At 47.3% G+C, this 143,807-nt stretch overlaps 2 protein-coding genes across 4 annotated transcripts; one reads left to right on the top strand and one right to left on the bottom strand.

The window, feature by feature from the left end:
* The first annotated feature begins 15,345 nt into the window (after positions 1 to 15,345).
* APLN (apelin) lies at positions 15,346 to 24,303 on the top strand. 2 transcript variants are annotated; one of them, XM_047765610.1, is made up of 3 exons: positions 15,346 to 15,757; positions 21,757 to 21,928; positions 22,613 to 24,303. In XM_047765610.1, exons 1-2 carry the CDS (start codon positions 15,691 to 15,693, stop codon positions 21,921 to 21,923), a joined length of 234 nt encoding a protein of 77 aa, XP_047621566.1. In that variant the 5' UTR covers positions 15,346 to 15,690; the 3' UTR covers positions 21,924 to 21,928; positions 22,613 to 24,303. The 2 variants fall into 2 exon arrangements, with proteins under 2 accessions (XP_047621566.1, XP_047621565.1); XM_047765609.1 differs by having other exon boundaries at positions 15,347 to 15,757; positions 22,559 to 24,303.
* A 46,148-nt stretch (positions 24,304 to 70,451) lies between these two features.
* OCRL (OCRL inositol polyphosphate-5-phosphatase) lies at positions 70,452 to 124,866 on the bottom strand. Of its 2 annotated transcripts, XM_047764704.1 has the most exons (24): positions 124,630 to 124,866; positions 124,266 to 124,345; positions 119,006 to 119,085; positions 116,203 to 116,241; positions 107,004 to 107,114; positions 106,534 to 106,620; positions 105,460 to 105,580; positions 105,210 to 105,371; positions 103,876 to 103,977; positions 102,714 to 102,828; positions 101,196 to 101,312; positions 100,904 to 101,091; positions 97,935 to 98,046; positions 96,229 to 96,338; positions 94,237 to 94,372; positions 88,820 to 88,930; positions 88,004 to 88,169; positions 87,510 to 87,745; positions 79,131 to 79,154; positions 76,208 to 76,324; positions 74,989 to 75,073; positions 73,992 to 74,119; positions 73,119 to 73,230; positions 70,452 to 72,932 (listed from the first exon to the last, which is right to left on the bottom strand). In XM_047764704.1, exons 1-24 carry the CDS (start codon positions 124,666 to 124,668, stop codon positions 72,808 to 72,810), a joined length of 2,703 nt encoding a protein of 900 aa, XP_047620660.1. In that variant the 5' UTR covers positions 124,669 to 124,866; the 3' UTR covers positions 70,452 to 72,807. The 2 variants fall into 2 exon arrangements, with proteins under 2 accessions (XP_047620660.1, XP_047620661.1); XM_047764705.1 differs by lacking the exon at positions 79,131 to 79,154.
* Positions 124,867 to 143,807: the final 18,941 nt, after the last annotated feature.

The following is a 143,807-nucleotide window of genomic DNA, read 5'->3' as shown; positions in this document are numbered from 1 at the left end:
AAAAAAAAAAGAAAAAAAAAAGAAAAGAAAAAAGGAAAGCTAGGAAAGGTAGAAAATCTAATGGGATCCACAAGAAAGCTACTAGAACTAATAATTGACTTTATCAAGGTTTCAGAATACAAGATCACTTTCGTTTCTGTATACTAGCAACAAAAACAATTTGGAAACAAGTTTTAAAACAATGCTGTTTACAATTCAATGGAGGGAAAATAGTCTTTTCAACAAATGGTGCTGGGACAAATGGATATCCACATGCAAAAGAATGAAGCTGGTCTCCTTCCAATACTATACGTAAAAGTTAGCTCAAAATAGGGAGTTGCTGCTGTGGTCAAGCAGGTTAAGGCTTTGGCATTGCTGCAGCAGGTGTGGTGAGTGCAGCCATTAAAAAAAAAGTTCACTCAAAATAGATCATAGACCTAAATGTAAGAGGTGAAACTGTAAAATTCTTGGAAGGAAATATAGTTGTAAATCTGTGTTTCCTTGGATTAGGTGATTGTTTCTTAGATATGACACCAAAAGCAATCAAAGACAATATGGACATATTGGATTTAATCAAAATTAAAAACTTTTGTATATTGAAGGGCACTCTCAAGAAAGTGAAATGACAGTCAAAGAATGGAAATTTTTATTTGCAAATCATATATCTGATAAGGGTCTAGTAACCTGCAGTATAAAAGTACTCTTACAACTCAGCAATAAAAAGACCAAAAATTCAAGTAAAAAGTGGGCAAAGGATCTGAATAGACACTTCTCCAAAGAAGACATACAGATATGAACTAACTGAACTAGCACTGAAACATCATTAGCAAGTTCCCATTGTGGCTCAGTGGTAATGAACCCGACTAGTCTCCATGAGGATGCGGGTTTGATCCCTGGCCTCACTCAGTGGGTTAAGGATCTGGCATTGCTGTGGCTGTGGTGTAGGCTGACAGCTGTGGCTCCGATTCGACCTCTAGCCTGGGGACTTCCACATGCCACAGGTGCATTTCTAAAAAGCCAAAGGAAAAAAAAAAAAAAGAGAGAGAGAGAGAAACATGATTCGTCATAAGAGACATGCAAATCAAACCATGATGAGATGCCACTTCACTCCCAGTAGGATGGTTATAATAAAAACAAAATGGAAAATTTGTGTTTGGGGAGAATGTGGAGAAAGGGCAACCCTCATACATTGCTGGCAGGAATGTAAAATGGTGCTGGTGCTGCTGCTGCTGCCGCGGAAAACATTTTAGCAGTTCCTCACAGAGTTAATTATAGAGTTCCTATGTGACTCAACAATTCCACTCCTAGGTATATACCTTTTGGATAAACAAAAGGGGTGTAGCTGTACACTGGAATATTATTCAGTCATAAAAAGGAATGAAGTACTGAAACATGCTACTACATGGATGAACCTTGAAAACATGATGTTAAGTGAAAGACGCTATTCATAAAAGGTCCCATGTGATGTGATTCCATTTATATGAAAGGTATGAAAGGGGAAAATCCACAGAGATGTAAAGTAGATTAGTAGTTGCCAGGGGATGGAGGCAGAGTAACCTGACTGCTTATAGATATGGAATTTCTTTTGAGAGTGACGGAAATTTTCTGGAATTAGATAGGGGTGATGGTTGCACAATTTAGTAAATGTATTAACAACCACTGAGTTGCACCCTATAAAATGATGAATTTTATGTTTTATGAGTTATACTCAATTTTTTTTTGTCTTTTTGCCTTTTCGTGAGCCACTCCCGCGGCATATGGAGGTTCCCAGGCTAGGGGTCTAATCAGAGCTGTAGCCGCCAGCCTACACCACAGCCACAGCAACGCCAGATCCGAAGCGCGTCTGTGACCCACACCGCAGCTCACAGCAATGCCGGATCCTTAACCCACTGAGCAAGGCCAGGGATCGAACCCGCAACCTCATGGTTCCTAGTCAGATTCGTTAACAACTGAGCCACAATGGGAACTTCAAATTATACTCAATTTTTACAATAGGCAAAGATTTGAAGAGATGTTTCTCCAAAGAGCAGGTATAAAAAGCTGATTATCAGAAGTTCACTTCATGGCTCAGTGGTGACAATCCCAACTGGTATCCAGGAGCATTCGGGTTCAATCCCTGGCCTCAGCAGGTTGTTTCTACTTATTGGCTGTTGCGAAAAATGCTGCTATGAACACTGAAACATATGACTATTAATACATACAACATGAATGAATCTCAAAATAATTCTGCCAAGTGAAAGAAGCGAGGGAAAAAAGCATACTGTTATTCCATTCATATAAAATTCTAGAAGATGCAAACTATACAGTAACAGAAAGCAGAGGCGTGGTTGCCTGGGGATGGGAGACTGCAGAAGAGGCGGAGTGAAGGGTTACAACAGGGCAGAAGGAAAATTTAGGAAGTGATGGAAACACAATATTAGTGCTGGTTTCATGGAAGTGTGTACATGTCAAAACTTAGCAAATTGTACCCTTTTTGTACACGGCAGGCAAATTGTGCTGGTGGCTCTATGTCGATTATATCTCAAAAAAGCTGTAACCAAAAAAGAAGCAGTTTTTTTGTTTGTTTGTTTGTTTATTTGTTGCTTCACTTACAGCATGCAGAGGTTCCCAGGCCAGGGATGGAACCTGTGTCATAGCAGTGATGAGAGCCACAGCAGTGACAATGCTAGATCCTTAACCTGCTGAGTGACCAGGGAACTCCAGGAGCAAGTTTTTGAACAGATGAACTGCAAGGTCCTTTCCAGCTCTGGTTCTGGGACACCCATTAGAGGGAATTATCCCAAAGCCTTGTATGGAAATAGTGCTTTGCAATAGGATGCCCAAATCATTGAGACAAAACTGGGGATTTTGCTTGAATTATTCAGAGACATGCCTTGTTCTTTACCTTCTAGGACTATGTAGACAGAGCTGCAAAAGCCAGGGGGACCACAGAGCAGGGAAGCGCACTGCCACCGGTGGGAAGGCGTCCAGGTCAGAGGAGGAAGCTGGGGAAACGGCAGCCTGATGAGCTCGGCTCTTTCCAATTTCTTGAAGTCTATGATTCAGAGGATCGGCTCGCCATGGACATTCCAGACCAGTGAGGCATCTCAGGGCCATGAATGCATAGACATCCCAGGGGAAAAAACAATGGAAGACAAGATGGAAATGAGAAATGGCCTTTTTAGGTCTCTTGACCCAAATGCAAGGAGCTGAGAGGATATGGAGGAAGAGGTGGAAGTGTCCCTTCCCTGCAGGAAAGGAGATTATGACTTGATGGGGTCTGGGGAAATCAAATGCAAGACTCTGAAGACCTGGAATGTCAGGCCTCCAGGGGTGCCTTCTAGATGGACGTGCTGCTTGAGGAGCAGGAGGAAGGAGGTGATCCCCTCCCCGCCTGTTGGCAGTGAAAGCCAAGAAGGCGAGGAAGGGAAAGAATGAAAAGCCAAGAGGCACACTTCAAAGTCATTTGTCAGCTGGGCAGCGCCTTAAGCCAGTGCCATGGCAAATGGATCATCTCGTGGAAAGCGTCACCTCCCTGAGCCTGCACCTGGAGCCGATGCTTTGGAGGAAGACAAGCAAACCCCTAAATGCCCAGGGTGACTCGGGGCAATATTTACCCCTGAGGAGAGTGTCGTTTTCTTTCGATCCCAGAGGGTGATAAGTTAGGAGCTTCGAGGGTGAGGCAAGGGAATTGAGTGTTCTTGTAATTGTATCCTACACAGCAGCGCGCCTACAGAAGCTCTTCTGACCCAGATGTCATCCCTAAAGGCTGATGACATCGGTCAATAGCATCATGATTCCTTAAATTATTAAAAACATCTCATGGTTTATAAAGCCCCTTCCCCGCCATGATCTCATTTTGCTTATTATTCAGCCCTATGAGCTAGGCATTGTTTCTCTCATTTTTTTTTTTGTCTTTTTGCTATTTCTTTGGGCCGCTCCCGCGGCATATGGAGGTTCCCAGGCTAGGGGTCGAATCGGAGCTGTAGCCACTGGCCTACGCCAGAGCCACAGCAACGCAGAATCCGAGCCGCATCTGCAACCTACACCACAGCTCACAGCAACGACGGATCGTTAACCCACTGAGCGAGGGCAGGGACCGAACCCGCCACCTCATGGTTCCTAGTCGGATTCGTTAACCACTGCGCCACGACGGGAACTCCTCCTGTTTCTCTCATTTTTAGGAGAGGCACGTGAGCCATCAGAACACAGATGTTTGGATTCATTCATTCATTCATTCACATATTCATTCAAATAATGATTGGACATCTATTATGTGTTGGACACTGGTTAGGTGTCGAAGACATACTGATGAAACTGACAGCCACAGCTCTTACCCTCTTGGAGCTCAGTCTAGTGGAGCTGCGGGGGAAGGGAGGTGGGGAGAGACATCAATACAATGCAAATCTAATCGCAAACTATGAGAGACATTATTACAGGGGAATCTCAGCCGGTCTGAGGGCCAAGGAAAGCATCTCTTGAGGAAGTGTGATTTGACCTTAGAGCTGAGCCGACGCAGGATGGGTCTTAGCCAGGAGAAGATGGGGTGGGGTAGAGAGTTGTCCAAGAGAAAGGAAGAGTGTAGGGAAGGCATTGTGGCCGGATGGGACATGGCGTTGCAGATAGAAAGAGGGAGAGAGGCAAGGGAGGAGGCTGTTGAGGTGGGTGGGGCCTTGCAGGCCAAGGCGAAGAGTAGGGTCTTGATCCTCAGAGCCATGGGGAGCCACAGAAGTCTTTCCAGCAGAGCGGGACCAGCCTGACTCTTTGGGTTGCTTTGGAGAATGATGTGTGAGGCATGATGGTGCTCAAATGGGGATGGGGCAGCAGAAACAGAGAGAAGTGTAGAGATTTGAGAGGTATTTGGAGGCAAAATGGACAGAAAGTTCATGCTCTTATGGTTTCCCAGCCCGCTAGGGATATGAATGGAGGTAGCGGGGTGTAGCAGGTTGAAGGGGAGAAGCCGTGTCCATGTCTTAAGCCCTGGAACCTGTGAGTGTAAGCTTATCTGGAAAAAGGTCCCGGTAGGATGTCACTAAGTTAAGGACCCCAAGATGAGATTATCATGGATTATGGGGGGTGGGGGGGAATCCAATGACAAGTGTCCTTAGAGAGGCAGAAGGAGGTCACTTAGGCAGAAGAGAAGGCCATGTGGAGATGTTGAGGCTCCAAGTCAAGGGCTGCCTGGAGCCATCAGAAGCCCAGAGAGGCAAGGAGGGGTTCTCCCCTAGGGCCTGCTTGATTTCAGACTTCTAGCCTCCAGAGCTGCAAGAGAATAAATTTCTGAGGTTTTAAGCCATAAAGTTTGTGGTAATTTGTTCCAGCAGCCTAGGGAAACTAATATGTGGGATTTTGTTGTAAAATGGCTATGTTTCTTTTTCTTCTTTTTTTTTTTTTCAAAAGTGTTACCTTTTTCAGTGTTACCTTATGGGGCTCTCTCTTGATGTGTTCGGGAAATGTAAGAAAGATGAAGAAGGGAGAAGCGGAGGGAGTCAGGTCCCATGTGGTGATGGTGACAATCTCTGATTGCCCTGGGGGTACAGACTCGGATTTGGGGATGGAGCACAGCAGACCGTGCTGAGATCTCTGATTTCATCCCATTATCTCAGTGCTCTGAGCCAAACTGGTCACAGACTCAACTCCTAGCCCCCAACCATCTTTGCTATGGTACAGCACAGAAAGGTACCAGATTTGAGATCATACAATATCCCACCTGATGTAAACCCAGATGAGACTGGCCAGAAAAGCAAGAGGAAGAAAGGTTCAAGGGCCCCAGTGGAAGTGAGATAAACCTGCTCATTGGGGAGTGGCCGTCCAAGTTCACAGAGCTTTGCTGCCTGAGGAAGGAATTCACAGGCGTCCCCTGGGGGGCCGGTGTATTTATAGACCCTAGAGGAGAGGAAGGATGGAGGCTCCTGGGAGACGTCATAGAGGATGTGCAGAGGAAATGAAATGGCTCTGAAAGACCAACAGGAGGAACAGGGACCTGCGTGGCTCTGGGTGAGGCCAAAGGATCAGAAGGAATCAGGCAGGATGCAGGGAAAAGGGGGCAACTCTGTGGGGCTGGGGTGGTGGCGGGGGCAGAAGGGCAGTTCTTCACCTTCTAGGAGGATCCCTCTTAAGGCCGATCCCACTAGTGACAAGTGAACCAATGGAAAACACTTGAAATATATCCCAAAAAGTTATCTGAATTCCACCGCCATAATGCTTTGCAGGAACATAGTTACGTGTCAAGTGAGGTGTATCTGTGAGTGAACCCCTGATCTCTTAAATATATAAGAGAAGCTGAGAAGAGATGCAGTTAGCCGAGAAGTTGGAAGAAACATTTCCGGGACATTTGGAGCCCATCTGGGAGGGGCTGAAATATGCCCTGTGGAAGGATTTAGCACGCAGAAGGACTGAGATATGGCATTAAACGCCAGGGATGTGAATAGAGGTAGTGTGGTTACGCAGCAAAGTGGCTTCCTCTCTAATTTTTGCAAAAGTGATGCTTTATAATGGATAGTGTTTGATTGCATGTTTGGGGAAAGGGCAAGTGTGAGAGGCAAAATCTTAGTCTATGGCCAGGGTTAGGATCCAGTTGGTGGTAAGGATTGACAGGCATTGGACACCAAGAGGAGGGGAGAACCACATGGCTAGCTGAAGAAGAAACCCTCACAAGGTCCCCAGATCCTGACAACTGAGTTTTTTCCTCTAGATGGCCATTAGGGTCTTTTGATACATAGAGTAAGTTTCAGGCTAGTTTCCACGTAATTAACATCATGGTCTCGCGCTCAAAGGAGGAAAGTTAATCCTCCAAAATGTCCTAAGCATCTCCTCTGTGGCAAGACATTGCACTGACTGCTCTGGAGGATATATATGAGTTAGAAACCTCAATTCCAGCCAATGGAATGAAAAAGACAAATACTTAGTAATGAGACAGTGAAAATTCATGTTCTCTGCTGGTGCTTAGCCAAGCAAAGATCATTTATCAAGGAGCTAGTTAGTGAGGCATCAACCAGCAGCTGGCCTCTTCTGCTGTTTTTCAAGTTCCTATTAAGCAGCTCCAGAGACAGGGGAAGCTTTGAGGCTCTTCTTAAATACTTTTCACCAAGGTTGCTGCTACTGAATTTCTTTGATAATTAATATAGCTTATGTCTTAGGGAACAAATTGGATGAGTGATTTGGGGAAGGTTCATTATTATGAGCTGCTCCAGAAGGGCTGATCATGGACTGAGAGTCCCAGGCCTAACCACAGCCATTCTGAGTGCCTTCATGGTCGGCTGGGGCACTGCTCAGCCCCAGGGCATAGGGGAGAAAACAGGAGACAGGAGTGGATTAGATCTAGATCTCTGTCTTGACTTTGCCACCAATTTTGTGTGTAACCTTGGGCAAGTCACTGTTCTTTTCTGGATTTCAGTTTCTCCCATTCTCCAGCTGTCCTGTCCCCACTGTATTTTTTAGATTACTCTACTCAAAACAGCCACTACTGGAGTTCCTGCCGTGGCACAGTGGTTTAAGGATCCTGCATTGTCTCTTTAGTGGCAAGGATTCGATCCCTGGCTCGGTGAAGCGGGTTAAGGATCCATGCGTTGCCGCAGCTGTGGCATAGGTTGCAGCTGCGGCTCGGATTCGATCCCTGGCCTGGGAACTCCCATGTGCCATGGGTGTGGCCAAAATAAAAGAAAAAAATAGCCAGTACCAACTGAGGGTGGGGGAAGTTCACATCTTGTGTTATTTCTGCTAATGGCTGGTGCTGACCAGTCTCAGAACCTGCTGGACAAGCTTTGATGATTTCGCCCATATAAGGATACTTGATCTGTATTAATAAACCCAGAGTGATTGTTAATATGACTATATAATTTCTTCCCACATTCAATAAATATTGATTGATTATTGGCTTTGGACATTAGTACCGCTAGCAAGAATACAAAGATAAATAAGGCATAGTCTTACTATCTCATAGTATTGATAAACCATACACAAATACTTCTAAGAATATATAACATTTATACCATGCTTACCTTACTGGGAAGGCCAAGCACTGTATCAAGTAATTCCTAGGTCATTTAAAAAATTTTTAAATTAAAGTATAGTGCAGGGATCCCATCGCCTCTCAGCAGAAACAAATCTGATTAGCATCCATGAGGACATGGGTTCGATCTCTGGCTTCGCTCAGGGGGTCAGGGATCTTGGGTTGCTGTGGCTATGGTGTAGGTCACAGGTGCAGCTCAGATCTGATATTGCTGTGGCTGTAGCTCCCATTGGACCCCTAGCCTGGGAACCTCCATATACCTCGGGTTTGATCCTAAAAATAAAAAAATTTAAAAAAGTATAGTTGATTTATAATGTTCTGTCAATTTCTGCTGTATTTAGGTATTGATTAATTTAATCTTTGCAATAACCCAGGACGCTAAGCCCCCCTCCTTTTTTCAGATGAGGAAACCAAGGGTCAGAAAACATAAGTAATTTCCCCCCAATTACCTATTTAGTAAGTGACAAAGCGGCCTTATTCCAGAATCAATGTGCTTAAACACTATGTTCCACTGTTTCCTAATTTGATTCAAGACAGCGTGAGATTGGTGCAAAATAAGAAGAAGTGCAAATAAAGTGATATGTGGGCCCAGAGAAGTGAGAATTTGCTTCTCAAAGCCCAGAGAGGGAAGTATGTGGGCTTTCAGGTGAGGTAGACCTGGGAAAATAACTCCCATTAGCCTCAGTTGCCTCGTCTGAGGATTAAATGAGTTAATGTATGTAAAGCATTCAGAGCAGTACTTGATACGCAGCACATGCTCAATAAATTTTACTATATCTACATCCTCCTCCTCTGTGGGGACAGGCAGAGAGGAATGGGTTGCAACAGGATTTCATTCTGAGGCTTCACTTGTTGAACCTGTGGGTTGAAAGTTGGGTTGTAATGAAAACACTAATTTGAAGGTTTATCCCACTGTTTATAGTTACGAATGTCAAGATATGGAAGCAACCTAAGTGTATACCAATAGATGAATGAATGAAGAAGCTGTGGTATATATTCAATGGAATATTACTCAGCCATAAAAAGGATCAAAATCTTGCCATTTGCAACTACCTGGATAGACCTGGAGGACATGACCCCTAGTGAAATAAGTCAGACAGAGAAAGACAAATACAGTGTGATACCACTTATAGGTGGAATCTCAAATAGAAACCAAACTATGGAATATAACAAAATAGAAACAGACTCAAAGATATAGAGAACAAACTAGTGGTAAACAGTGGGGAGAGGAATGGGGTGGGGAAGTGCAAGATAGGGGTAGAGGACTAGAAGGCCCCAACTACCATGTATAAAATAAATAAGCTACAAGGTTATATTGTACAGCACAGGGAATATAGCCAAATTTTACAATAACTTTATTTATTTATATTATTATTATTATTTGTCTTTTTGCCATTTCTTGGGCTGCTCCCGTGGCATATGGAGGTCCCCAGGCTAGGGGTCTAATCGGAGCCGTAGCCACTGGCTTACGCCAGAGCCACAGCAACGCAGGATCCAAGCCGTGTCTGTGACCTACACCACAGCTCACGGCAATGCAAAATCCTTAACCCACTGAGCAAGGCCAGGGATCAAACCTGCAACCTCATGGTTCCTAGTCGGATGCGTTAACCACCGAGCCACAACAGGAACTCCTACAATAACTTTAAATGAAGGAGTTCCTGTCGTGGCTCAGCGGAAACGAATCTGACTAGCATCCATGAGGACACGGGTTTGATCCCTGGCCTTGCTCCAGTGGGTTAAGGATCCGGCATTGCTGTGAGCTGTGTTGTCACTCGCAGATGCAGCTCAGATCCCACGTTGCTATGGCTGTGGTGTAGGCTGGCGGCTACAGCTCCGATTAGACCCCTAGCCTGGGAACCTCCATATGCCGTGGGGCAGCCCTAAAAAGCAAAATAAAATAAAATAAAATACATGGAGTATAAGCTATAAAAATGTTGAATCGTTATGTTGTACCCCTGAAACGAATATAATATTGTAAATTAACTATAGCTCAACAACAAAAAAATTAAAAAAGAAAGTTGGGTTTTAAGTTGCCAGAGGGGATTCTTTTTTGAGTTGACTTTGAAGCAAGGTGAGCTCTATGTAGAGCAGCTAAATAAAAGTCACAAAAATGTCTCTTGCTTGAAAGGGTGGAGATTTATATTACTTTGGGGGATAGGACATACTTCATAGGACTACTGTCACAAGACGACACGGGGGAGCCAAAAGCTCAAACTACTGGCATGCATTAACTCCCTGGATCAAGTTCATTCATCAGATTAGCCCCAGCAGAGATTGGTGCTCTGGGGGACTATGACAGTGAGCACTTTTGATGGCTACTAAGAGACAAGTGTCAGAGTACCCATTGTGGCTCAGTGGATTAAGAACCCAATGTAGCCTCTGTGATGATGCGGGTTCGATCCCTGGCCTCACTCAGTGGGTTAAGGATCTGGCATTGCCACAAGTTCCAGCACAGGTCACAGACGCTGCTCGGATCTGGCATTGCTGTAGCTGTGGTATAGGCCTGCGGCTGCAGCTCTGATTCAACCCCTAGCCTGGGGAGCTTCCATATGCCATGGGTGTGGCCATAAAAAGACAAAAAAAAAAAAAAAAGAGAGAGAGAGAGACAGGTATGGGTGAAAACAGGGCAAAGACAGAGCTGTTTCCTTCCTGATTGGCTCTAAGACGTCAGAGGCCAGGGCCTACAGGTGGGTGGGTAGGAAACATATCAGGAAGGGGAGAAAACCAACATTGAATGAGCAACTACTGTGGGCTGGGGCCTGCGCTAAGAATCCTTACATGCATTATTTTGTTTAATCTCCCAATATAATAAGGCAGATACTATTACTACCCTCATTTCATAACTGAAGAAACTTAGGTTCAGAGAGTTTAAATAACTTGTCCAAAGTTGCACAGCTAATGAATGAGATTGAGGGGAAGGATTTAAGTTCAGTTATTTGAAATTCCTAAAGTTGAGTTCTTTCTAATACATCACACTGCCTTACTCAAACTCAGAGGACAGGGAGCCAGACAGGTCAACTGAGCATCATTGGCTGGCAGTGATGACAAAGGGCACTAAGCAGAACTGAATAGGTTGTGTGCAGCACCAATGAAGGCAACAAATCACAGGCTCTCTCATCTCTGTCCCCAACAGTATACTGAATCCTACCCTTGACCCCAGAATTGCCCTTGAACTTGATGGGAAACTGAGTCTTGCCCCTGACGACAGCGGGGAGCCCCAAGTGCAATAATGTACCTCACAGTGGCTGCTGCCTCAGGGCAGGATGGGGGGGGTGGCTTTCTGTACCTCCTCCCCACCCCCGGAGAAACACCTTTAAACATTTATTCTGCTGGTATTAACTCAACAGTGTCACCTTCCTGAACGAAAGACAGCACACAGTTCTACTAAGTTGTTTATTTCTTCAATAAGTGCCAACTTTGCACCAGGCACGGTGCTAGTTGCTATCATTTCCAAGACCTTCAAGTCTGGTGGGCAGAGACAGGTGTGAAAACTGGTCATTTGAAGATGCTGTTGATGGCGTTCCCATCGTGGCTCAGCAGATCGAATCCGACTAGTATCCATGAGGCCGCAGGTTTGATCCCTGGCCTCACTCAGTGGGTTAAAGATCCGGCATTGCCATGAGCTGTGGTGTAGGTCACAGATGCGGCTTGGATCCCGAGTTGCTGTGGCTGTGGTATAGGCCAGCAGCTGCAGCTCCAATCTGACCCCTAGCCTGGGAACCTCCATAGGCTGCGGGTGCGGCCCTAAAAAGGCAAAAAAAAAAAAAAGCTGTGTTGAGATATTCAGGAGCCCACGGGGGTTTCAGAGTGACCAATCCGAGTAGCATCCCTTGCCTCACCAGCCTTGGTTACGGAATGAGTACACTGGTGGTGGATCCTTTCCACAGGCCCGCAGAACACGGCCTGCAGATACAAAAGTGCATGCCAGAATAACTGCCAATGAAAGTTATAGCCATAGCTGTTACAAAGAAGACAAAGTCACAGTGGGCAAGAGCGGCCTGGGAAAGGAGAGAGAGCTTGGATCTAGGACTGGAAAAATGGATGCAATTTCGGTAAATGGAGAGAAGGATTAGATGAAAACATAATTCTCTCACATGATGGGCTCTCTTTAAATCTTGCTTTAAATGCATGCCTTCTACTTACTGAGCATTGCCTTCCTCGAATTTGTATTGGGTTTTCCTTTCTATGTTGTTCCCGTGTGCATTTTGAAGACTACCTAAGGTGGGAGAAAGAATTATAGAAAAAAGGGGGTTCTCGTCGTGGCTCAGCAGAAACAAATCTGACTAGCATCCATGAGGACGCAGGTTCGATCCCTGGCCTCGCTCAGCGGGTTAAGGATCTGGCATTGCCATGACCTGTGGTGTAGGTTGCAGATCAGATCTGGTGTTGCTGTGGCTGTGGCATAGGCCAGCGGCTACAGCTTCTATTCTACCCCAAGCCTGTGAAGCTCCATATGCCGCAGATGCAGCCCTAAAAAGACAAAAAAAAAAAAAAAGAATTATAGGAAAAAGAATGATTGGGGTGCTCTGATCCAGCACTGTCCCATAGAACCTCCTGTAGGAATTGAAAAGTTCTATTCTGTGCTGTCTAATACAGTGGCCCCTAGCTGCAGGTGGCTCTTGTGCAATTGAAATGTGGCCAGTGCCACCCAGGAAATGAATTTTTCATTTTATTTAAAATGTTGTTGGAGTTCCCGTCGTGGCTCAGTGGTTAACGAATCTGACTAGGAACCATGAGGTTGCAGGTTCGATCCCTGGCCTTGCTCAGTGGGTTAAGGATCTGGCGTTGCTGCGAGCTATGGTGTAGGTTGCAGACGCGGCTGGGATCCAGCGTTGCTGTGGCTCTGGTGTAGGCTGGCAGCTACAGCTCCGATTCAACCCCTAGCTTGGGAACCTCCATATGCCACGGGAGCAGCCCTAGAAATGGCAAAAAGACAAATAAATAAATAAATAAATAAATAAATAAATAAATAAATAAATAAATAAGTTGTTAGTATCTATCATATTATATTGGAAAGCCCTAGTCATTTAGCAAATAGCCCATACACACCCTAGCAAAGGAGCAATTAAATAAATCTGAATGCTTTTTCTTCTTTTTTTTTTTTTCCTTTTTAGCATGCCCCATGGAGTATGAAGTTCCCAGGCCAGGGATCAGATCTGAGCCGCAGTTGCTACCTAAGCCACAGCAATGCTGGATCCTTAACCCACTGTGCCGGGCCGAGGATGGAACCTGTGTCCAAGCACTCGCAAGAGGCCACAGATTCTGTTGTGCTACAGCAGGGGCTCCTTTTTCTTCTTCTTCTTTTTTTTTTTAAATGGCTGCACCCTCGGCATATGGAAGTTCCCTGGCCAGGGACTGAATATGAGCCACTGAGCCAAAGCTGCGACCTATGGCAATGCCTGATCCTTAACCCGCTGCTCTAGGCAGGGGATCAAACCTGCGCTTCCACCACTGGAGGCAGATTCTTGACTCACTGTGCCATAGTGGGAATGCTTTCTTTCTTTCTTTCATTTGTTTTTTTTTTTTAATCTGAATGCTTCTATGAACCTAGTTATGGGGACACTCCTCTGCAAATGTATGGATTTGTTCAATCAGGGGTTGGAGGATCATGGTCCCTAAAAACCATCTTGCAAAGAGTTGATTCCCAATTTGCATGGTGTCTTTATTATCTCATTCGACCCCATGCCAGCACTGCAGCGGGAAGCATGGCAATCACCATCCCCAGGAGGTCTGGTACATTTAAGTGACAGCAGCAAGGCCCTACAGCAGATAAGGGTGGAGATGAGACATCCGGTGTTTCTCCTCCTGGGTTGAAGGCTCTTTCCAGGGGCAGCATGGAGGGAGGGCCGCTAATGCCCCCTGTTCCCTGCCTGGGCCTCACAAATGAAGCGAGGTGCTCTCCCTCCCACCTCTCCGCCTTTTCGCTACTGGACTGGGGTAATGGGGCCATAGGCCATGAACTAGAACCCTATTTATTCCCTTCCTACTACCTTGATGTACACAATAGGAATGGTTTCGAAAAGTTCGTGTGTATCTTCAAAATTATGTAGGGACCACCAACCATGTCCCAGGCATTGCCTAGGTCTGGGGATTCAGCTGTGAACAAAGCAGAGATCCCTGCCATGGAGCTGACAATTACCGTGGAGGGAGACTGATTTTAAAAATTGTGCTTATACTGGATTGTTTTAACATTTCAAAAATACGCTACCTCTACTGTGGTCCCTCCTATCTTTGGTGGCACCATACACATGGCTGTATTTTTTTTGTGGAAATCTGGGCTTGCATATTGAGCAAACCGCCTGGCTGGCTGAAATGTGGAAACACCTTTGATTTAGGCTTTTAACATGTGTTGAGTGCCACCTATGTGCAGAGCCCGATACTGGGGACTTTGGAGAGATGCAGAAGCATAAGGAGACAAGGTCCTATCTGAGGGGATTCCCAGCGTCGTGAAAGTCCGAGTCTCTTCTGTTGGGGGCCCCCAGGCTGTAGGAGCTGACAATCTGGTCTGGGAAGGCAGGCAACTTCAGGACTCACTTACAAAGGGTACATGCACAATGAATCCAGCCCAGACTGTTTGGAGTTGGGTAAAAGGCCTCTTATGATGATGGGGAGCAAGAGAGGGGATGCCATAGAAGCTGTTGCATGTCCCAATGGTGAAGAGGAGCCCAGGGGTGGCCTCTCCTGGATTATTGTTATCCTGGCGAGTCTTCTGAATGAGATGAGATGAGATTGGAGGCGCAGCTCTAAGTCTTGAAGAACTCAGCGGAAGAATGGGATGGCGTGGGGTGGGGGCACTCCAGGTAGAGGGTGTCTCCTGGGGGGGCCGGTGAGAGGAGAAAATGGGGACGCTGGGCAGGTAGGCGGGCTTGGGCAGGACTGAAACCCAGATGCAGAGGAGAGAAGAGGGCCCATGAGTGAGGGTCTTGGCCAAGTCCTTACAGCTACTGAGCGGCAGTGGGAAAGGACCAGATCAAAGGGAGGGCGGTTGAGTGGGGGCAGCACCCTGGGTTTCTTGACAACTGTTAAGGAAGCCTGGTGACAAAGGGTTAAATGTGCCCCTCCACTGCCCCAAATGCTTCCTGTGTTTGAAATCCCTCAGGTCTCCAAACCCTCTGGCCCCTGGCCAGGCGGGCATTGTCCCGGGGAGCGGTTGTGGGCTGTCGGAGCGGCCTCGCAGCCTTTGTTGTGGGGCCACCTCGAGGTTCCCTCTCGCGCCCTGGCTGGGGCTGCCTAGTGCGTGCCGCCGGGAGGGGGGCGGTGCGGGAGGCTCGCTCCCTCTCCCTCTTCCTGGCCCCCCTCCAGCCCTCCCGATGACCACATGACCAAGTGGGCTCGCGGCCAAGCCACAGGCTACAAAATGCAGCCCCTGGAGTGAGCGGGGCGCATTCTCGCTGGCAGCCTAAGCCACGGGCCGTTGGAGTCGCGGCCGAGCAGTCAGCCACTTGGAAAGATCTCGCTGCCGCCCCCGGAGCCGCCGCGGCCAGCTGGGCGGCGCTGCCCCGCGGCGCAGAGGGAGGCTGCGGGAGAGAGGAGGAGGCGGCCGGCCAGCGGCCCGCGGCGCGGCTCGGGGCGCACGGTCTCGCGGCCCGGGAGCCACGCGAGTTCCGCGCCCGCACGCACAAGCCGCGGCTCGCGCTTCGCTCGGCCTCGGGGCTCCCGGCCTCTCCGCCCCCGCCCCCGCCCCCTGGCCAGGGCTGCGCGGCGGCGGCCGGAGGAGCAGCATGAATCTGAGGCTCTGCGTGCAGGCGCTCCTGCTGCTCTGGCTCTCCCTGAGCGCGGTGTGTGGAGGTGAGTGCGCGCCCTCCCGCTCGCCTGGGCGGCAGCCCGCGCGCTCCCTGCCCTCCGCCCCGACGATCGCGCTCTCTCCGCCTCCCGGGGGGCCGGGCGCGAGCCGTGCAGCAGCCGCCACGCGCCGGGCGGCCGACTGACAAGGCGCCCGGGGCCAGGGGCCGGCCGGCCGCGGGCACCGCTCCTTCCGGGGTGCTCGGCTCGGCCTGGGGCATCACCCCCGCGGCGCCCGACCCCTCCTGGCTCCCCCTTGCATCCTGAGGAGCTCAGGGCCGCGGGCGTGCTCTCGGTGTCCGGCGCCCCGCACCCCACGTGGTGGAGAGCATGTGCGGGGAGCGGGGGGGGGGCACGTCCCGCTGCCCTGGTGGATCATTGGAGGGAACTGACCTGAGTCCGGTGGGCTGGGTTCCCGCGTGGAAGGTTTTCTGGTTCCCAGCGGTTAGGGGCCGCCGGCCGGTCTGGGGGCGCGGGCCACTGGGGATGATGTGCCAAGATGCAGACGTGACACTTGTTGCATAGGCAGGAGCGCGCGGCGGGGGCGGCGGCGTGGAGCCCAGCTGTTGCTCCTTTCAGCCTGCATGTGAGCAGAGGCAGCCTCCCCTGGGCTGGGCCAGGCAGGGCCGGGCCAGGCTGGTCTCCTCCCTTACCCCCAAGTCCTGTCTGGTCTGCTCTCCTGCTCCCACACAGAAGGCCCTCCTCGCAGCCTCCGTTCCCCACCAGGGATTCGGTTCTTCGATATCCTGGCCCCGGCCTCCCCTCTGCCCCAGGCATGGGCATGCTTGACCTCAGTCCCTGTCTCCAGGCACCAAACCAGGAAGCAGCGCCCGACCTGACACCTCCATGCAACTCGCCCCCACCTGCACCACACCCCCACCTGGCATACTTGGCACCCGTGCTCCCTCGCCCTCTCCAGGCCTGGTCCCCACCCACACCCCAGCAGCCCCAGACGGGGCTGCCTGTCCTCCGTGCGTCAGTGTCTCCTGGGGCTGCCAGCTCTTACCTCCAGCTGCCACAGTCCTGTGATCTGGCTGTCACTGCAGAATAGGCAGGCGGGGACCAGGGGGACTAATGCCAGTCCCAGGGCTGGAGTCGCAGGAAGAGGGGTGCAGGGGGAAGGAGAGAGCAGGACAGTAAGTTTCTTAGAGGAAGGGCCCAGGGCGCTACTTGGTTCCAGATCCTTCAGAACAGAAGGATGTCCTACAGCCCTGGAGCCTGTGAGGGACCTGGCGGGGCGCCACTTCTCTCTTTGTAGGTCACCTCCTCTCTCTGCTCTTGCCTTTTGGCACCGCCCTGGCCCTGGGAGCTCTGCCTGGCTTCTCAGAAAGGTGAATTGGTTGGATCTGGCACCACCTGCCTTCAGCTAGCTGTCCAGTGGTCTCTCTCCGCAGGGCCCAAGCCCTGGGGCAGCCTCGTCCTTGGTAAGAAGGGAGCAGGCCTTTTCCTCACAAACTCCCATCGGGCCAGCAATGGTGGAAAGAGAACGAAAGGTCCGAAGGCAGGACACGGCACGGGTCTGCCCTCCGGGAGCATGCCCTCCCGTGCAGTTGGCGAGACCAGGCACCACGTGACACCACCGCTGGCAAATAGTCCAAGGTAGTGCCTTCAGGGAAGAGAGAGTGGGTGCAGAGAGGGCGTCCCAGAGGAAGATGGCCCTTCCTGATCTGCACCCTTGGGGCTCCCCCAGAGCCTACGGGGAGAACCTTGGCTCCCCTTGACCGCCACTCGGAGCCTTCCAGGGTCCAGCTGTTGGGGTGGTCCTGGTCAAGGGATAGCTGGTTTCCAGGGTAGGGAACGTTGTGTCTGGCCCAGGCCCTGCCTTTTCCTGCCTCACTTCACCAGTTTTTTGTTTTTGGTTTTTTTGGGGTTTTTTTTTTGTTTGTTTGTCTTTTCTAGGGCCACACCCGCAGCACATGGAGGTTCCCAGGTTAGGGGTCTAATCGGAGCTGTAGCCCCCGGCCTACGCCACAGCCACAGCCATGCCAGATCCGAGCCGAGACTGCGACCTACACCACAGCTCACGGCAACGCCGGATCCTTAACCCACTGGGCGGGGCCAGGGGTCGAACCCACAACCTCAAGGTTCCTAGTTGGATTCGTTAACCACTGCGCCATGACGGGAGCTTTTTGTAAGGTCACCTGTCCCCACAGCCTGCTTTGGGTAAATCTGTTGCCCTCACATTTTGCTCAAGCCCTGGCACTGGAAATGTCCAAAGTTCCCCCTGCCTCCCCACCCCACCCCCTGCTCTCTCTTGGAGCCGAGGAGGAGGGACACCTCCATGCAGGTAGCCACCAGCCCAGGGTCTGGGGACACATGTCCTGCTCCTCCTGCCCCCTGTCCTGGGCCAGAAGGGACCTTTTCTGTGCCACCTTGCCCTTGGCGCAGGCTTGCGTGCCGTCGTCAGCCACAGTCCCCTGTCAAAGTTCCAGGCTTGAAAACTGTGCTTCCTCTGCAACATGCTCTGTCCTGACTTGGAATGGGCACCTGCACCAACACACACCAACTCCTCTGCTGCCTCCTGACCTGGGATGCACTTTGTTCTTCTGAGTCTGAGAGCTGCTGATCTTGCTGAGGAGCCCTTGCTCTTTGTCTGAGCACCTCTTTCTCTCCTGGTCCTCCTCCTCACCGTCCCCAGCCCTGGCCAAGGCTGGCAGTCACAGTGACAGCATGAGGGCAGCGTTGTATATCCCTCCCTCTCAGGGAGGGGGCAGCTCCACTCCATCCCCAATCCCTCAGCGCCAAGCACCCAGGCAACCTGAGTCAGGCCTCTCAGCGGCAAAGGGCTGATGCCGCTGAAGCCAAGGACCAGGCAGCCCAGAGCGTGATGTGTCCGAGGTGGCATGGCTGGCGTGGGAAGACAGCTCAGGGCACTGGGCTGGAGGCTGGGCAGACAAAGGAGGGGCGTCTCAGTCTGGAGACGCATGTGGGACCCCAAGCTAGTGGAGGGAGGGGACCTAGCCAGTGCACCAGGGCACTCGAGTGGACTTTTAAGGCAATCACAAAATAGGCTGGACAGCAAGAGAAGAAAAAAGATGCTTCATTCCAAGTGAGGATGACCTGTTCCTGCAAAGTAGCACACACCTCTTCGTGCGCTGGCAGGGCTGGAATTCAGGGAACGGAGTCTGTTTAGCCCTGGCTCACAGCGGAGATGCTGTAGCTTCATTGCTAATGGCGCTTCGGTCCCTCCAGGCTGGAGGCTCTGGGCAGGATGGCCTCAGGCTTCCTCTAAAGAGCAGATGAGGTAGAAGAAAATATTTAAGTGCACTGGGGATGGGCCCGGTTCTACAGGGGGATCCTTTTGTATAGCCTAGCCAGGACTTCTGCAGTGATGAGAATTTCCAGCCTCCGATTTGTCCCTTTGCACGAGACAAAGCCAGAGTTTCAGGTGTCAGCTTATCTTAGGGTGAACCACTCAGAATCAAAAGTAGGAAACAGGTGGGTGATGGGATCAGGGTGGTGGAGGAACTGCAGACTTCCGGCTACAGTGAGCACCCCCCCCCCCCACCGCGTGCGCCCGGCGCCATCCAATGGGGTGCAAGATGCCAGGGGCTTCTGGGTGACTGCGCTCCAGGGCCTGGGCGAGTGCTCGGTTAGCTTAGGTAGTTCTTCTCTGCGGGCCTGGAGTCTCAACATCTCCCTGGCTGGAGTCTGAACCCACCAGCCACGTTCCTCTTCCTGGCCCTGCCCCACCCCCTCTTCTTAAAGCCCTTCACCCCCAGCCCTCCCTCCCTGACTACCACTACCACTCTCAGCCCTGGTTCTGAGCATTTGGAGAGGATACACTCCCCACCTGGGCCCTGAAACCTCTCTCCTCGATGCCCGCAGTATCCCTGGGGCTGTGGCCTGTGCCACTGGCCACCCTCCCACCACCAGTAGTTGAGGGCATGGACGCGAGGACCACAACCTCGCTGACACCTTCAGGCCCATAGGGTCCTTCCTTGTACCCGGCCAGACTCTCAGCACAGGCCTTTCTGCCCTGAGAATTCCTCTGGTCCTAACTCCTTGTCAGCATCATTCCTGTCCTCTCTCAGAGGGCAGGGCAGCCCTGAGGGGACTCCAAAATGCTGGGCAGAAGCCGAAGCAGCTGGGGTGGGTCCCTGGCTCAGCCCCTCTGCAGATGGCCCCCAGAGGCACCCTGGGACAGAAGGAAGCAGCCCTGTGCACCCCCCCTCCCATACCTACTGTCCCAAAGTATGAATACAATGTATGTTTTAATTCTCATTAGTGATGGGCTTTTAGGGGAGGGGCTGACATATTAACCTACCCCCAACTGGAAGCTTGGAGGGTGGTCGGTAAACAGAGAGATCCTAAAGGGCTGGTGACTTTTCTCCGGGAGGGAGGGTGGCGGGCTAGAGAGCGTGTGTGCCTGTGCGCGTGTCTGAACAAGAGCGTGGAGAGGAGCAGGCCTCGGGAGCCTGGGCAGGGAGGGCCCTCAGGGCAGACCTCGCCCGCTTTTGGCCCAAGAGGAGGATAAATGCCTGGAAATTGTGTGCAAGTGGGAATCAAAGAGCCAAGTAGCCGAGGAGGGAACCAGGACATGGGGATGCTGGAGGCAGGGAGGAAGGGAAGGAAGAGCTGCCAGGGGTATGATTGGGGGGCGGAGCTAGCAGCCAGTGGGTGATTATATGGAAACTGTGAGCTAGTGGTGGGGATTCCTGGATGGAGGGAAACAGGTCTCCAGAGACAGGGATAGAGTTGGAGGCGAATCTGATGGTGTGGGGCAAGGGAGACGGGGTTTCACCGTCACTGGCCTCAGAAGCTCTGTTTCTGCAGACCAGCCCCGTCCTGGGCTTTGCACGAGCCTTCTGTCTGTCTGCCTCTCCCCAGCACCAGCGCATCTCCCCTCGCTGCTTGCCTCCAGCCGCTGGCTTGTCTGCGGGGTGCCAACTCACCTGCCCTGGCCCGACTGCGGCCTCCATGAGATGTGGCCAGTGTGTCTTGTCCCTCTTGGCACCCAGCAATACCCAGCACCACTTGGAGTCTATTGTCAGGGCTTGGTCTGGCATCAGGAGGCGTCTTCTGTAAGCCAGCTGTGGACAGATGTAGAGAGGAGCCCCCCTCGAGCAGAAAAGAAGCCATCGGGGATTGGAACGAAGGAATTGGCATCAGACACAGGAGGGGGCTGTGACATAGGGAGGAAAGGAGTTAGGGCAAGGGGGGCTGCCAATTGTAGCCCCCCACCCCCCTTCTGATGCGCTTGCTGCTTCGGGTGGCATTCACTCATTTGTTTGAGCATTCATTTGTGCAGTATTGATTGGCCTCTGAATCTGCTCACGGGCCGAACAGAGCACAGCATAAGGCCCACAGAGTCAGAGACACCCCCTCTCCTCCCCCAACACCAGCCATCCCGCAGTCACACCCACAGGGAGGCCACAGGAGCAAGTGAGCCCTGAACACTGGACACTGAACACTGATGCGATGCCCAGGGGTGAGGTCTGAGAGCTCTGGTGCTCAAAAGTGGATCGCCTGCGTATCAAAGGATGTAGAAGCACAATGACACGATGCTCCAGATTTGCTTTAAAACACACCCCCCCCACCCCTGCAAAAAAAAGAAGCTGGAGAACTAAAGCATAGGTCCCTCCCTATAACTGTTGAAATGGGTAACGGTTGAATCTGGGCGATGGGCACGTGGCGGGGGAGTCCATTTCATTGACATATTGTGTGTTTGAAGTGTCTCCGTGGCAAGGGCGCAGTGGGAGGGTGTTGTGTGCTGTGCCCCAGCCCGAGTACAGGCATAGCTGCACCCCTCGGCGATGTTCTAAACACAGAACGTGTCTGTGCCCGTTGGCGACATGATAGAACTGTCAAAAGGACAGAAAGTCAGCTGCGTAATTTGCAAGATGTGGGTACTGGGGTCCAGCACAGTGTAAACATTGCCGATGGACCGCTGGTTGGAAGAGAACAAAGAAAAGCCATGAGAGCGCCCCCTCCTGGAGAGATTGCCTCTCCCCGGGCCCATCTGCATCAGCCTTTCGGGCTGACAGGCTTTCTCGTTTCCCCAGGGCCCCTGCTGCAGACTTCTGGCGGGAAGGGGATGGAGGAAGGCAACGTCCGCTATCTGGTGCAGCCCAGAGGGCCAAGGAGCGGCCCAGGACCCTGGCAGGGAGGTCGGAGGAAGTTCCGGCGCCAGCGGCCACGCCTCTCCCACAAGGGCCCCATGCCTTTCTGAAGCAGGTACTTGAGCCTCTGGTCGGTGGGTGGGTGGAAGGGCAGGGGAGGGGCAGACAGCCTGGAATCTGGGTGACCCTGCTGCTTATCATCGGCCAGACCCCTGGACCAAGCAGTCCCAGCCCCACCCATGCACATGGCACAGGGGCCGGCGGGCAGAGCACCTGCCCAGCCCCCTCATTTCACAGACAGGGAGACTGAGGCCCGGGCCGGGCTTGACCCTTGAGGCCAATCTCCTGATGCCCAGGAGTTAGGTGTTGGCTCTCCTCCACCCTGCTGCCTGGGGTTGGGCTGGTTAGCCCAGTTGGAAAGTTCTGAAAGTCCTGGGGGGTCCTTGATGAGCTGGGGAGGGGTGCCCTAAACTGTGTGTGCAGGTGTGCAGTGTGGATCCTCCCAGAGACGGGGAGGGAGGCAGAAAACAGGAAGAAAGTTGCCCAGAGCCGAGGGAGGGAGAGATGAAGCCTGGCAAGCAGTCCTTCCCCTGTGGCCAGGATAGGGTTGCACTAACTCAGCGGCCTCGGGCTTTAGGGTCAGACTTGCGGGGGGGGGGGGGGGGAAGGTCTCCTCGTCTGTCCCACGAGGTTCCTTGGACCTAGGACACATCAGGGACTGCTCTGGTCCTTTTCGTCTCTTTAGGACTGAAGGGGCCCCCAGATGCCCACCCCTGCGGTTCTCTCTCCTCCTCGGCAGATCAGCCTGCTTCTCTGGAGCCCTCGTATCCGTTCGCTGCTCGTCTGGCACCTGTCCTGGCTGCTGATGGTCCCGGCTCTCCTCCCCTGCCAGCCTCCGTGAATGGCACGCTCCTGCCCCTAGTTCCCTAGAGATTCCCGGGCTCAAGGATCCATTCAGCCCCTCCCCCTGACTTGGGAGACCCTGCACTGGAAGGCGCCCCTTGCTCTGCTCCCCCTCTTTGGTGTCATACCCTAACACCTCACCTTCTCTGGGCCCTTCCTTCCTCAGGTATGCCCTGGGGGGCCAGGGGGCACCGCCCTTCTCGAAGGGGCTCCAGCAGATCCCCTGCTTTCGGTCAGCCCTTCCCCCGGCCTCCAGAAGGGACTAGAGGACCAAGCAATGCGACTCTAATGAGAGGGATGGGGTGTTGGGATGCAGGCGGGGTGCCTTGGGGGTGGGAATGGGGAGTGGGCGCGCTGGCCCAGGGGGTAAAGCACTGAGCGGAGGAGGACTAGCTGACTGTGGCCTCTTGCTCATCCCCGTGTTTGGCCCCGGTTGAGAAAGAGGCGAAGGAGAGGGGCCACGATGTACTTTTTTTGTCACTTCTCTCACCTGCTGTGCCGCCTGACACTCCCATGCACTCCCCCACCCCGACCCCCAGCTAGTTCAAGCTTCCACTCAGGAGGGGAGGGTGCTGGACCTGAGGTGGCTCTAGACCCTCCCGGGGGAGCAAAAGCCAAGCAGGACTGGTTTTGCCAAGAATCACAGACCATCGGAGCCAAAAGGAAGCTGGGCCATCACTTAGCTCCACCTCCTTATTCGAAGCCCTGAAAACCCAGAGCCTGGACAGGGATGGTAACCTACCTGCTCAGTGTCCCCACTGAGCCGGAGCCTGAATGAGGGCCCAGGTCTCCCGATGCCCACCTGAGGAGGTCCTTTTCCTTCCTGACGATGTCTTCCAATCCCATTAAGTGCCTTTCCCCCGGGGGCTGGGGCTGGGGGTGGCTGGGAAGGGACAGGGGACGGCGGTGAACTGCCCCACGGTGTTGTGGGGATGGAGCCGGCCCCTCCTCCCTAGCTGCACCCCCGCCCCCCCCGCATTCCCCAACCTGGCCTGAAAGGGGCTGCAGCACTCACAGACCCCCCGGGTATTTTTGTAGGGGCAGCTCAGGCCCCGAGACTACCTTTGCTACCTGACACTGGTTTTCAGGGATCAGGAAGTGGCCTTAACCAGTTGGATTCCATGGCCTTCCCTTCGCATGGACTGGACCTTCTCACCCAGTGGCCTTTTCTTGGGGAGGGTGGGGGAGAAGCATGGGACGACGTGGGGGAGGTCCGAGCAGGCTTTTGCTCAGAGGCCTCGTGGGAGGGAATCAAGGGAAGACAGGAGCCTGAGGGCCACCTATGTGTGTAGCAGGGGGACAGGGGGAGTCAGGGCCCGCCCCCAGTCCCACAGCAACTCCGACCACCTGCCCCTCCCCCTTCCCTCTGCTGCTGCTGCTGCTGCTGCTGCTTCGGGCCCACCCTGGGGAGCCAGACCAGGCACCCCGTCGCCCCCCAGCACCCCTCAGCCCAGAGTGGGGGTCGGCCAGTGTCCAGAAAGCCTCTTCTGCCACAGATGCCCCCAGCAGGGCTTGGGCCTTCTTCCCCCTTCTCCTCCTGCATCTCCTGCCGCCTCAGCTGCCCAGCCCCACGGGGGAGGTGGGGGGGGGAGGGAGGGCCAAGAGGATGTGAAGGCACAGGCGGAGGAGGGCAGCGGAGGCTCTGAGACGCTGTCTTATTTAAAGTGGTTGTGTATGATTCTTATACTAATTTATACAAAGATATTAAGGCTCTCTTCATTAAGAAATCACCCCCCTTCCCATCCTTGTGTTCACTGTGTTTGTAAAGATTGTTCAGTGTAAATATGTCTTTATAATAAAGAGTTAAACCTGACGCTTCACCCTCAGTCTTGGAGGTCATGTTCAGGAGGGGCACTCCTCTCTCCTGGGATCCCTGGTTGGCCCTGACGACGCCCACGAACTTCGACTTCACGTGGAGGGAGGGAAGCGCTTGCATCCCAAATTGGCACCAGGTCAAATGGCTTCAAACTAATTTGCCACACACTCGCAAAAGGAATCTTATGTTTAACGACCAGTTCACATAAAATGCAGTCCACTTTTGAGTGTTTGGGCATCTGAGTGTCCTAATTTTTTTTTTTTTTTTTGGCAGTGTCATTTAAAGGATTTTTAAAAAGCAGTTTATTTGAGACCATTCTGATTAAAGGTGGGATTTTTTTTTTTTTTTTTTTTTACTAAAAACTGTTTGGTATCCTTGGTGCCTGTCTTCCATTTTTATCTACTTTTGAAAAGCAGTTTATTTAAGAACATTCTGATTAAAGGTGGGATTTTTTACTAAAAACTGTTTGGTATCCTTGGTGCGTGTCTTCCATTTTTATCTCCTTTTGAACACTCTCGGGACTTTTTAGCCAGTTTGCCTTTCTTGAGAAATGTTCTGTTTCTTGCAATGAATATATTTGGTAATGACTTTGTATGTATCATTTTATGTTTCACAAAGTCGAGTTGCTTGATGCACGAGATAGCCTGAGAAATAAAATGGAGTTCGATGCAATTCTGCCCTATCTGTCTTACTTCTTCACGCTTGTTGTCAAAATGCCAATATCTTGGAGAACATAAAGGAATACTGGGTACATGCTAATTTGGTTAATCAACTCATTAGGTGCACCCAGGCTTACGTGATACAGAGTAAAACCCAGGGAGGAGACAGGAGTGATTCAAAAGGTGCATTCGATAGATCTCTCGGGAAATCTACAGATTTGACACGTATTTAGTTCTCTAAATATACAATTTGAAGAAAGGGTTTTCCGACACTTGCTAAAAAGTCATAAACCTGCTCAATGAAAGATAAAAAACACCACCTGCAAGTGTACAAAAGAATCTCGTCATTGACAAAATGTTGCAGATTGTGACAGAGAGATTTAAAAATGTTGGAAGTGCCTCTTGGGAAAATTGGTACAAAATGCCTTCTTGCAAAATTACTGCTTTGACTTTTAGGCAAACTGGTCGTCAGACGAACTTGGTTTTAGGCAAGGAGGCTTGGGATGGGCTGGCTTTATGCTCATTGGTCTGTTACCACCCTAATCACCCCCAAAGCTCTAATTTCACATGAAACCAAGGAGACAGGGGGCGGTGGCAGGGCGGGACAACTTAATACTGACCCATAAGTGTGTAGCCCTTTAAGAGTGTGCAGAACTCTTTTAAAAAATATCGACTCATTTTATTATCCTAACAGCTGGGTGACACGGACCACCACCCCCGTTTTACAAATGAGAAAACAGGCTCAGAGAGGAGAAGCAACTTGTCCAAAGGCTCACAGCCAGTAAGTGACTCTAGAATTTGCACTTTGAATTCTAGAATGTAAACTCTTTCTATGGTACTATGGGAGGTCCCTTAATTAGAGAGAAAAGACTCAAGTTCAAAATGTGCTTAAATCTCAGTAAGTGCAATGGAAAGAGATGACGCGGTGTGGACTTGTGAGATCAGAGGAAGGCCAGTGGAGGCTGACCAAGTAGTACTGGCCCCAGAAGACCCAGTTGCATTTAGTTAAGTAGGCGGGAGGATGATTGACAGCAGGAGGATGATTGACAGCGGGAGGTGGGGCAGAAGACCAGGGAAAGGAAAGCTGGTGACTTTCTGCGAAGATAATTAGACATCAAACCAAAAGAAGGTGGGGCATATGGGTTACCATCCTTTAGAGAGATCTTAACTTGACCAAAGAAATACAACAGAATCAGAGCAAGGGATGTTTTTGAAGATGCAGAAGAAAAAAGAAAAAGGAGTTCGCTTTTTGTTCACTGAATGCTTCTGGACCAAGAGGTTGAAGGGTGGCAGGGGTGTGAGCAGAGAACCCAAAAAACAACAGTGCTTCAAATCCACCCAGAAATTAGGCAGCCCCTGAAATGACAGAGATTAGGGAACAAACAGCCTCAGGCCACACAAGGCTTTTCAGGACCCCAAATGCTGTTTAAAATGAGCCACAGCCACTTAGAAGCCTAAGATTTCGGATTCTCCCACAAGCCTGACCCGGTACCCCCAGTTGGGGCTGGGTTCCTTTGACCCCTGGCCCAAGTGGTCATTTTGAGGTGCTTCTGGAATTCTGTCTTTCAGGCCTGAAGGTTATTCAATGGAAATTTCTCAACCCCTTAGTCGCTTCTGTTCTGGTCCTATGAGGGGCTGCTGACTCAGCCAGCATTTCTCTGGAACCCTCAAATGGAAGGTCTCTCCAGGGTTCAGCTAAAAACCAGAGAGGAGCCCCTGGCTGCTGCCTTGCACTTCAGTCACAGGCCAGCACATTTCTTGGAATGTTTCAAATTAGGGGTCAAGAAACTTTCTGTAAATGAACCTCGTAGACTGTGATGTCTCCGTCCCAACTACTCAAGCCAGCCATCGCCGCCCCAGAGTGGCCTCGGACAAAATGTAAATGAATCAGAGTGGCTGGGGTCCATCAACACTTTTCATTTTATTTTATTTTATTGTCTTTTTTCCATTTCTTGGGCTGCTCCCGTGGCATATGGAGGTTCCCAGGCCAGGGGTCTCATCGGAGCTGTAGCCGCCGGCTTACACCAGAGCCACAGCAACGCGGGATTCGAGCTGCGTCTGCGACCTACACCACAGCTCATGGCAACACCGGATCCTCAACCCACTGAGCAAGGGCAGGGATCGAACCCGCGACCTCATGGTTCCTAGTCGGATTCATTAACCACTGAGCCACGACAGGAACTCCAATCATCAACACTTGATTGATAAAAACAAGTGGCAGGCCACGGTTTGCCACAGTTTGTCTCACAGGAAGCACCAGCAACCCTCGCAACTCAGCGCTTGAATCCTTGCATGGGGCTCGAGGCGCAGACTCCCATTGTGCAGCAAGGTCTAGAATGAAGAGAATTTAGGAAGCTGGTGGTGAGCTGGTCTCTCTGCCATGCTATCTGATAATAACCATACCAAGAGAGGGCTTTCAGTGAAAGGGGAAGTCTGGAGTCAGATCTGGGTTCAAATCCCAGCGCCACTGTTTGCTTGTCCGTGAGACCTGAAAGCCAGTGTCTCCACCTTAAAGAGCTGTTTCCACATAGGGAGGGATACGCTGCCCACCTGTTGTGGCCAGGATTAAATGCCATGATGCAGGTCAAGTGTTGGGCACGGTGTCTGGCCCATGGTATGGGCTCCCTGGTGGGAACTGATATTATCTCCATTCAAACCCTGAGAGGTGGACAGAGAAGCTATCACTGTGCCCAGGTTATAGATAGGGAGACAGGCTCAGAGAGGTCAAGTTCAAATTCACAGCCACTAACTGGCCAGTGAAGCCTCAGAGCCAGCTCCATCTTCAGCTTGTGTTAGCTGCCACGCACCCGCTAGGGGTCTGTGTCCCCACCCTGAGTGTGCCTTGGCCACTGGGAATTTCAAGCATCCTAGATAACCCATAAGGCCTCCCCAGGGATGGCTGGCCCTCAGCCCTCTCCCCCGGGGCAGCATTTGTTTGGCCAGCTCCAGGAGACTGGGACTTGCTCCAGGAGACCTGCCTGGCCCACGGGTTCCTGTCTGCACAAGGCCAGGGGCCCAGACACCTGAGTTCCAGCCCCGAATCTGCTTCTGCCCAAGGCTGGCTGGGCAGCTTGGCCCCTTCTGGGCTCAGCCTCTTCACTTGCCTGGGCCGCTTGGAAGGCGTGGGGAGGTGGGAAGCACCTGCTTGTGAACAGGGCTTTGTGGCGGTCCCAGCAAACAGTGAGGATGCTTCAGGCCACTGTCCAGAGGGAATCTGTGCTCTGGGAGAAGAAACAGGCATATGGCAGGAAATGGGGACCTTGGCCAGTGAGGAAGCTACCGCTGGGTTATGTGGGTCTGCCCAAGTTTCCTACCTCCCCCATCATGCAAACCAAATGCTTTTGGGCCTTCCCTGGGTGTTAGAGACCTGGCGGGCTGTGGCCGAGCCAGCCCAGGGCCCAGGGCCCAGTGGTTATGGCTCAGCACTCTGGATCCCAACCCTGCCTTGGTCTGTAATTAGCTGTGTAACCCTAGGAAGCTCAGTTCATCTTTTGGGGGGGGGTCCCATCCCCCCCATCTATTTTCATAGGACAACAATGTCTGCTTTTACTACCTCAGATATATAGAATTCTAGAAGGTCAGAGCCAGCAGGCGCCTGGGAGGCTGTTCAGTCTCCTAAGCCTTTTCATTTTACAGATGAAGAAAGGCAGTCAGGCTCAGAAAGGGAAAGCGACTCATTAAAGGGACAGAGCTGGAGCATAAGAACAGACACTGAGGGAGCGCTGCCTGTGTGCCAAGCAGTGTTCAAGCATGTTGCCTGTTCTAACTGGCTCCCATCACAACCCCATTTTATTTTATTTTTATTAAAAATTTTTTTATTATAGACAATTTACAATGTTCTGTCCATTTCTGCTGTACAGCAAAGTGACCCAGTTATACATATACATGTACATTTATTTCCAAATTATCCTCCATCATGTTCCATCACATTTTATTTTTATTTTATTTTCATTTTTAGGGCCACACCTGCGGCATATGGAAGTTCCCAGACTAGGGGTCGAATCAGGGTTGCACCTGCAGGCCTACGTCACAGCCACAGCAACTCGGGATCCGAGCCGCGTCTGCGACCTACACCACAGCTCACGGCAACGCCGGATCCCCAACCCACTGAACCCGCCTCCTCATGGATCCTAGTTGGGTTCTTAACCCGCTGAACCACAAGAGGAACTCCCACAACCCCATTTTAGAGCTGAGGAAACCGAGGCACAGAGAGGCTAAGTTCGTCGAGGATTTGTGGCATGTAATGGAATGAGAGGACCAAGGAGACATCGCTTTAAAGGAAGGCAAAGGCCCTGCTGAAATGCCAAGCGTTCTCTCAAGGGCTGCGGTCCCCTCCTGGCTGCGGGGAGGGCTCCACTCTGGTGTCCTCAAGTCCCAGGGCCACAGAAGTGCTTGTGTCTGTGGGACCGGGTGATGCAGGTGTGAACACTGCCCACCTCAGAGGGGGCCCCGTTTGCAAGTGAAAGGGCTTTGTCACCTGCAAAGGGCCATAGAAATTCATCTCTCAACAGTCCACCAATGCTTATTGAGCACCTAGTCTGTGCCACATCCCTTCCTACCTGGTGAAGGAGATCCGATGTTATTTGAAAATCACGGGGGCAGGTCTGACCAGGACGGTGGTCGGGGCTCTAGGGCCAAGCACAGGACTCTGGCAAGTTTATCACGGAGAGAGCGTGGGATCCAGTTAGGGACGAGAGTCAGAGAAGCTTCCTTGAGGACAAATGTGCGCAGGAGACCTCAGGGTGAGTGGAGGCCAAGCAGGAGAAGAGGAGTCCTGACAGAGGGAACACGGCCTGGGTCCAAAGGCCAAGGAGGGAGTAGCACGTGTGACTTTCTTTCTTTCTTTCTCTGTCTCTCTCTTTCTTTCTTTCTTTCATCTTTTTAGGGCTGCACCTGCAGCATATGGAGGTTCCCAGGCTAGGAGTCTAATCAGAGCTGCAGCTTCCGGTCTACACCACAGCCACAGCAATGCAGGATCCGAGCCACGTCTGCAACCTACACCACGGCTCACGGCAACACCAGATCCTTAACGCACTGGGCAAAGCTGGGGACTGAACCCGTAACCTCATGGTTCCTAGTCGGATTCATTTCCACTGCACCACGACGGGAACTCCATGATGGATTCTTAAACCCATTTCACAGACAGGAAGTGGGTTCTGAGAGGGCCTGTGACTGGCAAAATGAGAGATTCCATTCAACCCCTGTGTGCTGGCAGATTCCCTTCCCAGCTCCAGGCTGGGCAGAGCCACAGCAGGGCCCAGTTCTGGTAACTAAAACATCCTCTCCTGATAACTTGCCCAAGGCTCTATCGATTTCATAAGCTAGGCAGGAGGCGCTGAGGCCCCACACCCACAGGACTGGGTGGCTGGTTGTGCCTGGGCCAGCTCGAAGGCTGGGTGGATATTTTACAAGCTTCTTACATGTTCCACTTTCCTTTGCGCTCCGCCTCCCTTTCTCCGCCAGGCTCCTTAGTCTTTGGATGAAATTCAGTGCGGCGTGAGAGGCTGCCCCCTGCTGGCTAAGTCTTGGAATGGCAGGGACTTATCTGGCCATTGAAGGAAAGCACCTGAGGTCACCTCAGCTGTCCTATTTTACAGAGGTGTGAGGAAGGGCAAAGACCAAGGAGGGGCAACTGATTGGAGTTAGTCAAAGCTGACTCTTTTAGGTTCCTGCACTGCAAGACTGTCTGTGAATGATTTTGTGGGTGTGAGAGTGTACGCCCCATGGCTTGAGAGGGTGTCTACAGGCCATGGGCACAGACAGGCTCTGTGTGTGAACACTGACTGGGCAGGCTTGTGCATTTGCTCCATGGTGTGCACTGTGTTACAGCCTGTGTGAGTGCTACCTGCTTGTGCATGGTGGGGGGAGGTGGGGAGGGAGAGAAGTTGCCACCCCAGGGTGCAGGGGTAAAATTCTCCAGCTTGTGGCTTCCAAGGGACTCCGTCGGCTCTGAGAGTCCAGGCCAGGCCCTATTTGCATCCATACAAGACTGCCCTAGGCTGTCTGGTTCTTGGGCTGTTCTAAAGAGCGTTTCCTTCAGTTCTAGCTGTTTCCCACACCAGATACCACACCCCCCCTCCCCTACCGCATCCTCTGCAGCGACCAGGGAAAATCGTATAGCTTCTGGCAGCAATAGCAAATCTGATTTCTGCATGTGCTCATGGCAGAGGCCCAAAGGAGCACCCTCACACTGCCAAGGCCCAACCCAGGGCTGCTCTTTCCTTTTTTGGGGTGTCTCTGAACATTCTGATCAGTTGGTGCCCATGCCATGCTGGTGATTCAAGATTTCCAATCACGCCTGTCCATTTCCTATGCCCCCATGGATGTATATATTAATCTTGAGTTTCAGGAGTCTGGGAGTTAGGGTATTACCCCTGTTCTCAAGCCTAAAAGAAAGTTGTCTTGCTTGTGTTTTTGTTTGTTTGTTTGTTTGTTTTGGAAAAAACTTTCTTCTTCATCGGCTCTCCAGGTGGCATGAGAACACTAGTCCACCTTACTAGTCTTAGCAAGCAAAATCCCTCAGTCAGGTCATCAGTTAAATACCTGCGCCATTAAGTTGAGAACAGCAATGTCAGATCAGAGTCTAATGATGCCCTTGGACTTTGCCCAAAGACCCAGCTTTCTGAGTGAGATCAAAAGGGATGGGAGCTCTGGAGGACTCAAATTCAGGTTCAAGTCAGTACTCCTGAGCAGGCCTAGCCTTGTCCTTTGCCCATGGGCAGGGCACACCAGCCACACCCGCAGCCCTTCTAGGAAACACCCTCTCCTGCCCTTGGGCTTTGGCCTCTGCTCCCCCTGGAAGAAAGGCAAACAGTGGGGAGCTGTGCTCCACGGTCACTGCCAGGCAGGGCTCCTCCTCTGCCCGCCCCAGGACTCGCCCCTTCCAGCTGCCATCTTCCCCATGTGCCAGCCCTTGAGGGCTGCAAGGTGGTGTGATAGACAGGTCCATCCAAGCCCTGCTACTTGGTAGCTGTGCCATGCTCCACCCTGCCCCCGCCTTATGTCTAACATGTGAATGATAATTGTACTTCTTGAGTTTTCTTGAGGAATCAACTGAGACACTGATTCCGAAAGTCCTTTGAGAAGGAAACCATTGCTAGAAGCATGGAAGGGGTGAGGGCTTCCCTCAGCCAGCTCCCCAGCAAGGCAGTCTCATCCTTGCCAGAATCCCTATCCCTTTTCTTTTTTTGGCGGGGCGGGGGGGGGGGGTGCTGCACCCATGGCATTTGGAGGTTCCCAGGCTAGGGGTCCAATCGGAGCTACAGCTGCAGGCCTACGCCAGAGCCACAGCAACGCCAGATCTGAGCCATGTCTGTGACCTACACCACAGCTCATGGCAACGCCGGGTTCTTAACACATTGAGCAAGGCCAGCCAGGGATCAAACCCTTGTCCTCATGGATGCTAGTCGGGTACGTTAACCACTAAGCCACGAAGGGAACTCCCCAGAATCCCTTTTCTATCCCCATGGTGTCCAGAAAGATTTGTAAGCAACAGTCATATAGAGTCCCCGGGTTGGCAGGGACCTTACTTGAGCCATTAGTAGATAATAGAAGCTAATATTGGGAGTTCCCGTCATGACTCAGCAGAAATGAATCTGGCTAGCATCCATGAGGTTTCAAGTTCAATCCCTGGCCTCACTCAGTGGGTTAAGTATCTGGCATTGCTGTGGTGTAGTCACAGACGTGGCTCGGCCCCTGCATTGCTGTGGCTGGGGCTTAGGCCGGCAGCTACAGCTCCAACTTGACCCCTAGCCTAGGAACCTCCATATGCTGTGGGTGCAGCCCTAAGAAGACCAAAAAAAAAAAAAAAGCAGCTAATATTGAGCACTTATAATATGCTAGGTATGGTTCTAAGTGTTTTACATATATTATACTCATTTAATCCAACAACAATCCCACGAGGTAGAAACTCTGACCATCTCCACTTTATAGACAAGGAAACAAAAGCTCAATGAACTTAAGCAAACTGCCCAAAGTCACATAACTTATAACTCATCAATTGGGCCACGATTTGAAACCTGGTAGTCACCTGGGCTCTTAAACATTGTGCTCTAAGGTCTTTACACAGTCTTCACCGAGCAGTTGTTTTGCCTCTGCTTGCATACCTCCAGTGATGAGGAGCTCTTTACTTCCAAAGGTACCCTACTCTGACTTCACACAGCTGTGGCTGCTAGAAGCTAATCCAAGGTCTGGCCAAGCCTTTGGTGACCCAGACCACATAAAGATCCCAATTCCCTGAAGACTCAAGCAGGGTGTAGGGTCAAAACAGGCGACTACAGGAAGTTCCTGTGTGGCACAGAGGGTTAAGGATCCAGCGTTGCTGCAGCTGTGGCATAGGTCACAACTGCAGCACAGGTTCCATCCCTGGCTGGGGAACTTCCGTATGCCACGGGTGCAGCCAAAAAAACCGCCTACAAACCAAAAAGCCCCAAACAAACAAACAGACCAAGAGACTACAGAGAGCAAATATTCTCCCTGTACCCCCGGGACACACACAGACCCTCTGATCCCATTCCCTTCGGCATGCTTATACTTTCTCCTCGCAGGGAGACTGAAGCCGGAAGCAGCGTGATTACCCCTATCTCCTCAGCCTTCTTTCAGCTGGGGAGAGCGAGTGAGCAGATGGTCCTATAGTTAGAGACCAAGACATATACAGCACTCATTGTGTTAATAGGTAGTCAATAAATGCTGGATGAATGAATGGACAAGTGAATGGGGCTCACAGCCTCCTTTCCTGCCAGCTTCAATTTCCTGGAAGAGTTAGTTTTGCATTGTGCCTTGAGATCCTTAAAAAGCAGCATTTCCATGGTAACGAAGCATATAGATCTGCCACTCTGCAGGGACCAATTCTGTCCTGTCACACTGACTTTGAGCCTGCTCCAGAAAAGATCCTAAACTATCCTCAGTGCCCATGCAGCGGGTCACTGTCAATTGGGACACCCGAGGAGTGGGCACTGCCGTGGGCGGATCCCCCGGTGCACCTCTCCTCGGGGAAGTTCCTGGGCTGATCGACCTTGCTGGGGTTTCCATGGTAACAACACTAGGCTAATGGGTTGCCAGGGTGATGGTGCGCTGCTGCTAAGATTGCACGGGACTGGACCACACAGGGCCACTGAGTTGAAAAGATGCTAATAACACCTTTCTGGGTCTCCATGGCAACAACACTCAAGCACTGGGTAGGCTTTGTCCCAAATGCAGATTAGGCCTCCACCTACCACACTCAGCAAGAACGCCCTGGGAGGCAGGCCACTGGCCCAGGGGCCTGGGGGCTTGTTTCCCTTCAGGGGGAAGAGTCAGCCAGCGGGGCTCATTCCCCCTCAGAAGCTTCCTCTCTGTCCCAGGCCCCCTCACCCTACTGCCCTGGGGGTGTTTGGCCGAAGGAAGCAGCCAGGGTTTGGGAAGTCAGGGAGAAGGGCTGATTTTGCCTGGGAGAAAATGGAGTTTGGGGCACCTTTGGGGTGGGGGCATCTCTTGGTGTGGCTGCTCCTGGGCCGCAGGGCTCATACCCTCTGGGGTGGAGGAAGTAGCCAAGGCACCATCGCCCCCTAGTGAATCCAGGAGCATGAGGCCAGGGTTTGCAAACTACTTTTTTTTTTAATCTATTTTTTATTTTATTTTATTTTTTTGGCTGCTCCACAGCACACAGAGTTCCCGGGCCAGAGATCGCATCCAAGCCGCAGTTGCCACCTATGCTACAGCTGCGGCAGGCAACAAGGGTTCATTAACCCACTGTGCCAGGCCCGGGCATCGAACCCGCATCCCAGGGCTCCCAGGACGCCACCAATCCCCTGGCACCCCAGCAGGAACTCTGCCAATTACCTCTAAAGCAGTAGCACAAATGAATGCCATCAAAGCAGTCGTATCCCTCTCCTCACTGGTGTCCCCTAACGCACCTAAGCTTCTGTGGAACATAGTCTGAAAAAAACCTCCAGCTTAAGCCAGCCCAGATAGAAAGACTTACTGGGCACCAGAGAGGGCAGGGGACTTGCCCAAGGCCCCACAGCCAGTCATTAGTACAGGCAGGACTCTCATGGTTTATAACAATAAACCAATGTGTTATGAACCTCTAGGTGACCTAACTTGGGCTCTTTGAATTCCCAAGGACTGCTGGGGCCTCTGGAATTGTGCCTATTCACGGAGGTTATAATAAGGACCTGTGGGGACAGGCAAAAGAGGACCTTCCGAATGCTACATTTTGGAGCACCTACTGCTTCTTCTTCATAACAAACTATTTAGACAGGCATAACTGTCTTCATTAAACAGATGAGAAAAATGGAAGCTTCTGGGGCTAACCAAAGATTGGGTCTCTTCAACACTGAGCATCTCTTCGGCAGGGATGCCGCCTGACGGGCTCCAGCAGGGGATTCTGGGATGAGTGCTGACGATGGTCTAGCTTTGGAGACATTGAGCTGAGATGGGTGGATGCATTCGAAGCATTAGAGACCCTTTACCATCTGTCCACCACTCCACCCACAACTAAAACTGTAGCTACCCCTGCCCCGTCAGAGATGACGGGAGAGCAAATCTAGTCTCCAAGGCCACGTGTGTGTTATTCACAACCCAACACAGCTGCTGGTCGCAACAGGCAGAACATCTTGCAAGTTGGATGCGCGGGGTGGGGGGGGGGGGAAGAGTTCCTCGTTGCCATGGAAACTCGGGAAGGTGTCGCGAACACCATGTCCATCATGTGGAAGGTCCGGGGCAGCAGCAGATGGAGTTACCTCCCCAGCTGGTGGCCTGGTGGGCGTGGCCCTCCTTTGTCTGCCCCCAGGAACTGCCTGCGTGTGCGTGTTCGTGTGCATGTGCGTGTGCGTGTGTCGGGATGCGGCCCGAGGCTTTCCCAGGGCTTTACTGGGGCTCAAGGAGCCCAGAGCTCTCTCAAGTCATCCTTTCCCTCGTTCGGATGCCGTCTCCTGTGGGGTCATGTTCCCTCGAGCTCTGCCTGCCTCTCCCCCATGGCACAGCTGCCCTCCGTCGCTGGAGCTCATCTGCTCTTGCTGCAGCGGGAGCCTGGGAGTCTGAGTCCTGACCCCGGGTCCCAGCTCTGTGACTCACTGACTGTGTGTCCCCAGGCGAGTCATCTGACCTCTCTGGACCTCAGCTGTCCTCTCCGTCAACTGGGCTGTGGTGAGAATCAATCAAGATCTCAGCTGAAGGAGTCACGTTCTCGGGGAGACTTTCCCCAGCTCACTAGACCAGGCTTGGACTAGATCTAGATTCGGCCCCTCTTTTGGGCCCCTTGGCCCTCTCACTGCCCCTCTGCTGGCCCCTGTCACACGGCGATGTCACTCAGGGCTAGCGGCTCTCCCTCTGCAGACTGGGAGCTCTGTGACTGCAGGGACAGGCCTCTCTGCCCCATGTCAGTGGCTCCGCCTCTTACACAGGTACACAGTAGGCGCTTCATAAGTGTTAAAGGATAAGATAATGACGAACTGCCCTATACATCCTTCTTCCTATCCTTTTCACACTTTCCCACCCCAGCACAGTCTCCGTAGGGCCCTGCTGTCTCTACAGCCAAAAAGCAGTGGAGTCTAGCAGATAGGAGCCCAGATCAGGAACCAGATGGCTGCTATTAGCTGTGAGACTACGGGCAAGGTCCTGACCTTCTCAAGGCCAGTTTTCTGATCTGTAGAACAGAGGCGTTGATAGTGTGTGTCACTGCTATGTGTGTGCGTGTGTGTGTGTGTTTGTGTGTGTGTGTCTAAACTGCTTGGCATTGAGTAAGTAATCAAAAAGAATGGAAGGGAGGGGAGAGAATTGAAGGGGAGGGAGTTCTCTGGTGGCCTAGCAGTTAAGGATCTGGTGGTGTCACTGCTGTGGTTCAGGTCACCACCGTGGCTTGAGTTCAATCCCTGATCTGGGAACTTCTATATGCTGTGGGCACAGCCAAATTAAAAAAAAAAAAATTGAAGGGCAAGCAAGGAGGGAGCTCTCCATCCCCCTCTAAAACTGTCCCCCTCCATCTCCCCCACCTGGTTTTCTGGTCAGAGTTGTGTTCCTTGGGAAGAAATTCCAGCCAGTCTCATTGGACTCAGCAGGCCTCAGAGCAGCGCTGTTTTAAACCCCTGAGGCCTGGTCGTTCCCCTAGTCCTGCAGCAAGAATCACTTTCGTATATTTATGATGCATTTGTTAGGCACCTACTGCATGCCACTCTCAGGCCTTCTCAAGCCTTGCTTGCACCAACTCCTTTACACGGTGCTTAGAACTCCCGCCTTAGCTGCCCAGCAGGCCTTTCTGCTTTAGCGCCGCGTCTCCTTCAGCCTGTGCTCTGCCCCCGACTCGGCCCTGCAGCAGCTTTGTGATCTTGGACTAACTCCCTCCCTCTTCTCTACCTCAATTTCCTTCTGGAGAAAGTGAGGCTCTAGAAGGTCTCTGAGTACCCTTGTAGCTCAGGTGGTTCCGCGTGGCTGGGGGTCATTGGCTCCTCGTGTGCGTCCCGGGGCTTCCAAAGGGCAGGCCTTGGGTTCCCTGCCTGCTGGGGGAGGCCCAGCTCCAGGCCTCCTGAGGAAGGGCTAAGGCCAGGGTGCGGGCGGGGCCGAAATCCCCAGAGGGAGACCACCATCCATCTCCCTGCTGGGTTTCCAAATGTGGACAAAGCCTGGAGAGCCAGCCACCTGGAGCAGCTGGGAGAGGGAACCACGGGGCGACCCCTCTGCAGGGAGAGTCAGCCTCCCTGGCCGTGGTGGGCCTGCCCCGAGGGCCCTTGCTTGGCCTGCGTTGACTTGGCCCCTCTCCCCCACACACTCCTCATTGGGCCTAAAGAGTCCCGCGGAGCTTGTGACATAGATCTCACCAGGCTGCTCTGCAGGGTCGTCTTCGCACCCCAAAGCCACCCCATTTGAGTGACAGCCCCCTTGCCAGTCAAGGAATTCTTACACCTTTCCATCTGTAGTTGCTCTAACGGAAACCGTAGTCCCTCATTTAGTCCCCTTGGGGGTGAGGAGAGCTCCTCAACCTCACAGGCACAAGGGAGACAAGGCTGGTTCTTGAGCAGTGGACCAGTGTGCTGAAAGTCTGGGGACCTCACGAGGAACCAGCACCAGGCTCGAAACACTTGGAGACGGAATACCTGAATTCTAGCCCTGGCCCAGACCTCATCTCTCTGCACCTGTTTCCTCATCAGTAAAATGGAGATGATGCTCTAACTTGCTCCCTCAACCTCACTGGGTTGAGATGAGGATCAAGTAAGAACGTACGAGGAAGAGCACCTGTGCGCTATGTAAGTGCTCACGGGTTGGAGTTGCTGTCGTGGCTCAGTAGAAACGAATCTGACTAGCATCCACGAGGACGCAGGTTCGATCCCTGGCCTCACTCAGTGGGTTAAGGATCCAGCATTGCTGTGGTGTAGGTGACAGACACGGCTCAGATCTGACGTTTTTTGTGGCTGGGGTGTAGCCCGGCAGCTACAGCACTGATTGGACCCCTAGCCTGGGAACTTCCATATGCCGAGGGTGCAGCCCTAGAAATGGCAAAAAGACAAAAAAAAAAAAATACTCAGGAGTAGATGACAGGATGCCTGTCCTGCTGGCCTGGGAGTCCGGCTTGACAATTTCCCCTTCCCCCTCCACCATCTGCCAACGGTCCCTCTCCACTGGCTCCTTCCCCTTGGCTTTCAAATGTGCTGGGGTCCAGCTCAGCTGTATCCCATTCCTGACCTACACAAACCAGGAGATAATAAATGCTTGTTGTCTTGAGCCGTGAAGTTTGGGGGTAACTTGAAAAGTTCAAATCATTGTTGTTACTTTCCAGCAGTTTGGACAACGTGGCTAACCAAATATTATCAGGGAGCGATTTGGCTGGGCCCTGCTTAGCGAGTAGGGCCTGATGAAATCAATGGATACGGTTTATTCCCTATTGCCTGGAAATGAATGATCCCAGATGCACAGATGGAGGCAAACAGAAATGTTCATTTAGTATCTGTGTGCCCAGCACCAGAAAGCAGTGCAACACACTGCTCCGGAGATAGAAAAACCATCTACAAATTCAAATCCATTAATAGAGGAATGGATACATAAATTGAGGCATAATTGTACAATAAAATATTAGAGAGTTAAAAGGAAAGAACGGTTTGTTTCAACATGATGAACCTAGAAAATCTACATGGTATCGTTTTTAAAAAGTTTAAACACTCATAAAGCAATCCTAGAAATTGTTTATACACACAGTGCATCATAAAAGCATAAAAATATGCCTGGGAATGGTATCGGTTTCTCTCCGGAGCTCCAGACTCAGGTACCCAACCGCCCATGTGCCCTCCCCATTTGGATCTCCAATAGGCTTCTCAAAGTCAGCGCGGCCACAGCCTCCAAACCTGCTCCCCCTGCAGCAAATGGCAACAAATGGCAATTCCAAGTTGGCTCAGGTGGAAATCTGTTGAGTCATCCGTGACCCTTCTCTTTCTTTCGCATCTCACCCCTCCCTTCTCATCCAGCGGCAGATCCTGTCCCCTCGACATTCGGGATGTATCTAGATTCTGCTACGTCTCACGCACCATGACCGCCGTGGCCGCACCATCACCTTCCACCCGGAGGCTCCTGATGGGTTGCCTTGTTTCTGCCCTTGTCCTGCTACATCCTATTCTATTTTTATTTTTGTTTTTTTGTCTTTTTGCCTTTTCTAGGGCCGCACCCGCGGCATATGGAGGTTCCCAGGCTAGGGGTCTAATTGGAGCTACAGCTGCCGGCCTACGCCAGGGCCACAGCAACTCGGGATCCGAGCCGAGTCTGCAGCCTACACCACAGCTCATGGCAATGCCAGATCCTTAACCCACTGGCAAGGCCAGGGATCGAACCCGAAACCTTGTGGTTCCTAGTCGGATTCGTTAACCACTGCTCCACGATGGGAACTCCTCCTACATCCTATTCTAAACACAACAGCTGGAATACTCCTTTAAAAGCTAAATCAGATCACATCAGGCCTCTGCTCAGAACCCTTCAGTAGCCCCCATGTCTCTCATTACAGTGGCAAATAAGGCCCTACAGAATCTGGCCTCCATTACATCTCCAAGCCTCACCTCCCATTGCTCCTCCTTCCAGCCCCCCACTCCAGATACACCAGCTGGCTTCTTTGTTAGTCTTTGCTCACCCAGGCATATTCCTACCACAGGGCCTTTGCATTCACTACTCTCTTAACCCAGCAAGTTCTTCTTCTGGATCTCAGCACCGTCTACTCCTTCACGTCCTTCAGAATTTGCTTACGTCTCATCTTCTTGGTCAGCCTTCCCTATCTGCTATGTTTAACATTGCAAAACCCTCTCCTAGTCATGGTTCTTTTTTCTTCCTTCCTTTTTTTTTTTTTTTTATCCAATAGCACATAGCTCCACATATCATATTATAGATATTATTTGTTTGCTTCTTATCCTCCACCCTCAACTAGAACATAAACTCCAGAAGGGTTGGGGCTTTGATCCGGTGTGTTCTGTACTGTATTCCCAGTGCCTATGATCCTGGCACACAGTGGGCAGGGTTGGGCACAGCTTCCACCAGGGAAGGTATGCCAATCATCAGCGAAGGATTCGTGAAAGATTCTTGAGCCATGTCCACAGCACAAGCAGCTTCTGGCCCTGCCACACCTGACGGCTTCCTGGGAGGAACAGGTTGGGGGGGGGGAGCGGTGCGCAGGGAATGTGAACAGAACCCTGTGGCAATGGGTAGGATTGGGAACAGGGGGTGCGGCTGTGTGTGGAACTGTGGGGTGACTGCGCTCAGGGGGGAAAAGGGGCCTTGAGGGTCAGCCCAAGAAGCAGAGACCTAGTTTGCAACTCAGGTTCCGTCCTTGGCCTCCAGCAGGTGTACTCGTGGTGTGGCCAGCCCGGCCAGACCCTCCTTGGCAGTGACCCTCGAGGGGCTGGGAGTGGTAGTGACTCTTTGGCCAAGTATCTCTGAGGAGGTGGGAGGGGAAGCTTCTGGCATTTCCCCTCCTGAGCCAAAGGAATGCCGGAGAAGCCCCGAGAACAATGGGGAGCTGACAGCCCCTCGGCAGCCCTGTGACGTGGGCCTCCGGTGGGGGGTGCGCAGCTGCAGGCCAGAGCCTGGGGCAGGGGACAGGGGCTGGCGGGGATACAGAGGAGCGGCAGAATCCTTGAAGGAGGAAGCCGGAAGCAGCTGGGGATGACACCGATCGGCATTTCCCGCCTCAGGATGCCCTCCCGCTTTCTTCACTGCCGCTGCAGCTGCAAAAGCAAAGGCGGCAGCTTCCCTCTGGCCCCAAGTGGCTGCCCTAGAGGTTGGGAGCGGTCGGGCCCCAGACCACCCCCTACTCCCAGCTTCCCATCCCTGTCCCTGAGGGAAGCAGGCAGCCTCCTCAACCCACAGCAGGGCGCCCCCCTGGAGGCCTAAGGGAAAGCTGGGCTGCTGTAACTCCTGCCCTGCCTGACTCCAGGCCTATGCTGCCTTTGCCCAAAGAGGGGCTGCTTCTGGGGGCCTTGGAGTCCGGAAGATCACTTGCCCTCTGGCCCCTTCCCTGGGCCCATCCCAGTGTGGTCTGGCTCGGCATGTCCGGCCTGCACGTCTTCCCCTTCCATCGATGCCCCATTCCAGGACTTCTCAATCATGTTTTTACACGGCAGCTCACTCTAAGCATGCTCCCGTTGACATCCTTGGCTCAGGATAATGGCCTCCACTACACACAGAAATATGTAGCAGCCACAGTCACACCCGTTAGTGATCCGTACTGGTTGCTCAAGGGTGGGAAGACAGGCGAGGGACGGTGTGCAATTGAGCACGGAAGCTCTAACGCCACCCTTTCTCTCCCATTTAAGAAGGGAGGGTGGGAGTTCCTGTCGTGGCGCAGTGGTTAACGAATCCTACTAGGAACCATGAGGTTGTGGGTTTGATCCCTGGCCTCGCTCAGTGGGTTAAGGATCCAGCATTGCCGTGAGCCGTGGTGTAGGTCGCAGACGCAGCTCGGATCCCGAGATGCTGTGGCTGTGGTGTAGGCTGGCGGCTACAGCTCCGATTAGACCCCTAGCCTGGGAACCTCCATATGCCACGGGTGCGGCCCTAGAAAAGGCAAAAAGACAAAAAATAAAATAAAATAAAATAAAATAAAGAAAGAAAGAAGGGAGGGTGACAGTGACCTTATTCATGGGGTAACTCTGACTCCACTCTTATTGAAATAAGAAAAAATCCGGAATCCAATTGCATTTCTCATAAAAAAAAAGGTCACTCGTGTGTAAACTCTGATATTGTATTATTAGTAACACACCTCGCAGCCCATCTGCCTTAACTCTGTGGTTGACAGAAATGACCTCATCCAGAGCCTTGTCTGGAATTTGATTGCCTAAGAGGGGTTTCAGTGAGTGGCCCTCCTCTCGGGGGTTCAGCCAGGGTAGGGGTGATCATGAGTCCAGATGGCGGGCCGCTCCCGGGGCCACTACCTGGGCTGGGTGCACGGCAGCCACAGCTGTGTTCAAGCCACGTGGTAGCCTGGGAAGCAGCCTGCTCACCACCTGAGTCACACACCTACATGATTCAGGGACAGAGTATTGCAGAGCCTGGAGAGCAACACTGAGGGCGGCCGTCAGGAGATGCGCGCGAGAGAGTCAGACACCCGGCATCCATCCTTCAGTGAGAGAGAGGGGAGGGGACTGAGATCTCCACTGTCCAAAATGGTCACCACATATGCCACATCAGTGTAAAACACAGTAGAATTGGAAAACTTGGTACCAAAAAAAAAAAAAAAGAATGTTAATAAATACCTCATTGACAATGTTCACACTGAATATATGTAAAAATGACTATTTTTCTTTTTAAATTTTATGGCCACACTGAGGCCTATGGAAGTTCCTGGGCCAGGGATTGAATCCGAGCTGCAGCTGTGACCTACACCACAGCTGAGGCAACACCGGGTCCTTAACCCACTGTGCCAGGCCCAGGATCAAACCCGCGCCATAGCAGTTGGATTCCTTTTTTTTTTTTTTTTTTTTTTTTAGTGCTGCATCTCTGGTGTATGGAAATTCCCAGGCTAGATGTTGAATCAGAACTGTAGCTGCCAGCCTATGCCCCAGCCCCAGCAATACCGGATCCAAGCCACGTCTTGTAAACTACACCTTAGCTTGTGGCAAAGTTGGATCCTTAACCCACTGATCAAGGCCAGGGATCAAACCTGCATCCTAATGGATATTAGTTGGGTTCATTACCCCTAAGCCAGGACAGGAACTCTGCAGTCAGATTCTTAACCCACTGTGCCACAGCAAGATCTCTAAAAAATGGCTATTTTTGATAAATTTATCCTATTAAACATATATAATTACAAAAAGGCACAAGAACCCTTGACTGGCGGATATGTTCACTATCTTGATGGCAGGGATGGTTTCACAGGTGTATACATATGCCAAATCTTACACCATACACCTTAAATGTGTGCAATTTATTATGTGTCAATTATACCGCAATAATGCTGTTAAAAAAAAAATTCTTTTGGAACTCTTCCATTGCTACCCAAGAGGATAAGCAAGAACCGATTTCACCTGTTTATTTTCCTTTTTCAATGCGGCTATTAGGAATTTTCAAATTACATACATGGCTTGAATTATGTTTCTACTGGTCAGGCCCGATATAGCGATTGCAGCCCATTTCACGGATCATGAGACTGAGGCCCAGAAAGGGAATGCAATGACATAGACCAAATTTTATTACGTAGTGGCAAGAATCCACAGGGCAAAAATGACGTATGTGGGTAAAAAGACTTGGATGCGTATCGCAAGGGAAGAAAGTGATCGTACTGTCCTTGCCCTTCGTTCACACCCTGAGCAGGTACCAAAGGCTTCAGGGGGCAGAGGAGGAATCTGGAGCAAGGAGAAACCCTGGAGGGAAAGAGTCAGGAGCAGAGAGGAGGCAGGGAGAGGGAGGGCGGCTGTGATCTGTGTTGGATGTGACCCCTCCCCCAGTGTTCCATCAACCAAAGACCGTAAAATTCTACTCTCATTTTCTTGGTGGGAACGGAGGAAGGGTCCAGGTTTCTTGCCTTGGTCAATGTGGTGGAAGCAGAGATCATGCCCAAAGCTACAGGAACCCGGGCAGCACAGGTGGCCATGGGAATATAAATGTTCCTCCACGCAAGAAACTCACAAATACCTTGGACAGGGCTCTTGACCTGCCTGGGTCCTGGCATGGGGTAGGGGGTCAGGGGGTGGGGGGGGACTCAAAGTAGTGTCATGTAGTGTCACTGAGATCTCAAGGGGCAAGCGCGGGACCTGGTAACTTGGGGACCCGCTGCTTGGCTCAGGATTTTAAATGTGAAGAAGAATATGATTAGAGTGACTGCAGCTTTATTTCCCTCCGCCCACCCCTGAATTCAGCAACTGCACCCCAAAAGATTAGGGAAGCCTCTACTAGGTGCAAGGCCAACCTTCAGCTCTGCCTTGCTAGGTGCTGTGAAGTGTACAGAAAAGCCATAGGGAAAAAAAAAAAGAAAAAGAAAAAAAAAAAGAAAAAAGCCATGGCCACTTGAAGCCCACAGAGAAGTCATTTCAACAAGAGGTGGCACAGGCGGTGAACACGAAGATCCCAGTTGAGTGGTCAAAGGTATATGAGTGTTCTTGGGGCCACCAAGAAAGCAGCTCAAAACAAACAAACAAGCACCAACATCAACAAGGCAAGAAAACAGCTCAGCACCCTTGCAGGGCCCAAGTCTAGCCCCATGGATGATGGGCCTGACTCAAGGAGGTGCTAGATGTATCCATAATCATTGGCCAGGTGGCAGAGGAGGGAAGGAAACTGGGCAGCATCTGAAGCCCAAGATCAGCCAGAACTGGGTCCTTCATGTGGGAAGGGGAGCAGTGGGTTGCCTGGGGGCGGGGGGATGTATGGGGTTTGGCTCTGAGATTCTGATCCCTCTGGCTGTACTGCAGACCGAGAATCCCAGGATTAGAGGGGGCAGTGAGCAGCCCAGACGTGGTCAGGGTGCCTCTCGACTACTGTCAGGGCCCAACACGGTGGAGGCTCCTGGGGTCATGCCTTCACTCTGTCTGCTGCCCACTGAGCCCCAGTCTCGCCAGTGCTCACCAGCAAGGCCTGATCAGGGAGCAGTGGTGGATCCACTGTGAGCTGGCCCCCACCACGGCACACATACCTCCCTGGTGACAGGTCCCTCACCTTCCCATGGGGAGGCCGACATTGACGGAGGACCAGCTGTGTTCTCCGCCTGGGTGTTAAGGCCCCGTGGGAATTATAGGAAGGGCCCCAGCCCTCAGGTAACTGAGACATGGGCATACCTTGTTATGACATCAAGTAGTTAGTTCCGTGGGACAGCTCCAGCTAAGAGACTATGGGAAGCTAGAGGAGGGAGAGAGTGTTTCCACTTGGGTGGGTCAGGAAGACTTCGTGGAGGAGGTGGCGTTTGAGCAGAACTTTGAAAGGCTTTGGTTATTGATCCCTAACCCTTTGTAGAGGGCATATTACTTACCAGAGACTCTTCTGCATGTACTATGAAGAGTCACTCGTCTAGGGCCACCCACAAACCTCTGAAGTAAGAGCCCTTAGTTAAGGGATGTGGAAATGGTGGCACAGAGGCCACACGGAGGGTAAAAAAATGGAGCCCAGAATCCAACCTAGACAGAGTCTCCGCTCGTCGCCACTAGGCTGTGCTGCCTCTTGGGTGGGCGGACATAGGGTGGCAGCAGAGTGGTCCACGGAGCGGAATGAGCAGATGGTCAGGGATGCAATAAAAAACGGTCCCCTCCTGGAAAGGAGACAGGCATCTGTTGTGACTGGAGTGGTTCGTGCAGGGAGGACACAAGTGCAAAAATGGGACAGGCAAGGAAGGGGGTTTCAAGGTTAGCGTTCAGGTACGTGAGGGTCTCACAGGAATGCTCAACCTCAGACCCGACTCGGGAGAGGGGGTGCGCCCCTCGGACTCCAGGCCCTGTTAGGACAGGGCTGCCCGCTGCTCCGTGGGCCTCGCCATCCACTAAGCGCTAAAGCGGGCTTGGTTGGGGGACACGAATGGAAAATCCATCATGCTCCAGGCAGGAAATTCCACAGTGAAGTCCCCTGGAGCTGCATCACCGCAGCAAGAGCTGTCACCCACGCGAGGCAGGGTCCTGTTCCTGTTTTGTTTGTTTGGGGACTGCAGTTGTTATTCCTTGCTCCGCCTGTGTTTATGTCGGGGGAACATTTGCTGTCGGAAACCAACAAAGTCCCTGGGCGGCAGCGCTCCCCCGATGCAGCGACCGCGGAGCCCGTGGCTCTGGCATTTCCGGCTCGCTCCCACCTGACGGGATTTCTCAATTGAACAACATCAAAGAGCTCCCCCTCTGCTTCCCTCTCCTCTTAAAGGGACTGGTGCTGAGAGGAAGCCATGTGACTCTGGAAGCAGAGCGCAACTTCTAGATTTGGCATTGTCCCCCATCTCCAGCCTGGGTGAGCCGTCAAATGGGCCTGTCCCACAGCCCCCAGCAGGCAACCGGGGGCAGGGGATCCGAGATCTGGACCCTCACGCCCTGCCCCCGGGGGCTGGCCGGGCAGCCCTAAGGCAGCAGCTCTTAGGGAATCAGATTTCAGAACCTGACCAGAAAGCAGCAGAGGTGACACCGAGGGCCTCTAGCCTCCACTGAGACTTAGAAGAAGCGGAGGAGGCGTCTGTTTTGGCTCAGTGGGTTAAGAACCCGACTCGTATCCATGAGGACTCTAGTTCGATCCATGGCCCTGCTCAGTGGGTTAAGGATCCGGAGATGCTGTGGCTGTGGTGTAGGTCGCAGATGCAGCTCTGACTCGACCCCTAGTCTGGGACCTTCCGCATGCTGCAGGTGCAGCCCTAAAAAAAAAAAGAGAGAGAGAGAGAAATGGGGAGGACAATGATGAGACTCAAAGAAGGGAGGGAGAGTAGGGGGAGTGGTGCAGAAAAGAAAGGCTACAGAGAGAACAGAGTGAGGGGAAGAGAGAGGGCGGCTCCTTGGCCTCTGCAGCCATCTGGCCAAAGGCCCCGCCGCAGCCTTCTACCGCGCTGATCTGGCGACTGTCTGTGGCCCTGACTCTGCGGGACCTACACCAGGCGCTTGTATGCCTAGTTGCAAGGGCTCATGAGTGAGGAACCAGGCCAAGCCGGTCCTTGTCTGGACTCATCCGTAAATCTGTTCTCCTCCTCCCCTCCTGAGCCTAGCACAGTGCCTGGTACCCAGCGAGGGCCCAGCCAGGCCTCACCGACAAAGAGTGGTAAGAGCTGCCGTTTCTGGAATCCCTGCTATGTGCCAGGCACCGTGCCTCATGGATTTTAGCTTCATTCAGTGTGGACAAGCCAATGAGGAAGGGGCCGCTTTTTGCCCCATTTTATGGGCGAGAGAACGCGTTCTCTGAGAGGTTAGAAGTGAGTGGTCTGAGGTTATAGAGCGAGTGTACGGTTGGACCAATATTTAAGTTCGAGTCTGTCTGATGCTGGTGTCAGCCTCATCACCCCTGGTTACCCGGTGGAGTGAAGGCTCTGGCCTCAGCAGTCTTGTGCTCAAAGCACAGGACGTGAATTGATGAGGTATGTACAGACACACACCCCTGCCCACTCACGGGTGCACACGCACTCCAAGCTTTGGGAACATCTTAGATGTTGTAAATACTGCAACCTCCAGCAGGGGTGTGACTGCAGAGCAGGCTGCCGGGGTTTGGAGGGGTCGGGGCCGGGGGCGGGGGCGGGGGGGGGGGGTGCTGTGGCAGGGCTGCCTCCACACTAAAGATACAAAGCCAGAAGGACAGACGTCAGCTGGGGTTCTCAGCCAGGAACTGATAAAGCACCGTGGAGGAGGGTTGCCCCTTTGAGACTTTGGGGGGCCTCTCGTGGTTGTCCACCTGTCCTTTTGGTTGCAGGGGAGGCCTGGGGGTGGGGGTCATTTCAACACAGCAGCTTCCCAAGCCCCGCAGGGTGGGAGGGCGCCCATGGTCTGAGCTATGGGTGCCAAACCCCACCCAACAGCTGCTGAGTGCAAACAGAAGGAGGAGCTCCACCTCCCAGGCCTTCAGATCTTCTCTCGACTTGCTTTCTCAGTGAGGCCATCCCCAGCCACCCTATTAATACGGCATCCATCTCTGACTCTCCAATAGCATTTACCATTTTTCCTTATTCATTTTTTTTTTTTATTGTCTGTCTCTCTCTAGTACATTGTACGGATCATGAAAGCAGGGGGCTTGTTTTGCTCACCGCTATAGCTGCAGTACCTTGTATACAGTTGGTGCTCAAAAAGAATTTGTCTTTTTTTTTTTTTTTATGGCCGCACCCCCAGCATATGGAAGTTCCCGGGTTAGTGGTCACATCGGAACGGCAGCTGCCGGCCTACACCACAGCCACAGCCACGGGAGATCCCAGCCGCATCTGCAACCTATGCTGCAGCTTGGGGCAACGCCAGATTCTTAAGCCCCTGAGCAAGGCCGGACATGGAATCCACATCCTCATGGACCCTAGTTGGGTTCTTAACCTGCTGAGCCACCATGGGAACTCCAAGAAGACTTTGTTGATTGAATGAATTCACTGATTTCTACCATTTTGGAGCACAGTGCAAAATAGGATGATAGGTACCTCCTCGTGCATTCTCAGCCATCCCCGAGGGGCAGGCCTGGTGTTGGGAAGACAGCCATTAAACTGGCCAGGGCGAGATCCCAACTTAAAACGAAGGAAAAGGCTCCTAAACATGATTTCCCTGCCTAGATCTGTTACTGCCATCATCCCTCTTGAGGAAGGGCCTCGCTGAGGTTCAAAGCTGTTCAATCTCACGCGGAATCAATGAGAAAATCCAGCAGTGCTTTGGGCGCACACGGGTCTCCTCCAGCATTGTTGTTTACCGCGCCTATCAGCAGACAGGATCTAAACTGCAGTAGGAATTGATGGAGTACTTCCTAAGCAACCCGGGTCAACAAGGACCACAACAGCAACGGGGGAAGTCCCGTTAGTGACTAAGAATAGCTCCTTTCACACTCACTGGCTGGGTGACCTCAAGCCACTTGCTTGACCTCTCTGAGCCTCAGTCTCCTTGTTTGTAAAAATGGGAATGATAACATCGCCTCCCTCATTGGGCCAGGGCCGCAGGGCGCCGTGGGGCTGAGCATGAATTAATAGATGTTGAGGGCTTGGAACAAGGCATGGTATGTAATGAGCACAATAGAAATGTCACTTACTATTTGTATGATTCTTTCTAGAACAACGAATGTGTCAGGAGAGGGGGTGTCTTTCTCCTCCCCACCCCCTGCCAGGTCCAGAATGACCTAAGGAGGGGCACTACTTGATTGATGTGTCTTCTGTAGGAACTGCAAGCTCCCTGAAGGCAGGCAGGGGCCAAGGCTGCCTAGAGCCCTAGAAGGCGGTGAGCACGAAACTTACACATAGCAGGTGTGCAATTGACTCTCATGTGTGACTTTCATTTAGGGTTTTGATAACTCCTGCCACGTTAGGACGCAAACATTTTTTTTGTTTGTTTGTTTGTTTGCCATTTCTTGGGCTGCTCCTTCAGCATATGGAGGTTCCCAGGCTAGGGGTCGAATCGGAGCTGTAGCCACCGGCCTATACCAGAGCCACAGCAGCGCGGGATCCGAGCCGAGTCTGCAACCTACACCACAGCTCACGGCAACGCCGGATTCTCAACCCACTGGGCAAGGCCAGGGATTGAACCCGCAACCTCATGGTTCCTAGTCGGATTCGTTAACCACTGAGCCACGACGGGAACTCCAGGACTCAAACATTCTTATAGGTGAGTCAGCGATACCCCTCCCTCTTATAGGGGGCACAAAAGGTATACATACCACCGCCTCTATTTTCCCTGGGGAAACTCAGTCCAGTAGGTCCAGCCCTGAGAAGTCATTTGCAAGCCATTCCAAAGGAAGTAATGAAATAGGTAGGTGCAGCCTGCAATCACTGCCATCAAAGAAAAAAACTGGCTGATGGTGGAGGATCTGTGTATGTGGTGGTGCAGGGGTGGGGGGAGGAAGGAGATTTTACGGCTTTAGATGCGGAGTCGGACCTCTGTGAGGTGGTGGCATGTGAGCTGAGACTTGAAAGATGAAAAGGTGGCAGATTGCGAAGATCTGGGAGAAGAATATTCCAGGCAGAGGGAGCCGCAAAACACAAATGCCCCCGAGCAGCCAAGGGTCTGGGGTCTCTAGGAACAGAAGGGAGGCCAATGTATCTGGGTGGTTAAGTTCTCTTCCTATGGGTCTGCGGTGGACAATGAGTGTTAAATATTTCAATAAAAAATTGAATCCCAAGCCTGGTCTCTGCCCAATTCATCTGGATTTCCTGAGTCTCTGTGGCTCTATCTGTGAGGAAACATTTGCGTTCACATCCTGGGCAGGAGACAGAGTAAACCTCAAAATATCCCAAACCCACAGACACGTTTCCTACCCTCCCCCCCGCCCGCCCCAAGAAGCCTATTCAGAATCAGGTTCCAGGTCTTGCTTGGCTCCTGGAAACTGCCTGGGAGCCCGTCTCAGGAGTGGGTGTTTCCTACCTTCGGTCTCAGCACTGTGCTTCTGACCCCCAAGCAGCTTCTCCTTCAGCAGCCTCAGCCCAGACGACCCACCACGTGTGGCACAGATCACGCTCAACGAGACATGTGGTGGCTCCCCTACATTTCCCAGCCTCCCTTGCTGTTAGGTTTGGGCCACGGGGCGAATTCCAGCCCGGGGTAGAGGGTCATGGACATAATTTTTGATGTAAGTAGGGTCAAATGAAGTCATGAGAGTGGGACCCTGATCTCAAAGGATGTGTGCCCTTCCAAGAGGAGAGACCAGAGAGCTCTCAGTGAGGAGGTGCCACCAGCCAGGAAGAGAGCTTCTCCCAGGAACCGAATCAGCCGGCCCCTTGATCTTGGCCTTCCCACCCTCCAGAACCATGAGCAATCAATTCCTGTTGTTTCAGCCACCCAGTCTGCGGCAGTTGGTCAAGGCAGCCTAAGCTGAGACGCAGGCTTCCCCACCTCTCGTGCTCTCTCTCCCTGCTATGTTAAGCCACTGAGATGGCAGGGTTTCTGTGGTACTGCAGCGTCACCTAGCTTACCTTGGGCAATGCACGGTGGCAGAGAAAAGAAGGTGGTACACACCGTGTTGGCTCAAACTAGAGCAAAAGCCAAGGCGCACCAGCAGCGGTTTGCCCTCTGGCCCCGCTTGCCCCCCAAGACTGTGGGTGGACCCAGGGGGTCTTGGTATCTGGACAGATGCAAACTGTCCTCCCTGGGCCCTGGGATTCAGGCGGCAATGAAGGTGTAGCCTGCTCGAGGAATCCACTGAGGTTGCAAGTGAGAAAACAAGAGCTCCATGGGCTAAAGAGCTGGGAAACCCTGGGAGATAAGGCTTTGTCTCCAGACAGGCAGCCCTGCTGAAATGCATACCAGTTCCCTGGAAGGGGTCCCTCATTATCCACTGACAGCCAAGAGGCACTTTCTTAGGGATGGTTTTCGTAGGGGAGGGTGGACGGGCAGGCCCAGGCTCTCAGACCCTGGGTCATAAATTGGAGGCAGACCACACAGTTGGGCCCAGGGTTACCCCTCCTCTACCCATGGGAAGGTTTGAATTTCATCAGGAGCAGGAGGGCCATGGCGCTACTTCAGTTTGCCTGTGACTTCTCACTGGTATGGCCCTCCCGGGCCAGGCCACCTACCTGCACGATCATGCCTGAGAGAGGATGGAGGTGAATTTGGAGGCCTTGCATTCATTCATTCATTCACTCACTCACTCATTCACTCAAACGCTTAGCAGGAGTTACCTACAAGCATCTTTTTCCATCCTGCCTTCCAGATTCTTCTCTCTTTTTTAATTTTTTTATAATGATTTTTATTTAAGCACGGGTTTACAGCACTCTGTCAGTTTTCTACTGTACAGCAAGGTGACCCAGTGAGGGAACTCTCTTTTTTTTTAAGTTTTATTGAAGTGTAGTTAATTTACAAGGCTGAGATCATTTCTCCTCCTCTTTCAAAGCCAAGCTCAGCTCTGAATCTCCCCTAAGAAGCATTCCCTTCCCCCCTCCCTTTGTAAGGCCTGTGACCTCCCAGTAATAGTAGTTACACCCCAAATCTATGGGATGCCTCTAGGTACCAAGCCCTTCACCAGCTCATACCTCCTGTTTGAGATCTCACCTGATCCTCTGGACCCTGAGGGAGGTGTTATCAGCCCTACTGTTTTATTTTTTTTTGCTTTTTTTTAGGGGTGCACCCCTCGGTATATGGAGGTTCCCAGGCTAGGGGTCGAATTGGAGCTACAGCTGCCGGCCTACACCACAGCCACAGCAACATGGGATCCGAGCCATATCTGCGACTTACACCACAGCTCACGGCAACGCCAGATCCTTAACCCACTGAGCGAGGCCAGGGATCGAACCCCCAACCGCATGGTTCCTAGTCGGATTCGTTTCCACTGCGCCACCATGGGAAATCTTTTTTTCAAAATCAGCCCTACTTTAAATCTGAGTTCAGAGCGCGGAAGTGGCTTATCCAAAGTCACACAGCTAGCTTCATGAAGCAGAGCCTGTCAGATTCCAAGACCCCTGCAGAATTGCCACACCCTCTTGCCACCCCCCACAGTTCAGCCTCCATTGTCATCAGTTTTGAATTGCTCCCCAATCCCTGCAAGCCCTTGGAGGATGGGAAGAGCTTCTTCTAACTGGTTCATAATTAGCTCCTCTCCTCAGACCAGCACTTCACGGTTTATATGGGGCTTCTACATACTTGATGCCACCTGCTCCTTACTGCATTCCCGAGATATCTGTGTTATCCTCAGTTTTCAGATGAAGAACTGAGGCTCAGAGAGTTCCAAGAGTTGCAGGAGGCACACATCCAATGAGTGAGTGACACCAAGTTGCTTTTTTTTTTTTTCCTGCTACCCTAGGGTGCCTCTTACTTGCAAATTGGGCGCCATCGAATCCCTTCAGTCTCTCCAGGCACCATGGTGCTTTATGCCTCATTTCTGCACTATGGAAAATAGCTCAAGTCCATAAAGGGACTCATTCTCTCTCCAATCTTTGGGAGCTGGAGCAGAGGCATATAGGGTTCTTCAATTACCACTCCACAGGATGGGAGTGGGACCCCTCCTGGAAGCCTAGAACAGGTGACTAGGGCCCAGAGCTGAGGACAAGTCACAGGAGAGAACTGCCAATGCTCTTCCAACAGTGGGGATTGGAGATGCTTCCCTTAGGGCTTTTTTTTTTTTTTTTTTTGTCTTTTTGCCATTTCTAGGGCTGCTCCCACGGCATATGGAGGTTCCCAGGCTAGGGGTCCAATCGGAGCTGTAGCCGCTGGCCTATACCACAGCCACAACAATGCGGGATCCGAGCCGCATCTGCAACCTACACCACAGCTCACAGCCACGCCGGATCGTTAACCCACTGAGCAAGGGCAGGGATCGAACCCGCAACCTCATGGTTCCTAGTCGGATTCGTTAACCACTGAGCCACGATGGGAACTCCTTCCCTTAGGGCTTATTAAGAGCCTACGGACCCGGTTCTACTGCTCCCAACCTCCTCCTGACCTTTCTAATAAGCCCAAGGAGGCGCGAAGGTGGGAGGCTTCTCCTTCCCCTGAGCCTCCAGCTAGGTAAGGGGATCCCAAGAGAATGCCATCAAGGTGACGGTGGCCTGTGAGGACAGGAAAGTGGCCCATCCGTCCTGATTGGACATCTGCTCGGGTGGCAGACTTTGTGGCTCGGCCCTGAGCCTATAAGAAGCAACCAGGGGCAGTGGAGGAAGGACAGGGCAGCAGGCCAGGGCGGCAGAGGTGTGACCAGGCAGTGCGCATCTTCCTTGGGTCAGCCGAGGGGTGCTGAGGTTTGAGCTGTCTCTTGTTAGTCTACCTGAGCTCCCCGGGCCGCTGAGCCAGGGGCCTGCAGGAGCAAAGGCGGGAGGCATGTGCGAATGTGGGCGTAGGGGGTGGGGTGGTGATGCTTGGAAAAAGTAATGGCCAAAGAGCTTCTCCTACATCCGGGAACTCTGAAGTGGGGGGGCGGGGAGGGGGCTCCAGACCGGTCCCAGGTTGGGGGTAGCGACAGAAGAAAAAGAAAAGCTTTCTATGTCTGCACCCCAGTGAGTGGAGATCCCGCAGTGAGGCAGTGGCCCAGTGTGAAACACCATCGCTGCCATCCATCCGCCCATCTTCCTTCAGAATGCTCTCACAGCCCTGGCATCCTTGGGGCCCCTCTGGGGTTAGGCTGACACAGCAGCTGGAGAGGTGAATGGGGTCTGGGGCTGGTACATCAGCCGACCTTGACTCAGATGGGCATGCCCAGAACAGCCTTGCCCCCAGGGGAAGCCTAGATGATGCCTGCAGCAAAGTTGCCAGGAAGGAGCATCTCCCAGCGCCCCTTCCCCTCAAAAAAGCCTAGCAAAGTTTTGTGTGCAAGCACTGGAAAGGAAGATTGGGGCCCTGTATTCATGTCCCAGCCCCTCCACTGTGTGATTCGGCTAAATGACCGCATCCCCGTCCATGTCCTCAGCTGTAAGGTGATGGTGGCGCCTCCTGCAATGGCAGCCTGTCTGCCTGCCTGGCTGTGGGCCCCAGTCTACCTCATCCGGTCATTTGCTGTGTAACTTCGAGTAGGTCTCCAAACCTCTCTGATTGGCCTGTAAGAAACCAAAGAATGTTTGCTTGTTTGTTCGGCCACACCTGCAGCATGGAGAAGTTCCCAGGCCAAGGATCTAATCCAAGCCACAGCAGTGACCTGACCAGCTGATCCTTAACCTGCTGCACCACCAGGGAACTTCAAGAATGTTTTTAACTAACTGAAAGCAGATATTACATGGAAATAGAAAGCACTTTTTAACTATCTCGGAGCAGAGGGCTGGTCTGTATGTTTTCCTAAGGTCCCTTCCTGTTCCGTGTTTCCATGATTTAAAAACAAAACAGAACACCAACAAAAACTCGGAACTGGAGAAGGAAGCCAAATACCAGGGAGGCAGCTTTCTGTACCACTCCCTCAGCGAGTCAAACAAAACTGAGGCTCTTCTGCCCCCTGGTGGACTCCTCTGCCCCTGCAGTCATTGCTGAGGCCCTTTACGTTTCAGGACTGAGAGTCATGACTCCTGGTCATTCATGCCTCACACATTCACTGAGGGCCTCACTGCCGGCCCCAAGCTCTGTGCTGTGTGCTGCGCGTACAAAGACGAATGACACTAGGACCCCTCCCTGAAGGGGGCTTGTTATGATGTGGTTTCTTTTGTGTTATGATTCGTACTTATTCTCTGTGAAACGTTAGATTTAAGCGATGTTCAGCTATAAGCAGTTTAAGTGGAGTCACAGCGATCAAAGTGAACTTCCATAGTCATGGTTTTGAAACATCGGGTCTAGCGCTGGAGTCTTAAGAGTGCCACTTTATTTTTTATTTTTTTATTTATTTTTTTGCTTCTTTAGGGCCGCACTCACAGCATATGGAGGGTCCCAGGCTAGGGGTTGAATCGGAGCTGTAGCCGCCGGCCTACGCCAGAGCCACAGCAACTGGGGATCCGAGCCACGTCTGCGACCTACATCACAGCTCACGGCAACACTGGATCTCCAACCCACTGAGCGAGGCCAGGGATCGAACCCAGAACCTCATGGTTCCAAGTCGGATTCGTTTCCACTGCGCCACGACGGGAATTCCAAGAGTGCCACTTTGGATAAGGCATCTGTTTGGCAATGCCCACAAAGGCTTCACTGGAACAGGAGCAACTGATGGAGACCAGGCCCCTTGGAGAGTAACTGCTACACCCGACTGACCCATGGACTCAAAAAGGGACCACTGAGCCAAGCCATGTGAAGACTCCTGGCTAGAGGACCTTGGCTGCATGCTGCTGGGAGCAGTTCTGAGTGTCGCTGTCCCAGACCCTGGGAGTACAAAGGGCAACTCCCGATCACACTTGTCATGAGACCGTGTCCAGGCTGGAGACCGCCGCTTGTGGGGAGATGTCTCCATCCTGGGCTTCTCCCGGGAGCGCGTCCTTACCCTCTTGTACTTTCCCTACTCTGACCAGACTCTGCCGTGTGCTGAATCCAATAAACCGAGACATTTTTGGAATATGGGCTATATTTCATGTATCTCCAATCCTATGATTCTTCCCTGGCCTCACTGCTGGGCCTTGGTTATGGGGCTGCAGTCTATTGGGACAGACAGACAGATCATTGTAATACAGTTAAATACGGGCTATGTTAAAGGTCATTATGTTTGGCTGGGGTGGGGGAGGGGACATGTCAGGAAGCCCTTAACAAGTAGAGGTTGTCGTTGAGTTTGATGACTGACTTTTCGATCGTTAAGGCCTTCTGGACAGAGATTGTGTTTAAAGGCACATGGCATAGGTTGTGTGTGAAGGCACAGGGCATATGCAAGGGATGACAGAACGTTTCATATGCTGGGGCCATGCTGGGGACTATGGGAGATGAAGTTGAGAGCTGGCGGGTGGTCAGAGGATGGGGGTCTTGTTTATTGGATCTGATCCCTGGGTGACTGGGGAATTCTTGAGGGGCTTTGGGAGGGGTGCTTATGTGGTTGGATGTGAATTTCTGTGAGTTCATTTTGGTTGCTTTGGAGAGAATGGGCTGTTGAATTGTAAGACAAGAGGCTCTTGGGAGGGTTGCCAGATTTAAAAACAAAACGAAGAGAAGCAGAAAACAAGGATGCCCACTAAAATTGGCATTTCAGATAGAGAACAATTTTTAGTATAAGTCTCTCCCAAGTATTGTCTGGAATATACTAAAAATTATTCATATACCTGAAATCCAAATTTAACTGGAGTTAAAGTTTATCATCCTAGACTCATCATATTTTATCATCCTAGAGTCATCAGGAGAGACGATGGGGGCCTGGGCTAGGCTGGAGGGCGTAGACTTGGATAGAAGTGGAACAATTCCAGGGGTGTTCGGAAGATGGAAATGGAAGAAGCTGGGGATGATGTGGATGAGGAAGAGGGAGAGGGAGGTGTCACATGTCACAGCCCATCTCACTTTGGCCTATTTGCTCTGTGTCGGGTCCTCTAACTGCACCCCAGGCCAAACACCACACCCACCGAGGTCAAGGGTCCTTCCTAAAACCTCCCAGCGAACCCCTGAACCTAGGAGCCAAGACACCCTCCAGACCTCGGTGGGCCCCTGCTCTGGCTGGCTCTGCCTGGCTCTTTGGCTTCCACACCTGCCTGGTTCTGAATTTGGGTCTTACTCCTTGTCTGGTCCAGCTGATCAGCTATGGGCTGGTGCCCGAAGTCCAGTTAGGGCCCCTTTAGGCCTCTGCCCCACGCCTCTGCCCCATATCTAGCATGAGGCGCCCAGCCCAGGACTTCCGGGCTGACTAGGACAGATCTTTCCTGCCAGGAGGAAAATCCCAAACATTCCCAGAAAGCCACAGCTTTCCCTAGGGGCGTTCTCCCTGCCAGAATGCTGGGACCACCAGAGGGCCGGCCTGGCTTCTCAGAGCTTCTTGTGAGCCAACAGTGCCCCCCAGTGGTCACACAGCACACTGCGGGCTGAGGGGAGCTGGCAGGTTGGTGTTTGCACTGGTTTAGAAGGGAAAGCTTTAGCATTCTGATCCCTGGCAGGGCGCAGGGGGGCCCGGCCCTGCTGGTGGCCATCCATTACCAGTGCTGTTGGCACTCCTCAGCTCTTACAGATCTGAACAAAGCATCTCTTTGGTGGCCCAAGATGACATCCAAAGGATCTAGGTCTGGGGTCTCTGTTCTTGGCAGGGCTCAGGAAGACGCTCCGGGCTGACCTGGTCAGAGTCCCTTACAGCCCCAGCCTCCCATATTTGATAGAAACCAGCCTACAAATAAAGGTAGCTGCGTTTGAGCCCCACCCCAGCCCATACCTGCTTGTGGACCTCCGCGCCCGGGAACCTGGATTTGGGGACTGAGTGTGACAGATGTACATGTTGCCAGCCACCCAGTGGGCCTGGCCACCGGAGAGGGTGGCTGCCCAACTCTGCATCAAGCCGCAACCCTCTCTGGGGTCACAGCTGGTCAGAAACTAGTACACGTCCCACCTGCTCTCTCTTCCACACCAGGGCCTGTGAGTGTGTGGCCAGGGCCAGAGCTCTGGGCCCCAAGCCGGGGAGCTGAGACATATGGAGCCTCAGATGGCCTCATGGGTCTGGAGGAACTGAAAAAGTCTTCTAAGGAGTTCCCGTGTGGTTCAGGCAGTTAAGAACTGATGTAGTGTCCATGAGGATGCCGGTTCAATCCCTGGCCCCGCTCAGTGGGTAAGGATCCGGCGTTGCCATGAGCTGTGGTGTATGTAGGTCACAGACGAGGCTCAGATCCCCTATTGCTGAGGCTGTGGTGTAGGCCGGCAGCAGTAGCTCCAATTCGACCCCTGGTCTGGGAACCTCCATATGCCGCAGGTGAGGCCCCAGAAGGACTACCAAAAAAGTCTGAGGAGCCTGGCTCAGGAAATGCAGCTCCCTGCCTTGCCCTCTGACCCCAGGCACTTGCCCTGGGAGCATGGGAACATCCCAGACTGTGGGGAGAGACTGTGGTGATCATTGACCCACGGCTGGATTTGGGGAGGGGCATACCCTCTGCTTTCTAGCGGGTTTTGACCAATCAGCCTTTGCCATGGCTCCTGGGGACCCTGGCACCTATTTTCCAGGGCTTTGGAGAAATATGCAACTTATCATGTGTCTCATGTGTAAAGTGGGAATAATAATAATACTCTCTTCATGGCTACATGAGTTAAGACAGTAAAGCGCTTTGTCGTTGTTAGGATGAATATTTCTCGGGGTCTGAGATCGAGTCTCTGCAAGGACTGGAGTTCCCTGATGGTGCAGCAGGTTAAGCTTCGGGTGTTGTCCCTGCTGTGGCACAGGTTCAATGCCTGGCCCAGGAACTTCCATATGCCTCAGGTGTGACCAAAACAAACAAACAAACAAACAAAAAGATCTACGGAGTTCCCATCGTGGCGCAGTGGTTAACAAATCTGACTAGGAACCATGAGGTTGCGGGTTCGTTCCCTGGCCTTGCTCAGTGGGTTAAGGATCCCGCGTTGCTGTGGCTGTGTTGTAGGTCACAGATGCGGCCCGGATATGGTGTGGCTGTGGTGGGCAGCTATAGCTCTGATTCCACCCCTAGCCTGGGAACCTCCATATGCCATGGGTGCGGCCCTAAAAAACGAAAAGCAAAAGAAACAAAAAAAGAAATGAGCAAAGCTGTGTTCCACTAAAACTTTATTTCCAAAAAGAGACGATGGGCTGGATGTGGCCCCCGAGGTTACTCTTTGCCAACCCCTGAGTGCAAGTGAGACAGGATTCTACATGACGTCTCCAGAGCGAAATTACACGTCAGTCACACACGCGCATGCCCTGTGGAATATGGGGTCACCGAGAGTCTTAAATGGGCTCCTTTGGCTGTGTGGGAGGGGCCTCTGGCTAGGGTCCCTCCACAGCGTATCCTGTGTCCATCGTCACAGGGCAGGTCATCCTGGCATTCCGTGTCTTCCAGGCTGTGGCTGGCTTATGTTGCAATCTCCACCAGGTAACTCCATGGCACATCGGTAACTGCCTCTTGACTGTGCCAAACCATTTGTGGCCGCTCACTGGCCGAAGCCGAGCACCCCTCCAGCCAACCCTGGGCTGCCCCTTGCCCTTCCGTGTCTAGGGAGAGCAGGGCCATAAGGTTGGCCAGGAGGGCCTGGTGCTGCCAGTCAGGGAAGACACAGGAAGAGGAGGTTTATGGGGTATGCGGAGTTCAGTTTGGGGTATGGTGATGTTTAAGGCGAGGCTGGGGGCCATCGCAGCCGAAGTAGCCAGGGGCTAGTTTCCTACCAGCATGCACATACCTGAATTCAACTCTGCTCACAACGCCAAAGAAAAAGAGAAAATGGCAACAAAACGTTTTCTAGTGAGTCCATGCACTCTTTGGCCCAGGGAGCCCTGTGCTCTGGAATGCATGTGGGTCTGCTCCTTCTTCACCGGGTCTCTGTTTTCCATGCCTGTCGTGCTAGGACCACATCCATGGGCTGGGGGTGGGCCGTGTATTTAAAAGATGCCATTGTACATGGTGCATGCATGCGTGCGTATATGCTTGTGTGTGTGTGTGTGTGTGTGTGTGTGTGTGTGTGTGCGCGCGCGCGCACATGAGCCTGCCGGGTTCCTGGGAACATTCTTTGATATTTGGGGTATTTAAGGGTTTTTCTGAGTATATACAACTTTTGCCTAAAGAAACTGACTTTAGAAAGTAGACCCAAATGGGATGTGACGCCATTGTAAACAAAAGTAGAAGGTAATTTTTTTTTGTCTTTTTGTCTTTTCTAGGGCTGCACCCAAGGCATATAGAGGTTCCCAGGCTAGGGGTCTAACCGGAGCTGTAGCCGCCAGCCTACGCCAGAGCCACAGCAACGCGGGATCCGAGCCGCGTCTGTGACCTACACCACAGCTCACCGAAATGCTGGATCCTTAACCCACTGAGCAAGGGCAGGGATCGAACCCTCAACCTCTGGTTCCTAGTCGGATTCGTTAACCACTGCGCCACGATGGGAACTCCCGAAGGTAAAATTAAAAAAAAAAAATAGTAAAAAAAAATTTAAAAAGAAGTAGAAGGTGGCTGCAGAGAGAGTTTCAGAACTCACTGGCACGTAGGTGGCAGACGGAGGAGTGGGGGCGGGGGTTACTGAGGGCGAATACAGAGTAAGTGGAGAAGTGCCCCAGCCTGTGGCCGAGCGCCCAGGATATGCTGTCATTAGCTTTTGCGGGAGGGCCGGGGAGGACACCAAGCCTGCGAGGGAGCCTGAGACAGAGGGGTGCGTGAGGTGGGAAGAGAACAGGACTTTGGGATCTAGCAGCCTGGTTGGGGGCGGGGAGGGGAGTGTTCCAGAAGAAGGGGTGGAATGCTGCTGAGAGGTGAGAAGGTGAGGGCTGAAAAATGATCTTTGGTTTTGGCAACATGGACGTCGCTGGTGACCTTGGCAACAGCAGTGTCAGAGGGACAGGCCAGAAAGGGTGGAGGGATGAGACGAGGTGAGACAGAGGGCACAGAGAGTGAAGAGGACTCTTCTGAGAAGTGTGCCCGGGGCAGGGGTGGGGGAGAGGGGTGGTGATGGATTGGCAGAGCAGGGAGGTTTCTATCCTGCAGGTGTGACTCCTTTGCACCAGGTCATCTGGTTCCCGGGGTGAGCTAAGGAATTCTGTCCATTTCTGCCATCATCTCATTGGCCCTGAGAGACTTGCCGGAAAGAGCCTAGGATGCTAGGGCTGCCCTAACCAAGTACCACAGTCTGGGCGGTTTAAACAACAGAAACTTCTTGTCTCCCAGTTCTGGAGGCTAGAGGTCAGAGAGCAAGGCTGTGAGGGGGCGTATGTGCCAGGCTGTCCCCTAGCTCCCAGACGCCTGCTGGCATTCCATGGCTTATAGATGCAACACTTGAATCTGCACCTTAACGTTCACATGGCGTTCTCCCTGTGTGTTTGTCTCTGTGTCCAAATTTCCTCATTGTAATTTACTTTTTATTTATTTATTTTTTTTGGCCCACGGCATATGGAAGTTCCCTAGCCAGGAACTGAACCTACGCCACAGCAGCAAGTTGAGCTGCTGCAGTGACAATGCCTGATCCTTAACCCGCTGCCCCACAAAGGATCTTTTTTAAAAGGACGTCAAGGAGTTCCCGTCGTGGTGCAGTGGTTGACGAATCCGACTGGGAACCATGAGGTTGCGGGTTCGGTCCCTGCCCTTGCTCAGTGGGTTAAGGATCCGGCGTTGCCGTGAGCTGTGGTGTAGGTTGCAGACGCGGCTCGGATCCCGCGTTGCTGTGGCTCTGGCGTAGGCCGGCGGCTACAGCTCCGATTCGACCCCTAGCCTGGGAACCTCCATATGCCACGGGAGCGGCCCAAGAAATGGCAAAAAGACAAAAAAACAAAAACAAAAAAAAACCCAAAAAACAAATAAAAGGGCATCAGTCATGTGGGATTAAGGCTCATCTTACTCCAATATGATCACATCTTACCTAATTATACCTGCAATGACCCTATTTCCAAATAAAGTTGCATTCACAGGTACTTGGGGTCAGGACTCTGAGATACAAGTTTGGAGGCGGGGGTAGGGGGTGGAGGCGACGCAGTTCAACAGATAACTAGCCTTTTGGTCTCATTCTTTCCACTTCCTGTCCTGTCATCTCTTGCCAGAGATCATTCGTTTCTCCCCATTCACATCTGTGCCTCCCTCTCTGCCAGCGGCCTCATCACCTCCATCCTTCCTTCCCAGCTGACCGTTCTCCAGAAAAGATCTAACTCCTCAGCTTTCAACCACAAAATGACCTCCCCACCCTCAATGACGAGTTCTAAATAACCCGGCAGAGGGACAGTGAAGGAGGCAAGTGAGGAAAATAGATTTTAATTCCACCGGGTTTTCGGCAAAAGTTAGGGCTGAAACCTCCACGGACTTTAGATGATTACAAGCCAGTCTGGAAAAAAAGTCTTTGTTTTTGTTGGTGTTTCAGGCTATAAGGTATGAGATTCTAAGAATAGTCAATCAAATCCCTCAAAATAGAAAGAAATGATCAGGAAACCAGAAAAGTCATGGCAGCTTTAAATACCCGTGTTACAGCTGGGGACGGTCATTCTCTGCCATCTGCTGGCCACAGCTACAAGCAGTAAATGATCCTTGCTCTGCCGAGGCAGGGCCATCATTAGAGGTGGAGGAGCAGCCCCAGGATTGCTAAATGGCCCTTGCAAGGGCCTTTGTGCATGGATGTGGCTTTGAGCAACACGTCCCATGGAGCCCCGAGGCTGCCTGGTGGCCTTCTGGTCTGAAGTGTCAGATGTTAGAGGGGAGAAGGCTGCCAATGTGAAGGACAGAGCAGGCCTGCCATGTGGGGGAGCTGGGAGCTGCGGGCAGGGCTCCGTGCCCGCAGGCCACCACCTCCTGCCGCCTACGTGCCTGAGCAGGACACTGTGTCTGTTCATCCAACACACAGACGTTTCTTTCTTTGATGAATAATGTTTTCTTTAATCTTTTTCTGATATGAAAAGTAATGCACGCTCATTGTAAAACATTTAGAAAACCAAACAGATATAAAAGTGAAAACAAATCATTTAGGTTGGCCCCAGAGGGTGGCTTGGCCGGGGGCCTTACTATAATCTCCACCAGCACCCCCAAAGTCAGTCTAAGTACTCATGCAATTTAAGGAAAAACTCTGCTTGCCGTGCAAAGCAGCTTGTACTTTCAGGAGAAAGCTCCTACCCTCCCTTCGAAAGGTTTCTAAATCTTCCTTTATAGACTTTCTGGAGTGCCTGCTGACCACAGGGCCACCACCTAGGGGTGACGGCTGTCTGCCGTTTTTGTGAAAGTGTGCTATTTTTTTAAAATTTATTTTTTATTGAGGAGTTCCCGTCATGGCGCAGTGGTTAACGGATCTGACTAGGAACCATGAGGTTGTGGGTTCAATCCCTGGCCTCGCTCAGTGGGTTAAGGATCCAGCGTTGCCGTGCGCTCTGACGTAGGCCAGTGGCTATAGCTCCGATTGGACCCCTAGCCTGGGAATCTCCATAGGCCGTGGGTGCAGCCCTACAAAAAAAAAAAAAAAAAAGACAAAAAAATTTATTTTTTATTGAGATATAATTTACATATAACTATATTAGTTTCAGGGGTACAACATCATGATTTTGACCTTTGTATGTATTGCGAAGTGATCGGCACAATAAGCTTAGTTCATATCCATTGCTGCACAGAGTTCCATTTTTTTTTCTTTTTGTGATGAGAACTTTGAAGACCTGTTCTCTTAGCAGCTTTCCAATATACAGTACAGCATCGTTAGCTCTAGTTGTCATGCTGTACATGTGGTTATGTCTTATCTCTATATCTGATCTTTTAAAATTTAGGACATTCTCTACACTTCTGCTTGTGTCTTCTTTTCCACTCGATGTTATAGCTTGGCATTTTCCTGTGTCACCGTTCCTCAGCAAAAGTCCTTGTAAAGGCTGCATGATGTTTTAGCCATACAAATCTGCAACGTGTTGATCCACCTTTCGGTTTGGAAGGCTAGGTAGATTGTTTTTCGCGTGTGCTCCTCTAGGGTCATTTCCTAGAAGCGGAATTGCTAGACGTATGCTTCTAGGCTCTTGAGACACATTGCCATCTTGCTTCTAGCCAGGTGACCCTCGCCTTTGCCGACGCCCGAGTTATAAATGACACACACTGCTGGGTGCCAGGCTACGTGCTGGAGACACCATAGTGAGGGCATTTTAAAAAGAACGTGGTCTCCGCCTCCGCCGAGTTTCTGACTTGCTGGGAGAGAGTGACCTTGATCAAATAATGAATGTATAATTAGCAACTGCGATGATGCTCTCGGGGCGGGGGGAAGGGTGTGAGGAGGACATAGCACAGGAGGGGGTGGCTCTGTGGTGAGGGGGGCAGAGAGCGGGCAAGGACACAGGTCCCCACATGGCCGAAGCCAAGAGAATGGGGGTGGCAGACTGTGGGAGGGGGCCGGAGTCAGTGACACTCTGACCCACTGGGCCTTGTAGGTCCCAGGAAGAATTCCGGAGAGTCATTGACTGGTCTTAAAGAGAGGGGTGGTGTGGTCAAATTTGCCTTTTGAGAATCGCTTTTTTTTTTTAACTAAAATTTTTTTTAAATCATGGCAAAACAAAAACAAAAACAAAAAACCCTAACATACAATTTACCACTGTTGGTTCATTATTAAGTGTATGGTCCAGTAGTGCGCAGCAGGTCCCCCAAATGTTTTCATCTTGCAAAACCGAAACTCTGTCTCCAATAGACAACAACTCCCCATTTCTCCCTCCCCGCAGCCCCTGGCTACCACCATTCTCCTTTCTGTGTCTATTCATTCATCTGACTATTCTAAGTGCCTCATATAAGTGTAATTATACAGCATTTGTCTTTTTATGTGACTGGCTTACTTCGCTTTGTGTAGTGGCCTCAGGGTTGATTCACACGGCAGCATGTATCAGAATTTCTTTCCCTTTAAGGCTGCATTTTCTGCTGCATGCATATACCACATTTTGTTTCTCCATTCATCTGTCAGTGCATACTTGGGTTGCTTCTGTGTTTTGGCTCTTGCGAATAATATATAGGCAGATATCTTTTTTTTTTTTGTCTTTTGTCTTTTTAGGGCTGCACCCGCGGCATATGGAGGTTCCCAGGCTAGGGGTCTAATCAGAGCTGTAGCCTCAAGCCACAGCCATGCCAGAGTCGAGCCATGTCTGCGACCTACACCACAGCTCGCGGCAACGCTGGATCCTTAACCCACTGAATGAGGCCAGGGATTGAACCCACAACCTCATGGTTCCTAGTTGGATTGTTTCTGCTGCGCCAGGATGGGAACTCCCAGATATCTATTAAATCCCTATTTTCGATGCTTCTGGATCCATACCCAGAAGTGGGATTGCTGGATCACGTGGTAGCTCCATTTTTAAATTTTTGAGGAACTTGGAGAATGATTTTTAGGAAGCAAATCCAGCAAGGCCAATTCTGTTGCCTACAAAACAATAGAAAGTAGTACTGGATGACTGCTAAAGCTATCTTCTTCGACTACATCAATATAATTTACGAAGTACACACATGCGAGCTCCTCCAAAGTTAATAGAGCTCGCTATGAATAATGAAATGTCCACACATTACAGGAACATCTATTGTATACAGACTCATGTCTCTAAGTGTTTTGAGGGACATTTGTTCATCAAATCTTCTTGAGCACTTGCTCTCTGCGAGGCCTCGTGGGGAAACCCAAACTATGCCTCGCTTGGTTTGGGGGGAATCCTCATTCTAAAGTAGCTGCTAGTGGCACCAACACCCTTTAGTGTGGGGTGTGTTCAACTAGTGCTACAAAGGGAAGGTTCTAAGAATTCAGGGGAGGCAGGAGTCATGGGGAAATGCTTCCAGGAGGAGGTGACATTGGGGGTGGATAGGGTTTGGGCAGGTGGAGTGGTGACGGCTGGAGGGTTTCAGCTGGCTGGCAGAGACGGAACCAAAGAGGCAAATGTGTGTCAGTTTAGGGACAGGGAGGGCATGAGAAGGTCAGGAGTGGGAGATTCGGCAGGAGAGGTGGGTGGAAGCAAGCGAGAGCTTTAACGCCAGGCAGAAGGACTGGTGCTTCTGGGGTGTGGGGGAGAGGCGCTGGCGAGATGAGCCTGGCTGTGACACGTGTAGGATGGACTGAAAGGGAGAGGCACTGGCAGCTGAGAAACTAGTTAGAAGGGATGAGAAAGGCCACCCCAGGCCTGAGGCAATGAGCGGTTGAGTTTGTTGGTGGGGCATGGGAGGAAGGCAGTGGAAAGGAGGGGCCAGACGGAGGAGACTACAAACCGCCTGACCTTGGCCCCTTGTCTGTGGATGTCCCATCACACCTTTTCTCCCCTCCTGCCTCCTCCCTTCCTTCCTTCTTGCCTTTCTCCCTCCCTCCTTCTTTTTAAAAGATTTCACATGCATCTTCGGATGACCAGTCTTACTCATTTCGGTTTCCTTCTGAACCTTGCACAGTGGCCAACACTGAGCAGGGGCTTGATTAATATTTGTGGGATTGCCACTGGGGACTGCCTACAAGTGGGGCAGGTGCCAAAAATTAACCAAGTGTTCAAGCCGATGGGGAGAGAGGAGAATGCTGGGAGAAGCTGGTCAGGGTCAAAGTCAGGTTGCATTTGAGCTCCTGGCCGGTTACCCAGCTGACTTGAAATCTTGCGATGCATCTAGAAGGGAGAGGGATTTTAAGGAGCATCTTCCCTTTCACCCCACTCCAGCTAGGGAGAGAGTGGCTATGCTTAAGAGCACAAATTTTGGTCTGGGGTCATAGTCTGGTCTGCCACTAGCTGAGTGCCAAGTTAGCTGGCCTCTCTGAGCCTCAGTTTTGTTCACCTGTGAAAGAGGGGTACAGCAGTACTCTATACGGTGACCGTCAAGGCTAAAGGTGAGGGTGGGGGGAGGCGGGGTGGAAGAGCTGGCCTTGGCAGGAAGGGCCATTTATTTCCGAGACAGGTGGGAAGAAGCGGGGAAGAGGGCTGCTCGGCTGACCGCTTTGACTTTTTTCACAAAGGAAAGGGTACGGTCACCTGCTGAGAGCTGAAGGGCAGCAGAAGAAGGGTCTAGGCTTTGAGGCTAGTGGAGGGTTTGGGAATAATGATAGCAGCTGCCATTTATTTAGCACTTAGGCACCAGGCACTGGTCCAAGCCCTTTAAACGTATTAGTGGATTTCATCTCATGACAATCCTACGAGGAAAGGCACAATTCTTACTTCCATTTTAACATGTAGAAACCGAAGTCCAGAGAGGTCAATTAACTTTTTCCCAAGGTCAGACATCTAGCATGTGGCAGAGCTGGGATTTGAACCCAGGCAGTCTGGCTGTTGGAGCCTGTGTGAAGAACCACTACAATTTCCTGCCACCTCAGTCCCTGAGGAGAGGGTCTGTGAAGGGCCAGCAAGAGACAAAGAGAGGCTTGTGGAATGAATGGTACCTGGCAGGCCTGGGGCAGCCAGCCAGCCAGCATGCTCATTTCAGGAACTCAGGAATGAGAGCAAAGAGAATGAATGGGATGGAGTGGGGAGTGACTCAGGGTTAGGCATGGCAAGGATGGAGGCTGAGGCATTCGGAAGTGCGTGAGGAAGGGGGTTTCTGGGCAGAGGAAACAGCAGGTGCAAAGGCCCTGAGGTGGCAAAGAGCTCAGTTCATTGGGAGGAGTGAAAGTACACGGTCAGAGTATAGTGGCGGGGGTGGGGGACGTGGGCATTCAAACAGTCCAAGGTGAGCTTAGGCATTGGTCTTTTTTTTTTTTTTTTTCCTGTCTTTTTTGCTTTTTCTAGGGCCGCGGGTCACATGGAGGTTCCCAGGCTAGGGGTCTACTAGGAGCTGTAGCCACCGGCCTATGCCAGAGCCACAGCAACACGGGATCCGAGCCGCGTCTGCAACCTACACCACAGCTCACGGCAACACCGGATCGTTAACCCACTGAGCAAGGGCAGGGATCGAACCCGCAACCTCATGGTTCCTAGTCGGATTCGTTAACCACTGCGCCACGACGGGAACTCCAGCATTGGTCTTTTTTAAAGCACCCCAGGTTATGCAGCCGGAGTTGAGAACCACTGATTTAGACTAGTTTCCTGGTGTTGCTGGTTTGGGGTGCACACTTTGAGAAACATGTTCTAGATGATGCTGAGTAGTCGAGGCTGAGAATTACTCATCTGAACTGAAGATGAGGACAGTGAATAGCACAGAGGCATGACTTCAAAGCATCATGGAGGAAGAGGCAAGCCCCTCATCCCCTCCCTGGGAACCCTGGCATGGGAATAGTTTGCACAGGACGGAAGCGAGGGAGAAGGCAGCATTGGTTGGGAAAAAAATCAACCTGGGTGAGGAGCAGCAAAGGTGGAAACTAGAGGGGGATTTACCCAGAAGGCAAGCAGAGGAAGAAGGGCCAGGAACCAGGCACTGAGGGTGGGGCACAGCGGCGTAAGAAAGAGCAAAACGAGGCCGGTGGGGGGAGAGGCAGAGCGGCAGGTGGGGATCCCTTCGAGGCTCACAGCGGCCAGGTGTCACATGCTGGTGACGGCAGCTCATTAGTCAGCCTTTAATTTACACTTCACTCCCATTCCCAGATCTGGGGCGAAAGTCTGAAATAGAGAAGCATGGGAGGTGACTCAGTGGTGTGTCTGCAGTGGGGGGAGGGCGGGCGGTGGAGCAGGCTCTACCTGGCTGACAAGGTTGTCAATGCAAATGAGAGCCATAAAGCTTTCAGCAGTGCGGCCGGCCGTCGTCAGGGTCACAGTGCATGGTGCAGAGCTGGGGTCAGTGGCACAGAGTGACATCTTTATAGCACCCACTACGGGCCAGGTACCAGGCTTGCCACTTTGTTCTTTCTCACTTAATAATGCAGGGCCTGGGGGGGCCATGGGAAAGTTTGGATTTTCTTCTTAAATGCACTGGGAAGTCACTGAAAGGTCAGCACTGTGCCCACTTCACTTTATAGACCAGGCAACTAGAGGTTGGCTGGTCCAGGACCACACACCAGGAGGCGGGGGCAGAACCCAGACTGAAAACCGGGCCCCTCCGAGATAAAGCAATTGTGGCAAAATGTTAACAGTTGGGGAGCACAGGTTAGGGTGCATGTAGGGTGTTCACTGTATTCTTCTTGCAACTTTACTATTACCTTTGAAAAATTTTGTAATAAAAAGTTGGGAAAAAGAACTATGTCTAACTCTGCAGCTTAAGCTCTTTCTTTCCTACTGTGCCATGCCATGTCACTAACCTATGTGACAGTAAGTCATTCACTGTCCCCTCTGAGCCCGATGCTGCCCATCAGAACAATGTGGCTGCATTAGATCCCCACCAGAGTTCTCCCTAACACTTGGTGACCATCTCGCCATGGCAGTGTGTGGCCTTAGGTCACCAGGCTACACCAAGAGCCAGGTCTGCAACCTGCCCGGTGCTCAGGAAAGCCCTTGCAGGCCTCCTGCAGCAGCAGCCAGGGACGCAGCTGCTCACCTCTGGAAAGGCAGTTGTGGAGGCCGTCTGCCAAGCTGCCTGCTGCTGCTGTGTGCAAACTGCTGGCTGTCGGCCTCCATCCACTGGGGGGACGCCCTCGCAAGAAGGATCACCTTCGTCTGCCAAGGCTTCGGGTGGGGCTAGAAAAGCTGCTCGTGACAACACTGAATCAGCACATGCATCAGGGTCAAGTTCACAGTCAGAGGCTGGAAGAAGGCCTTGGTTGAGAAGAAACCTTCAGCTGAGGCCCCTTTGAAGTCTCAACAAGAAGGGAATCAGAACGTTCAGATTCATACTAGAGGTCGGCAGGGGAATAAAGACACCCTGCTCAAATGGGGGGTTTCCTCTTAAAGTGTTAGCGTTCAGATCAGAGCCCCCCCCCCCCCCCCCGCAAAGTACTGAATTTATGAACTTGGTCACCCCAAGGTAACACGAGTTCAAAACTGATTTTTCAAAAGTTTGCAGAATGAATTATGTGGAAAGAGGCTTTGGGAAGTTACGCAGCCTCTCGACTACTTGAGGCTATGCTGGCAAGGACAAATGGGCTCTCTCAAAATGTGTACGACAGAGTCTGTCAGATTTCCGGGGCCGGAGCAATCATGGATCTGACCCAGTGTGACCTTTATGTGCAGTAAGAATCAACATCTTTTCTCCTGGTGGTGTTATTTTGTTGCCTGAATCCCCGGGGTTAAACTAAGGATCCTTGGCTGGCCTCTGAAAGCAGTGTGACTTCTTTATTAGCCTCTGAAAATACACGGCTGCTTCTCCTCTCCAAGGGTGAGTATACGAGAATTCTTAGGATATTTCCCTGTTAAGACAGGAAATGACAGGTCAGGCGCAGTTGTGGGGACTGAAGCAGACAAGTGGGACCCAAGGACATAAGCCTTCTTCCTCAGTTCTTCCTAAGATCACACTTTGATTCTTCACACAACATATATTTATTCAGAAAAAAATTTGCAATAAATTATAATAAAAAAAGATGACACGAAATACAGGATCCCACTAGCAGCTTTGCTTAGTGACCAAGACATCGGGGGGGGGGGGGGGGGCCGGGGGGAGATATAACAAACAATTACAGAGTAAGAATCAGGAAACAGTGAATCAGGAAAGGCAGCATCACCACGTGGGGCTGAACCATTTCTTCCCTAAAACAACAGATGCAGAGTCCTTCCCTACCAGTCGGCTCTAAAGTCCTTACTTCAGAGGAGGGAGGAAAGAGCCCACTGGAGGTACCTGGGACTTAAGAGGGTGGAGTGCTGGGGGAGGCACAGCAGGAAAGCACATCTCTTCTGTCTGCTCTGTTTCTTGTCCCGCCCCCCTGGAGATTGTCTATAACCCTCAACCCTCTGTACATCCCAGAGCCGGAGCTGGAAAGAAGGTGGAGGCAGCGAAGCAACCGGGTGCACGCGTCTAGTGCAGAGTGAGCCGGATGCTGCACGCGGCCCCCGCCAACCACCCAAAGGCCTTGGGCGGCAACAGACGGGAAAATGTGCCCAGGACAGGCGTTTGGCTCTTTGAGTTATGACCTTGCCCCAGCTTCTGTCATCCGCCTCTCCTGTGACCCCTTTCTGGCCTCGCAGAGATGACAAACGTGCTCTGCTCAGCCTGCTGCTAACTAAGCTCAACACTCAGGCCCAACCCGTCAGATCTGCAGCTCTTTGGCACCAATAACTTGTCTCCTACTTCCATCATTCCCAATCAGGAAAGGAGTGAAGCAGAGCATCACAGGATACATAACTTTTCTTCCCCCAAAGAACTTAACGCATAAAAGACGGGGGCGCTGGAGAACCATTCAGTGGCTGTGTTTCCCTGGCTCTCTCCTTCGATGCTCTAGAAGTCAGGAGTCAATACCCAAGACTGCGCACAGAGCCTATACACGAGGCTCCTTGGATTTCATGTAAACATGTGAAAATGAGTCAACTCAGGGTGATTTTAAGGAAAGAAAACCAGGAGGAAGCCAACTGCATCAGGCAGTTTTGCAGTCAGTGGCTGGTGGCTGGTTTGCCAACCAACACAGACTAATTTTTTTTTAGAGAGGGCTGCCCCAGAGGAGTTCGAGCAAACGACAAGCTCAGAGGGTTGTCTTGGGCGGGAGAGAAGGTACCTGGTTTGTCCCACTGCACAGTCTCTTTACACAGCACTGAGAAGGTGACTGGGAGCCAAGGGGAGCTGGCCCAGAGTCAGTTGTGATTCGGGGCAGGGTGTGACATCTGCCCCCTGGTACCTCAGGAGACCGGTCAGGGGCTTCTAATGGTTATGCTCAATACTCTTGCTGGGGGAAGAGCAGTTTCCCAGGGTAGGCCCACTGGAGGCCCACTTGGGGTGCAGACTACCTTTTTGACTGTGGAACAAGTACTGTGCGGGGGTGGGGTGGGGGGGTGGAGTTCAAAGTGGGGGACGGGTCCCACAGACACCAAGGATTGGTTCTTGCGTAAAATGTGAGAAAGAAGGCAATGGTAGGAAGCAGGACCTGTCACACATGAACATTCTCACTCTTGAAAGACTCCAAGTGCTTCCACTGTGAGTGGAATTCTCTCACATCAATGGGATGTCATCTCTAATAATCCCCAATGTTCTGTTACTAAGTGGTCTGAGACAAGAAAAGACAGTTCCGCCCGCTGCCAAGCCATGTAAGGCCAATGTCACAGAAACGTACAGATGCCACTGTGGTAGAAATGCAGAGGCATATACCAACCAATGGAGATGCTTCAATCACTGCTGGGGACACCCAAGGACTCCCTAGCCTCACCCAGACTTCCTTCGATGTTACACTATTAGCGGAGGAGAGTGCGCCGGGGAGACGGGGAGGGGGTGGGGCCAAAGTGCTTTAGACGAAGGACTGCAGACAAGTCTGAGCTACGGCAAGTAGTGCTTGCAGGCCTAGATGGGAACATCTCCGAATCCAGGCTTAGGGTGCCACGGACAATCATGACAGCTGGCCAGGAGGGCAACAAACACATCCCCAGGTAAAAGAGTGTGAATACAGATCTCTTTGCCTTATAAAGAGAGAACACAAAAACACCAAAATATGGTAACTTTGGCTTGGCAATATAAGTCTAAAAGTATCTTGCTGTGTAGGATATGGCAAGGGAGGGATTAGGAAACGCTCTTCCTTTTGCACTAGAAACAGAACTTCTTCATGCCAACAGCCTCACAATTTTTTCTGCAACAGACCCTTCCTGTGGCATGACTTTTCAAAGCATTCTGAAATACTTGGTGCCCAAGGTCTTCCGCCTCTAGAATCTCAGAGAGTAGTAAGAGGAGAAGGCTTATCATTAGTCTTCATCGCTTCCCAGCAGAAAACCCAGGAGAAACTGGGTAGCACGCTGGCGGTCACTTGGAGTCTGTCTTGCCAGGAGGTTGGGTGGAGGCCTTAGGAGGAGGCTCGTGAAGAGAGTAGCTAGAAGGAGAGAGAAAGAAAAGGGGAAAAACCCTTGGTCACACACAACCTAGGCAGAGCCTCAGGGACGGGGTTGGGGGCCGGGGATGAGGGCTGTGGGAGGGAAGTGACTGCCATGCTCCTGGACACATACCCAGGTTGTCCTGACCAACACCCGGTGTGGCTGTTCTTACGAAGTATTCTTACCGATCATGTTGGCACTGACGTTGTTGTACTCCGAGAATTTTAAGAGTTTTCGAAGGAATGCCATCAAATAACGAAAAACATTTCTATGGCATGCCGGAAGCTGGGAAATCACCTGTTTTTAAAAAAAGGGGGTGGGCAATGAGGAGAAGAGGTGGAGGCAGGAGTGAGAAGAGCTCATAGCTGCCACAGAAGTAGTTTATACTCCAACCCTTACAGGACCCCATTCATCTGTCACAGTCGTGCTTTATTTACTCATGACCAAGACGGGACCTAGTAAATGACAACTCCCGAGGCAGAATGGTCATGCTGTTTGGCTCCTGTCCACATGGTTATCATACCTCCCTCCACCTGCACACTTTGGCTCAAAAGCAGGTCGGTGTTACCCTGGTCTCTTCCTCTCTCCCCAGGCAGGTAGCTGTGGCATGTGCCAAGCTGCAGTGTGACCCACTAGTATGGGATGGGAGCGCCTCCCGATACTCACTAGTCTGATTCAGAGGGATTCTCAGCTACTGTATATCAAAATCATTTCAAGATTAAAGACAAAAACCAAGAAGAAAGGCTCATCACAAGTGTCACCCACCCTTCCTGGTCACATCAGCCAGAATCCCACATACGATCAGGTTCACCAGTCTTACCCCTGAGTAGAGTATTCACCCTGCTCAAGAGGCCAAGTGGAAAAGGGTGGCAAATATAGCAGGAAACAACACAACCTAAAATTTAAGGGTCCCAACTCCCAATGCTGGTGTCCTGCCACGAACAACGGATCCAGACCCATCCTACCGCAGAGCTGGCTGCCCACCTGGTTTTGTAAAGCCAATGATTTCTCTACAGGGAAATGTCCCTCAAACACATGCTCAGAGCAAGAAAACTCACCTGTCGGCAGATCCGGGGGTCCTGAGCAGAGTCCAGGCATCGCTGATACAGCTCGTAGCAGATAACAGGCTCTGGCAGAGCTTCCAGGAAAATGAGCAGTGCCTCAGCCACCGAGTGGTTACTGCCAGCTGGATTGCCTTATGTCAAGGGAAACAGGCTCCAGGAAAAAGGCCACACTGAGACCCTATTTGCTCTCTTCCTCAAGCTCCTTCAGGGATGGTTTCCTTCCTCTTATTCAGGGTACCCTGATCCTAACTGGGGTTTGATATTTTATTGGTCCACGTAGGCTGCAGCTGCGTTGTTATAGAATTGACCAGAGTCTTGGGGCGGGAGGCGGGGTTGGCCCAACTGGATAGTCAAAGGAATGTGGCCTCCGGAATGACAGTTCACACTGCAAACTAGTCACCAATGTTTCCCAGCCTCCTCTCTGTCCTAGAGACAGTACATGTGGTGGCAGGAGTGATCACTGGCCTAAAGCAGCACAGTACCCATGCTGTGGGTCCTATGTCCCATGCCCATTAAAAGTCGTTGTCGGAGTTCCTGTTGTGGCTCAACGGTAACAAACCTGATCAGCATCCATGAGGACGTGGGTTCGATCCCTGGCCTCACTCAGTGGGTTAAGGATCCAGCATTGCCACGAGCTGTGGTGTAGGTTGCAGATGTGGCTCGGATCCCATGTTGCTGTGGCTGTGGCTGGCAGCTGTAGCTCTAGTTCGATCCCTAGCCTGGGAACTTCCATATGCTGGGGGGGCCTGGCCCTAAAAAGAAAAAAAAAAATAGACGCTGTAATCTAATCCTGGATTTCTTTTGGTAAGAGTGTGACACAGAGGGAGGTCAAAAGTTCCTGACAGGAGTTGGGAACTATATAGTCATTGAATACCTTATAATAAGAGTTATGATGAAAATAAAGATGGAAGCACAAAAATCAAATCCCGGTGGGAAGATTTTTGGGGCAAGTAAACTATCCAGCTTCTTAGGCCTTTGTCAAAAAGGATACGGATTGTCTTGGGAATGCTGGTGTCCAGACAATCGATGATCTGCTGCAACTCCTCCTGCATTCCAGGAGTTTGGAACAGGTCCTCCTACCAAAGAGGTCACAATCACCGGAACAAGTCAAGAAAACCAGCCCTAAGGTTCTGCCGATTACCCGGGGATCAGGAGAGCAGGAGAAGCCAAGGGAAGGGTGCCATGCATATTCCTGATCAGGAATGGAGGTGTGACAATGGCACCTTTCCCTTTATCATCTCTGTAATCCGTCTGAAATTTTATTTCAAGCTAGAAAAGTATCTTCAAAGGTTTGAGCCTCTGCCTGATATGGGAAGAGACTAGAGGGCTAGATGGGGAGACCAGGTGGTCCCACTTGCAGCCTCCTGAGGCGTAGAGGGCAGAGTCCAAACAGCAGAAGCACACTGCAATACTGATATACAGAATGCGAGGGCAGGAGTAAATGGCATGTCCACATCAAGCCTGGCTCTCTAGTTCTATCGCTTTTCTGTAGGTGAGACAACATTACCCTTCAATTCAGTCCCAAGAAAGTTTTCTCTTTTGGGAAAATGGGTTGGGTTGGCAAGTATTTGGGGTAGAATTGAAAAGTCAGGACTAATCCTGCTGTGTAGCACTGGGAACTATGCCTAGTCACTTATGACGCAGCACGATAATGTGAGAAAAAAGAATGTGTACAGGTATGTGTAACTGGGTCACCATGCTGTACAGGAGAAAAAAATGTATTGGGAAAACAAAAAAAAATTTTTTTAATTAAAAAATAAAAAAAGAAAATTAAAAAAAGAAAAATTCTCCAAAAAAAAAGAAAGAAAGAAAGAAGTCAGGACTAGGTTAAAGAAAGGGGCTTCAAGTTTGCTTTGGACTTTGAAATCTGCAATGCCTAATGTGACAGCTAAAGCAGGCATCACAGACTCGGGTGCTCAGCAGGCCAGGGAAAGCACGTGTAGCCAGGAGACAGGTGTGCTCTGTTTGGCCCTGGCTGCCACTACGCTTAGGCCGCGTCTTGGGTAAAATCACACAGCTTGCGTGCTTTGGCTCTCCCATCTGTAAACAGGGACACTTCCATTTGCCCAGGCAATCTGATGTGACAGTGCTGCTCCGTGGAGGCAGCTTGGGGAAGTCACAAGTACTATATATACTGACGCGAGTTATTCTCATTTCCCACTGGACTCACACATCTTCCAAAGTGGCAGGGCAGGCCCACTCTCACTCACCTGGTGGCAGGCATATCTGAATAAGTGATCTACCAGAAGCCAGATCTCCTTGGGGACCTTAAGAGGTCTCTCACTGGCACCTTCATCCAAGGGAACCATCTGCAGAAGGGATTTCTCCTAATAGATGGAAAGGGGTGAGAATCAGAGGGGTCTCGATAAAAACTCTGAGTGTGACATAATCTCCTTCAAATTCTGCTTATGTCGATACAATCTGATCTTCGTCTCTTAGGATTTTTCTGTTTTTTTTTCTCACTGGGACACTCCTGGTCAGAAGGCAGTCAATACTGATTCCCACAGTTAAAAGATCTCCTTTTCTACATGCTTCACTTAGGCGTTAAGCATTCCATTTGGGTTTATGATGTTTATCACATGGATGCACTGCATGTTGTAAATCCTTTCAAGGGTGACACTGAGAACCAGCAATACAGTCACGGCAGAGTCCATGCACCACCGGAGACTTGTGGACCATTAAATTACAACCGTCAACACAGCACTTCGAAAGAGCAGCATCTACTTACGTTTTTGTTGACTTTTAACTTATTCTTCTTCAGGTCTTACTACAAATATCAGAGCTTTCATTGCTAATTTAAATGAGGTTCTCTGGTCATCAGGAAGTAAAAACATTTCTCCACACTGGACCTACATACATGAATATTTCAGGCTTGACAGAATGTCTAATCTTGAGGTACTCAAACACTTAATCCTTAAGATCCAAAAATAGTAAACTGAAAACAGCATACCAAGAGCCAGAAGTACCATGAAAAACTTAGGCTCTGGGTCCAGAAGTTACTCTTTATAGTAACAGCTCAGCAAAGATTTCTCGGGGCCTTCACTTCTTTCACCTAATTTTTTACTCTCTGTTAAATTCTCCTGGAAGAATCTCAGAGGAAAATCCAGAAGTGACATAAATTAGATCAACAGCTAAATCTGAACTTGCAAATGGCTGGGGAAGAGACTCAACTGTCTTATGTTTATATAGTCAAATATAAACTACATCAAAAAGATTTCTAGAATAGATTAACAGGCATCTGAAGTCAGCCTTCAGAAAAATTCTAGTGGAGAAAATGGTGACCAGTTTTTGGGCATCTGTCTGTCCCCTTCTACACCTCTGGCTTCAGGTCATATACTATGTATGCTCAACTTGAGGAAATGCTGTCAATTCTACCCGCAACCCTCGGCCATGTCACTGTATGGGAAAGAAAAGAAGCGTTTCACTACTTCCAGAGTGTACACTAGAGCAGAACAGAGGGCTCCTCTTAACATTCTGTTCTTCTATACGCCCTGGTGACCTTTTAGAGCCGTCGTGCCTTTCTAAGAGAGTAGAGAAGAGAAGGGAGCATGACACTTGGTTATCGTTTAAAATCTATTTTCTTCACATTCATTTTGCTTTCTTTCCTTCCTTCCCTGGGATTCTATCACTTGATATTCACGATGCCTACAACCGTCAGAACTTCTCTCAATGGCTCATCCACTAACTTCTTTCCAGTTGCAAGTATTAAATCCAGTTATCCGCATGGGATCTGAGCCAAAACACTGTCCACAGTGCACTCTGCTCACTTTCTGGAGCAAATGCAACACATGTACAGATTTTTTAGCAGACACCTCCAAACTTACCATATATAAATTATTCAGCACTGATTCATGTACTTTTTAAAAATCTGACAACCAATTAGCACTTTTCCTGTGCTAAGGCATTAAGGCAACACAAGGCACTGTTCAATGAAAAGACAGAACGTGGCCTGCTATTAACAGGGAAGGGCCGGGAAGTAGAGCTGTCTCGATCCTTAGTGGTTTAAAAAGGTTAATAAAATGCCAGTAGGTTATATACACCATCCACTATCCATTTTCGAACTCACATGCGATAACATGAAATGTCATACTTGTGTCTCTGAAGTCTAGAGAAAGATTATGCACAAGAAACAGTACTTTTTGAAAAGTCCACAAATTATTCTGAGCTCTGATTTTTCAAAGGGAAACCAGGAATGCTTTGTCGTCTTCTTTCAATGGGACACGTGCAGTGGCTGACAAGCCCACACTTGGTAATGTTAGAGCTAGTAACCAAAGCACAAAATCAGTATGCCATCCCCACCACTGAAATGCACTCAACTCCACCAAATGGGGAGACCACGTTAGATTCTGTGTGAAAGTGCTTTAGGAATGCTTTTCAAGCCCATGTTTCTCTACCGGACGGCCCTGTGTGGAGCCAGGCACTCTCTCTAGCTTGGAGATGGTGGCAGCAAAGCACCACAGAAGGAGCGTTTCACTTGGTTCCTTCACTAGGTATTCAGGAGACCCGGGTCCTAGTCCCCTCCAACCATACCCCTGAGGTTAAGAGCAGTACGACTTGAGCAAGTTTTTCACCTTCCTGGGCCTTGCTTGTCTCATCTATTAGAATGGAGATAACATCTTACCCTGTCTGAAGGCAGGGAGCTCTACCAGATGATCCCTTATGACCTCATTCAGCTCTAGGATTCTAGTCTATGTTCTATTTCTTGACCTTATCTGCGTGTTCTTTCAGTAATTGATCACTATAATCATTATCCCCAAATCACTCTCAAGGCAACAGAAATCCACTTCTGCTTTTATTATCACTGGCAATGGAGGACAGCTAGGCAGCATCCTCCTTTGTCTCACAAGCTTTCACATCTATCAAGACAGCTCTTTAGTTACTTCTCATTTCAAAAAGATGTATCTGGAACCTTCAGTCCTATTGCTCTTATCTACTGGGTCTCCACGACTTGACTGGTGTAGGGACTATCTTTCCTGTACTTGAGACACATCTAAAGACAGCTGGCAGGATCTGGGGGACTGTGACGGAGTCACAGGTCTCTGATATGGGAAAGCCTAGGGATAAATTTCAGGGGCCACGGTTAATTGTTAATCAGGCACGGGGAAAGGCATAACCGCCAATGGATTGCATTACCTTTTCTAGGAAGCTGTCTTCTTCCTGAGAGCAGAGCAGGAAAAGAAAGTCATTGACAGATAGAAAATGATTAGAATTAATTTACAGAATTAGAAACAGATCAGTATTATTAGAATGAACTAGTTTACTAGCTACATACACTTTAAACAGCTTTAAATTCTTCAAATAAATCATGACTGTTGAAAATGCAACACATTCTCATATGCCAAGTTCTCTATTATGCATGTTAGATTTTTGTGCAGTTTATCGAGAATATCACTCAAGAAACATACATGTGTTGTCCTAGACTCGTGTCCTTTTGGCAGCTGCCAGCTGCCCTGGCCAGACGCCCACTGATGTTTCCCTTTCACAAGCTGCTTGGAGGCAGGCCCTGCTGCCGCCCGGGGCGGCATCCCGCTCACCGTAATGTCACTTCAACGGAAGGATTTGGTTGTGAGCCTGACAGCGGCCATTCGGAAGGGGATGAAGCGTCTCTCCTTTCCGCTGCCTCGCCTCTCACCCTAGCGAGCCTCCTAAACGGTATCCATACTCCCTTCCATCTCCCCTCTTCAAGGGCCAGTAGAGCCCCCAAATATGGAGGTTCCTCTGAAATGCAAATTCATTTCATTTCAGATTTCTGGGGACTCCAAGAGCTACCATTAGCCCCTGCTGTGTTTTCCCATGGGGGAGAAGACAAAAAGAGAAGCAGGGGAGAGGGAAGAAGGTACTTTTTAAAATCAGCTCTTTTGTGCTATTATTACAATGCCACAACGGCAACTATAACTAAGGCCACCACTTAGGGGCATCTGCCATGCAGCAGTAAAACTGTACAGTGTCATTTGGTCTGCACATGCATGCAAAGCAGCTATCATTCTCATCTTACAGACAAGGAAACTGAGGCGCTGGGAGATTAAATTATTTGCCCGTGGTCACACTACTAAGTATTAAGCGGCAGAATGAGGATTAGAAGTCAGGCCTGACTCCACAGGCATTGCTACTCTGCTCCCTTAGATAACTCAAAAAGGATAAAGTAGCTGCATCCTGGAGAGAGAGGCAGGGGAAAGCTGTGAGAATGTACTCTTCTCCCTTGCAGGCGGTTACACGGCAGCAGGGTTAGTGGGAAGAGTACAGGCATCGGGGTTAGACAGTCCTGGGTACAAATCTTCATTCTACTTCGTATTAATTATGTACAGACCTCAGGCAAGTTACTGAACTTCACAGAGCCTCAGTTTCTTCATTTCTCAAACAGAGGTAATAACATTTACCTCTCAGGAACAGCAGGGGTGGGGCAGGATGCCAGCAGCTGGCCTGGTTTCCCAAAGCTCCCTGCGCCTCCCCAGCAACTCCCAGCCCTGCCATGGGCCGCCAAGAACTTGAACATAAATGCTGCATCTCCATGTTCCGGTTGTGGCTCAGCAGGTTAAGAACCAGACCAGGATCCATGAGGTTTCGGGTTTGATCCCTGGCCTCGCTAAGTGGGTTAAGGATCCAGCGTTGCTGTGAGCTGTGGTGTAGGTTGCAGACACAGCTTGGATCCTGTGTGGCTGTGGCTGTGATGTAGTCCGGTGGCTACAGCTCCGATTAGACACCTAGCCTGGGAACCTCCATATGCCACGGGTGTGGCCCTAAAAAGACCAAAAAAAAAAAAAAAAAAAATCAATCCTGCGTCTTGATCTTCCAGTACAAGGAGAAATCCTGATCTTCCCACTGGACATGCGTGGGAGGCTGCAAGTGGGAAGTATGTGCTCCCTGTGCCTCCTAGTAGTAACGTTGACTGCATTTCCCCTAAATGACTGCTATATATGATGGATAGGGTCTGCAGTATTATTAGATACATTAGGAATTACACATGCTTTTGTAGGTTTACCTAGACTTTTAAATACCACATATAAAATGAAATAAAAATAATCACGGTAATAGTGCTTTTAAAGTATACAATATTTATAGTATTGTAATTACCATACTTTTAAACATGGAAGCTAATTCTGAATGCTAAACACCTAATTTAACACAATTTTGGAGCACAGCCTGTTTTTAAATTTAGGACTACTTATTAACAAATAGAGTCTGCCTGTCTGATAGACTTCTCTATTTTCCCTCCCATGAATATGTGCCACATGATGTGGTGAGTAAAACCAGGCAGAGTTTTTATATACTAACCTGTAAAACCAGGCAGAATTTTTATATACTAACCTGTCAAACCAAGCCCTCAAAGTTTTCTTTGAGCGCTGACCATCTACCAGCTCAAGGCACTGAGCTAAACATCTTTGAGGGGTGGGGGGAAATGAAAAATGGGACTACCCTGAGTGGAAAGACAAGGTCCTTGACTCGGGTTTGCAACTGAGTTGGGGTAAGGAGTCCCAGAATTTATGACCTGGTATTACTGTAATTCACCAATCTGAGTTCTCAATAAATGGTTAAAACAAACAAACAAACATCCCAGGAGTTCAAAGGAGATGGCTTTCAGCGGGGGCTGTCAGGGGACTTATCACAATGGAGATGCAACCTAACTAGCCCTTAAAAGACTCATGGGACTGTAAAGGGTAGAGATGGGGTGGGGACATTACAAAAGAAAGGGGGCAGAAATAAACAAAGGTGCAGAGAAGGTAAGTCACAAAGTGAGATTAGGGAAAAGTTAGTCATCTGGTTTGTAGGGAGCATGGGGGCGGATAATGAGAAAAATAGCAGGAAACAAATCTAAAAAGGTGTGTTGAAGTCAGACTTTGTGGGGCCTTGAATGACGGGTAAAGCAATCTGGATTGTACTCAGCAGGCATGGGGGAGCCACATGCCTGCCTTTAAGCAGGGAAGTGATAGGCCCCAAACCTGTATTATGGAAAGATCAGTCTAACGGAGGAAAAAAGAAGGCTAGGGAAATAGAGGTGAAGGGAATCGTTAAAAGGCTATCGAGGTAGGTCAAGCAGGAGAGAGTAAGCACCACAACTGGTAATGGGAAAATAACATTTTTTTTTTTGCCTTTTTTTTAGGGCTGAACCCACGGCACACGGAGGTTCCCAGGCTAGGAGTCGAATTGGAGCTACAGCTGCCAGCCTACGCCATTTCCACAACTATGCCAGATCTGAGATGCGTCTGTGACCTACACCACAGCTCATGGCAATACCAGATCCTTAAGCCACTGAGCGAGGACAGGGATCGAACCCACAACCTCATGGTTCCTAGTTGGATTCATTTCTACTGTACCACGACGGGAACTCCCTGGGAAAATAATATTTTTTAAAAAAATGAATGGACATGAGAAAACTTTGAAAGATGAATCAAAAGGACTTTGATACTGGTTGAGAGGCAGCAGATTTATATTGAGTGTTTATTTTTCTGTCTTCAAATAGAGTAGATGTAAATTCTATTGATTTCAACACCAGGTTCAACCCTGACAACAGAAACACCACTTAGCCCCGCTAATAAAGAACATTCTCCTAAGGTGGTTCTAAGGTTGTTGCTAATCACTTAGTTCAACTGACTTGCCCACTCTGTAAAAGGCTACCTGTTGATCACATTAAGAAAGGGGAAAGAGTTCAGAAGTCCTCAGTGGTGCCACACCGGCATAGCACAAATGCACTACAAATTATCCTTTACCCCAGCATCACCCGTGGAGAAATTTTCCCAGCAGTAAATGCAGCTAAAATCATGTAAAAAGAGTCATTTAGAGGCAGATCCAAATTTAAAAATAGCAGAAAACTGAACAGATACTGAAGTTCTAGAAAGGATTTGCTCACATGAAATATAAGAAGAAACACAAGTTTTCTTGTGGCTGAGTGGGTTAAGGAGCCGGTGTTGTCACTTCAGCAGCTCAGGTCGCTGCTGGGGTGCAGCCAAAAAAGGGAAAAAAACTTAAGAAAAATAAAGAAGAAACACAAACCATAAACCCGTCAGGATAAGATCAGTACAACAAAGTAAACACCTACTAGAGAGATCACTGGGAATAATTAATCAAGTCGTTATTCTTGTTATTTGAAAACTGTGGTTATCATTCTCCTAATAGACATTTCCCCAAGCAAATATAGCTGGTTCCTCTTCCCTCAACCTTTTCCAGCTCTGTATTTACAAGCCAAAGCTTTAACTAGATCTGACTGGTCTAAGCCTGGTCTCCTCTCCATTAGTCCAGTGTACATGCAGACCAGAATGTTCCTCCAAATGTGTCTATTTACAACCACATGCTACTCATCAAAGGCTTCTGATGGTTCCAGAGGCCCTTTGGCTCCAGTCTGAACTCATGTGTTGACCTCAAGACTCTATCCCCTGCTCCGGCCCTACCTAACCAGCTTCACATACCTTACTTTATTCTCCATCTTCACTCTACCCAGGGAAATCATACAATTTTTTATACATGGTCTTCTCGCCTTCAAGTTCTAACATTTATTCATGATGTCCCTTACATGTGAAAGGGCCTGCTCACCCAATATATTAATACATGTTTCTTAAATACTTGGACGTGATTCAAAATCCAAATCCCTTTCCTAGCCCACTTTATTCTTATGTGCTGAACTTATTTCTACTCATGTTAATGTTACATGCATCAAATATTCACTAAAGCCAAAATAGACTGATTCTGCCATTGATTTTCACAGGGATTAGTTGGTCAATCAATAAGCTTTTATAGCATATAAGGGCTTGAGTAAACAGGATAGGAAAGGAATCTATTGCTAATACAAATTACAAGCTCCACAACTCTCATTCTAAGTGACTTTCCAAAATATTGACTTACAAAACATACTGGACACGAGCCAGTAAAGGTGGTTAATGTTTAGATTATCTCTAACCAAACTCCCTATTAACTGTGATTTAGAACTTATGACACATTCAAATAAACTTTCATCACCACTAAATTACAAAAACCTACATAAGCTCCATAATGCTTTGTATCCAATGTATAACGAATAAATATTGATGCTTACATGCTACTTAATGTGCTAGTTGATAAACTGGAAAAATCTATCTTAATTCTGGAAAATAATAAAGATAATTACAAACAGGCTCCCCTCTGTTTGCCACTTGAGCTAACCCCAACTATTCTAGCAGTGGCAAAGTCACTGGCAGGAAGAATGAAAAGGACTTATGCCACTTATGCCAATTACTTTACTCTGCATTTGTGGGGAAGAGCATGTAGCACAAGAATCTTTCCGAAACAGTATGTGGAGAGTCAACACAGGCACTGAACTCATTTCTGGTTTCACTCAAATTTTAGAATAAATAAAGGACAACAGGTATCATTATTAATAGCACTGTCTCATGGGATTTGAAAGATCATCTTGGGTCTCGGAACAAGCATGAACAAACAAACCTACGAAAGCATTTCAGATGGTCAAATCCAAGCCAAGACAGGGCAGGAAGGTATTTCTAAACAGGGTACAGATAATCTTAGATTTCTTATTTACTGCCCCACACCAATATGGATAATTTCCTCATCAATGACATCCAGGAATTTAATAATAATTAAATACAATAGGCTGTGAAAAGAATCAGAACCCTAAATCCTACAAAATAAAAGCTTTAGCAGAATAAATGGTGACCACGCACATACAATTTAAGAAGAACTCAGCAATTCTGTAATGAAAAAAAATGATCAGGGTTCTATTTTTTTAAAACTCTGATGAATCATTTGTGCACAAAAAGAAGGAAAAAGCCTTCCTATAGAGCCATTAACTCCACTAAAGACTCTGGCCACTTCCTATTCATGGTGCAAATATGGCTGAATTACCTGATAATATTTTATTTATCTATTTATTGCCCTTTTTTTTTTAAGGCAGCACCTGTGACATATGGAAGTTCCCAGGCTAGAGGCTGAATGGGAGCTACATCTGCCCGTCCCACGCCACAGCCACAGCAATGGGGGATCTGAGCCTCGTCTGCGACCTACACCATAGCTCATGGCAACATGAGATCCTTAACCCACTGAGCGAGGCCAGGGATCGAACCAGCATCCTTGTGGATATTAGTCAGATTTCTTTCTGCTGTGCCACAATGGGGATGCTCCCAATAATATTTTAAATAAAATAAAAATTTTTAATGTTTGTTGAGCCTCTTTCTAGTCACTTTAATTGATATGGGCAATTACAGTGAAAGGTAGTAAAATGCCACCTCTCCAACTCTGACCAGAAGATTCTTGTTTATAGGAAATAAGGGTGGGAGGAGGGAGTACAAAATGAGAGTTTTAAAAAATTACCAAGAGGAAACAATCGAATTTAGGAAATGGTAGACCCTTGACTGGACAATTGTCCTGGACTCTTAAAAAAGCCAATGTCATTAAGAAAAAAAAGGGGAGAACTGTCCTACTCTAAAAGAGACTGCACGAGAGCTCATCAAAAGTACTGCATGAATCCAGATTGGATCTTGTCTTTAAAAAAAAAGCTATGAAAGAAATTATTGGGACAACTGGAGAAATCTAAATAGCAACTGGCTCATTTTCTTAGATATCACAAGGCATTGTGCTGATACAGAGGTTGTTCTTTTTCTTTTTCTTTTTTTTTGTTCTTTTTCTTAAGAGATGCAGGCCCAAGTGTTCACTGGTGACGTGACACATCAGCACTTAATTTCAAATGGTACAGCAAAAAACAGGAGTTCCCGTTGTGGCTCAGCAGTTAAAGAACCTGAGTGGCATCCATGAGGAGGCAGATTCGATCCCTGGCCTCGCTCAGTGGGTTAAGGATCTGGTGTTGCTGTGAGCTGTAGTCTAGGTCACAGACACGGCTTGGATCCCACATTGTGGTGGCATAGGCTGGCGGCTGCAGCTCTGATTGGATCCCTAGCCTGGGAACTTCCATACGCCGTGGGTGTGGCCCTAAAGAGAGACAAAGACAAAAAAAATAAATAAAATAAAATAAAATAAAATAAAATAAATGGTATAGCAAAAAACAAGTGTATGTCTGTGTATGTGGGTGTAAGGCATGTGGGTGTCCACTGCACTGGTCTTTCGATTCTTCTACACATTTGCCATTTTCATAATAAAAGGAAAAAGAAAGCTGGCAAATGGTGTTTGGGATGGAGGGATGTGGGTAGGAAAAAGAAAACAATTTCATTTAGAACATATTCTAAAAGGTAAATAATACATTTAAAAGATAGGAATATCACGGTAGAAGAAAAATAAGTATCACGGAAAATAACAATGTCAGGATATCAATTTCTGAAGGAAACGGCTCTCTCAACCAAGGGTAATACACTCACTCACCAGGGCTCTAGGGAAACAAGCGTAATTCCAAGAAAGAATGCTGGGACTGAACTCAAGGGTTTTAATCGGCCGTCTGAGTCATCACTGAAACAATTCCATGGCAACAGAACAGATCCCGCTCTGACCAGCCAGCAGCCTGCCGGCAGGTCCAGCCCTCCCCGCTAGATGATACAATCACTGCTCTGGCTAGGCTGAAAAAAATCAATGTGAATACTAACGGGAATGATAACATATGGCTGTCAGGCCATCTAGTTTCCTTTGGTAAAAGATCAAGAATACACTTTCATAGCCCAAAGAGGTCTACACACAACTCCAACAATATTTTCACTTAAAAGAAAGGTTCTTAACAGGATGAATTTGTTACTAAGGCAGTTTATGTTTCTGAAGATAATAGGCACTTCCTCCATAAGGACATCACGAGGATAGCTTGGCATTGGGGAAGGGAGGTCCCCCTCCTTTCCTTTCTTAAATGAGTCACACTGAACTTGTATCAAACTTCGGGGCACCATACTGTACCTGGGATGCTGATAAAATGCAGATCCCTAGGCTTCACACCCTGAGGCACTGATTTCGTGGCCAGGTGAGGGGAGGGGCCTGTACCTGCGTAAGGACCTCGCGGGGGGCGGGTGGATTCTGAAACAGGTTCTCTGAGGTTCACATGTATGATCTGGGCCCCAACAAGCAGCTGAGTTTGTCTTGGATTATATATGATGATATAGTGAGGAGCTCTGGACTGGAGTCAGAAAATCTGGGCGACAGATCTGTCGCTAACTTATTCCACTCCGGGCAAGTTATTGTTTCTATGCCTCAGTTTTCTCACATGTTTAACGAGGATAATACCATCCCGCCCCACTTACTGGACCTCACATACATGCTAATTTATACAAAAATGACTTGAAAGGAGGAGGCCTGTAACAAGCAAGCATTCTATCTTTGAAAAGGGAGGCTTTAATCTAATTCAGTGAACTTCGCATGATCTATTACATTCCTGACAGGAACTAATTACAGATTAGCTTCTCCTCTTTCCTTTTAGGCTTAATCCAATGAAAGGCGTGCTGGAGTAAAGGGACATTCTTACTTATCACTTGCCATCCGCACCCCCCTACCCACCGCACCGCCAGACCCGTCCAATGAGAAAGCACAGAGACAAGGAGAACATGACTTAAGTACTGTGAAAGCTCTATTTAAAGGAGACTCATGTCTTAGGATGCCTCTTACCAAGTCTATGAGTTTGGTAACAGGAACTTCTCGGATTGGTCTTTTCATTCGGCACAAAGCCTCTAAGGATGTACCAAAACAGCTTGGGAGGTAATTTCCACTGATGGTCAAGAAGTAATCTTTGCCTCGGTCCAAGTGAAGGACAAGAATATCTTCAATCTTATCTTCCCCTGAGTTCAGGATGGTCACAGAGTCTTTGCTGACATACACATCAAGGGAAATGTCCACAGTCTCATCTGCAATGTAAACATGATGTGTGGTAACAGAAACTTTCAGTGGAAAAGCAGGGGATGAGAACCAAGAGAAGAAGTGTCCTCTAAAAAAATCAAGTGATGAAGGAGCAAGGGGACACGTGAAAGAGGGAGCCCCAATATAATGACAGTGAAGGTAAGAGACGTGTGGTTAGAATACAAGAAGTTAAACAAAGGGAGGGGGTGGGAGTCACGAGGAGATGGTACATCGCAAGCAGAGACGATGGTAAAGGGGAAACTCACTTGGCTCCAAGTAGCCCTCAAAAGGTTCAGCCCGAAGCCATGGCTTGCAGTACTGGGTGTCATTAAGCTTAGGGATGAAAGAAAAATGGCAGGGAACCTGTCCATTGTTGCTGATCTGGAACTTCTCCTTTTGTAGTTGCCGAAACTTCACATTCTCAAACACAAACTGGGGAATAACAGACAGACACAAACATGCATCACTAGTAGGGGAAGAACGTCAGTTGGATTATTCCATAGAGAATATGAATAAAGAATAGGGTAATTAACCAGGTGTGCAACTGCCAGACACAGTCACCAAATGAGCCAGCTGTCCACCATCCTGCTCTTGTATTATTATACTCACGACCCAGAGGGGCAGCTAGGCAGCTCTTGCTACCTCTCTAGGCTACTCTGATTGGTCCTGGGATCCGAAGAGGGTAACCCGACCTTGGGTCAGGGCATTCATCCCGTGACCAAGTCTGGTCCCTGAGATATGAATTAGCCAGCGACTCCGAAATATTAGATAAGAGTGGCTACCACCTGAGGGCTCACTTCGTGCCAGGTGCTGTTTTTAAGGGCCCTGCACATATTAACTTGTGTAATCCTCACAACCGCCCCTTTATCCAGAAAAGAAACTGTGGCTCTGAGAGTGTAAGACACTCGCCCAGGGTCACAACTCTACTAGATGGCAGTGCTGGGGCTGGAATGGAGGCAGTGTGCCCTCAGGTCACACAGCCTTCACAACTTTCCTGTGCTGCCTGTTCCTAGTAAGAAACATAATTTCCCTCGTGCTAACCACGATGGGCAGCAGATGGGTGGCCATGTATGTTTGCTCACCTCCCTCCGGCTGAGTTCTAATGAAGGAAGGAAGTCATTTTCCATTCTGTCCATGATGCGTACAGAATCTTCAAACACTTTCCGGTATCTCCGTTTATCCACAACCTTCACCTGAAAGAAAAAGAACCCTCTTTTCAGTCTTACATGCTCCTAGCTCATCTTCCTTTGAGATTACGTAACAGTTTAAAACTGGTCATTACAGCAATCATTTCAAATCAACTGTGGTGCAAACAATCTCAATTACTTTCTGAAATCTTGCTTCACCCACAACTTTTACCTGAAAAAAACAAACAGGTCCTTAGTTTAGTCTTATGTGTTCTCAACTCATATATCTCTAAGAATCTAATCGTCTTTAAAAAGTCACTAAAACAAACATAAATTAAAACTAAGGAGTTCCCGTTGTGGCACAGTGGTTAACGAATCCGACTAGGAACCATGAGGTTGCGGGTTCGATCCCTGCCCTTGCTCAGTGGGTTAAGGATCCAGCATTGCTGTGAGCTGTGGTGAAGGTTGCAGACGCAGCTTGGATCCTGCGTTGCTGTGGCTCTGGCGTAGGCCGGTGGCTCCAGCTCCGATACAACTCCTAGCCTGGGAACTTCCATATGCCGCGGGAGCGGCCCAAGAAATAGCAAAAAGACAAAAAAAAACCAAAAAATAAAAAACAAACAAAAAAAACCTAAGCATTAAAGGATCACAAACTTTAAGATAAAGGTAAGGTTAAATTATTAACTTCTTAGAAAAATTAAACCTCTGTGCAAAGAAGCTTGGCAATAATAACTATTTGGGAAGAATATTTTCTTGCTCCATTGTTATCTGGAGGTGGAGAAAATGCGACGGTTGTGCTAAAAATTACTTCCCGCTCCGTACATATTGACAGTGTCAAAACATACCTATTACTATTTCTGACAATGACCATAAAGTGCTAAAACAGCAGAAAAATGACAACAGCATTTAAGTCTATTAGCTGTTATGCACAATGCTAAGAATCAGAATATCAATGCTCAGATTACATGAAAGGTGTGTTAGTAAATAGACCCTATGGCTATTTTAGAAAACGGCTGATAAAAAATGTCCCAGATTAGACTAAAAGGATGACAACAGACAAACAAATCATCTCGACTAATCAAAAACACCCTCCCATCTGACACAGCACTTTCAGCTTCCTGATACAGCTATGTTTTTTTAACTATTAAAACTTTACACAGGAGTTCCCCTTGTGGCTCACTGGGTTAAGAACCCAACTAGTATCCATGAGGATGTGGGTTTGATCCCTGGCCTCGATCAGTGGATTAAGGATCCAGCATTGCCGAGAGCTGCGGCATAGGTCACAGATGCGGCTCAGATCCGCTGTGGCTGTGGCTGTGGCAGAGGCCAGCAGCTGCAGCTCCTATTCGACCCCTAGCCTGGGAACTTCCATGTGCCCCAGGAGCAGCCATAAAAAAACAAACAAACAAACTTTATACAAACGGATGCACCAAATGAACATAATTAATATAGCATTTTTACTTATTTAGATTCCAATTTCATTTCTTAGAATAGAAAACTTCACCAATTTAATTAAAAAAAGACTGATGTATGCAGTAGAGGCTATAAAGCAAATATGGGAAATAAGAATATTTTTGAGCCAAATATCTCAAAGACTGGGGAGCTTTTTACAAATCCGAACCATAACACTTAGAAAACTGAAGCAAAAGCAATCACTAGCGTCACCAGAGTCCCTAGTATAGTGTTAGGTTAAGAAGAATTTTATACTTTTAAAATAATTTTACAACATTTTACAACTTTTTTTTTTTGGTCTTTTTAGGGCCGCACCCACGGCATATGGAGGTTCCCAGGCTAAAGGGTCTAATTGGAGCTGTTACTACTGGCCTACGCCAGAGCCATAGCAACACCAGATCCGAGCCGCATCTGCGACCTACACCACAGCTCTCGGCAATGCGGGATCCTTAACCCACTGAGCGAGGCCAGGGATGGAACCTGCAACCTCATGGCTCCTAGTCGGATTTGTTTCCGCTGCGCCACGACGGGAACTCTCCCATTTTACAACTTTTAATTTCAAAAAGTATTTTACAGGTTTCCCCTTGTGGCTCAGCAGGTTAATAACCTGACTAGTATCCATGAGGATGTGAGTTTGATCCCTGGCCTCGCTCAGTGGGTTAAGGATCCAGCATTGCCATGAGCTATGGCATAGGCTGACAGCTGCAGCTCCGATTTGACCCCTAGCCTGGGAACTTCCATATGCCTTGGGTGAAGCCCTAAAAAGACAAATAAAACAGATGCATCAACCCACTAATTAAAATCTCTATGGGGCAGGGTCCATGCATTGTGAACCTCTCTAGGCAATTCTGATGTCCGCCAAAGTCTGAGAACCAATGCATCAGATCCCATCCCATTACCAATTACAACGGTGGGAACCCCATCTCAGCTTAATCTCAGCCAGCCCACAGCAAATCTCCTGGAGTTAATTCACCACTGAGCACCTTCGTTAACAATCACTGATGTGAATAGTGGTAAAAACGTACTGTGGTTCTTAAAGCACCTAATCATAGCATGCCCAAGAGTCTAAAATACGGTGTGGTTACCCAATAAAATCAAAGCTTTTCTCAGTGGTTTATCATGATCATACCCTTAATGTGCATTAAGGATAACGAAGGGGAAAACGTCACCACAGAATGTCCCCACCTGATACATCCATTTTAGAAAAGGAAATGTCCAACAAAATTAGGAATTAAGAAATAAGTACAGTGAGCTAGATCTTTTTTTTGTTTGTTTTAGGGTCGCACCCACGGCCATGAAGGTTCCCAGGCTGTGGGTCGAATCAGAGCTGCAGCTGCTGGCCTATGCCACAGTCACAGCAACACAGGATCGAAGCCTCATCTGCGACCTACACAACAGCTCACAGCAACGCTGGATCCTTAACCCCTCTGAGTGAGGCCGGGGATCGACCCTGCATCCTCATGGATGCTAGTCAGATTCGTTTCTGCTGAGCCATGATGGGAACTCTTAGATCTTTATGTAATAACACGGACAGCTTTCCAGGATACTTACAACACTGAGTTAAAAAAAAAAAGGCAAGGTGCAGACCAACACACACAGTATGAGATATGTACACACACCAATATACAAAACAATACCCATATTGTATATAGGTAAACAGAAAAGCATATGGAAAGGTCTAGAACTGTGGTGCCCAATATAATAGCCAGTTGTCACATAAGGACATTTAAATTTAAACTACCTCAAATTACATAAAATTAAAAATTCAGTTCTCTCAGTCACACACTCAAGTAACAGCCGCCTGTGGCTAGTAGCTAGTGTACTAGATAAGGCAGATCTAGAACACTTCCATTATCGCAGAAAACCTACTGGACAGTGCTGGTCTAGAAAGAAACAAATTCATAAGGGTGGGTGGCCAGGCTATGGAGTAGGGGTTTGGCAAAAGTGGGAGTGGGGGATAGAACATACAAGGATTGATGAACTTCAGCCTAATCTGTGAATTTTGCTTATTTTTATTTTAAAGGGAAAACACTTGGATTCCTGTGTAATTTAAAAAGTATTAAACAACTAGAAAGGTAGACCTTTATTCAAGGTACATAAAAATACACAGGAAACATGGAAAATTCTTAAATATTCTGCTGAAAGCTCTGAATTAATATGTATGGAGTATTACAAATATTCTGAGGTTCTAAAAAGAAATACAAACAGAAAAGCTAGGCACAGCTGATTAAATCAAAAAGGTCAGTGTTTGGGGGAAAGATATCCTTTTAAAAATGGATTAAGAGAATTCAAATGAAGAAAACAGGGTAGTTCACAAGCATAAGCTAGAAATTAGGTGGGCTAAAAGTAGTATCTGAAGGTATATCTAGTCAGTAAGTTCTCTGGAACTCTAGAGGCATGGTGGGGGTAGTGGAAATTGCATCTATAAGTTTGGGAATTAAACAGGCTTAAGGGAGTTTCCCAGTGGCTCAGCAGGTTAGGGACCTGGCATTGTCACTGCTGTGGCTCAAGTCTGATCCCTGGGCTGGGAACTTCCACATGCTGCAAGTGCAGCCAACAAACAAACAAAAAAATAGGCTTAGGATTTGAATCTCAGCTCTCCTTTCAGCTGAATGCTCTTAAAGTTTATTTAAACTCATTGGTTCTCCATTTGCTCATCTATTAAATGAGAAACATTTAACTGAAAGCATTGTTGAAAGAGTAAATGAGATGTGTGTAAATTTCCTAGCATAGTCTCTGGCCCATACTAGCTACTATTTGAGGAACATGTACTATTATTATTCATTTTTTTAAAATTTCAAAATGGACAAAAGTCACGACATGACTGTCTCAATGAAATTCAGAATCTATTCTAGGGCCAAGAACTAATTTTGTACAGAAAGGAAATGCCCCAAAGTCATTCCCCTCTAAGACAGGAGCAGGATAAAACACATTGGTGGTAATCTATCTCAGAAGCCAAAGATATCAACGTGTACACAGAGGAAAGAAATCCACCCTCCTCCTGTGCTCTTGGCATGTCTTACCTCATTAATCCTCTTAAGTAGCTACCATTGTTATCCCCATTTTCTAGAGGAGGAAACTGAGGCACAGGCATGTTACATAAATTTTCCATGACTACAGTTAGAAAGTGGTGGGATGCCAGTTGAGGCAGTCTAGCTACAACGTCCATTCTATCAAGCATTTCCCTGTACAGAATCTGTCAGAGTACACAACCACGGGTCTGGAAAATCTACAAGAAATAATCTAAATGTACTACCTGTAGCAAATTACATCAACAGGAGCCCAAGACATAACCTGCATGCTAATAACACACAGCTATAAAATACAATGGGAAAACAACAACTTTACTTGCAATAGAAACCAAAAATAAATAAATAATTGGCCATCAATCCGGTGGGGATGCAATAGAGTTAAGGAGAAATTTAAAACCTGTGCTCCTGGATGGGAAGACTTCACTGTCTTAGTTAGCAGGACTAATAAATATGCCTCTTAAGGTTATATACACATTACCCTGTATTCTGACCAGTGTGTGCCTTTGCTCCTGCTGTCCCCAGCCCTCCACCTGGAACCTCTCTCCCGGTGCTTTTTCTCCCTACTATCTTTCTGATAAGAAGCTGTTCATCCTTTAAAACCTAGCCTTGAACTCCTCTTTATGTATAATGACTTCAGGAGGCTAAAGTTGCTACCCAGCCCTTACGCAACATGAGAAACATCTGCATCACTAAAAGGACTAGCACGTTAAGAGCCATGTGGACAGCACAGGAGGGTCAAGGGCACTAACTTCTCAATGCCGCAAACGATTATTTGGTTATGGAAACATTTATGGCTCGCTGAATTACTGATCCATTCTGAGTCTAAATAACAGCTCTAAGAATAGATACTTAACACACAAATAAATGAACGCATGAACAAGAGTTTACCCCAATATGGAAGAGGGCGCTAACAGGCTTGTGGTCACTGGTTTTCAGTTCCATGTGACTCCGGTAATGAAGCTGATTAACATTAATTCCTCTCCAAAGAATTCGGTCACACCAGGCTGGAACCCGACATTTCCCACTGCAAATACAGCAAGGAATTAGAAGGAGGATATATCACAAAAGAACAGAATACCTACCACACTGGTTCAGACTTGAGTCAGGTCCTCTTGTTACATGCTTCTCCTTCCCTAACGACCTCAACTGTTATTTTCTCTACTGCATTGCAAACTCTGTGAGGGGACTGTGTCTGCTTGTTTGGCACTGAATTCCCAGCGCCTAGCACAGTATCTGATGCAAAGTAGGTGCTCAATGAGTAGTTATTTAATGAATGAATAAGCAGTGCTCCCATGATTGGACTAAATCTTCAACAATGTTGCCCCGGGGGAAAATATAATAGCGCCTTCTTAAAATACCCTCAGAAGGGGGCAGGATTATATTCAGAACATTTACTCTTCATTTGCTCTATCAACTGCAGTGACACTTTGCAACACATAGACAACTAAATAAAATCTAAAAATCCGATCCTATATTCCTAGACTGGGCTTAATTGCTAGAGATGGGTAATAGTAGAGATTTTGTTAAATCTGAACTTTTATGGACAAGCCTAGCTTCCTCAAATGAAGAGGTGCTAACATCTAAGCATGCAAGTTTGAACATATAACAACCCATAAGAATAGCAAGGGTAGGGAAAAAAAAAAGCCTAGTCATCACACTGTTAAAATAAGCAACACCTGTGCACCTGATCCAGGCAGTGACACAAATAAAGTTCTTGTCAGTAGCTCTTCAGCTGACTCTGAAGCCAGGTGAGTGGAAGAAACAAGGCAAGGCAATGTGTCCAAGATCTGTCAGAGGCACTTTTAGTTGCCCAGCAGCTCCCTCAGGGGACAGGGATACAGACCCCTCCTCACCCTGCCCTAGCGCTCTCAAAGTCTAAAGAAGCCGAATAGGCCCAGAGATTCTCTTTTTCTTTCAAACATGTGGGCTCAGCCAGCTAGGAAACCACAGGAAACAAAGAAATGGCAGGAAGAAGACAGTCACCAGGAACGTACTGACGTGGGCACTTTACTAGGGGGTGGTCAGGAAATCAAAGGAACCCCATGACAGGGACCCTCAGCTTTCTCCAGCAGTTATGGAGGTTAGGGCCCAGGCACCAGTATTTTCTTCTTTTTTTAAGGATTCTAAGACTTCATTTATTTTTTTGTTATAGTTGCTTTACAATGTTCTGTCAATTTCTACTGTACATATATATATGAAATCTTTTTCTCACATTATCCTCCAACATGTTCCATCACAAGTGACTGGATACAGTTCCCTGTGCTATATACAGCAGGATCTCATTGCTTATCCACTCCAAATGCAACAGTTTGCATCTACTAACCCAGTCCATCCCACTCCCTCCTCTCCCCTTTGGCAAGGGGAGAGGTCTGTTCTCCATGTCCATGAGTTTGTTTCTTCTCTGTAAATAGGTTCGTGCGCAGGCACCGGTATTTTTAAAGATCCTCTAAGAGATTCTAAGGTGTACTCCGGATCGAGAACCACTGGGCTGGAAGAACATTTCGCGGTGCTTTGTTGTCACCTCTGGTATCCTGAGTAGAGTTGTGAAACAGTTTGGAAAAGAGCCAGAATAGGGCAGTGGATAAGGAAATTGGGGCAAGGTCAGGAGGGCAAAAGTCTGAGCCAGTCTGCTGAGGTGGCAAGAAGGCACTGCAGGCAGCCCATAAAACTTCCACGGCCTGACAGGGCAGTTCAAACTGGCCTAAGTTCACCTGTGAGGACACCTGAAGTAAAAACTCTTTTGTAATAGCACTGAGCCACTAGGTTTTTAGATCTGCTTCTGGCAAGATCTAAAAACTTCCCAGCTATTCATCAATACCGAGGGAGAGAAATAAGATCAGGCCTTAACCTATCCCAGGAAGAGGTTCCTGTTATTTTTACCTGGAATCCCATCGGTCTGTTTTAGAGTCATACTTATAAGTAGGGATAAACTTGATGTCCCCTTCCATGAAGTCGGCAAAAGCTTTTTTCTGTGTACGCTGAATATTTAGCTAGAGATAGAAAAAAGTATCACATAAGCAGAGTAGCACCATGTCAATATAAGTGATCACATTGATCAGCCATTTCTCTAGGTTCTGCATGTCTGAACAACTGTCAGAGTACATACAAGCAATTTCCATGCCTTATGAATTAAATTCTGACATTCCTACAGCATCTAAACTCACCCACATGCTACTAGTGAGCACATCACTAATTTTTTTTATCGCTGATAATGCTCAGGGTAAAAAGGAAAAATGAAACTGAGTAACCCTAAGTTCCTTGACGTTAGCACAATTTTGGTTTTTTTCCTTTTGCTTTTTATGGCCCAAACCGCAGCATACAGAGGTTCCCAGGCTAGGGGTCTAATCAGAGCTAGAGCTGTCAGCCTACGCCACAGCCACAGCAATGCGGGATCTGAGCTGCATCTGCGACTTACACCACAGCTCACAGCAACGCCAGGCCCTTAACCCACTGAGCGAGGCCAGGGATCAAACCCACACCCTCATGGTTCCTAGTCGGATTCGCTTCTGCTGCGCCACAATGGGAACTCCCAGCACAATTTTAATTTAAAAACAAAAGCACACAAATGTTGAATGGGTAATTCCAAAAGCCAAATACAGTGAATAGTTACAGATGATTTTGAAAGTTATCGTCACTCAAATATTTTTATCAGAATTATGTAAGATTCAGAACTTATTCCAATTGTACCCCTTCTGGAGGCGGGACAGAGGAAGAAATGCAAGGTTAGCCTGCCAACTTCGATGTGAAGGTGGGCACAGCCAAGAAAAGCTCACTGTAAAAATCATTCTTCTGCAAAACACCAGAATTCTCACTATGTCTGAAGGTCAAAAGTCTCACATGAGGATTTAAGACATTCAAATCAAGTTGAAATATTTTCTTCCCTCAATAAGAAGCATTCACTTTTAGCAGCCGGTATCCATATGCTGAAGTGAAAATTCAAGTCCTGTGCCAGGATCCCAGGCAAATTCATAGAAAACTAGGTTCCTGAATATCAAGTTTTATATAAATGTTACCAAATCAATGCTTCTCCCACAGGTTTTTAACATCTATAAGCCAGCTAGCCCCAATTTCTCCATCAGCTCCCATTAGACCACAGTTTGTGGTACTTGTCCCAGACAAATTTCTCCTCTATGCTTCCCAGCCCCGTCACAGGGCCTCCCTCTTTTACCTCCAAGCTATTGCTAAGCCTGCCAAGGAATCATAGAGCAGCTTTTCCTGTTCCATCTGCCAAACCACATCAACAGAGCTGAAGGCCCACTTCCTCCAGGAAGTGTTCTCCAATTAACCCACCCATTCTCCAATTCATTTATATAAATCTCTGAAATCTCTTCATGATAAAGACTTAATGAATAAGTGTTATATTGACTTTTCATCACCAAAATTGTCTGCCCTCCTCCCATCCAAGCACTTAAGAACAGCACTACAAACCTTGTGTGTATTCACTACATCACTGTTTGCAATGTTTTCCCAAGGCAATGAGACCTTTCCATCTACTTCTACAGTACGATATGCCTCTCATGGGTCTAACTCATAAACCCAACGACTTTATCTGCTCTCTAGGAAAGTTCTTGTAAAAATTTACTTACCTGGTCAAATTTCAAAAGTCTGTGAAGGTCATTCTTGTTTATAAGACTCTTCACTTCATTGGCATCAGGCATGCAAAGCCTGTAGTTCAAATCTCCCAACCAGATGACAACACTGAGGATCAAGAAATACATGAAGAAAAGTAGCAGTAGTTAGCATAAACATCAATTGGACGAGAATGGAGAGAACAACATCGGGTAGAGTACTGACAGGCATTCATTTATCACTATCTGCCAAGGACAGCTGTAACTGTCCTTTGGGGGCAAGGACTCTCAACCCCCGAGAGGGACTCGGCGGAGCAGGAGGACAGGTCTCCACACGTGGGGAATAGAGACGGTGAAATCCAGCATACGTGTGTGATTCAGAAGCAAAGGAGTTAACTGCCTGGGAGAAGCATGTAGCTGGACTAGCTTCCAAATTGTGCCTGGCTGCTTGCCAGGTCTCTAGGGGAAGAGAATCTGAATGTTTTCCGCCTCTCCGAGCCCTGATGTTCTGCAGGCTCTCCACTAAGGTCTGCATGGTCTGAATGGCAGCTTGCTCAGGCAGGGCCCACCAGCAAACGTAGGTCTGGGGCTTTCTGCTGTAGCCCGTCTGTCTACTCCTGCCCCCAATCCACGGTTCAAGTCCCAGGCAGGAAGGAGAATGACGTGCTCTGACAGCCTTGGGCTCCCAGGCACAGTAACAGGCCCCTAGGTGGGCTGAGACCCACAGGGGAGACCCTGAAATTATCACATCCAAATGGGTTCTGTGGTGAGCTATCTCAAGCTCCAAGTGGGTCTCTTTGCCAACCTTAAATGCAAACATGGAATTTAAGGAATCCTCGGTAAATAAATGTAAGGAACTTCAGGGCCACTTTATGACCACTGGTGCAGGATCTTGTTTTACCACCGTGAACCAGAATTCCATATGATCCTAATTGCTGAGACACTATGGAAACTGGCCAGCCTCACCACCTCTCCCTTCTCTTTCCTCAATTACCCGACTCTCTACTGATTCTATATGTGCTGCCGAAGCGAGCACTCGACTCTCTACTGATTCTAATACCACCAAATTATCTTTTGTTTTCTTACTAATTCACATCTAGAACCACTTATTCCAAATCTCATCACCCTCTCAGAATTTCAATTACTAGTATTAATTTCCTTACAGCTCATCATTTTCTGCCAACAATCTATTCCTCGACTGATTTCTGTTTTTATTCTTATTAAGTCACATTCTTCACTAACCTTTCATATCATCCTTTGGTGTCTTTAAATCTCCATGGCCCCTATTTTTTTTTTTTTTTTTTTAGGGCCACACCTCGGCATATGGAGGTTCGCAGGCTAGGGGTCAATTGGAGTTGCAGCTGCCGGCCTACTCCGCAGCCACAGCAACGTGGGATCCGAGCCACATCTGCAACCTACACCACAGCTTATGGCAATGCCAGATCCTTAACCCACTGAGCGAGGCTAGTGTCCAAGTCTGTGTCCTCATGGATACTAGTTGGGTTTGTTATTGCTGAACCACAATGGGAACTTCTCATGGCCCCTATTCTTAATCATACACAGCCAGTAAAAAGAATAATGTAGATCTATATTTACTGGTTTGGAAAGAGAGTCACAATAAATTGGGTAATACAGTCTTTTATAATGAGTACGTGTGAGAAAAATCTAGAACATCACTATTCAAAAGAAATACAACACATTTCGCTAATTTACAATCTTCTAGTAGCTGTATAAAACAAGTGAAAATAACTAATAATGCATTTCATTTAACTCAATATATCCAAAATTTGTCATTTCAACATGTAATCAATATTAAAAAATTGAGATATTTCACATATTTTCCCCACTAATTTCAGTGTAGGGTTTATGCTCACAGCACATCCCAGTTTGGACTAGCTACTTTCAAGTGCCCAACAGCCACCTATGGCTACTGGCTGTCATACTGGACAGCACAGATCTAGAAGGATACACACTGATTTGCTGACAATGGTTTTCTTTAGAGAGAGAGACTGGCCAAGGAGAGTAGAGATAAGAAATGAGGAGTTCCCGTCGTGGCACAGTGGTTAACGAATCCGACTAGGAACCATGAGGTTGCGGGTTCGGTCCCTGCCCTTGCTCAGTGGGTTAAGGATCCGGCGTTGCCGTGAGCTGTGGTGTAGGTTGCAGACGCGGCTCGGGTCCCGCGTTGCTGTGGCTCTGGCGGAGGCCAATGGCTGCAGCTCCGATTCGACCCCTAGCCTGGGAACCTCCATATGCCACGGGAGCGGCCCAAGAAATAGCAAAAAAAAAAAAAAAAGAAAAAAAAGAAATGAGAAATTTTTTGGAGTTCCTGCCATGGCACAGTGGGTTAAGAATCTAACTGCGGCAGATTGGGTGGCTGCGGAGGCATGAGTTTGATCTCCAGCCTGACACAGTGAGTTAAATGCTCTGGTGTTGCTGCAGCAGAGTCACAGCTGTGGCTCAGATGCAGTCCCTGGCCTGGGAAGTTTCATATGCCATGGGTGTGGCCATTAAAAAAATGAGGGATTTTTTACTCTTCCTTTTACTACATTTGTGACGACCATTTCTATTTTATAATAAAAATAATAAAAAACTGACTTCAATAGGAAGTTCTCTTGTGGCACAGTGGGTTAAGGATCTGGCACTGTCACTGCAGTGGCTTGGGTGGCTGCTTTGGCAGGAGTTCGATCCCTGGCCCAGTAATGTCCACATGCTGCAGGCGTGGCCAATAAAAACTAAAGCTGACTCCTATTGACTGACAGACCCCCTCCGCCATTACTCTAGATGCCCACTAATGCGCTTTCCTCTGACAGCAAATCTAATTTCCAACTCAATGTATCTGCTATTCCTCCAAAAGAACCGTCTTCTTCGTGACTCCAATACCTAAACAGTAATCTTTCACTCCTCACATTTCTATAGTTTCTCTCTCCATTTCAATCTCTTCTCAGCTCCACTATTCAAAGGCTAACGGAAACTTAACCACTCACTCGTGTTTCATGATGTTCAGCTGTGGGAAGGTCTGATTTGGGACCACAAAACTCATTCGTGCACAGATGTCCTTATAATCTTGATTTCTTCTCTCAAAGTCCTCCACATGGGCAGCCAGGTGGGAATTGACAATGCAAAAGGTAGTGTTGTGAAACACAAATCTCACAGCAACCCCACCTTTGTTTCCCTGTTAGCAAGAGTAATTACTCACAGTTAGTACAAAGATACAACTAGCACCTGAACTTCACAGGATCATAAGTCATAATCGAGCTCAGGTCCAAAGTAACTCACCATCTTCCCCATGATTCCAGTTCCAACTGTTTCTTTAGCAACATCACGGATATATGGCCACTGATCCTTTCGGGCAAATATCAGGAGCATCATCCCAACAAGGCGGACTACTTGAACCTATGGGTTCCAGGGATTTAGAACAGTTTTATGTTAACACTCCTCTTTGCCATAACTAGTTCTCCACCAAGATATAACCATGCCCCAATCTGAATCTAAATACTCTTAATTTCCTAGTGGACCCCTTGAAGAGGAGATGAAACTTCCCTGGGACAGCTCTAATCTGGCTTGGACCAGTAAAAGTTAAAAGTCTTTGGGGACAATGAATATACTCAGTTCTAGATTCATTATTTTCGTCACCTTTAGCCTACCATGGTAGGCAGCATTAACAACTCAGTTAACAAAGAGAAAGCCTCCATCCCATTTTGTTCCTTCTGCTTCTCCTTCCTAGTTTGTGATGTACCATCTCCTAAGAAATTAAAATTTATAAAATAGGGGAGTTCCCGTCGTGGCGCAGTGGTTAACGAATCCGACTAGGAACCATGAGGTTGCGGGTTTGATCCCTGGCCTTGCTCAGTGGGTTAAGGATCCAGTGCTGTCGTGAGCTGTGGTGTAGGTTGCAAACGAGGCTCGGATCTGGCGTTGCTGTGGCTCTGGCGTAGGCCGGTGGCTACAGCTCCGATTGGACCCCTAGCCTGGGAACCTCCATATGCCGCGGGAGCGGCTCAAGAAATAGCAAAAAAAAAAAAAGACAAAAAAAAATTTATAAAATAGCAATCCTTTTTATTTGGATTATTTTTTTAAAATTTTGATTAAGTCTGTGAGCCAGTTAGAAATATGTCTGAAATAAGTATTAAGCAGGGACCTATATGAGAGGAATAACATCTCAAGAGTCTTATTACCTATGTCAGCTTTTAGATGATGCAGAAGAAAATTACTTAGGTCATGACTCCTTTTAAAGGGCTTGGTATGGTAGCCTGTAATTAAAGTAACTCTTCTGGTAGCCTCTACCACGTGCCTTCTAAAGACCAACAAATTGGCCCACCCTGCGAAAGTCAACTCTACTCTTGACTTACAACCAAATTTAAAGCTCATTTAAATTCCACAACACTCCTGTTCTTGCTCCAATTCCAAAGCATATCCTATGCATCAACATGCTTCAAACTGCTTTTCTGTAAAGCATCCAGTCTGACCATGGCAGTGAACACTTTCAATTTTAAACTCTTACTGCACAAATCATTTACCTTACATGACATCATTTGAGTTAATTATTGTTATGAGAACAATAAAATTCTTCTTTTCTCCTAAAAGTTATCTAAGCAATGAAACTATAGGCTCAGGAAACTTAGGGGGATTTTTTTTCTACGAAATAGGAATAAAAAAGATTAGTCTGTCCTATTACTATACATAGGGTATAATTCAATTAAATCCTTATTTTGGAACAAGGTATAGATAACAGAATTAACTTCTAGTGAGTTCTGCTTAGTCGTATTCTAAAAAAGACAATTAAATGTGGCTTACTTTCTTATACTTGGCTTTGGAATGCAAACCTCTCTCCACAGCCAAAGACCACTCTTGTTCCTTCACAGATTCAAAGTAGAAAAAGGCTTCGGTGCTCAAGTCTAATTCTTGGAATCTGAGAAAACAGGATGATGTGAGACCTACACACATCCCATAATTATCTCTATTTCCTGTTCTATTTTCTGAGACGTTAGGTGAAAAAAGGAATGGGAGAGAGAGAAATTTTATAGAACTGCTCTGCTGACTTAGGTGATCATTACTGACAAGCAGCTTTCTTTTCAAAAGACTCCCCTAGGAATTCCTGTTGTGGCGCAGTGGAAACGAATCCGACTAGTATCCATGAGGATGCAGGTTCGATCCCTGGCCTCACTCAGTGGGTTAAGCATCTGGTGTTGCTGTGGCTGTGGTGTAGGCCAGCAGCTGTAGCTCCGATTTGACTCCTAGCCTGGGAACCTCCATATGCTTTGAGCTTGGCTATAAAAAGCAAAAAAGAAAAAAAAAAAAGAAAAGAAAAGAAAAGCAAAGACTCCCCGACAATTATATGCACAAGCTATGTAAAACACAAACCAAAAAACCTCCACAGGGGGTAAAGTTGAGCTTTGCTTATATATCCTAGGAATAGTCACTATTAGAATTAACCTCAGGGAGTTCCCGTCGTGGCGCAGTGGTTAACGAATTCGACTAGGAACCATGAGGTTGCGGGTTCGGTCCCTGCCCTTGCTCAGTGGGTTAACGATCCGGCGTTGCCGTGAGCTGTGGTGTAGGTTGCAGACGCGGCTCGGATCCCGAGTTGCTGTGGCTCTGGCGTAGGCCGGGGGCTACAGCTCCGATTGGACCCCCTAGCCTGGGAACCTCCATATGCCGCAGGAGCGGCCCAAGAAATAGCAAAAAAAAAAAAAAAAAAGAATTAACCTCAGGTCTCAGTTTCTATGAAAAAGATAGTTTTCTATGGGTTTTGAGAGGACTCGAGGCTTCCTTACACCACTTTCGGCCTCTGTTCCGTTATGATCTCACAAATTTGAACCACAAGTTAACTCTCACATACAGTCTACAGTAGGTTTTTATAAACAGTTTTTTTTTTTTTTTAAGAAAAGGAAGGCAAAAGTCACATAAACTAACACCAAACATATAGCCAAAATGAAATTCTAGACATGTATTTTACCCAATGCAGTAGATATCAGGAGGATTCGGATCACAGTTCAGCCAAGGTTCTAACCCACTGTCTGGAGACTGGCCATTCACGTTCCAAGTTCCAACAAAAAATCTAATACATAATACCAAAAAATAATTTAAAAACAAAGGTCAAGTGTGAACCAACGGAAAGTCTCTCATCACTTCTATACAAGGGTATGTTCACAATCAGCCAACATGATTTCTCCAACTGTTTTGCCACACACACAAAAACCCCCTCTTGCATGTAGAACACAAAGGCAGTGGGATTATTCTTTGGAAATTTTATATCAGGTAAACCTACAGAAAGGAACCAAGTCTCTATTTAAAAAACACACATTTAATTGCTCTATCACATTTCCTTTCAATTAAATTCCACCCAAATTCATACTTAAAGGGAGAGCATGTTTTTGGGAAAGAGGTATCTTCATGCTGTAAGGATGTCTAATATGGATAATTGTTCCATAAGGAGCTGTAGTTAAATCCAAAAACTCACTTCCCGAAGGATTACAAAGACATCTGTGTAGGAAATTCTGTTGAGACAGATATAGTATTAAGAGGGAAAGCAGAAGGGAAAAATCATGACTGTCTTAACTGTTTACATACAAATATAAGCATCATGGGGAATCTGAAGAACTGGAGGTTTCAGCATAGGGATATAGTTATGACTGAATTAGAATAAATGAGGCATAATAGAATAGCAGATGGGACTGGAATCTTGGACTAAAAGGGTACATGCTGTTCGCAAATAACGAAGAAAAGTGTTGCTGCTTTACACATTGGGATACATGCTACACCGCGCCACACCACACACAGAGGGTCCAGAAAAGAGGATATCAACAAGTAAATAGGAAATGAAAAATATAACAGAGGAAAGAATCCAAGATAGACCTCTCAATCAAGAGGACTGGCTGAGACTTCCTTTACTAACTTCCCAAAGTAAATTAAGGTCTAGGGGTAATGGTACACTTAATTTTCCGATATCGGTGAGGAGAAATTCAGCAGGTCAGATAAGATAAACACACCTGCTTATGGAGACAATTCTCTATCACATGTGAGCTTGCATCAGTTCTCTAAGAGTGGACAGAAACATTAGATGTGGTATCCTTAGTCATTAGAAAATCCAAGGGGAATTGTGGCATTTGCATTATTTTGGAAATGTATGTTATTGATCAGCATAAAGACAGGGGCCTGAGTCAGCTCACCATTCCTTTTCACTATACTCTGATTCTTAATTAAGCTACTTAAACTAATACCCTAAATACCAAAAGCCCATTTTCTGCTATAACTACTACATTTCAGCCTCAGTAAGTAAAAGAGACTAACTTGAAAGTCTGAATGTCGACATATTCTTTCTCTCGCTTTGCCAGGATGTGTTTGATGAGACCCTCCCGCTGCCCAGACTGGGTGTTTGGTACAAACAGCTTCCTCATGGTGTCGGTCACTTTGGGCTGTTCCTTGTTAGAAGCTTCTTTTTCACGTGGAAGCCTAGCAAATAAATGAGGGATTCAAAAGTGAAATTGCCTTACACAGGAAAGTCTCCCACATGGGAAACATATTTCAACAAAGGACTTACATTCTATTCCCTGAAGAGGGTGGGGGTGGAGGTTCCCGATGAACCCCCGTAGGTGGATTCTGCAAATTTATTTTCTTGTCCAAATTCATAGATGAAAAATTATCCTCAAATTCAAGAAGCCCTGAAGGACATAAAACCCAGAGTCAAAGGGGGTGAAAGATAACCTCCAACTTACGCAGGATAGACAGGACTTTGCTTTGAGCAACAGTTTTGATCTGATCACTATTTGCTCATTGGTCTCACCAAACACAGAGGTTTAAGAGTAGTGCTAACTTAGATCGGGGAAAGAAGCACATCTATCCCTGAAGCACTGACATATTAACTACAATGATAGTAAGTCACATTAATTTGGAACCTGAATAACAAGAGCTAGCATTTATAACACAGAAGACTTACTAACACAATACCTGGTTGATAGGAAGGGATTATATCATTATTTCACTTAATTGTCACAAAGACCCCAGGAGACACGTACTATCAAAAATCTTCCTATGGGGGAGTTCCTACTGTGGCTCAGTGATAAAGAACCCAGCCAGTTTCCATGAGGATGCGGGTTCGATCCCTGGCCTGGCTCAGTGGGTTAAGGCTGTGATGTAGGTCACAGATGCAGCTTGGAGCCCGTGTTGCTGTGGCTGTGGGGTAGGCTGGCAGCTGCAGCTCCAATTTGACACCTAGTCTGGGAACTTCCATATGTCATGGCTGTGGCCCTAAAAAGCAAAAAAAAAAAAAAAAAAAATCCTATGTTCTAGAAAAAGAACAGAAGCTCAGAGTTGTCAAAGTAATTTGACCTAGGTCATGTAACTAGTAAGTCAGAGAAGTGGGATTCAAACCCAGGCAGTCTGGCCTTGGAGGCTGCACTTTTTAGCCCTCTGCTAATAAGCTGGCTCCCAAAGAGCCACAGAAAGGATCAGGAGTGGAGTGAACACGAGTCAGTGGGCATTGACTCATTAAACCACTCTATAGGTGAAGGTATCTGATACTGACATTAATTCACATTATTTTATCCGCCCTGATAAAATCTATTGACTCTGCAATGATCACAGCAACCAGGGGGGAAAAGAATCTTCTCAGTACCTGAAAACACAGTTTTGTCCTTAGTTTCCAATTTCTGGTACCAGCTGGATGAGTCCTTTTGCTCTGGAACAAGAAGTTGTGACTGCGCTGGAGAGAAAAGGGTCATGGTCAGAAACTGAGGAGCCCTCCATTGAAAGGACTTTACTATAACCAAAGGCCATTCACTCAGCACTCCTTAAGTGCAGAGCCCAGGGCCCTTCCCGAATACAAAGGAAGAGACTAAGATCCGAGGAGGATTATAGTCTGCAGTAGGTTTTCCAAGACATGAAACTGAAGATTCTGGGAACTGACTCAGTATCCTTAAAGCTGGACAGACTTATTCCTTAACCTATCCCTGGGTTCATTCCTAAAGGAAAAAAAAAATCGCCTATCAAGGTTTAAAGGGTGAGGTACTTTGCTACTGGCCACTTGCCTCTATAGAGCATGTCCCAGTCAAAGGGTAGAAGGAAAACTGCTGAATCTTGAGTTACCTTCCTGAGCAGCAAGGACCTCTGAGAGAAACTTCAAACAGTGTTCCTCATCAGGGATTTCAAAGCGGCGCTCTCTGGTCCAGTCCCCTTGAACCCGAATTTTGCAGCCACCTAAAAAGAATGGAGATCCACACACATACAGCTACGGAATATAATGCTTTCTTGGGGTCATATTTTTAATTTACCAATTTAATAGGAGAAGGCCCAGATTACAAATATTCTACTTCTTCCTACCTCTAATGTAGGAAGCATGCCTATAAGATCAAGTGATTCGGTGTGGTGGGGATGCTGGAGGCAGTGCAGAGAGGAAAATCTAACGGAGGCTCATCAACTGTGTAAACGAGCAGCCCAATGCAGCGATATGACATGTACTGAAATCATGGTCTCCTGTGTTCTGACCTATCACTCAGATGTCAACGTCCAAATTCTACCAAAAGATCAATTCCTCCACCATCCTCCCCCATCTCCTAGCTGGAAATTCCTACCATTTCAAATCTAAATCATGTAGTAAGAGTCTCTCAAGTGTGAAGGGAAAAATGGAAATAGGATAGTTTGTTCCTAGGTATAGACTGTACCCAGACGACTGAATTTACAAACTAGTTAAACAAGAAAAGCATAATGGGATTGGTTTGAACTAGTCTGAAAAGAAGCATCTATAACTCATTTACCTCAAGTGAAAAAACATAAGTCTTGAATAAACTCACAAAAGCAACATAATGATCTATGTCCAGAAGTGGTCTGTTTCAAGTATAGCCAATTGGAAAACAGTATAATTAGAAGCAAAGTTATCTAGGATTTTAGTTTCTTATGTATAGAACCTACTGCCTCCCATTTTCTAATGCCCTATAGTTATCGTCTGTATCAAATGTCTGGGTATGGTGATCCAGGAAACCTATGTTCCTGTTTATATTCTTATTTTAACTGATTTATTATATATACTGCTTTTTCATGGCCCTGGAAACTATGAGCTCCTTGAGGGCAAGAGGCAAGCTGCACATGCAGGTTATTCAACATAATACTCTCGATGGTCTCCCAGGGTAGTCTGGGACTGAGGGGCTTCTCAGGACTCAGGACTTCGAAAGCTCATCCATCAGTCACTCTTTTGGTAACAATGACATAGACTTCACGGATAGAAGGCATTTAATGACTATCAAACTAGATTCTTTCCCACTGGCAAATAACAATGAGATGAGAAAATGAAATGAAAATCCTAGTTTCTTATGGTAGAAATCCACTTAGAACCTTTGATTCTCTTTTTCTTTGCATTTACTTCAGTTTCTATCTTCACAGACTGAGTGATCAGAAGAGATAAAAATAGAGGAAAAAAACTGAGAAAGGAGGCACCCAAGAGGACCAGTGATGAGAAAATTAATCCACTGTAAGGAGGAGAAAAGAGGAGGAGGCATGAATAAGGACTGTCAATTAGAGCAGCCTTGAAGAGTGGGGAAAACCTCCTTCAGGACAAGCAGTCCTCTCCTCCTCAGATAAATTATATTAAAAGCAGAAAAAAATGCAGAAGAGCAGTTTCTATGTGATAGAAACTGAGAACAAGAATACAAATTCTCGCTCTCCCACAACCCTTAAAAGATATATTTTAGCAAATACAAAAAAACAAGCTGACCCATTTAATGGATAGAAGAGCCCAGAAATTGCTTACAAAATAACACTAGACGCTCTCTCATCGTGTTGCATGGGAAAGAGGACCCAATCTTCCACTCTCCTCCCTCCCAAGGCCCTCTGGGTTCTTTGTCATCAGTAAACCCTCCTCCAGCCTCAGCTTCTCCGCTGGGCACCCCCTGCATCTCTCAGGAGTTCTCAGTAAGGGTGCGTTACAATTACCAGAGGCACTTTGCTTGGGTCCCACCCTAGGCCAATAAAATGGAATCTCTGGGGGTGAAGCCCAGGCACTGAGGGTTTCTAAACACTCCCCAAGGTGATTCTAGTGCATCCAGATTGAAAATCCGAGTCCCCTGCAAACTGGCTGGCCCCTGAGAGTAGTGCGCCCTCTGCGGCCCTCTGAAGCAGAGGCTATTTATAGTCTCTCACACCCTATGTAATTTAAGACTGGTGTCCTTATTTGTCCTAATGGCATCTCCAGACCATTCGATCTCCTCCTCCTTCAGGAAAAATCCCTTCTCCTTATAGGCTCAGCCACTGAGCAATGGCAGCTTCTTTCCTTCCTGCCTCCATGAGATCATGTACCATCCTCCCAGAAACTTTGGAATCCGGGGTTCAATACCTGAGACATAAGACTTCCTCTCCACTCACACCCCTGCTTGAATTTTGGGTCCCTTCAAAATTAGCACAGAAAACTCAGCACCTTCAGCGTCTTCACCCAACAACCTTGTCCCTCCATCTCGGCCACCTACTCCCTCAGTCCCAACTGGGACTGCCTCAGTTATACCCTGGACCTTTCATCATAGAAACACCATCCCCTCAGAAGTCTCTAATATCCCACTCTGAACTGTTACTCCTTCCAGTTTACCTGCTCTTATGGGAACCTCCAGCGTGTTGATCTCTCCACTTTCTCTATCCATTCGTTCCCTCCTGCCTTCACGTGCCTTCTTATCAAAAATATGCCATCTTTTACTCTGCTGCAAAAACCCAGAACTGCCTTACCGCTCTATTCTTCCACAACACCTACCTGGCTAACTCCCAACCCTCAGAAACCCAACTAACTGCCTTCTCTGTATTTATACCTGAGCAGTAAGAGGGAGTAAAAACCACACCACACACACACCCACACCCACACACCCCCATTATAAACTACCTGTTGACCTCAACAGGGGACTCTCTATGATAGGTAGTAATCTAAGGTCCATAGTCAACTAGTTTCCCACAACTATCTGGAACAACTATTCACACCTTCTCATTTATCTTCAATCTTTGGATCCTCCTCTTCTTAAGATCTCTCCTTCCAAACAGACAGCTTTACTTCCAACTTCAGAGGAAATGGAAGCTGTCACACAGAAACTAGCTGTATCTGTACTCCTCTTCTCCCTTCCCTCCTGTTACAAGGAAAAAAAGTCCTCCTAACAAAGGCCACCTTCTCTCTCAATTACAACCCCTTGGATTCTCTTGGGAAGCTTATCCTCACAATCATTCCCTAGACCCCTCTCCCCAATATCTATGACCTCTCTCCCTCACACAGGCTCCCTCCCATCAGCATTAAAATAAACTGTGCTCTAAATCCTCCTCACTTAAAAAACAAAACACCTTCCTAAACCCCGTATCTCCCTCCAGCCCCAGTCCATCTCTATATTCCCCTCTGGAGTCAAGCTTGAAAAGACACACAGTTGCTACTTCATCACCTCCCATTTCTCTTTAATCCTCTCCAATATGACTCTGGCTCCCACCATCCTCTGAAATTGCTTTGTTAAGGTCACCAATCACTTGCGTATTGCTAAATACAATGGATATTCTTCAGTCATCTTGTCAGACCTATTGGCAGAAAGCAACAGTTGACCACTCCTTGAAACAGTCTTTCCCAAAGGCTTCCATGACACCATGCTCATCTAGTTAGTCTCTCTTTGGTCGTTAATTTTTATTAATGCCCTTTGAGGTCTTCTCCTCTCTCTGAACTTCAAAAAGTTGAGTGAGTTCGATCCTAAATCTTTTTCTCACTCTGTATCAGTAACTGTCCAATAAGATGTTCTCTGACGATGGACATGTTCCATAACTGCACTGTCCAATATGGTAACCAATGACCACATGTGGCCAATGAGGACTTGAAATGTGACTAGGTGCAATTGAGGAACTGATTTTATAATTTTGTTCTAATTAATTTAAATGGGCACATATGACTTGTGGCTACTGTATCTGATAGCACAGCTCTGTACACAATCACATCATCTCTTGTGGTAGCACATGCCATCTATGTGCTAGTGACCCGGACCTTACCTCTGAGCTTCAGATGCATATATTCAACCACAACTCATCATCTACACTCAAATATGCCAAAGAAATTTAGAAGTACTCACAGTTAAAACTGAATTCGTGACTACTACCCCACCCCTCTGTTGCCACCTTGGCATGAAAACTCATTCTGTCTACAATGTTCTTATTTCTGCAAATGGTACCATCAACCACATTCATGCCAGAAACCTGGGATTCATCTTTGATACTTCTCTTTGACTCACCCCCTACACGCACATCAACCTCTGCTGATTTAACCTCCAAAAACATTTACCAAATTTGTCCACTTCTCTCCATCCCTACCACCACCACACCCTCTAGCTTAAACTATTGAAAGAGCCTCCTAACTGGCTTCTATGCATATGATGACATCCAGCATAGAAAACACATGCACACACATGTTCATGATGGCACTATTCACAATAGCCAAGACATGGAAACAACCCACATGTCCATTGACAGATGATTGGATTAGGAAGATGTGGTACATATACAGAATGGAATACCACTCAGCCATAAAAAAGAACGAAATAATGCCATTTGCAGCAACATGGATAGAACGAGAGACTCATCCTGAGTGAAGTAAGTCAGAAAGAGAAAGACAAATACCATATGATATTACTTATATCTGCAATCTAATATATGGCACAAATGAACCTTTCCACAGAAAAGAAAATCATGGACTTGGAGAATAGACTTGTGGTTGCCAAGGGGGAAGGGGAGGGAGTGGGATGGATTGGGAGCTTGGGGTTAATAGGTGCAGACTATTGCCTTTGGAATGGATTAGCAATGAGATCCTGCTGTGTAGCACTGGGAACTATGCCTAGTCACTTATGATGGAACATGTAATGTGAGAAAAAAGAATGTATACATGTCTGTGTAACTGGGTCACTATGGTGTATAGTAGAAAAAAAATTGTTATTGGGGAAATAACAATTTAAAAAAATTTAAAAAAATGGAAATATATTTTAAAAATAAAATAAAATCCTTCATATCTTTTCAATTTTTAAAATCAAAAAATCCAGATTCCTTATCATGGCTTTACGATCCCACTGGTTCTGGTCTTAGCTGTCCTACCTTGGTGCCTAAGACTTATTTCAGACATCCTGGACTTCTTTCTTTCTTTCTTTCTTTCTTTTTTTGTCATTTTGGGGCCACACCTGTAGCTTATGGAGGTTCCCAGACTAGGGGTCAAATCAGAGCTCTAGCCACCAGCCTACGCCAGAGCCACAGCAGTTCAGGATTTGAGCCATGTCTGTGACCTACACCACAGCTCACGGCAACGCCAGATCCTTAACCCACTGAGCAAGGCCAGGGATGGAACTTGTATCCTCATGGATGCTAGTCAGGTTTGCTAATCGCTGAGCCATGACGGGAACTCCTGGACTTCTTTCATTTTAAAGAAAGTGTCAAGCTACTTCCCAACTTGGGGCCTTTACACATGCAGTTCCTTTTACCTGGAATACCCTTCTCTTCCCAATTTTCACCTGTCTCTTACTCAATTTAAATATCACTTCAAAGAGGCCTTTTCTGAGCACCCTGCCTACTTTAGTTAGCACTCTTATAAGCACTCTGTATTTCCCCCAAAAGCATTTATCAAACCTTCAATTGTGTAACCATACCTTATCAGTTTAAAGGTCTGTTTTCTGCACTAAGTTTCTTTCTTTTTCTTTTCTTTTTATGGCTGCACCTGAGGCATATGGAAGTGCCTGGGCTAGGGGTCAAGTTGGAGCTGCAGCTAAGGCCTACACCACAGCAGCACCAACACCAGATCCAAGCCACATCTGTGACCTACACCACAGCCTGTGGCAATGTGGTATTGTTAACCCACTGAGCGAGGCCAGGGATTGAAACTGCATCCTCATGGAGACTATGCTGGATTCTTAATCTGCTGAGCCACAACGGAAACTCCCATGCATTAAATTTCATGAAGTACCACGACTATAATGCTTTCTGCTATATCCCTAAAGCACAGTGCCTGGCACATAAAAGGTATTCATATCTTTATGGGATATGCATTAATGGATTATAGGCATCCATGTGACACTAGTACCAAGCATCAAAGAGGCAAGAAGCAAAGCAGGAGCAGCAACCTTATCTGCGTTGTTCTCTACTGATTGTGCAGCACTTAGCAAAGAGAAGGCATTCAAATATTTGTTGAATAATGAACAAGAGAGTGTTTAATATTAGGCATTAGTATAATACAGTCCATCAATAGGTCAAATGAGAGAGAATAAGAGAATCATCTCTATAAATACTGAAAAGACACTTGAAAAAATTCAATATACGTTTATGATTTTAAAAACCAGACAAACCTGGAGTTCCCGTTGTGGCTCAGCAGTAATGAACCCAACTAGCATCCATGAGGATGCAGGTTAGATCCCTGGCCCCACCCAGTGGGTTAAGGATCCAGCATTGCCACAAGCGAGCGGTGGTGTAGGTTACAGACATGGCTCGGATCCCACATTGCTGTGGCTGTGGTGTAGGCTGGCAGCCACAGCTCCGATTCAACCCTTATCCTGGGAACCTCTAGGTGCCACGGGTATGGCCCCCAAAAGACAAAAAACAAAACAAAACAAAAACACACAAACTCGGGAGTTCCCACCGTGTCTTATCAGAAATGAATCTGACTAGCATCCATTAGGACACAGGTTTGCAGATGACTAGGGCTATCAAAACCAGAAAAGAACATAAACAGCTCCCCAGAATTAAAAATAAATTTCTGTGAAGTGGCTAGATAAAAGATAAATATCTAAAACTCAACAGCTGCTCTGTGTACTAGTAATAAACAATTTGAAGAGAAAAAAGGTTCCACTGACAATAGCAGCAAATAAAAATCCATCAAAAAAATACTTAACTTATAAATGTATGCTACCTATGAAGAAACTACAGAAAGTTACTGAGAGATATAAAGAGAACCTGAATAAGTAGTGAGAGGTATACCATGTTCCTTACAGTGACTTAATTTTATAAAGGAATTAATCTACTAAAACTTGGCACATTACTTACGGTGAAATATTAGCCATTAAAAATCATGATTTTAGGAGTTTCCGTTGTGGCGCAGTGGAAATGAATCTGACTAGGAACCATGAGGTTGCAGGTTCGATCCCTGGCCTCGCTCAGTGGGTTAAGGATGTGGCATTGCTGTGAGCTGTGGTGTAGGTCACAGACACGGCTCAGATCCTGCTTGGCTGTGGCTGTGGCGTAGGCCGGCAGCTGAACCTAGCACAGGAACCTTCACATGCCGTGGGTGTGATCCTAAAAAGCAAAGAAAAAAAATCATGTTTTTAAATAATTTTAAATTATTTAAAATGAGACATGGTCACAATATAATGTTAAATGAAAATGCAGGCTAAAACTTACATATGAGGATTCCAATTATGTGAAAACATAAATAAAAGACTGGAAGGAAATACATTAAAATGTTAATTATAGCGGTGATCTCTAGGTTGCATGAGCATAATTTTCATTTGATACTTTGAACATCTCTGAATTTTCCAAATTGTACATAATGAGCATGTATTATCTCTATTATCAGAAAAAATTTCAAAATGTTTAATACCAACATCCAGACAGTGAGAAAACACAGTAACAATAAAATTAAGCCCACTTAACAAACCCAAGATCCCCCTCTAGCAACATACTGTATGCTCTAAAGGTTTTTGTATGAAGCCCAAGGATCAAGATAAAATCTGGTTTCTGTACAAATATTAATAAATGGGAAGAAATAACACAGGATTTAAGTGGTTACTTCACTTCCATCTATGATCCAGTAACTTGAACTCCAGACAGAGGAACACACGGTAATTTCTACGTAGGAGAGGCCAAAAAAATGAATGCCATAAATTAGGTATTTGTGAGAGAAAAGGCACAGCTCAGTTTAACTTTCAGCTTTGGATCAAATACCTATTTCCATACCAAGAACAGGACATTTAGGTATCCGATTTCAGCAGCAGCGTCAGTCGCTGCTGAACTGCCTTTGCTGAAATTTTGCTTTATGAGTGTTGGTTTTGTCTCCTCCTTTTTAAGCACAATAAGACATAGATATTAAGTTATTTGCTCTCTTGGGTATCTGCAGTGGAAGCCAGAAGCAGATGTACTTAACCTTTCAGGATCAGCCCTTACTTAAAGACTTCCATAATCCAATACCAAAGAAAAGAATAATACGACTCAAACCAGAAAAGCCTGCCTAAACTGTTGAATACAAAATACCAGTGCCATGGAGAGGGACTGTGTCTAAGCAAAATTATGTATAAACTAATAGCCCCAAGCTAAGGGCCAAACCCTACTCATCCACTCATCCAAGGACTCAACCAAAAGATAAGGCAACCCATTTGACTTAGACTAATGTGATCACATGTGCTTTTCCATAGCAACCACAGAGTAGTCACAGTAGCATTCAAGTGCCCATTTTCTCTTCCCCATGTTAATAGAGTACAATTAGATGATAAGTGGAAAACAGCTTGCACAGAAAGTCAATGAGGACCTGCTTCAAACAGATAAAAATGAGAGAAAAGGAATCGAGAGAAAGAAGAAAGAAGACCACGTTCTCTCTCTCTGTTAAAGGACCTTGAGAGGATGGGCTTAAATAAAAGACCAAAATTATTTTAAGAAAAAAAAAAGTACCCCTAGTATAAGAGGGACTCTGTTGCCTCCCCGAATAATATGACAAATAAAAACAGTATGATCTAACATGCAAAAACAAAAAAGTACATGTTAGGGGGAAAGCCTAAAACATAACAGTGGTTTAAAAAAACACTCATAAACCTTATGTGCTTTAAACACTTTCTGGCCCTTCCTACAATTTTCAATTCCACAGCAATGACTTAACTGATAGCAACAATACTGGTAGCTCGAAGAAGTCCAGTGTTAGAAAAGCAGGTGATATTTTCAACTTTTTAAAGATTCTTGTTGCCAGTTTCCTGCTTTTCCTTTTTCCATTTTTTTTTTTTTTTTTTTGGGCGGCTGTGCCCACAGCATGAGGAAGTTCCCAGGTTGGAGACTGAACTCATGCCACAGCTGTTACTAAAGCCACAGCAGTGACAACATTGGATCCATAGCCCACTGTGCCACAAGGAGACTCCGCCACCTGCTTTTTCTTAAGCTAAGGCTAAATGTTTTGAAGAGGCAATGCTAATTTGTATGGCTGCCTGCCTTAAGAAAATGGAGAATAAAGGATAAGATGGTCAGATAGAAGATGTGCACAAAAGGTGTCTTAAATACAGTGGGTATTAAAGTAAACATTTGTTGATGAAAAATCAATTCCATTCAGAAAGATACTCACTGTTTGAAGCTATGTCAATCAAAAGAGTTTCTTCCGCTTCTGAAGGAAAAGAAGAACAGGATTAGAGAAGAGAAAACGATTTATTACAACCAAAAGAAGTACACACCTAACCAAACAATTACTTCTTTCAACCACCACTCCTAGCTTTTAGAATACGTTAAAACAATCCTTTGCTTTTTTGTTTAGAATTTTTTTAACAGCACTAGGTTCTAAAGATTATGAGCAATTCAACAAAAAGAAAAATGAACTGAACAGGCAACCAAATGAAAGGCCTCAAAGCAAATCAGGCAATGACAACAGCAGGGAATATAACATGTTAACACAGGCGAAGGTGAGTTTAATTCCCCTCAACCATAACATACTAATTTAAAATAATCTCGCCGTATCATTTAGCTAATTCTTATAAAAAGCCAAGAAGGTGATCCCAAAGGCCTAGAGGAGAATTACTTTCTTAACTCAAATCTAGTTTCTCAAAATTTCCCAGTGATCTCATGACCTTCACCCCTGCTCCATACAGGAACAGAGAATACTTGAGGTTCTTTATCTTCAGGCTGCCATTAACGTCTGTGGGTCCAAGGCCTACCAGACCCAACAAGGAAGTACAAAATAGGCCAAAGCACAGTCTCCAAGTTCGGAGTTCTCTTTTCTCCCAATGGCTCACCTGGACCTCCTTTCTTACGTCTGGTGTCTAGACCCAACCCATCTCTTCCTCTCTGACCTCCCTGGATTTGGTCAACGGCATCTGCCGAAGTCTCCTGGTTAGTTAAACTCTGGGTACTAACTGCTTGGGATTAGTTTGGATCTACCTTGACCAGATGGAGTAGTCTCAGCCTTTTCTAGCTCCCTCACAAGCCTGGTGTGTATATCCGGCTCCATTATTCAGGTGCAACAGAAGCAACTGGTAAGGAACTAAGCTGTCTAGTGGTATAGTCTCAATAGTCTTACCAGCATGACAAATGAAGCAAGGGACAACAGTGCATCGGGACACAGGAATTATATCTTGACCCCTGCTCTTCAGTAACTTTAATTCTTTAAAACCTAAGTACTTGTAGCCTTTTCAAAATAGATGTACAGGTCAGGAGACAGAAAGGATGTGAAAACTCAAGGAGGTAACTGTTCCTTCTGTCATGGGGAACTACTGTGTGTATGTATACATATTTTCCTAGATTCCAATCCAGCAACCTTCTATTTCTTATTAAAAACAATACTAAGAAAAGTTCTCTTGCGGCTCAGCAAGGTAAGGATCTGGTGTTGTCGGGTCGCTGCTATGGCGCTGGTTCGATCCCTGGCCTGGGAACTTCCACGTGCCACAGGTGCAGCCAAAAATGAAAAAAAAAAAAAAAAAAGACAAATAGGATAAAAGGCCTCTAGAAGTAGCACAAAAAGGTATAGAGTTACTAGGATACTAAAGTTATGTTCTTTAGCTTTTCTCCTCCTCAAAGGGCTGAGTATGTAACAAAAGGCACTACACTATGAAAAGCGAGGTGACCACAGTAACTTACTAAGGCATGCTGGTGCCTTGTTCAATGTGTCTCTCTCACACAGGGCAGGCTAAATGGCTAAATAAAAGACTTGATTCTTCTATACAATGTGGATGCTATTCATTGTGGGTATTTTTAATTCTTAATAAATGCATGCCCACTTAGCATTTCTACTTACAGGAATAAATCCTAAGAAAAAAAAATTCGTGCAGGAAGATTCCTTACTACTCACTTATACTAATAAAAAATAACGCGGATGATAAACACAGAGAATAACTACATTATAGGCCATTCATAAAATGGAACAGTATATAGTTATTAAGAGCATGTGAAAGCACTCGTAATAGGATGGCACAGACCAAAAACTACATATAGTATGAGTCCTACCTACCCTAAAAGTTACATATGTAGAAAAAAAGGAAAATGTAAGGTGTTTCTCTCTGAAGGACGTGGATTTACTTTTCTTTATAATCCTGTGTTCTTTCCAAACTTTTTTATAGTGCATATATTACTTTTGCAATCAAAAAAGCTGAATGTAGTTTAAGAAAGAATCCATGCAAGAGAGGATTCAGGTTTTCCAAGAAGCCACAGCTGATACAGAACGCCTGTCTGATGAATCCAATGGACCCACCGGAAACATAATGCATTTGTTCTCTAATAATCAATTTCCTTTCTGGAGCAGTGTGAGATGACAGAAGCAACACCTCCTACACAAACCTCCCAATCTTTGAGTCTCATTGTAGCAGATGAAACAACAGATTTTCTGTTCTCTTTCCCCAAATTTCAGGGCAGGAAGCCAAATATTTCCTCCCCGGAGTAGATTTTCTTATGATTCACCAATGTCAAGGTTTGAGAATCAGCACAATTAAGTGTAAGGTATCACAATCTGGCAAGGCATCTTGCCAAATGTTTTAATTTCAAATAGTGTGGGGAGAAAAGTGCTGAACGCGTCTGAATCCAAGTGACCTTGATACTTTACAACAAGCAGTTAGTTTATCGGTTAAACCCAAGAATGTGACTTAAATCCATATACAGGTTCATAAACATAAAAGACCACCTACATAGTAACAGACCACATACATCTCTAACCCCAGCCAGGGAAGCAGGTGAGAATATATATATTTCAATATATTCTTTCAGCACTCTTAGAGAAAACATTTATCATCTTCTCAATGGTAGATCAGTAATGTTATCTTTTTCATACTGAGAATAATACATTTCATTTTATGTGCAGTGACAAATTTAAATATGGACAGTATTACATAACGCAATAATGACTGAGGAAAACATTTTAAAACTAACTAAGCAATTAAAGCTAGTACCTTGAACACATCTAAAATGGCTATTTATAGGAATGATATCTTGAACAAGCTCTTCCTTCTTGTGCAACCGGATTATTAGCCTAGGAAACAGAAGAATGCATCAACGAATAGCCACTGAAAAACTCAAACATTCAACAACAAAATACACTGCTGTGTTGTTATACAAATCTAGTCTGTATTTATTAGACTTGCTGTATCTCGTTCCCTGGATCTGAGCATCGTGATAGACATTGTTTTAGTCTAAAAGGATATTAGCGGTGATCAATACCTGAATATCCGCACTGTTCTAAGCCATAGAGTACAGAACTAGTCTGTGTCCTAAGAACAGTTTACAATCTTAAGAGCATGAATTACAGTGCACACACCTTCCAATCATGCCTACCAGGGTGAAGAATAGCTAGGTGTGAAGTCCATGAGGGCAGGGCTACAGATGTCTTTTCACCATAGTATTTCTAGAACCTAGCACAGTGCCTGGCACACAGCAGTCACTCAAGTTTGTTGAAAAAACGAATTAAAAATGTCATCAATTAGCTTTCCGATTATGCTCCCATAGCTTTTACCCAAGAATGGTTCTATCTCGTCAAACAAGTAGACAGGTTCATGGCGATGCAAGAGGAGGTACCCAGCCAGCTGGATCAGTCAAAAGAATACCACTGACCAATAACAGTAGCAGGTATCACAACCAGATTGCCGTTACACCCCTTGTGTTTTTACTCTGGTTTCCAGTTTCATGCTGGTATTTCTGGTAAACAGGATTGACCTTAAAAAAAAAAAAATTAGCACCCCAGTATGAGATGCAAGACTACTAAATTCCTATGTACTCCTGAAATATTAATTTTCATTTAATAATTCTTTGTGGCTCAGAATCAAGGTATAACCTACTGGTAAATGGCCATTCTGAACATTTCCTAGCTTCCCTCAAATCACTTTTCAGGTGGTTCTTTTTGCCAGGAACAGTCTTCTTCCTGAGACCTAGCTCAACTATCACCTCCTCTGTGAAGCATCTCCCAATATAGCCCTAAGCAGAACTAGTGGCCTCAAGCCCTTTGCTTGTCCCTCGAATAGAGCAACTTAACACACTCCACAAGAGTTATATTTATTTCCCTCCCTGCCATGAGCTTCTTGAAAGCAAAGACTCTACCATATTCAGTTTTGTCTCCTACCTAATAGATGCTCAATAAATATGACTGAATAAACAATTTAATTAAGCTATAAACAGAGATGAGTTTCTAAATATACTTAACTTCTGACATTAAAAATGTCAATTGTTTTGAAGGGTTTCATTTCTATTTTGTTTTGGGGGGAGGACTTATTGTTTTAGCTTTTTGAAATTTTTTTCTAAAGCGTTAACTTTGAAGGAGATAACTTGTGGAAAGGAACTGCTTAGACGGAACTAAGAGAAATAAAAGTATTAGTGCTGTCTTTCTGCTCTGATCCTGTTTGCCTAATTGCCAGGGGCTTATATTTTAAGAGGACCAGAGGAATATGGGGCAGGCCCTTTCCAGCCTGCAAAGTTCATGAGTCGAGCAGAGAGTTCTGTAAACCCAGATGGAAACCAGAAACTAGATAAGGCTAACAAAACAAGGGGCAAGGATGAAGAGTTTTCTTTGAGGAAAATTAACAGAAATGAATATGATTTCCAAGTATCATAGACTAGAAATGGTGTTGAACAGTCACAGTAAAGTTTCAACTGGATTATATTGTTAAAAACCAACACAAAACAGACAACATGCATGGAACTTGAGGGCATTATGCTAAGTGAAATAAGTCAGACAGAGACAAATACCATATGATCTCACTTGTGTGTGAAACTGAAAAACAAAATCCCCAAATACTGAAATCAAAGACACAGAGAACAGATTGGTGGTTGTTAGAGGCGGGGGTGGCAGGAGGGTAAAATGGATGAAGGGGGTTAAAACATATGAACTTCCAGTTATAAAATAAATAACTCATGGGGATATAATGTACAGCATGGTAACTATAACTAACAATACTGTATTGTATATTTGAAGTTGTTGAGAGTAAATCTTAAAAAGTTCTCATCACAAGAAAAAATTGCTAACTATGTGTGGTGATGAACATTAACAAGACTTCCTGTGGCTGGGAGTTCCCACTGTGGCTCAGCAGTAACAAACCCAACTAGTATCCATGAGGATGCAGGTTCAACCCCTGGCCTCACTCAGTGGGTTAAGAATCCGGCATTGCCATGAGCTGTGGTGTAGGCTGGCAGCTGTAGCTCTGATTCGATCCCTAGCCTGGGAACTTCCACATGCCAAACGAGCAGCCCTGAAAAAAAAGAAAAAACCAAAAACCAAAAAACCAAGACTTACTGTGGTGTTCATGTCACAATACATACAAATAGCATTACGTTGTACACCTAAAACTAGTATGTTATATATCAATTACATCCCAATTAAAAAAAAATGTGGAAGTTCCCATGTGGCGCAGCAGGTTAAGGATTTGGCACTGCTGTGGTTGTGGCACAGGTTGCAAATGCAGCTCAGGTTCAATCCCTGGCCCAGGAACTTCCACGGGCCATGGGTGTGGCCTAACAAAACAAAGAGAGAAAAAATTTAATACCTCCCCCCACCCCGCAAAAAAAAAAAAAAAAAATCACAAAAACATGGGTAAACTTAGGGAGTTCCTGTTTTGGTGCAGTGGAAATGAATCCAACTAGTATCCATGAGGATGAGGGTTCGATCCCTGGCCTCGCTCAGCAGGCTGGGGATCCGGAATTGCCATGAGCTGTGGTGTAGGTCTCAGAAGTGGCTCTGATCCCATGCTGCTGTGGCTGTGGCTTAAGCCAGCAGCTGTAGCTCCAATTCAGCCCCTAGCCTGGGAACCTCCATGTGGCCCTAAAAGTCCAGGGGGAAAAAAAAAAAAAGGTAAACTTGGAATTTAAGTCAATTCCGCAAATATTTATTTAATATCTACTACATGTCAGTCACCAAATAAACTGTAGCAAAAGAGTAGGGCTAAGAATAAACATAAAAAATTCTACCTAAATGTAATCATTCAACACAGAAAGATGAAAAATAATGGGATATGGCAAAACAATATGGCAATCAGAATTTGGTAGTTGGAAACAGAAAAGAGTAATAAATTGCAAATGATGCAGACTCAGTATAATCCCTAAGAAATACTTCAATTTGTTTAAGGAAGGTTTAAGATGAGACAACAGGTTGTCTTTTTATGTTTTCATCATAATCCACTTGCCTTAAAAAATGAATGTTAGTGTTTGATCCATTGTGTACCAAAAAACCCTTATTTTTAATTGTAATTTGTCTCAGGTAAATTTCTCATACGGTTGATAGCAAGAACTACAGAACTAAAGATTACAATAGGCTTCAAGTTCTAGGATTAAAAGGCCCAAAGTAAGAAAGTTCTGGACACTCAAATCAAAGAAGGCACCCAAGGGACATGGATTTGAGGATTATAGATGGTTTGACAGTATTAGGTGCCTCTAACAAATGATTTCAAAAGAAACTTCTCAGACAATGTAATATCTTTTGAGATACGTTACATGGGTTCAAATCTAAGCTATGCTACTTCCTAACTGTGAACTAGTGACTTAACTTCTCTGTACCTCAATTTCTGTATCTAGAAAAGGGGGATGACGATGATATTACAATTTCACAGAAATCCTCACCTGAGGGTTTAAATGAACTAGTTCACGAACGTGCTGGCAGACATCAAGCCATCGAGTGTTAGTTGTGCTATGCTCGTAACTTATACCGAACTGGAACACAGAATTTTATTTCCCTATGGGGAGGGCGCACAGTCAGGAGAGCCACCCTGCCAGGTTTAAAAGTTCTCCCAGGACAAGAGACCAAACAGAATGAAGCATTTATCTCAAGGCCAGCCGCTCACTCCTTTAACAGCTGAATAGAGCTACAAACCTACTGGATCAAAGGACCAGATTCTGGGCTATGGTCATCTCAACAATGTAGCTATTTTATTTAATCCACATAATTTTGTTTTTAAGAAGAGGAAACGAGGGCGCAAAAAAATTACTGATTTGCCCAAGGCTCACATTTTCCCACCCTATTCTTGCCTTGGGAAGTGGCAGTGGTGTTCCACTTTTCAATTCACTTTTCTGTTGAATTTACTTTTATTAAACTGGTCTTCCAGGGTTTGATGAAATCTGGGAAAAATAAAATGAATTCAGCACATCAACAGAACTGACTAAGCAGGAGCTAGGGAAGAGCTTCTCCATAGGAGTTGACCTCCACTTAGAGTGACCCCAGGAGTCTCAGAAAAGGGCAGGCTAGGCCAGGGGGAATTTCTTCTATGTAAACTGGACACCACAGACATAGGCTAGGTCTGGATAATCTAAAAGCAAGGACTGAGAAAAAACTGTTTTTAGTCAGAATCCAATGTTGGGAGCTGGCAGGATTTAAGGGATCAACAATTTTTAAACTCTGATGTCAAGAAACCAGTGAACAACCGAGGGAGGTGGCTTGGTCACAAAGGGATACTTTGAAGATGAGACATTAGCGGCAAGGGAGGCCGATCAGCAACTATGGTGATAGCTTATCAAAATCTTTTAATCAATCAGCCAACAATCTTGACTGAGTTCCTATGTGCAAGGCAGAGTGGAAGGTTAACACACCCTGATGAAATGCCCAATGCGGTTTACATTTTCTACACATTTCATTACTTTTTCTAACAGTCACGTCAATAAGTGAGGCAGTTACTGGCCTACACAAAACCATTACTGAATTAATGAATACGCCTTCAAGCAAATGGAATTAGGGGGCAGGGAGACTGGAGGAACCAGTTGAATGAGGTTAAGAAAAGGCACTTCTGTAAGGTTAACAATGAGGCGTTTCTACAGCACTTTTACTTTTTGTAAAGCACTTTTGCATTTATTATTCTCCCAGTTAAACCTCCAAAGGCCATAAGTAAGGCAGTTAATGCTTCTATTAAACTAACGAGGACACTAGGGGCCAGAAAACTTTATTGACTAGCCCAGGATTACACAACCCATGTCAGTTGCATGGGCAGGAACTAAGAACCCAGGCTTCCTGCTTCTCCGCCCATTGAGTCCTTCCACGGAGCCGCACGGCCAGGAGTAATCCATCTACAGCCTTGGAAGTGGGGGACAAAGCCCGGTGGTTAGAGCACTGGCACTTCACACCTGGGCCCAAACCTGTTGCCTGCGGGCCTCAGTGGGAGAACGGTGGGTGGCTTGTCGCGGTTTGGGGTTGGGAGGTAATGGCAGGCTCCCCTCCTCTGTGGGTATCAGGTGGTTACTTACTCATACTGCCCGTTCCTCTGGACTAGGGTCAGGGCGCAGGGCTCCCGGAGAGGACCCTTCATCTCCATACCCTCGAGAGTATGCGGGCGCTAGTTAAGGGTATCCTCTGGAAGCGCCGCCCGGGAGGGGACGCGCGGTGCGGGGTGGAGGCAGGCTCCCGCCCCTCTGCCCACCCCCCTCCTTCCCTCCCTCCCTCCCTCCCCGCTGTCCGAGGCAGCGCCTCCCGCGCCGGTCCCCCTCCCCCGTTCGGCTCGGCCTCGGGGCCTGACCGCCCCCCAGCCGCCTCTGGGCGGCGATCCGCAGTCCCGCGGACCCCCGCCCCCGCCCGGCGCGGCCTCCCCTCCCCCTTCTCTCAGGCGGATACGGCGAGGGGCTGGGCTCCAACCGGGAGCGGCGGCTCCATCCCGGCGGCTTCCAGGCTCGGCGGGGCTGCGGACTGCGGGCGGATCCGACGACACGGCCTCCCGAGTCCTCACACCCCCTCGCCTCGGCTGCGCGTCCTTAGAGAAACGGCTCCAGGCCGGGAGCCGGGGGCTGGGGGCCGGGAGCCGGGAGCCGGGAACCGGGAGCCGGGAGCCGAGAGCCGAGAGCCGGGAACCGGGAGCCGAGAGCCGGGAGCCTGACCCGAGAGAGAGCGGCGCCTCCCGCCCCCGCCAGTTTTCCAGGCCGCCGCAGATTCCGCCCCCTGCGGCCAACCTGCGGAACTGCAGGGGAAGACCCGACGGACTGGGGGCGTCTCCACCACGTCCAGCAAGGGATAGGTTTTCAGTGCTGCCTGTGACACCAGACTTATTCTGGGGACTCTGAAGACGGCCATAGAAACAAAGCACAGTCACATCTATGGGGAAACTCATTGGCGTTCGGGCCACTAGGACCCACGTCATCCATTCAAAACATCCTTGTTATGGTTAATAGAATGCACTGTGCTGTTTCGCTTACCTCTTAGATGGCCCCGCTCCCCCACCCACCCTTCTTCTTTCCACCTCCCAAATCAGAAAAATTCCCGAAGTTCAGACCTCTGCTTTCTTTGGCCCCCTCTAGGTCACCTCGAAGCAGGCAAAGACCAAATATATTATCCCTGGCCCAGATCCCTTGCCTAATATAGCAAGCATTGGATGACAAACCTAACCCATGATTATTTCACACAGCAACCCAGGCTTGGAAATTTCAAAGCCATGTGTTTTCCTCCTTTCTCCTAATTTCTCTGTATCCTATCAGCACAAAACTTTGTTAATATGTTCTTTGGAATTACTCTCAGATTCCGTGTTTTCTTGCCATTTGCACTGCCATTGCTTAAGCGTAAGCCCTTGTGATATCTCCTTTCACCATTTTACTCTGTCGATGGTCATAAGAATGTTCTTCCCAGAATAATGTTTCCACTGTGTTATTCATTTGCTCAAATCTGCAATGAACTATGTATCGAGACTGATTTTGGAGTTCTCCCTGTGTCTTAGTGATACCGAACCCAACTAGTATCCACTAGGACATGGGTTCCATCCCTGGCCCCACTAAGCATCTGGCTTTGCCCGTGAGCTGCATTGTGGGCTGCAGACGTGGCTTGGATCTGACATTGCTGTGGCTGTGGTATAAGCCTGCAGCTGCAGCTCCAATTTGACTTCTAGCCTGGGAACGTCATATGCTGCAGGTGCAGCCCTTAAAAAAAAAAAAGAATGATTTTAAACCTACGGTAATTAAGACAGTATAGAATGGAGGTAAACGAACCATGGACCCAAACACAGAGCCCCAAGACAGTTACACACACATATGGAAGGCTGATATGCAGCATATTTGACATTTCAAATCAGTAGGTTGGGGGGAATGGATTATCCACTAAACGGTGCTGGAACTATTGATAATCCATATAGGAAAGTATAAAATTAGACCCCTGTCTCACACCATAGAGAAAAAAAATCAATTCCAGGTGCATTTAAGATCTAAATGTGAAAAGCAAATCCTTACAACCTGTAGGTGAAAACAGAATATCATTCTGACCTTGGAATAGGGAATAAGAATGATTACTTAAGACACTAAAAAGCACAAACAATAAGGGAACTGATTGACACATTTAAATACCTTAAATTTCAAAATGTATGTATTTTAGGGAGTTCCCTTCGTGGCTCAGCGGTTAACGAACCCAACTAGGATCCATGAGGATGCTGGTTCGATCCCTGGCCTTGCTCAGTGGGTTAAGGATCCAGCATTGCTGTGAACTGTGGCGTAGGTCACAGACTCGGCTTGGATCCCTCATTGCTGTGGCTGTGGTATATGCTGGCAACTACAGCTCCTATTCAACCCCTCGCCTGGAACCTTCCATATGCCACCGGTGTGGTCCTAAAAAAAAAAAAAAGTATGTACTTTAAAACAATAAAAACAAGTTAAAAGACAAATCACAGATTGGGAAGAAGATATTTTCAATGCATATAACCGACAAAGGATACTCTAAAAGGTTCTACACTTCTAGCTGTCATCACCTCTCTGACTTCCTCTCCTACCACTCTCTTCAACTCACTCTGCTTAATCCCACAGCTCCTTGCTATTTCTAGGACATTCTTGCCTCAGGGCCTTTGCACTTGCAGTTCACTCTGCCTGCACTCTCACGCCCTTCAGGTCTTTGCTCAAATGTCACTTTCTCAGTGAGGTCTTGCTAAACAAGTTTACTTAAAATTGCAGCTCAATAATCTCCTTTCCCACTCCCATACATGCATGCTCCCTATCCCTCTTCCCTGTTAATTTTTCTCCAGAGGATTTATCACTACCCATTATTCTATCTATTTTACTTAGAAATTTTGTTTATTGTTTACCTTCCCCCACTAGAATGTAAGTTCCATGAGGGCAGGGCTTTTTGTCTGTTTGGTTCATTCCTGCATTCCCAGTGCCTAGAGCCATTCCGTGAAGAAAGCAGATGTTAGAAAAATACTGATTAAAGGAATGAATGAATTGGTGTCCAGAATATATAGGGACCTCTACAAATCAGTGAGAAAAAATACACCTAGTAGAAAAACTGACTAAATATAAGTTTATTTGGTTTTTTTTTTGGGGGGGGTTCTTTTTGGCCACACCCGTGGCATGTTGAAGTTTCCAGGCCAAGGATTGAACCCGAGCCACAGCGGTGACAATGCTGAATCTTTAACTGCTAGGCCACCAAGGGGCTCCCAAAATACATGAATGAGCAATTCAGGGTCAAGGAAACCCAAATGGCCCATAAAGACATGAAAAGATGCTTCACCTCATTACTATTCAGGGAAATAGAAAATTCAAAGCATGAGATACTATTACACAAACATTGGTTTGACAAAACATAAAAATTCAGACAACACCAAGTGTTGAGACTGTAGAACAGATAGAACTCTGATGATCACTGCTACAAGGAGTATATGTTGGTAAATCCGCTGTGAAGAGCAATTTGACATCATATAGTAAAGTTGCATAGGTAATAACTTTCAACCCTGAAATTCCATTTCTAGCTGTAGACCTGGGCAAAATTCTAACCTTTGTGCACATGGAGACATGTAAAAGAATGCTCATTGCAGCACGATTGATCATCTCAAAAAAAAAAAATGAAAGCACTGAGTTCCCATCGTGGCGCAGTGGTTAACAATCCGACTAGGAACCATGAGGTTGCGGGTTCGGTCCCTGCCCTTGCTCAGTGGGTTAACGATCCGGCGTTGCTGTGAGCTGTGGTGTGGGTTGCAGACGCGGCTCGGATCCCGCGTTGCTGTGGCTCTGGCATAGGCTGGTGGCTACAGCTCCGATTCGACCCCTAGCCTGGGAACCTCCATATGCCAAGGGAGCGGCCCAAGAAATGCCAAAAAGACAAAAAAAAAAAAAAAAAGAAAGCAAATTAAATGTCGAGCAGTAGGTGAATGAATAAATAAATCACGGTATTCATGATGTTGAATACTGTTTTGAAATTAAAATGCGTAACTCAAGCTACATGCATAACAGTTAAATTTCAAAAATATGTTGAGCATTAAAGAGAAAATTACAAAAGTTGCAGAGTATTCCATTTATATAAGGTCTTAAAATATCTGTTGCTTACAGCTACAGAGACATGGTAATAATATATAAGACATGAAAGGGCATGATCATCACCAAGTTCAAGAGGATTGAGAGGTCTGAGACTGGGGAGGGCCATATAGGGAATAGCAGCTGTCTCTGTAATATTTACACCTTTAAAATCTCCAAGGTGATCTGACCGGATTTGATAGCACCGGGTGGTAATACAGCATTGTAGGTCAACTACACCCCAATAAAATTTTTTAAAAACTATTTAAAAATTTTTAGATGTTCCTGCTGTGGAGCAACAGGATTGGTACTGTCTCTACAGGGCCAGGACACAGGTTCAATCCCCAGCCCAGCTCCATGGGTTAAGGATCTGGTGTTGCTGCAGCTGCAGCTCAGATCTGATCCCTAGTCTGGGAACTCCATGTGCCACGGGGCAGCCAAAAAAAAAAAAAAAAAAAAGAGAGAGAGAGAGAGAAATATTTTTTAAAAAAATAAGAGGTTGTGAAAAAATGGAACTATATTGAGGTGAGGACACTAAAAAATGTGGTCTCTCACAAGGGAGATGATAATTTTCTCTCTCTCTTTTTCTTTTTTTTCTTTTTTTTGGTCTTTTTGTCTTTTAGGGCTGCACCCGAGGCATATGGAGGTTCCCAGGCTAGGAGTCCAATTGGAGCTACAGCCCCCGGCCTACACCACAGCCACAGCAACGCGGGAATCCGAGCCACATCTGAGACCTACACCACAGCTCACGGCAATGCCGGGATCCCCAACCCATTGAGCGAGGTCAGGGATTGAACCTGAGTCCTCATGGATGCTAGTCAGATTCGCTCACCACTGAGCCACGACAGGAACTCCTCTCTCTCTTTTTTTGGCCACACCTGCTGCATATGAAAGTTCCCTGTTCAGGGATCAAATCTGAGCCACAGCTGTGATGTACACCACAGCTTTGGCAGTACCAGATCCTTAACCCACTGTGCCAGGACGGAGATCAAACTTGTGCCTCAGCAGTGACCCGAGCTGCTGCAGAGACAACACCAGATCCTTAACCTGCTGTGCCACAGCTGAAACTCCTGATGACGATTTTCTTGGAAAAAAAAAGTAGTAAGTGGATGTTTTGATAGTGATTACATTATCTTGGTGGTTAATACTGAGCTCATGTGACAGACGCTCTTCTCATGGCTTCGCATATGTACTGTCACCTAATGCCCACTAAATCCCTGTAAAGCAGTACTATTACTGTTTCCATTTTATTTATTTTCTTTATATTTTTTGGCCAAACCCATGGCATGCAGAAGTTCCTGGGCCATGGATTAAACCTGAGCCACAGCAGTGATCCAAGCCATAACAGTGACAATATCTGATCTTTAACCTTGTGAGCTACCAGGGAACTCCTTGTTTCCATTTTAAAGAGGAGAAAACTGAGACTCAGAGAGGTTTAGCAACTTGCCTATTATTTTTTTTATTATTTTTTTTTTCCTTTTTATGGCCACACCTGTAGCACATGGAAGTTCCCTGGCTAGGGGTCCAATCAGAGCTGCAACTGAGGCCTATCACCACAGCCATGGCAACACAACACCAGATCCTTAACCCACTGATCGAGGCCAGGGATCCAACCCACATCCTCACAGAGACAACATCCCATCCTTAACCCACTAAGCCACAACAAAAACTCCAAGCCTGAGCTTTTAATCGAATACATTATGCTGTCCATTCACTATTAACAGTCATAACATCAAGTGTTTTATTTAGAATCAGGTGCTATGGTAACTGCTCTACCTGAATGATCACATTTAATCTGATGAAATTTCTGATGAAACTGAAGTTGAAAGTAGAGGGTTCGGGAACTTGAACAAGGCAGAGGAAGGGACAGGTACTGATGGAGAGTGAGAGCAAATCCAGAAAAGTCAATAAAGTTTTCAGAGCAACAGAGAGAGCCCAATTGGAGGCAGGTAGTGTAGATTTCTGCAGTGGTTCAAACCAGCATGGGTCTGCAACTTTCTCTGGCAAGGCTTGGCAGACGGAAAGCAGGAGTAGGGAAAATATCCCGAGAAGGTGCGTTCGGCTCAAGAATTGGTACAGCAGGCAGAACGGAAGGTCATGGGTGAGGGAGTCTGAAGTGGTTTAGGATGTAACCAAATAGCTGACCCTGGAGTCCAAGCTGTGTAAAGAAACGTATCCACTCAGCCTAGGGCCAGCAGAGGGGAATCAAGGCAAGCCTGACTAATTTCATCATTTCCCTAAGCCTGATCCTGCAGCAAATACCTCATTTTTTTTTTAGGATCACTTGAGGGATGATGCTTACCTATGGACTTCTGCATGTGTTAAGCAATTTTTGTAAGTTGGCTAAAATTACTGTTTTACCCACAACTGCCTTCTGACTTACCTATGGTTGTTAATGCTACTACGATTTAACAAGTCACCAAGTTTGAAACTTCAGGTTGATTTGTGAACCCTTCTTCTTCTTCTTCATCTCTGATATCCAATAACTCAAGTTTTATCAATTCAATAGTAAATTCCTTAATATATAGCTTTGCTCATTCTCACCTATCATCACCAGATGGCATTTTGCCTAACTGAACAGAGGTCTCATGCCTTATACTTGTATTTACATACAAGAGATATCCAATGCAGAGTTAAATGGTCATTGAACAAAATTCTAATAAATGAAACCATACCTTCAAGAAAGCACTAGTCTCATCACTATCACCACAACCACCCCCCAACACACATACACACACGCACACGCACACATACACGAGTAAATGGGTGTCTGGTGCCTGCCTTTTTTTTTTTTTTTTTTTTTTTCAAGGCTACACCTGTGACATATAGAGGTTCCCAGACTAGGGGTTGAATCAGAGCTATAGCTGCCATCCTACACCACAGCCACAGCAACGCCAGATCCGAGCTGCATCTGCAACATACACCACAGCTCATGGCAACACCGGATCCTTAACCCACTGAGCAGGGCCAGGGATGCTAGCCTTATGGATACCAGTCGGGTTCGTTACTGCTGAGCCACGACAGGAACCCCTGGGTGCCTGCCTTTCATCCATTAAGCTACTATAACTAAATGCTTAGGACCTAAGGGCATTTTAGAGACAAAATAAAAAAGCGAGATCCTGAAAACAGACTGTAAAATACTAGAAGAAAATGAAAAATGTGAAAATAATATATATATATATATATTTTTATTTTTTATTTTTAGGGCCGCACCCACAGAGGTTCCCAGGCTAGGGGTCTAATCGGAGCTACAGTTGCCGACCTATGCCATGGCCACAACAATGCCAGATCCGAGCTGCATCTGAGACCTACACCACAGCTCACGGCAACGCCGGATCCTTAACTCACTGAGCGAAGCCAAGGATCAAACCTGTAACCTCATGGTTCCTTGTCGGATTTGTTTCCACTGAGCCACGATGGGAACTCCAAAAATAATAATTTAATTAAATGGCTACAAAATGTAACAGTCTATCAAGTTCATTAATTGTTAAATTTTACATTTATTTTTTAAAAATCCATTGTCTTTGAAAACAATTTTTTAGGTTGGATCTTGTCATTTCCCAAGAATTTCCAAGTATGAATAATAATTATGGAGAAATCACAGCCATTATAAATTAAATTTGCTATGCACAAACAAATAATTTTAAGAACAAAATTACAAAAGCCCTTTCAAAAATTTATAGCAAAAATATAAATTTTTAATGCAGGATGGGGATGCATTTTGATATACTTAATATGATGCTGGCCAAAGCCTTCACCAGTAAGAGAGCATAGGTAGGGCCTGTAAAGGCAAAAACAGGCCTGCGTGCCTGACATAGATGAGGCTGGGGTGGAAGATTTCGCGTAGGTGAGTCAGCAGCCAGGGGCTGGAAGGCAGGCCAAGCAGAGGCATAAATGATTCATTGATTTTTAAATCACCACTAGTTGAAAAACCTCGCTTTTCACATACACAAATCCAACACAGATATTGCTTTCCATGCAGAGCGGCGTAACGAAGAGCTCATTTTGATTTATATATTTTCATTTATACTGTTCATTCCTTATAGAATTAGGGGTGAGAAAGACTTATTCGAAAGGTCAGGCACAGCAGGCAGGCGGAGGAGCTAGTCTCCTTCGGTAATAACCTTCTCCTTTGGCACTTGATGCACCAACCCTCCTCCTCTCAACATCTCATCTTCCCTTTGCTACTGTATTCCTGCCTTAGCTAGCTTCTTTTCTTTTCTTTTTTTTTCTCTCTTTTTTTTGTGTCTTTTTGCCATTTCTTGGGCGGCTCCCGCGGCATATGGAGGTTCCCAGGCCAGGGGTTGAATCGGAGCTGTAGCCACCAGCCTATGCCAGAGCCACAGCAACGCGGGATCCGAGCCGCGTCTGTGATCTACACCACAGCTCACGGCAACACCGGATCCTTAACCCACTGAGCAAGGCCAGGGATCAAACCCACAACCTCATGGTTCCTAGTCAGATTCGTTAACCACTGCGCCACGACAGGAGCTCCCTGGCTAGTTTCTTAATTCCCTTCGCCCTCCTCCCCTATTTCATTCTGCTTGGCCAGGATCTCCTTTCTGCTTTACAAATCCCACAGCCAGGTCTGGTATCGCCCAAGCTTACTTTCCCTCAGAAATTTATTTTATTATTATTATTTTTTGGCCAGTCTCCTGGCATGCAGAAGTTCCAGACCAGGGATTGAACCCATGCCACAGCAGCGACCTGAGCCACAGTAGTGACAATGTTGGATCCTTAACCTGCTTCACTACCAGGGAACTCCTCCCTCAGAAATCTGAAAATTATTAAAAAGGATTCTGTCCTGAACCAATCTTTCCAGAGTTACCTACCAAGTCGACTCTTAACAAACCTTATGTTCTACTCAGTATTTCTCTTAGGAATTGAACAAGCGCAGTGGTTGGTGGCGAGCAGACAGGTGTGCTCATGACTCAGGTGTTCCCTTTGCTCATCTGGTCGAATACTTCTAACTTGACATCCTGGTCTTGACCTTTACAGAGCGTTAAATTATTTTTTACTGGTCATAAGCTCTTTAACATATATCCACAAGGAATCAAAGGGATGCTGATGTTGAAATGCAGATCGTAAAAGTGATTAAAATTCTACAAATTCTCAAGAGGATACTTATCGGACCCATAAGCTGCATTTATCTGATCAAAATTCTTACAAAGCACATAAAGATGTCTATAATAATTTGAAAACCCTAAAAAAGAATATAGAGTTAAGCCTGAATTCATCTCAGTTTTTCATTTATCTGGAATAAAACTTATCCACATCTACCAAGTAAAACCATCCTCGAATGTCATCATGTAGAGGCTAAACACAAAAATTATTAACATAATAAACAAGCTGGTATTTTTTTAAAGTGCAAAATTCAAGAATTCCAATCAGGTCTTAAAAGCAGTTTTTGTCTATTTGGGGCATTTAGTCTACCCTGTGATGGATGCAATGGGATGATTTATAAAGATCACCCAAGCTCTCTTCTAACTTCAACCCTGTGACCTTTTGAGGCAGGATATGACACACGAGGCTGGTCTCAATTTCAGTGCAGAACATATTCTTGGTTTCTAGGCTATTGTTTTATGTCTTAGTCCAGAAAGATCTGGGAAGAATACTTCCTGGGAAAGATGTGTTGTGTTACTTACTCCCATCCCTCCTTCCTAAGATAAGAGCCTCAGAACCAGGAATTCCCGTCGTGGTGCAGTGGAAAAGAATCTGACTAGGATCCATGAGGTAGGTTGTGGGTTCAATCCCTGGCCTTGCCCAGTGGGTTAAGGATCTGGCGTTGCCGTGAGCTGTGGGGTAGGTCGCAGACATGGCTCGGATCCTATGTTGCTGTGGCTGTGGTGTAGGCTGGCAGCTCTAGCTCCGATTCGACTCCTAGCCTGGGAGCCTCCATATGCCGCAGGAGCGGCCCTAAAAAGCAAAAAAACCAAAACCAACCAGCAACCAAACAAAAAGAGCCTCAGAACTAAGAAGGAGATGAATAGGAAAAGAAAACTTAGAAGCTGGAGTCTTGTGACTATGACAAGAGGAAGCGGGGGACCGGGGCCATTAAAGGCCTGATTTGGAGGTGGCCACCTTAACAGATGGCAGCAGGAATGAACGACAGGGTGACTGTACACCTCAGAGAAGACCGGGACAGAATATTTCAGGACCCTAAGAAGTAGACACGCCCTCCCCTCCATTGCTATTTTCGTCTTCCGTAATCTCTGGAGTTCAAAATCAAGGTGAGGGGCCTGAAGGAGGGAAGGCGGAGGACTCCTAAAGAGGACTGAGTTTAAACATGAAATCACACACACACACACACACACACACACACACACAATGAACTGACTGAGTTGACATGGATAATTCTAGATCATTCTCTGATCTCAGGAAGAATGGTGCCTGTAGAAAGAAATTACGTCCCAACATAGGCAGGGTAAACTCTACAACCTCGTCTGTGTTGCTAAGGCTGTATACCTAGCACCTTGCACAGCAGTTATTCCATAAGGTGGCTGTGTCACATAAAGATTTCCCTTGCAGAAAATAATGGGTGATTTAGAATTTTCCCAAGGATGTTAAGCATCGAAAGAAGTTGGGAAATGCTGCTCTGATCAATTTGACTAATTTCTTGATCACATGCAGTTCATACTTCTTTGCATCTCATTAATGCTGTCTCTCCCCCCAGCCTCCTCTGCAGGTGTACCTGCTGGAATCCTCACTGTTCTTCAGTGCTCACCTCAAGTAGTCCTTCCTCTGTGAAGCTTTCCTCCTGCTACCTCTCAGCTGGAAAAGAATGCTCCTTCTTCTGAACAACTGTGTTTCTCTTCATGTACCTCTTATGGAACTTCTTGGAATTTCTCAAGGTCTGTTTTGCATCATATTGTTACAGAACAAATAAGCACAGGATGAGCTAGCACAGCATGAGCTCTGATGTTTCTTATCTTCACTCCCCCACTATCTCCTCAGTGCTTCTCAGTTATTCGTTTTAAAGTAAATGTTTATAAAGCAGTTATATCTTCCTATAGTACATCTAGTTTCTTCTTTTAATGTGCATAAAATGTATACGTACAGCTTAACAATTTACTACAAAGTGAATGCTCCTGTGACCTCTATCCAGGTCAATAAACCAAACATTATTAGCATTTTGGAAGACGCCCCCCATACCAGGCGCTTCTCTCTCTGATCACCCCTTCTTCCTACACCCAGAATTAAACCAGGGTTGCTACTGCGCCAGCATAGTCTCACAAGGTATAAAAGCTTCTCTATGATGAGTCACACTGGTCGTTAAATTTTTTGAAGATCGTCCTGGACCTAACTACTATCTTGACTTTTGTGGTAATCATTTATTTGCTTTTCCTTATAGTTTTGTCAATTATGAATGCAGCCATAAATACTTCTGCTTAGTTTTGAACTTAGTATGGATGGCATCATACAGTATGCGCCCTTTTATATCTTGCTAATTTCACTCAATATGGTCATGCACGTAGATGTATATAGCTCTCATTTTCATTGATGTATAATATTCTATCATATGAATACATCACATTCATTCTCCTCTTAATGACTATTTGGGTGGTTTCCAGTATTTGGCTGTTATATTATTATTATTATTATTATTTTCTGCATGCCTGCAGTATGCAGAAGTTTCCAGGCTAGGGATCAAACCAGAGCCGCAGCAGTAACCCATGCCACAGCAGTGTTAATGCCAAGTCCTTAACCACTAGGCCACCAGGGAACTCCAGTATTTGGCGATTATGGACAAATGCTGCTATGAAGATCCTTGTACCTAGATTTTGGTGTACATAAGAACAGTTTTCTCTAAGGTATATTATTCTGGTGGAATTCCTGGGTCAAAGGTGTCACAGGCTGGGGGCTCTCCAGAAGCCAAGGCCGAGATGGGGTGTTGAATGCAAGATGTTTATTAGGACCCAGGCCCATGAGAGAAAGGCAGAGGAAGTAGGACTGGGCTGAGGGAGAAGATGAACTGTGACACAAGTGTGACAAATCTTGAGTCAACTCAGCGTGGAGCTTGGGAACAAGGAGTGCCCATCAGTGTGTTCTGCGTCAGGCCTTGCTCACTGACACTCCTGCTTTGCTCATTCACCTTAGGAAGAGCATGACCTCAGGCAAAGCAACGCTCTGCAGCTAAGGTAGATCTGAAGGAGGTGGCAGCTGGCGGCTATCTGTTGATGGCATTCCCATACCTGTGCAGAATGTCCTTCCGTGAAGGAGAATCTGAGTGGCACATTTCTGTTTCTCTACCCCGATAGTGTATAGATATGTTCAGATCGGGTAAATAATGCCAAACTGGGAGTTCCCATCGTGGCTCGGTGGTTAACGAATCCAACTAGGAACCATGAGGTTGGAGGTTTGATCCTTGGCCTTGCTCAGTGGGTTAAGGATCCAACGTTGCCCCGAGCTGTGGTGTAGGTTGCAGACACGGCTCGGAGCCCACGTTGCTGTGGCTCTGGCGTAGGCTGGTGGTTACAGCTCCGATTCGACCCCTAGCCTGGGAACCTCCATATGCCGCAAGTGCAGGCCTAAAAAAAAAAAAAAAGCCAAACTGGTTTCCACAGTGGTTGTACAGTTGACACCCTTACCTGCATGGCATGAAAGTTCCCATTGCTTCTCATCTTCACAAACTCTTGGCATTGTTAATCTTTCCAAAATTTTAGCCATTCTGGTGGATATGTTGCAGTATCTCATCGTGGTTTTAATTTGCATTTCCCTGATTACTATTGAGGTAAAACACCTACTCCCCTGTTTACTGCCCTGTTATGTCTCTTTTTGCCACTTGTATTTATTTCATCTTAGATAATGAGTCTCTTTAAGGTAGGGGTCAGCACACACAGCTTGATGCGCATTTTTGTATGACCCTCAACCAAAGAATGGTTTATATATGTGTGTGTGTGTTTTAATTAATGTATTTATTTTTTAATTTTTAATTTTAATTTTTTTGCTTTTTAGGGCCACACTTGTGGCCTACCTCCATACAGAGGTTCCCAGGCTAGGGGTCGAATAGGAGCTACAGCTGCCGGCCTAGGTCACAGCCACAGCAACACCAGATCTGAGCTGTGTCTTCTACCTACACCACAGCTCACAGCAATGGCAGATCCCCAACCCACTGAGCGAGGCCAGGGATTGAACACACATCCTTATGGATACTAGTCAGATTCATTTCTGCTGCGCCACAATGGGAACTCCCCATATATATGTTTTTCATAATGATTTTTTTTTTTTAGGGCCGCACATACAGATGTTCCCAGGCTAGGGGTCAAATTGGAGCTGAGGCTGCCGGCCTACGCCACAGCCACAGCAATGCCAGATCCAAGCAGTGTTTGCACCCTATACTGCAGCTCACTGCAACACTGGATCCTTAATTCATTGATCCGTAACCCAGGGAATTTCTGATTAAAAAAAAAAAAATTTTATGGCCGTATCCCCAGCATATGGAAGTTCCTGGGTCAGGGATTGAATCTGAGTCCCAATTTTGGCAACCAGGGATCCTTAACCAACAGCACTGGGCTGGGGATCCAACCTGAGCCTCTGCAGAAACGCCAGCTGCTGCAGTCGGATTCTTAACCCACTGAACTATGGTGGGAGCTCCCAGTTTTTATATTTCTTAACTGTTGGACAAGTAAAAAAAAAAAAAAATATATATATATATATATATATGTCATTACATGAAATATCATTATGTCAAATTCAAATTTCAGTGTCCATAAATAGAGTTTTATTGGAACCTGGCCATGCTCCTGGTTTACCTATTGTGTAGGGCTGCTTTCATGCTACAGCAGCAGAGTTTTGTGATTACAAAAAGACCTTTCAGCCCACAAAGCCTGAAATATTTACTATCTGGCCCTTTACAGGAAAAGTTTGCTGAGCTCTGCTCGAGGTCGCTGGTTCTAAAGTGTGGTCCCTGTACCAGCAGCATCAGCATCACCTGGGAACTTGTTAGAAAGGCAGATTCCTGGCCACACCCACAACCTATCCGTTCTGAAACTCTGGGAGTGGGTCCGGCCCTCTGTGTTTTGAGAAGCCCTCCAAGTGATGCTGGTGTGTTAAAGTTTGAGAACCCCGGACTAGGCTGAGACCAAGGCGCTAATCCATTTTCTCCGCTGGTCACCATAGAACTTGATATATTGTTCTACACATAATGGGCAAGCTGTAAATGAGCCTTGAAAAGTGTTCCATAAATATATTATTATGCACATAACATCTGTCCAAAATGGGGAGTTCCCGTCATGGCGCAGTGGTTAACGAAGCCGATGAGGAACCATGAGGTTGTGTGTTCAATCCCTGGCCTCGCTCAGTGGGTTAAGGATCCAGTGTTGCTGTGAGCTGTGGTGGAGGTTGCAGACACGGCTTGGATCCCGAGTTGCTGTGGCTCTGGTGTAGGCTGGCAGCTACAGCTCCGATTAGACCCCTGGTCTGGGAACCTTCAGATGCCGTGGGTGCAGCCCTAGAAAGGACTAAATAAATAAATAAATAACAAAAAATAAAATAAAAAAGTAAAATATGTCCCAAATGGACACCTAGAGCAAAATTAAGAGAGGAAAAGTTGGGGAAACCACAGAAGGCAGTGTAATACCTAAAGAGTATTGTGGAGGGTGGAGGACACGATGTCACCAGGGAGCCAACCCCTGGACCCCTTCCCTCCACCTCATTTCATAGATCCTTTAAGCAAGGATGAAAGGGATATGGTCCCTTTCCTCAAGGAGGCCACATTCTAAGTAGGAAAGTGGCCTGATCCTCTTCTCCCTCATTTACTGCCTTTTTCATAACTTACCCTCGAAGAAGTGTCATTGCCCCAAATCGCCCTCCCTAATAAATAGTAACAGAGAACAGAGAAAATCACTTTGCAAACAGCTGTTCTGCCTCACCCCCTCTTTAGTATAGGGCTGACTTCTGGACTAACTTTCTCATATCCTGTTTTTTCGCTTGGCTCAATCTGAAGCTCTTTTTTTCCTTTTGTTAACTACCATCCCTTGAGTGCATATTACATGCCAAGATCATGCTAAAGATTTTATGTATACTCGTACATTAAGTCCTCAGAAAGCCACTTTGCATTCGGTATCCTTATGTCCATTTTACAGCTGCAAATTTGAGGCTTAGAGAGGTTAAATAATTTGATAGAATTCAAACTCCAAGTCTTTCTGACTCTAGAGCCCAAGCTGGTAAAAATTGTGCTATTCTGCCTCTAACGATATTTGTCATTTGCCTTTAGCAAACCCATTTCAGATTATTTCCCATGTGTTTGTTTTAGGGCACGCATGGGTGTGGAGCATTTCAAGGTGGAAGTATTTAAAAAATCTGGCTGTATCTTTTTCCTGAGCTGGGATTTGTGTGGTAACTTTTAAAAGTAAAAAAATCCTTTTATATGCAACTTACAATGACGACGACGTCAAAAAAATAAGAGAAAGAAAACAGTTCCTTAACCAGGTAACATTACTGTAAACAGCACAATAATTTTGCTTTTTTTGGGGGGGGGCACACCCTTGGCATATGGAGGTTCCCAGGCAAGGGGTCTAATCAGAGCTGTACCTGCTGGCCTACACCACAGCCACAGCAACGCAGAATCCCAGCCGTGTCTGCAACCTACACCACAGGTCACAGCAACCCCGGATCCTTAGCCCACTGAGCAAGGTCAGGGATTGAACCTGCATCCTCATGGTTCCTAGTCAGATTTGTTAACCGCTGAGCCATGACGGGAACTCCAACAGCACAGTAATTTATATTTCTTCCGTTGCATTCCACATTAAATAACTGCATTGTTTCTTCAGTATGAAATTGTTCTTTTCCCTTTTTTGACTCACCCTGTCTACTAGCTCTTTTTCCTTCTGTTAGGGATTATTTCTACTTGTCCAGTTTTGAGCAATATTTTTTGATTCATCTGTGAAGATCTTATTTTTTCTGTATTTTTATTGACATATAGTTGATTTACAATATTGTGTTCGTTTCAAGTGTACAGCAAAGTGATTCAGTTATATGTATATATATATATAGAAAATGTTATTTATTTATTATATAAATACGAACATCTTCATGGAGGAACATTAGAAGGAGTAGAAAGGCAAAAATAAGAAAAAAGTCACTCTTGATCTTACCACCTTGCTGTAAGTACTGTTAACATTTAGAGTGGAACCTTCCAGGCTTTTTCCTTTGTGGAAATCTATTTACGTAAATTATTTCTCTCTTTTAGCAAAAATGGGGTCACTCTGTTTTCTTGCTCGCCTTTTTTCACTCAGCAATACATGAGAAGCATATTTCCATGTCATCAGATATTTACATAATCATTCATAATGACTGCTTCGTATCCCATTTATGAATGTACTATACAATATTCTGCCACACACTTGTTAGGTTTTCCCCCTCCCTGAACTCTAACTGTCCTTAATCCTTTGCTGTTCCAAGAATTTACTTTGGGTGCATGCAAGAATCCCCTGTTATTCTCCAACTTCCACCCTACAACAACTTCTGTGTGGAGCTAAAGAAATTATCTGGCTGTATATAATACCAGAGCCTTAAGAGTGACAGTTTCTTCTAATAAACCCAGAGTGAACATCATGGAGACAATTGGCAGAAATATTTTTCAGTCGTTTTCTCAATATAATTTCTACTGTCAAGAAGGAATCCTTGTGAAGAACAGAGAACTTAATAAAGGTGAAGCGGAAAGATGACGTTTGGAGCCAGACAGTCTGAGATTTGAATATGGCTTCTGTCACTCACTAGCTGTGGGACCTTAGATGAGTTATTTAGCCTCTCTAACTCTCTGTTTTCTGGTCTGTAGAATAGGGATAATAATTTTTATTTCATCAAATTGCAACGTCATATGTAAAGAACCTAGCACAGCTCCTGCTACAATAGTAGGTGCTCAAGAAATGGTAGATGTATACTGGCTATTACCATTACCTTTTGCTTAATGTGCACCGAGGAAGTAGCACATTTTCAAAAATGCCACTATCATAAGTGTCCTTAACTAGAATGGAGAGGGAGCTCATTGATATGAACAGGATGGGTACTAGAGCGGTAAGCAAGATACTGTCATCAGAATCCTTTGTACCAGCTTCTGAAGAACATTGATCCGCAGGATCACAATGTCATTTTTTGTCATACTGTGGCTTCAGAGATAAATTTCAGATATAGGATAAGAGAAGGAACACCAAGCCCTTGACCCTGCCTTCATGCACTTTGTAAATGTATTTGAAACCACCACTGGACACGCATTCCGGTAGCTACGGAACAAGTTTGACTATGTGAAAATGACGGCTGGGTAACTTCCACAGTGTTCACACTCTGCCCAAACAGATGCATTATTCCATAGACAAGGATGTGTTCTGAGGTTTCCACATAGGGCCCCAAGGTTCTCTATAAAATTTTGCTTTGTTCTCCAATCTCAGTGGAGCAGAGCAATTCAAGACCGTTTCAAATGAAAAGACGTAACAGGGGAAAGTAGCAGCAGACAGAGTAAGGTGTTGAGTAGCATCAGAAATGAAGATCAGAAACGACGTGACTCTTGTAGAACAAAGTCTACAGATCATGAATTTTAGGTAGATTTGCAAATAAGGATAGCACATGCTCTGTAAATAGCAGTTGTTGCCACAAGCCAAAGGGCAATATTTACATGAATCCCGTGGCAAGGTCTAGGGACCAAACATTGACCTTTCCAGCCAAACTTATACTTCCCGTGGCAAGGTCTAGGGACCAAACATTGACCTTTCCAGCCAAACTTATACTTGGTAGCAATTTCAGCCCTGTCATTGTGAAAAGGAAGGATCACATTATACATACATGGAAAATTGCCAATGTCTCAATGCTTTATGCCCCTTCCCCCATTTATTTCTAAATTCTCTTTTGGAACTTGGAACACAGGTTCCCACAGAAAAGGTGTTATGCAGGGATGTGAGTTTCCCAGATTCCTTCACAAAAGTGCATTTAGCCCACCATGTAGCTGAAATATCACACACTGGCAATGAGAAATACAATCAAATAAAGTACCCTTGCAAGCAGGAACACACACATCAATACACAACAAATATTTCTTGAGCCTTTCTCCTTTGAAGCTCCAAACCATGAAAGGGGGATTCTATCCTCCTATAGCTGCAGTTTGGCGATAAAGAACTCTTCCATTGCCTTTATCTGCAAGATTCCTTCTCAAGTCAGGTGGATGCATGCATTGCAGCATCCTTCTCTTCCAGTGAATTTTCCCGCCAGACAAGGCTTAATGACTCAGGAGACTGACAAAACTTAGTGGCGAAGGGGTAGGATATCCAACTCAAACTCTCCAGCTTTTATTTGGAGACACTTCACACTGCAGTTAAATACATCTGTACATTTTTTAAAAATTGTGTTTCGAATGACCTGTTACATGACTTTATTCCATCCCATTTTTGTTTTAAAGTTGATGCTTCAGAAATATGAACTATTTTTAATACTGAGACTCCACATACCCGCTGGAGAGTACATATGTGTACTCTAGGGTGAGAAACGTGGACACCGGGGGCAAAATCTAAAGTGAATGAGAACATAATGGATGTAAAATCAGGGCAAAGCTAAGCACCACACCAGCCTCTCCTTTCCTCTCAGTGGCACAATCCTTCAATCACCTGTGTCTTGCCCTTTACATCTTTCCCTGTTCAAAACCAGTCCCTGAACAGGATCTCACACTCATTCACACTAAGGTGTAAATGGCCAATAACAGCTAAAATGTCACAAGGTTTTTGCATATTAAGGAATTACAGCTTTAAAACGAAAAAGAAATTTAGGATATCCCAGGAAAAAGGGATGTATCTGGAGGACAAATGTGTGCCTTCCTGCTATTTGCAGAAATCACACTTGATTTCAGATTGGTAACTTAGGAAGGTGGGTTGAGGGAAATTAATCATGCTTTCTTCATACTTTGGAAAATAGATGCTTCATTTTCAGAATTGTAGGTTTTGTGATTGGTGTTCGGTATACTGGTTTTCTGTATGTTTTGCTACCTTTCGTCCCCAATGACTGAAATTTTAAGGCTGAGATGTAAATCTTCCTGTTATTGATCAAAATAAATGGTGGGGAGAAATGGAAACAATAATATTTAATAACTGATGTTTGCATACCCTTTACGAAATGCTCTTATATCCACGATTATGCATATTACTGGTGTTGAATTACTACTAAACAACGGGGTAGGAATAGAATACCAAAACAATCACAATAATTCAGTCCAACTGCTGATGTTGGGCACCTACCATGCGTTGCCCCAGGTTCTGTGGGGACATTGACCTTGCCCCCCAGAAGTTTTTAAAATTCATTGGTAAAGGCAAAAGATGGGCTCCTGCACATTGGCCATCCGAGAGGTTTCAGAGCCGAAAATAGAGCGAATATACGTAAAAACCGAGTCACACTTTGCCTTGTAAGTGAATGTTTGCAGCTGCAATCAAGAGATTCAAGTAATGCTTCTCCTGCAGAATTTACAAAGGTGGGAAGGGCACCACCAGTCCCCCTTTGGGGATCTGGGAAAGGACAGTCCCCAGAGGGGATCTGGGCTTTGCAAATGGTGAGACAGAC

This window comes from Phacochoerus africanus, chromosome X (genome assembly GCF_016906955.1).
Source record: "Phacochoerus africanus isolate WHEZ1 chromosome X, ROS_Pafr_v1, whole genome shotgun sequence".
Taxonomy (NCBI): Eukaryota; Metazoa; Chordata; class Mammalia; order Artiodactyla; family Suidae; genus Phacochoerus; species Phacochoerus africanus.
The sequence above is the reverse complement of the archived record's forward strand: the minus strand, read 5'-3'. Positions and strand labels throughout refer to the sequence as shown.

Bases quoted from the DNA above. Each gene is read 5' to 3' on its own strand.
- APLN (XM_047765610.1), top strand. From the start codon at position 15,691: ATGAATCTGAGGCTCTGCGTGCAGGCGCTCCTGCTGCTCTGGCTCTCC. The intron at 15,758-21,756 runs GTGAGTGCGCGC...TCGTTTCCCCAG, and splicing joins CCTGAGCGCGGTGTGTGGAG to GGCCCCTGCTGCAGACTTCT.
- OCRL (XM_047764704.1), bottom strand. From the start codon at position 124,668: ATGGAGCCGCCGCTCCCGGTTGGAGCCCAGCCCCTCGCC. The intron at 101,092-101,195 runs GTGAGTTACTTT...TCTTGCTAACAG, and splicing joins CTGGAATCATGGGGAAGATG to GGAAACAAAGGTGGGGTTGC. The intron at 96,339-97,934 runs GTAAGTAAATTT...TTCTATCTCTAG, and splicing joins GACTTTTGAAATTTGACCAG to CTAAATATTCAGCGTACACA.